At 38.3% G+C, this 144,179-nt stretch overlaps 3 protein-coding genes across 8 annotated transcripts; all 3 read left to right on the top strand.

Annotated features, from left to right (window-relative positions):
* Positions 1 to 32,427: 32,427 nt before the first annotated feature.
* On the top strand, positions 32,428 to 36,377 carry COMMD3 (COMM domain containing 3). 2 transcript variants are annotated; one of them, XM_004757601.3, is made up of 8 exons: positions 32,428 to 32,626; positions 33,954 to 34,065; positions 34,175 to 34,238; positions 34,328 to 34,362; positions 34,718 to 34,778; positions 34,871 to 34,927; positions 35,023 to 35,082; positions 36,009 to 36,377. In XM_004757601.3, exons 1-8 carry the CDS (start codon positions 32,488 to 32,490, stop codon positions 36,066 to 36,068), a joined length of 588 nt encoding a protein of 195 aa, XP_004757658.1. In that variant the 5' UTR covers positions 32,428 to 32,487; the 3' UTR covers positions 36,069 to 36,377. The 2 variants fall into 2 exon arrangements, with proteins under 2 accessions (XP_004757658.1, XP_044940920.1); XM_045084985.1 differs by lacking the exon at positions 36,009 to 36,377 and adding an exon at positions 35,205 to 36,002.
* A 914-nt stretch (positions 36,378 to 37,291) lies between these two features.
* Positions 37,292 to 47,718, top strand: BMI1 (BMI1 proto-oncogene, polycomb ring finger). Of its 4 annotated transcripts, none has more exons than XM_045084982.1 (10): positions 37,292 to 37,867; positions 42,648 to 42,778; positions 43,122 to 43,218; positions 43,824 to 43,879; positions 43,974 to 44,024; positions 44,193 to 44,301; positions 44,380 to 44,425; positions 44,827 to 44,925; positions 45,282 to 45,362; positions 45,452 to 47,718. In XM_045084982.1, the coding sequence occupies exons 2-10, from the start codon at positions 42,667 to 42,669 to the stop codon at positions 45,779 to 45,781; spliced, it is 981 nt and encodes a 326-aa protein (XP_044940917.1). In that variant the 5' UTR covers positions 37,292 to 37,867; positions 42,648 to 42,666; the 3' UTR covers positions 45,782 to 47,718. The 4 variants fall into 4 exon arrangements, with proteins under 4 accessions (XP_044940917.1, XP_004757656.1, XP_044940919.1 ...); XM_004757599.3 differs by lacking the exon at positions 37,292 to 37,867 and adding an exon at positions 38,207 to 38,374; XM_045084984.1 differs by lacking the exon at positions 37,292 to 37,867 and adding an exon at positions 41,785 to 41,913.
* Positions 47,719 to 61,810: 14,092 nt separating this feature from the next.
* SPAG6 (sperm associated antigen 6) lies at positions 61,811 to 125,024 on the top strand. 2 transcript variants are annotated; one of them, XM_004757602.3, is made up of 11 exons: positions 61,814 to 61,988; positions 62,085 to 62,180; positions 78,664 to 78,830; positions 82,270 to 82,453; positions 101,489 to 101,694; positions 102,581 to 102,754; positions 103,923 to 104,075; positions 106,766 to 106,957; positions 116,303 to 116,419; positions 121,046 to 121,191; positions 124,035 to 125,024. In XM_004757602.3, exons 1-11 carry the CDS (start codon positions 61,964 to 61,966, stop codon positions 124,102 to 124,104), a joined length of 1,530 nt encoding a protein of 509 aa, XP_004757659.1. In that variant the 5' UTR covers positions 61,814 to 61,963; the 3' UTR covers positions 124,105 to 125,024. The 2 variants fall into 2 exon arrangements, with proteins under 2 accessions (XP_004757661.1, XP_004757659.1); XM_004757604.3 differs by lacking the exon at positions 121,046 to 121,191 and having other exon boundaries at positions 61,811 to 61,988.
* The last annotated feature ends 19,155 nt before the right edge of the window (positions 125,025 to 144,179 follow it).

The raw sequence follows: 144,179 nt of genomic DNA, 5'->3' as shown, positions 1-144,179 counted from the left end.
GCTTGATCCCAGGACTCTGGGATCATGACCTGAGCTGAAGGCAGAGGTTTTAAATCCACTGAGTCACCCAGGCACTCCTCTTCTTTATTTTTCTTCATAGCACTTATTATCTTCTGATGCATATTTTACTCATTTTCTGTCTCCTCTCACTAGAAAGCCAGTTCTATCATGCCAGGGAATTTTGTTTCTTCATCTAAAGCCATGCCTATCCCATGGTAAGTGATCAATAGATATAAGTTGAATGAATAAATAAGTAAATAGTGAGTATTTATGACTAAGGCAAAAGCATAATTAACAAGTATGCTTTCATGAAGGATAGACCCCCTTAAAAGAAGCCATCATACTTTTCCTTCTTTGTGACCGTGACTATCTAACAGGGTCTGTCATATTGCAGGCATTCAATAAATACTTGTTGAATATTTGTTGGAGAGCACAGACTGAAGCTATATTGCCTGTGTTCAAATCCCAGTACCTTTATTTATCAGCTGTGTAACCTGGGAAAAGTACTTAACTTCTCTGTGCCTACTATCCTCATAAAATAGGAATAATACTCATAATAGTAATTATCTATGGGGTTGTTGGGACGATTAAATGAGTAAATATATGTACAGCATAGTTAGATGACAATGATGATGATAGTACTGCAAAACTCATAATGAAATAAGAATATTCTGAATAAGCTAAAACCACCTAAGTTTTTTAAGTGTGGAAAGCAATATGAATATGATCATATAGGCAAGTTATAGCATGTCAGTCTGCAACTGAAAATCCAAGGATAACTACTATGACTTCCATGATAAAATCCAAACTTCTAATCTAGTGTTCAAGGTCTTCTAAATTTAAGTTTAAATGTTAAACCCAACACTTAACTGAAAAGTTAACAAAACATTGTTTTTGTCAAATAACAAAGTAAAGAATTTTCTAGAAATGGGTGATGATGATTTTTCTAGGGATCAATAATGCCTCCTCTTTTTACCAAGTTTTGTGATTTTCAAAGAGCTTTTACATAGCTTGCTTGTTTATAATCATGATCACATTAAAAAGAAACAGGGCAGGAAAAAAAAGAGGGAAACACACCATAAGAGACTCTTAAGAATAGAGAACAAACCGAGGATTGATGGAGGGAGGAGGGCGGGGAATGGGCCAGACGGGGGATGGGGATTAAAGAGGGCACTTGTGATGAGCACTGGGTGTTGTATAAGCGATGAATCACTGAATTCTACTCCAGAAACCAATATGGCCCTGTATATTAACTACTAAAATTGAAATTTAAAAAATAATAAAAGAAAAACAAGGCAAACATCATTATTTTCATTTTACAAATAAGGAAAGTGAAATTCAAAGAGAAAAAGTGAATTGTTTGAGATCTCATAGCTGGCAATTGGTGTATCCAGGACTAGAAAACTGATTCTTCCGATACTGAATTCAGGGATTTTTTTTTTTTTTAACCACAATCTTCTATTGATAAACACTGAATTTAAAGAGTGGATTTTGTATTCCTTGTATATTCAGCATGTATGTGGTATAAAATAGGTGTTTAATACATGTTTACTAATCACTTAAGGTAAAAGTATATATATATTTATTTTTTTGCTCTCACTACAGACTTGCCATAGAAAAGATAATTCACAGGGGTGCCTGGGTGGCACAGTTGGTTAAGCATCCAAATCTTGGCTTCAGCTCAGGTCCGTATTTCAAGGTCACAGGATTGAGCCCCAGGTGGGGCTCTGTGCTCAGCATGCAGTCTATTTGAGGTTCTCACTCCCTCTCACTCTCCCTCTGCACTTCCCACTCATGCTCTTTCCACTCATGCTCTCTCTCTCTCTCTAAAATAAATAAGTAAAGGGGCGCATGGGTGGCTCAATGGGTTAAGCCTCTGCCTTCAGCTCAGGTCATGATCTCAGGGCACTGGGATCGAGTCCCACATCGGGCTCTCTGCTCAGCAGCGAGCCTGCTTCCGCCTCTCTCTCTGCCTGCCTCTCTGCCTGCTTGTGATCTCTGTCTGTCAAATAAATAAATAAATAAAAATAAAATAAATCTTAAAAAATAGATAATTCACATCTTCTAACAGCAAACAAACAAGCCCCCAAATCTTGCTAACTTTCATACAAACTGAGTATTTTTCTAAGGCCCAAAAACTATTGTAATGGGCCCATGATTTCTTTCAGTATTCATATTTACTATTCGTTTCTCAGGAGTTCTGCAAGATTAATGCTTGGGTTTCATGACTTATAAGTCACTTTCTTTTGAACTAAAGAAGAAATCATCAGATCTTATAAGATCCTGTGTTCCCTTCTGCATAATATGTGATTCGAGCTCCCTTTTTCCTGTATTTGAAGAGTCAGAGAGATTTAACTTCAAATTGTGTTACACAGGAGTTTAAAACCTTATGCTTTAACATTTCATTGCATACTCCAAACATTTTCTAGGAATAATTAAATATAAGAAATAGTATAATGTTTTAAATATTTATTTATTTATTTATTTATTTGACAAACAGTAATCACAATTAGGCAGAAAGGCAGGCAGAGAGAGAAGAAGGGAAGCAGGCTCCCTGCTGAGCAGAGAGCCCGAGGCAGGGCTTGATCCCCTGACCCTGGGATCATGACCTGAGCTGAAGGCCGAGGCTTTAACCCACTGAGCCACCCAGGCACCCCTGATATTTGTATTTAAGACTTGAAAGTAACCTTTTTTTTTTTTAAGATTTTATTTATTTATTTGACAGAGAGATATAGCGACAGAACACAAGCAGGGGGACTGGGAGAAGGAGAAAGAAGGATTTCTACCAAGCAGGCAGCCTGATGTGGGGCTTGATCCCAGGACCCTGGAATCATGACCCGAGCCGAAGGCAGACGCGTAACAGCTAAGCCAACCAGGTGCCCCTGAAAATAACCATGTTTCTAACTGAGCTGTAAACAACAGCTTTCTTGAACAACAAGAATTTAGCAGATACTATATAATAAACTTTTATCTTTTCTATTTTAACCACACTAATAGTGTTTCTCTAAAGCCTGGAAACACCTAGAAAAAAGCCTCTTTTTTTCTTGCCTGATATGAACAGGCATCACAAATAAAAACTTCCAGGGAAAAAGGAAAACAAAAGAAACCTTTTGGGTAATTTGAAGAAACAAGCATAGGGGCACCTGGGCGGCTCAGCCAGTCAGTCAGCAGCTGATTGGGTTTAGCTTAGGTCCTAATCTCAGGTTGTGATCTCAGGGTTGTGGAATTGAGCCCCACATCAGGCTGGGCACTCAACACAGAGTCAGCTTAAGATTCTCTTTCCCTCTCCCTTTGCACCCACTTCCCTGCTCATGCATGCTTGTATGCTCTCTCTGTCAAATAAACAAATACACCTGAAAAGAGGGGGGGGCGAATACATAGTGTTTTGTGGGTCAGTTGTCTCCTGTAGCTGATCTCACCAAACGAGTGGAGATATTTCCTCCTATTGGCTACCACTTAGGTGACACTTCCAATGATGATTTTCATGGCTTGCCAAGGTAGCTGCCCCAGTAAAATTAACCTGCAAGTTTTAAAGCCTTAAAAACTAGGAAGCTCACTTCCCTCAGCCTCTTCTCTTCCACTTCCACTGTTGTGTTCCCCATCTCATCTGTCAGAAACGGATGATGAAAAATGTAGTCTAACAAAGGGAGAGGCACTCAGCCGCCAAGTCTAGTGGACACTATGTCTAGACGTTGGGCAGACAATACATTTACAATGTGGTACAGGCTGCTCGTGTAAACTGTTATCCCCTGGCACCTACCCACTAGGGCGGGAGTCCAAGCTTGTGATGGGCCACACGCCATGCCAACAGATGGGCATGGGGATGACAGCCAAGGGACTATGTATGTGCATCAAGTATAGGTGTTGAGAACAGGAATTCCAACTGAGAAGATCAAAATGACTGTCTGTCTCAAGCTTATGGTTAAGAGCTTGTCAATTCATGCCTTGTTTAATATAAATGGACTGGAATTCAAGAGAATGGACAGATTTTGACAAAATCTCAGGTTTATTATCTTAAATAGAAAGGTAAAAATAACTTGGACATTTGCAGAAAATGGTTTGGTGGTATTTTGTGAGCAGAAAATGTTTCAACTTCTCCAGAAAATTTCGTGATTATTAAAACTTCTTTTAAAGAGATGTGTATTGGAGTATTTTACAGAATTAGCTCATTAGCTTCTCATCTGTTATTACAATCCTGTAGTGCATTTAGTTCTTATTTCAGTGTCATGTATAATTCTCAAGGAAATACATCATAACAAATCAATGAAATTGAATTTCCTAATTTAATCATTTGTTAAATCTCAAAAATGCCTGAGATTCACTCTACTTTGTTTTGAAGACCACTCAGAGGCTATTGGTGTTTAAAGTCTTTCTTTTAAAAAATATGATTTCAAAGCTTCAGATCAGAAAATTACGTGACTTGAATCAGAAGTGGGAGGAGGGGAGATTCAGAATCCCTTAAGATCACTCATATGAACAGAGAAGGAAACATGTGGCTTATATTACATAACTTCTCTGTGCTCCCCCCCCCCTACCTAATAAAACTAGGGAATTGGACTAGACTATCTCAAAGGTCCTTTCCTGCTACAATTCCCTATTCCTAATATAAACAAATGAAATGGCACTTTTCTTGCAAAATACAAATCCAGATTCTGAGTAGAAGTCTCATGGCTGTCACAACTCCAAAAGAAGGTAGAGCACAGGATTCCTGCTACACGATTCAAATTGCCCTGGATTCCTAAGTTTTTTTGGAGGTAAGAAGTCTGGATTCCTCTGCCCGCTCTCCAAGGCCTTAGAGACAATTCTCCCCGATCATTCAAAACTCCTCCATAGAAATATTTTTTTATTTTTTGTTGAGGAATATTAACATAAACAGGAAAGAATACATACGATAATAGAATAGTTCATGAACTCTCCTAAGCTGAACACACCAATGAAAACAGCAACAGAAGAAGAAACAAAATATCCTCAGCACGCCCAGAAGGCACCACTGTTTCCAGTCACTCTCTCATCAACAGCAACAGCTACTGGGGCAAATTTGAACTTTGTATAAATGGAATCATACAACATGTGCTCTTTTGTGTCAACTTCTTTTACTCGATATTATGTTCATGAGATTCACTCACATTGTTGCAGGTAGTTTTAGGCTGTTCTTTCTCATTGCTATATAGTAACTCATTTATCTATACTACTGTCGACAGGCATTTGGCTAGTTTCTAGATTTAGGCTATGACAAATAGTATTCCAGTGAATATTTGAGTACACCTCTTTTTAAATAAATATGTAGGAATGCATTCATTTGGGGCATATGTTGAGGAGAAGATTTGCTAGGTCATAGGGTATGTGTATGCTACTCTAGGAGACATTGCCAGTTTTCTCAAGTTTTCTCAATTTACACACCCACCCATCCGTGTATGAGAATTCCTGTTGCTCCACATCCCTGCCAAAATTTAGAATTTGTCTTTTTTGTTTTTTCAGTTTTGCTTTTCTGGTGGATATTCCAAAGTGTACTTTTTAAACATTTGTTTTATTGAGGTGAAATTCACATAACATGAAATTAACATTTTAAAAGTGAATAATTCAGTAACAGGTAGACGTTCACAATGTTGTGCGCCCACGTCTGTCTTGCTCTCGAATGGCCCCAAAAGGAAACTGTACCCACTAAGCATTCCCCCCCTATTCCCTGAGTCCTCCCCACCTACCCACGCAGCCACCAGTCTGCATTCTCTCTATGGATTCACTTATTCAGGATATTTCATATAAATGGAATCATATATTTTCAAGGTTCATTCACATTGTATCAGTACTTAAATCTTTTCATAGTTGAGTAATTCCCCGTCCGTACACATATACTACAATTGTTTATCGCTGCATCCATTGATGAACATTTGGGTTGTTTCTACCTTTTGGGTAGGGTGAATTGAATTGTACTGCTATATATATATGTGTGTACATATATCTGGTTGAATCCCTCTTTTGGGGATTATATGACATATATATCTCTGAGGGGTGGAATTCCTGGGTCACATGGTAATTCTATTTAACTTCTCAGGAAATTGCCAGAGTTTCCCAACAGCAGCCCAACCATTTTAGATTCCTGCCTGCAGTGTATAAGGGCTCCAGTTCCTCCACATCCTCAGCAGAAAAATAATGCTTAATATTTTCCAGATTTTATTTTATTTTTTTACAGATTTCATTGATTTATTTATCAAAGAGAGAGAACGCAAGAGCACAGAGAGGGGGAGTGGCAGGCAGAGGGAGAAGCAGGCTCCCAGCTGAGCAAGGAGCCTGATGCAGGACTCCATTTTAGAACTCTAGGATCAGGACCTGAGCCAAAGGTCAGGCAGATGCTTAACTGGCTGAGTCCCTATTTTCCAGATTTTAAAAAGAATTATGACTAGAGCCACAGCCATCCTATTGGGTATGAAGTGGTACCTTATTCTGGTTTTGATTTACGTTTCCCTAATGACTAGTGACGTTAAGCATCCTCTCATGTGGTCCTTGGCCATTTACATATCTTCTTTGGAGATAGATAAATCTGTTTAAGTCATTTGCCCATATTAATGTTAATTGGACGTTTGTCTTTTTCCTGTTGAGTTGTGAGTGTTCTTAATATATTCTGGATACTAAACCCTTATCAGATATATTATTTGTGAATAGTTTCTCACATTTTATAGATTATCTTTTCACCTTCTTTATAATGTCCTCAAACATTAACACAAAATTTTTAGTTTTCATCCAGTCCAATTCATTTATTTTTGTTGCTGTTGCTTGTGCTTTTCATGCCATATCTAAGAATCCATTGTTAAATCAAAGGCTATTAAGATATACTTTTGTGTTTTCTAAGACCTGTGTGATTTTAGCTCTTATATGTAGATTATGGATCCATTTTAAATTAATTTTATATATAATGCGAAGTAGAGAACAATTTCATTTTTTTGTATCTGGTTATGCCAGCACTATCTGTTGGGATGAGAATGTCCTTTCTCCCATTGAATGGTCTTTCTATCCTTGTTGAAAACCAACTGACCACAGATGTATGGATTTATTTCTGGAATCTCAATTCTATTACATTGGTCTATGTATCTGTTCTTCCACACTGTTTTGGTTACTGTAGGTTTGTAGTTGAGTTATGAAACTGGGATGTCTGAGTCCTTCAACTTTGTTCTTTTTCAGTGTTTTCTGGCTGTTAAGGGTCCCTTGTAATTCCATATGAATTTGAGAATTGATTTCTCGATTTCCTCAAAAATTGTCATTAGGATGTTGACAGATTTCACTGAATCGATAGATCACTGAGTAGTACTACCATCTTAACAGTATTAACACTTCCCTTCAATGAGCACAGGATGTCTTTCCACTTATTCAGATCTTCTTTAACATTTTAAAACAATATTTCCAGTGTATGATTCTTCCACCAATTTGATTAAATTTATTCCAGACACTTTATTTTTTAGGATGATCTTGAAAATGGAATTATTTTCTTAATCTCCTCATCAAATTGCTCATTGCTGGTATATAGAAATGCAACTGTGTGTGTGTGTGTGTGCACGCACGTGTGTGTGATGGAGAGAGAATATGTGTGTTATCTTGCACTTTGAATATTTCCTGAAATTTATTTGCTCTAGCAGGGTTTTTTTTTTTTTTTTTCTTTTTCTCTTTTTGGAAGAGTCTTGGAGATTTTTCACATGTAGGTGAATAGAGATAGTTTCACTTCTTCCTTTCCAATTTGGATGCCTATAATTTTTTTTTCTTCTCCTCTCACTCTGGCTAGAACTTTTAGCACATTATTGAATATAGTGGTTAAAATAGACATCCTTGTCTGTTAGCTCTTAGGGGGAATGTTTTCAGTCTTCCAGCACTGAATGTGCTAGGAGTGGTTCTTCACAGATGCCCTTGATCATGTTGAAGACATTCCCTTTTATTCCTAGTTTTCTGAGTATTTTTTATCATGAAGGTATTTTTAGATTTTGTCAAATGACCTTTCTGTATCAATTGAAATGATCATGTAGTTTTTACCTTCATGCTATTAATATGGCATGTGATATTGATTTTCTTATATTCAATCAGCCTTGTATTTCTGGGATATTTCCCACATTGTTATTGGATATAATTATTTTAACATATTGTTGGATTTGATTTACTAGTATTTTGTTGAGGATTTTTGAACTTATATTTATAAGGAATATTGGCCTCTAGTTTTCTTTTTTGTATGGTATCTCTGGCTTGAGTATCAGAACAATACTGACCTAATTGTATGAGCTTGTGTTTCCTCTTCCATTTTTCAGAAGAGTTTGAAAATAATTGTAATTAATTCTTCTTTAAATGTTTGGTTTTAATTTGCATTTCCCTATTGTTTAAAGAAGTTGAACATCTTTTCATAGGCTTATTGGCCATTTTACTTCATCTTTTGTGAAAGTTTGTTCAAATATTTTGTCCATTTTCCTATTGGTATTCTGTCCTTTTCTTGATTTGGAGAAGTTTTTACATATTTGGGTAAGTCTTTTGTCCATAGATGTATTGTTATATATTTTTTCCACTCTATAGTTTGCTTTTTCATTCTCTTAAGAATGAACTTTTTCTCCTTTTGAAGAACAGGCTTCTTAATTTTAATATAGTGCAATTTATCATTTTTTTCTTTTGTGGAAAGCCTTATTTGTATTGTGCTTAAACCATCTTTGCCTACTCTGATGTCATAAATATTTCTCCTGCACTTTCTTCTAAAAGCTCTATCATTTTTACCTTTCACAACTACTTGAGTCTATCTGAAACTTATTTTTGTGTAAGATGTGAGGTAAGGTTTAAGATCTTTTTTTTTTTCCATATAGACATCCTACTGACCCTGCCAGTCCTTTCTTTACTGGCTTGCAGTATCACTTTTATCTTAAATCAAGTAACTTGTATGTGTATGAATCTTTTCTCAGATTCTTAGTTGTCTTTCTCTTCTTTTGGAACATAACATAATGTTATGTTCCAAATAATGGTTTATCCATGCTCTAATACCACATTGGCCTAATTATTATAGCTTTATAATATACATCCTAGTATCTGTGAGTGAAAGTTCTCCAACCTTGTTTTCCAAGATTGTCTTGGGTATTCTTCACACTTTGCATTTCCATCTTAATTTCAGAACCAGCTTCTCAGTTTCTACAAAGGAAAAGAAAAGAATCTTCCAAGAATTTGGGGATAAGATTAGAAGAAACGCTGTAATTATTCAATGAATATTTGCTGTGTGCCAGATTTTGGCCATGCTCTCTAGGATGTGTGGTGGTGTGTAGGGATAGAGTAGTCCATGAGACACTGTACTTGCATTCAAGGAGCAGCCTCACTAGTTTCCAAATTCCACACTGAGACTCTCCATAGATTTGATGCAGTATTTGTGTTGCTTTTTAATTGTGACAGTTTTATAATGGGTGAGATTAGACACATGCTGAGGCATTTTATGATCATCTGTAAATGTCTTTCTGATGAAATGAGGTGATTTCCAAAGACTTATGGGGTTTCACTTAAGAAATAGGAGCTCAGAGTTATCTGAGTTCTTTACAGATGATTTTATTTAATTCTCACGACACCATCACCCAACAATTAGGTAAAGAGTATTATGCCCATTTTTACAGATAAGGAAACTGAGGCTTAAAGAATAATTTACCCAAGATTTTATCACAAGTATATTATGGATCTAGGGTTGGAACCCAAGTCTTCCTAATTCCAAAGCATCAAAATAGAAATATCAAGAATAAAAATTATATAAAATGACTTATCCCTATGATTTAATTTCTTGCAACATGTCTGCATGTGCAATGTCATAACAGAAGAGTCATGATATGAATGTGGTCTTAAACACAGAGATAGACATATTTGAATTGTTGGTGTTTCTGCAGTGCTCCATGGGTGGGTACAAAATATCTAGAGTCATTCTTCACTTCTTCATTTCAGGGAGATTATATGATAGTTGTCTTTCTCTGATTGACTTTTTTTGCTAAGCATGATACCCTCTAGTTCCATCCACGTCGTCGCAAATGGCAAGAATGAATTAAAGAAGATGGGATTGGGAAGGAGACAAAACATGAGTGACTCTTAATCTCACAAAACAAACTGAGGGTTGCTGGGGGGAGAGGGTTTGGGAGAGAGGGGTGGGGTTATGGACATTGGGGAGGGTCTGTGCTATGGTGAGTGCTGTGAAGTGTGTAAACCTGGTGATTCACAGACCTGTACCCCTGGGGATAAAAGTACATTATATGTTTATAAAAAATTTTTAAAAAAACAAGATTTGGCTTATGCTACAAAAAAAAAAGTATCTAGAGTCATAGGGAAGATGGAATTAGTTATCTGGCCATGTTGGGGCTGAATGGAGTAAAAAATCAAGCAGTGTTGAAGGATGGGACTTTGGTATTACATGGCGCAATTAACTATGGTCATCTGGCATGAAGTGCTAATTCATATAAAGCATTGAAAGACCCAAGCCCCAGTCCCAAGAAACAATATGAAAGGTATGAAGAATTTAAAGACTAGAGGGTAGAGTAGGTCCTTCTAAAGGTATTAAAGAACTTAAAGGAAAAAAAAATGGCCAAACTCAAAATCCTAAGCAATTGGCATATATCAAGGGGTAAAACTAGGGACTTCCTATGATTCTTCTTGAAGAATCTCTTATCTATTATATCAAAGCTGATAGACCCCAAAATAAAAGCTGAGATTATTGAAAATCAAACATCAACTTAGATCTTGTGAGTTATCTAATTTCAGTATCAGTGGAAGTACCAGCCTTATAGAGTTCTCATGTTCAAGTTAAGGGACTGAATGAAAAAGTGGAGGACCCTGAGGATTGGAATATGGATATAAGCAAGGATTAGAACAACTCAGAATATACCAACCCTCTAATCCCCATTGAGTATCCCTTGCCAACTAATGCTGTTAAGACTGTTCTTGCTTTGCCTGAAGATTCTATAAAGACCTGGCCTGATGAGAAATATTTCCTTCATATTTTACCTTCTAAACACCCCATTGTGTCTGTCTATTTATCTATCTATATAGTTATATATATGTTTGTGTGGTTATATATGTAACTATCATTATATATACATATGTAACTACATACACATATACATATAAACTGTATATAGTTATATATGTACATATAGTGATATTAACACATATTTCACTATAGTAATTTTAACATCTTGTTAATATGGTATACAAACCATTAATTATATAATTAACAATTATATTAATAACTAATTTATTAATATGGTATTAACATAATATCCCTATATATACAAACATATCACTATATATACATATATAACTGCTATATATACACAGAAAACTACTATATATACATATATAGATGCTATAGCTTTATATAGTTACATATATACACATATACATAAATAACTACACATATATACATAAATACATAGTATAGGAATACATGTATTAGCACACAGAACACATATAATTACATATATTATATTATATACATCCTAGTATGTCCTGAAAGTGATAGGCTACAATAACCAAATCCAATAAAAGAGATACCAACTATACATCAAAAGAGTTGTAAGATTATGCTAATTGATATTGCTAAACTTTGGAAATAGATCCTGAGGATGTTCGACCAAAGGCAATGGGATGGAATTTTTTTTTTTAAGATTTTATTTATTTATTTGACAGAGAGAGATCACAAGTAGCAGAGAGGCAGGCAGAGAGAGAGGAAGGGAAGCAGGCTTCCCGCTGAGCAGAGAGCCCGATGCAGGACTCCATCCCAGGATCCTGAGATCATGACCTGAGCCGAAGGCAGCGGCTTAACCCACTGAGCCACCCAGGCGCCCCAATGGGATGCAATTTTTGGTCAGACTGAATTTATTGGGTGCACTGCCTCAAGCAGCTGGAATGTTTCTAATGGTTTGCCCAATTGTTTGCCTGAAATCTGACTAAATGAAGTAGAGATATGTGAAATTCCTTGAAATAATGTCAAGAAAGCAATCCAAATTAGTAGGGAAATAAAAATGTTGGAGTGGATTGGTCATGCAGAGGCTGTTCTTCCAACTTCTAACTGTGTCCCTTGAGGGACTCCCGAGGAAAACCCTTGGTGAGAGTAGTGCCGATGTTGCAAAACAAATGAATTAACATTGTACTGGCTGTTCTGTGTAACTGGGGGATATATTGATTGAACTGTGCTTTTGCTTTAAGTCCCCAAAGAACTCATAAAGGCAATACCAAGGCCCCAGTGTAGTACCACCTGGGAAGGTGTACGTGGCAGCAGAATAGGAGCAATAAACAGAACGAGCCCTACAGGAACATTTGTTAGCAGCTATTTGAGTTTTGGATCCCTAGAACTAGAGTATACAGTCGGCCCATCAAATTAAAGGCCTCCTTGGGGATCTAAATAACCAAAAGTTTTATCTGGTCAACAGAGATTTGCTGTGAGCTTTGGTGATGGCGATTCAGGCCACTCGTCTGACTCCTGAGTCTGAGTCAGTTCCGTGACCCAGAGTGCCTGCACTGAAAGAGAGGCAGGGCTCCTTGGAGGAAGAACCGGTAACAATCGCACATGTCCTTACTGTGTATCTTCTTCCTGGACTACTTGCAAGTCATTGATCAACATAAGCATATACTGCAAAGATGTTTGGAAGATCATTGAAAACTTGCTCAGAACTAACTCTAATTCTTGAATGAAATTGTGGTTCATAGAACACGATGAGTTTCATAGAACATGATTGTATCTGTATGAACTCATCATACATAGAACATTGCTTCCTTCAGTCTTAGTTCAAATTAAGGCCATCCATCCCTTAGTTCAAATTTTTCACCACCCTATGAAAAATGCAAACACCCTTCCATATAGAAGTCCTTAACCCTCCTCCTTAACTTGCCTTCTAGTATACTTTATTGGTCAGTCAGTTAGTTTATCATCTGCTTCTTTTAAAACATAAGCTCCATTAGAGCAGGGATTTTTTAAAAAGATTTTATTTATTTATTTAACAGAGAGAGACACTGAGAGAGGGACCACAAGCAAGGGGAGTGGGAGAGGGAGAAGCAGTCTTCCCACAGAGCAGGGAGCCCAATGGCAGGGCGGGGGGTGGGGGAGTGTCAATCCCAGGACCCTGGGATCATGACCTGAGCCGAAGGAATGCTTAATGACTGAGCCACCGAGGTGCCTCTGGGATGTAACAAACGTTTTTAACCAACATCCAATTCTCCCACAGTTAGAATAGGTGGATTTGGGAACCAAGAGGAGGAAGTAAGAGTGGAATCTTTTACTATTACCCCTAATCCATCTTCAAAATGTTTGCTTACTATCCCAGTGACACTGGACTCTGGCACAGAGGTCTTAATACCCAAGGAAAGAATGTTTCCATTAGAGGTAAACCATAGATTCCCTTGAATTATAAGCTGAGAGTGTCACATGGCCAACTTAGGCTTCTCATGCCACTAGATAACAGTTCAAAAACAAAATATTACACTGTTTTATGGGGTGAATCCTTCTGACTACAAAGGCAAAATAAGTTTGCCTTGAGATAAAGCATAAAGGAAGAGAATGCACTGACTCTTGAAGATATAGCAGAACACCTCCTAATACTACTTGAACAGTGGTGAAAATGATAAAAACCCAAAGACCATTAAGAGGACCATTAAGAGCTCTGATCTTTCAGAACCATCGGTTTGAATTCCTTTGGGTTAAGAACTTAAACCAGCTGAAGGCAAAGGGAATATGGAACATAGAGGAGGAAAATCACAACATCCACCCTTGCCTGGTGATTCATGATATGGACTAAGATTAGTTTCTTCTTTCTTAAGTCAGGTATGTGTCTACACATTTTTAACTAAATTCCATTTTCTCTCGAGGTCTCCATTATTTTATATAGACTGTAAATTAATCTAGTGATCAACTTTACAACTTAGTCCATGGATACAGAACATTGAGATAGGATGATGATGAAACTAGAAAATGGATGCACATCTTCCTGGGATTCTGACTTGCAGCTAGAAGCAGTGACTAATGAGACTGGGTTGACTGTTCTGGCAAAGAAGGTGCACACATTTTCCACAGTCCTGGGACTTGCTCACCATGTTAATCAGAATCCTTTCTTTTCTTCTAATACTCTTCTCCTGTCTCTCCCTCATCCTTGCTTCCTTCTACTTTGGGAAGTTTTGAGTATGGGAAGAAGATAGTGTGCTGTTATTAGGCAGTCAAAGGGGTAAAATGTAGAGTTAAGTAGAAGCTTGTCATTCTTTTTGCAACCAGTACCTGAATTCTTTTTCTGTATTTGTAGAACCCCTCATTTCATGAAGCAGAGTCTGCTACCAAGTAAGCTGAAAATGTGAAATATCATAGTTCTTTTTTTCATGTCCTTTACAACTACGTGAGAGCTAGCGATCAGATTCATCTACCAATTCAAAGTCTTGGGAGTCAGCAACACAGAGACACAAGTGTCATGGTGACGGATGTCAACTGCAGCCACTTCCTGAAACAACAAGGGGAGTAGTTCTACAGAACATTCCTGGCCCATCTCCTGACAGGTCCTGTGTCCGGCTGGACTGCCTGCTATCAGCTATTCCATGAGCAGTGTTATCTTCCATGGAGCAGTGCTGTGGATGATTTGGGGTGCTGTTTCCTGGCTGGGTAGTCCCAAAGCAATGGTATGCTAGAGCCCATTGTTCCAGCTTGTAAAATGTGACTGCTAAGTTGCCAGGATTTTGTGAGCCAGTCATCAACCATTAAATGTAATACTAAATATTAAATTATGTAAACCTGTAACTAAATAAATTATTTACAAACCAAAAGTAAGTACTCAAAACTCATTACTAATTAATTATTTTTCTACCTTTTACTGTTATCTATGGACTTAAGGTCATTTACATCTATTGTATCTGTATGATACATCTCTTCCCAATTCCACATTCAATGACATCATATGAGGAGCTTGAAATCAGCCATGATGGGAATATTTACACCATGGAAATTGGCAAACACCACAAAGTGGGCTTGATTTATTGTTTTGTTGACTGTCTAGAGCTTAAGTTATGGAAAAATGTTAATGATAGAGATTAAATTTAAAAGTGTGTTATGTATATAACCATTACTTGTAAGTAGTACAGAAATTAAGAAATATTTCTTTTTTCCCAGAGGACTGGTTTCACTGCTCAGAAGCCTCACTCTCTGATCTTCCCTGAGATTTTGAGAGCAGCTTATTGTCCTTTCCAAAAGTCTTTTACTGATCAGGTAACATATGATTCTAAGGACTAAGAGAGACGGTAGACACACTGGCTATCTGCGAGGAGACGGTATCTTTTCAGTAGTGTGTGTAACAAAATTCTCTACCATGAGCCCACAATGTTCCAGGGAAGACAAGATTCTGCCTTTCATTCTGAAGCTCAGCCTCAACTTGTACCACAAATATTCCAACTCTTTGAACAACAGTCCAATTTCTATTTAAAATTGTTCATCTTGGGGAGCCTGGGTGGCTCAGTTGTTAGGCGTCTGCCTTCGGCTCAGGTCGTGATCCCAGGGTCCTGGGATTGAGCCCCACATGGGGCTCTCTACTCAGCAGGAAGACTGCTTCTCCCTCTCCCATTCCCCTTGCTTGTGTTCCCTCTCTCACTGTGTATCTCTCTGTCAAATAAATAAATAACATCTTTAAAATAAAATTGTTCATCTTTTTAGAGGTGCCTGGCTGGTTCAGTTGGAGGAGTGTGCGACTCTTGATCTCAAGGTTATGAGCTCAAGCCCCACACTGAGTGTAGATATTATCTAAAAATAAAATCTTTAAAAATAAAATAGAATAAAATAGTTAATTTTTCTATGCATCTCCCATTTAACCACAACATCCCTTTCATGTATTATAACATATACCTATGGTCCCCAAGTGTAGATTTATATGCCAATGTGGGATTGTTTTGCATATTTTTGAGGAACTAAGCCACACACATTGAAAGTAACAAACATTTATTGAGTACCTACTGTCTGCAAAATACCGTGGCAGAAGGTATTAGAGAATAAATAGGGCTTTTGGACTTAAAGAAATTTAGCATTCAGTACTAGAGAGTACATATAAACAATGACTGTAATTCAAAATAGAATGCATTAGGAAACATGAAAGAGATACAAATTGCTATGAAACCTATCAATTTCAGCAAAATAACAACTAAGCAATCACACCCTCTATAATAAGCCACACTTGATAATGAGTGTCATCCAAATAAAAGTCTTATTTGTTGTTGTTGTTGTTGTTTTTCAAAATGAGAAGACTAATAGGTGCCTAGGAACCAGATAGACAGACTTGAGAAGATACCTAGCAATTCGTTTCTTATATATTATCACTTAATAGTTCTATCAGGGAAGCAGAACCAGTTAAGGTGTAATGTAATGCATTATAGAGACTGGAACTTACACAATTGTGGGAGAAAACGTGATAGTAAAGATTATAAAGGGGGAATAGGTAGAGGATCAGAGAAAGTCACTATCCTGGGAGCCTGAACGGGTCTATAAAGGCTCTGTGGTGGGCTTGCAGTCACCACAGACAGCAGAGCTATGGCTAAGGACAGCTGGATGGGAAGTGATGGGAAGCAAGCACACCTACTTGTGGCAACACAGCATGTTGGCTTTATATCGTCTCTCGTGTCATCTCATCTGCCCCAGAACTAAGAGCAACTGAAGGAGGAGATTGGTAGGAGCTAAGGGAGCTCCTGACTCAAGCGAATAGGATGAGCCGGGAGATCAGCAACAGCAGGCTTTGAGGGTTGATGGCTGCCGCTTCACTTCCACATTCCAGATCTTGCACAGATTTCTCTTGTGGCCAACTTTAAATGTGAACCATACAAGTCAGGAAGTTTGGGGAATTCCAGCTTAGCTAAGTGGACACAGCATAAAGCCACCATACTATGTTACCTTAAGTAGTGACTAAAACCATCTTAGCCTCAGTTTCTTCATTGGAAAAGGGAATAATAGCACTTGCTTGGAGAGTTATTGTAGTTGTAGTTGTAGCCTACAATATTATTTATCCCATGAAACAAATTCCTTTATTTTTTTGAGAGAGAGAGAAAGTGTGTGTGCATGCATGTGCATGCACGGGGTAGGGGTAGGGGCAGGAGGAGAGAGAAGGAATCTTAAGCAGTTTCTGTGCCCAGTGCGGGCCTCCATCTCATGACCCTGAGTGGAAATCCAGAGTTGGACACTTAACCAACTGGGCCCCTCAGGTGTCCCAAAACAAATTCCTGTAAAGCCTTTAAGGCCAATTTTATGGTATTTCCCTCTTTTTTTTTTTTTTTTTACAAATTACCTTTTTTGATAAGATTATCAGTATGATTTGATATTTTTTAAAGAAATTACATTTAAATTTTTTTGAAATATAGTTTAACATCGTGTTTAATGTGTCCGTTCCCTTGGCTATAAATGATTTTTAGTATTACCGAAAGCAAAACTTATGTTTGGTTAACATTTATATTTACAGTCTAAAATTTGAAAATAAGCATATATTATTTGGCTAATATGAATTCTCTGTAATCAGCAATACCCTGGTCCTCAACCTACACTATTTAGAATCTTTAGATTCCTCTAAAGGTTCTGTGATCTTCTATTTTTATTTTTATTTTTTTACTTTTAATTTTTTTTAAACTAATCTCTATACCTAACATGGGGCTCAAACACATGACTTGATCTGATCAAGTGTAGGATGCTCTCCCAACAGAGCCAGCCGGGCACCTCATGATCCTCTATTTTTTTTTTTTAATTTTTTTTAAAAGATTTTATTTATTTATTTGACAGAGATCACAAGTAGGCAGAGAGGCAGGCAGAGAGAGAGGAGGAAGCAGGCTCCCTGCTGAGCAGAGAGCCCAGTGTGAGGCTCGATCCCAGGACTCTGGGATCAGGGCCTGAGCTGAAGGCAGAGGCTTTAACCCACTGAGCCACCCAGGTGCCCCACATGATCCTCTATTTTTATACTCTTTCTACTTTGAGGCCCATGGGGCCAATGTCCACAATGAAATCAATGTTCTCAGATCTTAGGATTGCCAGACTTAGCAATAAAAATATAAGATCCCCAATAAAACTTGAATTTAACAGAAACAATGGATAACTTTTTAATATAAGTATGTTCAATGCAATATTTGGGACAAACTTATAACCCCCAAATAATTCATCAGAAATTTTAGTATAACTGAGCATCCTGTTTTTTTATGATAACCATTCTGACTCTTCATTCCTTCAAAGGTACGTAGTCTGACTAATTAAGGAATCTCTTCTACAATCACACCGTCTCATACTATTTTTGCCAACATTTTCCATAGCAGTTCATTTCACACTTAATATATCTCAAGATGAAAAGTGACCTCTAAAATGGCTACCCTTTCCTTCAAGTCACCTCAGTCAGCATTATTGACATTCTTAGCATCTCTTCAGACAGAATTGTGGGTTCATTTTTTTAGTGCCCTTCTCCATCTTTACCTACTGCCAGACATCACTAAGTTCTGTCAATTCCTCCTTTAAAATGACATCCAAGTATTCACTTTCCTCTTCATTTTCACTGCTACCACCTCTGCCTTTACTCGCATCTACTAGAGTCTCTTTAACTGCAGTCTTCTTTGATCCTGTTTGAATTCTACTCATCTTCCTAAAACATTATTGTTTCACTGTTCCACACTGCTCAAGAACTTACAACTGCTTGTTATTGTCTATTATACTAAGTAATATAAGTAGTATAAAATCTTTTGTTCTTTGAAGGGCAATGTTAAGAAAATGGAAAGACAAGTGACAGGTTTTTTCAAGAAAAAAATAGGTAATCTGAATACTATTACATCCAGTTTAAAAATAAATTTAAGGCTTAAGACCTTAAAGAAAATTGCAGTCTCAGATGGCTTCCCCAGTGAATTCTACTAAAATATTTATGAAAAAAAAAATACTAACTCTACACAAACTCTTACAGAAAATATAAAAGGAGAGAAGTCAGCATTACCCCACTACCAAGAAGAGACAAAGACATTAGAGAAAAAGAAAACTATAGATCAATATGTCTAATGAATATACACACAAAAACCTCAACAAAATATTAGCAAATTTATATCCAGCAATATGTAAAGCAAATAATACATCAAGACCAAGGGGGCTTTATCTCACAAATGCAAGTTTTTTCAGAATTTAAAAATCAATCAATATAATCCAACTTATCAACAGACTAGAGAAGAAAAACTGTATGATCATATCAATAGATATAGAAAAAGTCTTTGAAAAAACTGAAAAACTATTCATACTTTTAAAAAAGATTTTATTTATTTATTTGATAGAGAGAGACTGTGAGAGAGGGAATGCAAGCAGGGAGAAGCAGGCTCTCCACTGAGCAGGGAGATAGATGCAGGTTTTGATCCCAAGAACCTGGGATCATGACCTGAACTGAAGGCAGAAGCGTAATGACTGAGCCACCAACTATTCATAATTTTTAAAAACCTCTTAGCATCCTAGGAATATAACAGATGTTCCTTGTGTTCCTCAACCTAAGAAAACATATCTATGGAAAAACCTATAATTAACCTCATAGTTAATGGTGAAAGATCAAATGCTTTCCCTGAAGATGAGAAACAAGATAAGGAGGTTCACTTTCACCACTTCTATTCAACATCATACTGGAGGTCCTAACAAGTGCAATAAGGCATGAAAATAAAGGCATACAGATTGGGAAGGAAAAAATAAAAATTAACTCTATTTACAGAAGATAGGATATCTACACAGAAAAATTCCAAATATAATCTATAAAAGATCTCCTAGAACTAATTAGTGAGTTTAGCAGGTAATAGGATATAAGGCCAATAGGCAAAATCAGTTGTATTTTTACATACAAGGAACAATTAGAAAGTAGATATTTTAAAAAGTATTGTTTAAAATAGCACCAAAAGCATAAACTATTTAGATAAAAATCTAATAAAACATGTATAAACTCTTCATGCTTAACTATAAAACAGTGATGAAAGAAATCCAAGAAGACATAAATAAAAGTAGGGAAGTGTCACATTGATGGACTGGAAAACTCAGTATTGTCATTTCTTTTGGAATTGGTCATAGATTCAATATGATTCCAGTCAAAATCCAGCAGGCTTTTGGTAGAAATCAATAAGCAGATTCTAAAATTTATGTGGAAAAAGCAAACAAAATGGAATTGCCAAAATGAGTTTAAAAAACAAGAACAAAGTTAGAAGACCCATACTACCTGATTTTAAGACTTATTTTTATAAAGCTGCAGTGACCAAGACTGTGTTAGTATTGGGTAAAGTTTAGACAAATAGATCAATGAGTCATAGAAGGTCCAGAAATAGGCCCACATATATATCAACTGAATTTTGACAAGATTAGAAAGAGAATTCAATGGAGATGGTTTGTCAACAAATAGGGCAAAATAATTGAATATATATGTGCAAAAAACCTACAACTTAAGTAACATGTCAGGCAACATATTAAAATTGGCAGAAAATGGATCACAAACTTAAATGTAAAATCTAAAATTGTAAAACTATTGAAGAAAACATAGATGAAAATTTTTGTGAATTTGGTTAAGGAATAAATTCTCAGACACAGCACCATAAGTACAATCCATAAAAAAAAAATGGACTTAAGATTTAAAACTTCAGCTCTCTAAAAAACACTCTGTGAACTCAAGATGTTCATGGAAATATTTGCAAAAACATGTCGAATAAAGGACCTATATCCAGAATATATGAAGAACTCTCAAACTCAATAAGAAGAAAACAAAACACCCCTGTAAAAGATGGGCAAGCGATTTGAATTTACACTTCATTAATAAAGATACATATATGGCAAATAGGCACATGAAAGAAGCTCAACATCATTAGTCATTAAGTAAATGCAAATTAAAACCACAATCACATACCACTACACACCTGTTAAAATGTCTAAAATAACTCATAACACTGGAGCACCTGGCTGGCTTAGTCAGTAGAGCATATGACTCTTGATCTGGAGGTTGTAAGTTTGAGCTCACATTGGGTATAGAGATTATTATAAAGCAATAAAATATTAAAAATATATTAAAAATAAAATAGTTCGGGGCGCCTGGGTGGCTCAGTGGGTTAAGCCGCTGGCTTCGGCTCAGGTCATGATCCCAGGGTCCTGGGATTGAGTCCCACATCATGATCTCTGCTCAGCAGGGAGCCTGCTTCCCTCTCACTCTCTCTGCCTGCCTCTCTGCCTACTTGTGATCTCTCTCTGTCAAATAAATAAATAAAATCTTTAAAAAATAAAATAAAATAAAATAGTTCATAACACCACATGTTAAAAAGGGTGAGAAGCAACTGAGACTTCCATGCAGTGCTGGTGGGAATGCAGTAAGATACGGCTATGACGGAAGACGGTTTGACAGCTTCTTATAAAGTTAAACATGCACGTAGCATATAACCTGGCAGTTCCACACTTTGATAGTTATTCAAGAGAAATAAAAGCATATGTCTACACAAAATCAGCATGGAAATCTTTATAGAGGCTTTATTCATAATCTCCAAAACCTGGATACTAAATGTCCATCACCTGGTGAATGGGTACATAAAATGTGATATATTCATATTACTAAATATTATCCTCAATGAGAAGGAATGAACTAATACATGCATCAACATAGGTGAATCTCAAAAACATTTTACTTGATAGAAGCTAAACAAAAAACCTACAAACGGAATGATTCTATTTGTATGGCATTCCAGAAAAGACAAAACTATAGTGAAACAAAGGAAATCAGTGGTTGCCTGGGATTGTGGGCAAGTATAATGACTACAAAGGGGAAGAGGGAAAATTGTTGGGATTATGGCAGTCTTTAGATCTTCAGTGTGGTGCGGTTACATGACAGCATAAATTTGCCAAAACTCATTATATTGTTCAGTACTTTGGAACTGTAGAGTTTAAACCTCCACATTTCAAATCGTATGTCCTCTTTTTTTCTTATTGTTTTAAAAATGCGTCATCTTCTCAATACCTTATGAAGTATGTGGCATTTGTAGAAGGTGTTCCAAGCAGAGTCAAAGGACTACAAGTTATGGATCACTTTAGAGTATGAGACAAGTCCTTGAAACAAGACAAGAAATGTTCCAGAGGAAAATGAAGGAAGCCACATTGCTCCCGGAGACTTTCTAAAGAGCTGCTAACCACGGATATGATTCAAGAAAAATTAAGTATGAACTAGTAGGAAGAGAGGGAATGGCCCCCTAGGTCTTCTTAAGAGGGAGGTGTTTACAGGTAGGCTACCATAATGAATACTGCCCTTGATTCTGATATTTCTGGGAGGTCAAAAGATGATGGTAAGATAACTATTGTCATTGAGGTCTTCGAGGGTATCTTATAACTGCTGCTATTAAAAAAGCTCTTTCAGATTCACTTCCGAGTCCCTGAAAGCAAAGAAGTGCTAGGCAGCCCAGAAGGTTTTTATTTAATTTTCTAAGTAGGGGCTTATGTGCTTGGGGTCCTTGAATGGTTACATCATGTGCACAACAGCTGTAAATTTGAATGAAAAAAAAAAAAAAAAAACCTATGCCAGTAAAAACAAGACAATTACAGAATTACATTATTTTGTTATAATTGAATGCATGAAGCATATGCTAAGGCCAGGCCCTGAATGCTTTTCAAGAGCCATATGAAAGAGATGCCATTATTACTTCCATCATGCATTTGAGAAAAATGAGACTTTGAGAAAATAAGTCCAAGGTCATAGACCGAGAAGCAGGTAGTATAAAGATTTGAGCTAAATTTTTTAAGACACCATGCTCCATACTACCTTTATTCATCCAACGAATATTCTTGACTATCTATCATGTGCCAGGTACTTTTCTAATAAAGAGCAAAAAAAAAAAAAAAAAAGTAAAGATGTAACAACCATAAAGGTTAAAATCTCATGTTCTTCAGTATACTTTAAGAAGATACTGTAGCAGGACACCTGGGTGGCTCAGTTGGTTGGACGACTACCTTTGGCTCAGGTCATGATCCTGGAGTCCTGGGATCAAGTCCCGCATCAGGCTCCCAGCTCCATGGGGAGTCTGCTTTGCTCTCTGACCTTCTCCTCATTCATGCTCTCTCACTGTCTCTCTCTCAAATAAATAAATAAAATCTTTAAAAAATATATACATATAAAAAGAAGGCACTGTAACTTATCCATAGAACTTTACTTGTGATCCTATCTCATTTTATGATAAAAAGAAAATGTTAGACAAAGTTATGAAAATCTGTTTAAAAAATGGAATACATCTCCAGTTACATACCCCCCAAAGATTTTTTTATATTCCTTTTCACAGAATCTTGTTATCCAAATCAAGTATGTTATTCAAAAAATTGATATTCCACTTGAAACTAGAGATAAACTCTAATTCTTAAATTTGCCATTTAAACTCTTGTATTTCCAAAATAATTATTCATATTATTATTCAGATATATTAAAGAAAAAGAGAGAATAACAACTATTTTCATTCAAAGAATGGTGCAAAATTATTCCAATACATGATGTAGCATTATCTATTCTTCTATTATTATATTTAGCTGGAATGATCTTAAAATTTTGCATAATATAAAACTATGCTGAAGATTCTGAAAACATTTCAGTGTAAAGGGTTTTTTGTTATTTTTTTAAAGATCTTAATTATTTATTTGACAGAGATCACAAGTAGGCAAAGAGGCAGACAGAGAGAGGGGGAAGCAGGCTCCCTGCTGAGCAGAGAGCCCGATGGGGGGCTCCATCCCAGGACCCGGAGATCATGACCTGAGCTGAAGGCAGAGGCTCAACCCACTGAGCCACCCAGGCACCCCGTAAAGGCTTTTTTAAAAAACTGTCTCAGGAATCGTGTTAAATATCTTCAAATCTAACAACATGTTTATACTATTCTTAAAATCTTAATAAAATAAAGGTAAGCTAAAAGAAAAAGCTTAAGACAAATACAGCTAGAGTGTCTTTATGCAATTTGTGCCAATGGAGGGATAGCAGAGGCTGAGCTAAAGATTTAAGTCTGTTACTTTATGACATATGCTCCCCCTACCACCCGCCATTACTGGACAGGATGTTTGCTTGCAAAATGACTACTTTCGTATAGTCGCTCTTGATTTTAATATAACAGACTATGATTATGACTCAACTTGAACATTAGTCGTCATGGAATGTCATAGTTTCTACAAACAGACAAATATTGATCATAGCAACTTTTAGCAACAATAAAAGCAAAGTCAAATTAAAATTAACTTAGAAGTATTACTTTTTAAATGCTTTTAGATTTCTAAAAACATTAATCATTGATTAAAATACCTCACAAACATCTGAAATTTGGATTTGCATTTATGTCCACTTTGTTGCAAAAATAATTTAAGGCAAACTTCAAAACTGCAATATATATGGAATATTATTTTCTTTCTATTATAATTGGCAAATGTAAAATCAATGTTTCCAGTATATGCTGTTGGCAGGATATTTCTGTAAAGAATACATATTATCTATGAAAATCTCTAAAACTGGGGTGCCAGGGTGGCTTAGTTTGTTAAGTGCCTGCCTTCCACTCTGGTCATGATTCTAGGGTCCTGGGATCAAGGCCCAGATTGAGTTAGGATCAGGCTTTCTGCTCAGTGGGGAGTTTCCTTCTCTCTCTCCCTCCCTCTGATCATGCATTCTCTCTCTCTCTCTCTTTCTCTCACACTCATTTTCTCTCTCAAATAAATAAAATCTTTTAAAAAGTTTTTAAAACAAAATATGTATCTCTAATTCATATCAGTCTTATAAAATATTTCCTTTTAATTCACAAAAACTTTAATTAAATTACTATTTTAACAAAAACAAAAGTTACTTAAACCTCTGTCAGTTACTCACCTATGTCCTGTAGTGGATCTCATTTACAATTTTCCATCACCTACAAATTTTAAGAAAAGCATATGAAAATTTAGAGTTTTCATAGGCCTCATTTGCCCATGTATTTCCATCTACATTGTTATTCTTTACCAAATTTCTCCTCATTTCTTGGTTTGTAATTTACAGAGCACTGCAAGTCACATTAACATTGCCAATTATCTGATTAATTTTGATTTAGAATACTCTTACTCCAAATGATCCAGGCCTGTTTCCTTCAGCACTAAATAAAAAGAAAATTGAGTAATTACCCAGATCCCAGTAACCCAGGTCCAGGTTCCTAATTACCTGGACTAAATTGACTATATTAATACAATTCTCCCTTTCACTCTGTTGTTAGTCATTATTTTCTTGGTATTTAATGACACTAAAATGATTTTATAAGTCTTACTCTCCAATCCCTTTTCATAAAATACTGACAAAATGCTTACATAAAGAAATATGAGGGGCGCCTGGGTGGCTCAGTTGTTAAGCTTCTGCCTTCAGCTCAGGTCATGATCCCAGGGTCCTGGGGTCAAGCTCCGAATCGGTTTCCCTGTTTGGTGGGAAGGCTACTTCTCCCTCTCCTACTCCCCCTGCTGTGTTCCCTCTCTTGCTGTCTCTCTCTGTCAAATAAATAAATAATATCTTTTAAAAAATAAAGAAAATAATACTTGAATGAGTTAGAACAACTGTATGTTTTAACCTTAATAAAACAATCAAATGCTTAAGGAGAGGGGCACCTGGATGGCTCAGAGGGTTAGGGCCTCTGCCTTCGGCTCAGGTCTGTGATCCCAGGGTCCTGGGATTGAGCCCCACATCGGGCTCTCTGCTCAGCAGGGAGACTGCTTCCTCCTCTCCCTCTGCCTGTCTCTCTGCCTACTTGTGATCTCTGTCGAATAAATAAATAAAAATCTTGAAAAAAAAAAAAAGCTTAAGGAGAGAAAACTATCTATAAGGGGAGAGATGGAAAAGTTTCATCTGTTTTACAGGTGTCGGTTTTCATAGTCTATAAAGTTACTTTCATTTCTTTTTTAATTTTTAAAGATTTTTAAAAATTTTATGTATTTGACAGAAAGAGACACAGGGAGAGAGGGAACACAAGCTAGGGGAGTGGGAGAGGGAGAAGGAGGCTTCCCGCTGAGCAGGGAGCAGTATGCTGGCTGGATCCCAGGATCTCCAGATCACCACCTGAGTAGAAGGCAGAGGCCTAACGACAGATGCCACCAGGTGCCCCTATAAAGTTACTTTCTGAGCATTTACAACGGTGTAAAAATCAGTTATGCATAAACTATTTTCTGAATTCTTCTATCTATGCAAATAATAAAAGTGAGAGTATTGAACACTTTAAAATATTTCTAGACTGGGGGTGCCTGGGTGCCTCAGTCAGTTGAGTGTCTGCCTTTGGCTCAGGTAATGATCCCGGGGTCCTGGGATCAATCCCCGCATGGGGCTCCCTGCTTGTCGGAAGCCTGTTTTTCCCTCTCCCTCTTCCTCTCTTACTACTTGTGTTCCCTCTCTTGCTGTGTCTCTCTCTGTCAAATAAATAAAATCTTAAAAAAAAAATTTCTAGACTGAATTTTGTGTAAAATGTTTTCAAGTCTATGTTTTACTTAGGCAAGGAAGATAAAATACATAGTCTCTTGGAAATAACATATTAAAAACAACTGTAATTAAAATGTTGAATTCTTAACCAGTATTGTTTAAAATATCATATGTATTTCAAAATACATATAGAATACTGTTGGAGCATGTGGGTGGCTCAGTCAGTTGAGCATCTAATTCTTCAGCTCAGGTCCTGATCTCAGCATTGTGAATTCAAGCCCCATGTTAAAAAAAAAAAAAAAAGCGAACAACAAAAAACCCACTTTTGCATAGGCCTTTCTTTGCCAGGTAAGCACTTTTAAAATATTAATTCTGACTTAAATTTTTAATTTAAATGCATTTAAAGAACATTGCATTTTTTTTTTTTTTAGTGTTTGTAATGTATTTAATTTAGATTGTGCATTCTTATAAACACAACTTTGGTTCTGAAATGATCTGTTTCATAAGTGATGGTCTAGTGATGGTCATTTTTCTTTTTAAAATTATGCCTTTTCACACAAAATAAATATGAATATTTGTACATTACTTAACTTTCAAAATTTAGTAGATAAAAAGCATGTTCTCAAAATACCAACTTTTAGGAAATATTGGCTTTAAACAGTAATATTCCTTAGAGTAGGCCCATTTGTTCCTTTTTTTTTTTTCTGCCTGAATTCATGGACCTGGCTCAAACATCAATTTCTGAGATATGAGAAAATACTGTTAGAAATTATCCCAAAACCAGAATCAAAAAGAAAGGGAATCTGTTCTCTGTTGTTGTAATCTAAAAGTAGGACATCTTGAAACTGATTAAGTTCTAGACATGACAGATGACCTTCCAGTCCCTTCTGAGCATTACTGTGAGGCTCAGTTGACTTCAGCGTAGCTAAGACAATCTCACTGTAATGGACTGTGTCAGAGAAAGTAAACAGTAAATAAGCTTTCCATGATATTTCTCCTTATAAAGAGAAAAATTATCTCCCCTCTCTTCTTTCCTTCCTTTCTTCCCTCCCTCCCTTTCTTCCTTCGTCTTTCTCTTTCCTTCCTTTTCCTTCTTTCTTTTTGGAAATATTCAATCTTTCTCTCTCTCTAAAAATATACTAACAATTTAAAGAACAGTCTATACACTCATGGAATAATTAGATACATTAATCAAAGTGAATTTATGTCTTTGTTTTTTTGTTGTGTTATGTTAGTCATCACAGAGTACATCTTATTTCAATGTGTCCATCTTTCACTTTTATTCTCTTATAGCTAAGCCATGGGTCATTTTGGCTGAAACCAATCAATGGAATAGGAAACTGAAGTGGTGATCTTTAGAATTTAAGTAGAGAAAAAAACAAGCCTGCTGTTGATCAGCAAACTATGCTTATATCTGAGTTGTCTATTTGACAGAATTTATTGGATGATTGGCTAGCTCTTAATTTTCAAAACACTTCACTGGTGAAATACATACAAATTGTGTGACTTAAGGAGCAAATTTGCTTTCCTTAATTTATACAAAAGATAAGCAAATTGTAATCTTTTAAATCATTTACTGAAGTTAAAGGTAAACTGCTAGTTTTTATTTGTCTATGCAGAGAATTCTAAGACACATAATTCAATCTGTTCTTTAAATGTAATATTGAGTATGATTGCTCTTTGTTTCTTTCTGATTTACTTATCTTTAAATTAAAATTTGTCTTCATCCCTTGCCAAACTGCATTTGCTTATTTTTGTTTTCTTTTAAAAAATCAATTTCTCATATCTTCCTAGCTGAACACCACAATTTTAGTCAGTTCAACTCAGATATTTCCATATGACATTAGTTGCTTTGTTTCAGAATAAGGGTTCAAACTTTCTGAAGGAACCCCAAAGAGAAGACATAGCTTATCTAGTAAGCATAAAATTTTTTCAAAATTATACTTTGGTTAGATACAAAGACTTGATATTAAAAATTATCATTTGATTCTTTTGTTCATTCCTTTAATGTTATAGAGTTATCTTATTCTGACTCAAGTGGGTAACAAAACCATGGCATAGCAATCTTGATGATAATTTCCAAATTTTACTTCAGAAATTCAAGAAAATTCTCCTTTTTTGACAATATCTTGACAGTAGAATTTCCCATTTGCTAAGTTTAACAAAATCATAGTTTCCTAACTTCAAAAAATGCTTTGAGATTTATCTTTTTAAGAAACTTAATTTCTTACTAGTGTAACAATTTACCCTGTTAAAACTTACTTTAAAAATATTTAAGTTTACTTATTCTTATATCACATTTTGAAGTTTTATATTTGATATTTCCCTGATACAACTATCTGAAAAATAAATACTTTAAAAATGGCACTGATGAAAATATTGCTTAAATAGAAATTATACTATTCAGTCTAAATGTTTTGAATAAAAATTTTTGGGGAAAAGTCCAATACATTCATGGAAAACCATAAGCAGGAACACTGTATGATTGATTTTCATTCCTGTGTTCCAGTTTCCACATATATAAAATAGGTTATATGATATAAGGGAGGAAAAAAGCTTATATTTTTCTGTATTAATTATTGTAGCAATGACAATTTATAAATTAGTAGGGATTGGATTAAATGCTTAATTTGAAAATAAAAGTTTTGTTGTCCCTTATGAATTCTCATTGTGGTTTCTTGATAACATATGTGACATAAGACTTAATCTGAAACCACTGAACTCTGTGATCATGAATGTACAAAAACTTGACCATTCAAATTCCAAGTCCTGTTCTATGCCTTACCAAGTTAAGATATTTAACTTAACTTGAGAAGTTAAGAGAAGGCATGCAGATTTACAAACTTCACTGAAATAATTTTGACCTATACAGAGATGTCATGTATAACTCAGTTAAATATTCCTGTAAACTCTCCATTTTTGGTCAAAATAGCTTTAAAATAAATTCTATTTTCATTAATATGTATTTCAAGGCTTTATGATCAGATCACTAACCCTCACAGAATGAGTATTAGGGGGCAGAGAGAAGATGGATTCATGTGTACAGGTAATTTTTAAGTGTTTTTAACTTTCTTTTCTCTAGGAAATGAGCAGATATTCCATGGCCAAGGGTAAAATAGAACCTCACTAGAACACACAGTATGTATTCCAGTTAACACTTCTAGATGTCTCATGAGCACTTAGGCATACTGGCTTCCCTCCCCTCTCCCCATGGATATTCAATAAATTCTTCATTCTAAAGGCATACTTCTTTTCAACTTTGTTTGCACAAAAGTAACAGTTTTCACACAATCTTAAAAAAAAAGAGGAAGAATTCTGAAAAATACTTGATTTAAAAAAACTAACAAATATATCAACTAGGCCTTTGGGAAAAGTTGACCACATAGATCTTGTAAATGCCCCAGCACATTTTAATTGTACTCACAATGCAGAGGCCAATATTAAATTGGTTTCTTAAAAAAAAAAAAAAGAAAGAAAGAAAAATTAGCAGCTCAAAGGATACACTGTATTTTAAAACACTCCAAAACATTGTTTTAAACACTTCCTAGTTATTTTAGTAATTTTTAGATTCTCCAAAAGAAAAACAAATTTATCAGCATTGTCTATCTTAACATTTGCATTTAGAAGGGAAAAAGTATTATATAATGAAGATAAATTTGAGTATTTATTTTCAGCTGCAGATAAGTGTTATTTAAAAAGGCTCTGTTATTTAAAGGGACCAAATATAGTGTGTTGGCTTTGAGCCTACAGAATTTTTTAGTCTAGTGAAAGCTCCAATGCTTTTTGCAGTAATCAAAGGAAATATTTTAAAGTTTTTTTTTTTTACACTTTCAGAATGTATGCAGAGGTAGCTTTCTAACAATATAAAATGCATTAATTTTATTGCTGTAGAGTCTACATTTGTGCAACCATGCTTTTTAATGATCATATTCAATGTATTTCAATGACTTACTTGTCAAGAATATACATATTCTATCTAGATTTAAACAAACAATCTTGTGCTTCTTTCAAAGAAGTTGAAATAAAGGTATCTATGGTAGAAAAATTCAATTTTTCTAATATCAAAAAAACATATAATTAAAATATTTGTGTGAGCTGTGAATGTATTCATCACTTGGGCCTAACATGTATTTAGGCAAAAAAGAACAAATAAATACCCTGTAAGAGAAAGTTATTATGTCTGTATAAGAGAGTAACATGACAGCTATTTTGAAAAACAATCCCTGTGAATTTCTTAATTTTTATGACATCAAAGTTACAACCACTTATAGTACGTACTTTCCTCTTTTAAGATAACATTTTTAAATCTATGCTCAAGCATTAATGCTTTCCTTTTTTTACACTATATTGAATAGGATTATAATTATCAACTTAAATATACTAGAATATTAAGTGTTATGCAAAGTCATAAAATATATGTGAAATAAATATAATGATCTTGAGTGTTGTTAAAATTAACATTTACATAACTCTACCCTGTAAAATATCCCCTATGTAAATCAGGTATCTGAAAATTTTTCAACTGACATTTTACTACTGATGAGAAACAAGGAGTTTGGAGAAAAGATGAACATGATTCATAGTTGTTTGTTTCATAAAGATTCTAGGGAGACTCTTAAATCCTTCACTGCTCCTATATGCTCATCGAAGTGAAGTTAGTTCACATGCATTTCAAAGCCTTCAAAGGAAAATTCAGTTCTCAATCTGTTACTGATGCTAAATTATTCCATTTGTGTCCTGTTGTGAAACCAGGTGCTCTCTATATACTGCTGCAAGCTTAAATGTTGCCTGTGTTCATCAGATATAATTTTCCCCCCACATAAGCACCTAAATTATTCCCACAGAAGTGTTTCACGATGAGTCTGTTTCAACCAATTGTACCTGAACACTAAAACACCTTTCTTGTTCCTTATCTCTCCCCCCTACCCGAAAAGAACTTGCTTTTTAACTTTCCTTTTTAAATTCTTTTGATCAAAAATGCATAATCTACTTTGCTTCTCGTTTTTTTCCCCCTAAAGAATCACTCTTGTTCTCCAACTTTGTAGCAATAAAAGGGGAAGTTAAAAACCTTATACAATATTGGACCCTTTAAAGTTATGGATATCCGAGATAGTAATCGCTTCTACTCAAGACCTTGCCGTTCCTAACTGTATTTAAGATAAATATCTGATATAAACATGTGAAGATTCTTTAACCAAAACCATAGAGATGTACTGAGTACAGTAGCACAACATTTGCTTCTGGATGATATTTATTTTGCAGCGGCATGTAAGGTTTTAATAATTCTGTCAAACATGTTTGTGGATAATTTATTAATCCCTCAGTTGTTTAGGTACAGTAAGAACACACGCGCACTACATGGATGCATACATGCGTACACACACACGTCCATGCAGGAAGGCATCAATTGCCATATCCCAGAAATGACAATGAAAAAAAAGAAAAATAAACAAGAATTATAAACTTAGTTGCCTACGGTCTCACTCACAAAAGGGTAATGCTGGGAGGTTAGGCTGTTGAGTAAAACAAAACAAAACAAAACAAAACAAAACAAAAATCCAAACCCAAAACAAAACAAAACACAACACAACACAACCAGTCGCCTCAAATGGGAACTTCCCGCAGACTTTCTCGCTGAGGAAACAAGGAAGACATAGTTTTCGGGATCCCTCGCGCCGGGATCCCGACACTTTCCTCCACCCCCCTCCGAGGGGGGTCTTTCAAGGAACGCTCCAGCGGAGCCCCGCAGACCCGGTGACAGACCTAGGTGAGCAGCGCGTGGAAGAGAAAGCACCGAGCGCGTCCACAAAGCGCCGGGGGCCGCCCTTCTTGCCGAGGCGCCGCAGCTCTCGCGGCTGGCGCAGGAGGAAGGGCTGGACGGAAGCCGCGGCGCGGGGGACTACGGGGGTGGCGGGCGACGGCCGGTGGGCGGACGAGCGCGCCTGCCGAGGCGCGAGCCGGGAGGCAGGCGGGGAGGCCGCGGGCTGGGAGGCCCGCAGCCAGCGCCGCCGCCCCGAGCCGCGTGCGCGCGCGGCCGCATCAGCTGAGCGCGCGGCGCGTGTCACGTGGTGCGCGTGTCGAAGGTCACGGCGCGCTCACAATGGAGCTTTCGGAGTATGTGCAGAAAGGCTTCCAGATGCTGGCGGATCCTGGCTCCTTCGACTCCAACGCCTTCACGCTTCTCCTCCGGGCGGCTTTCCAGAGCCTGCTGGACGCCCAGGCGGACGAGGCCGTGTTAGGTAAGCCGCTCGGCTCTGCGCTAGATCGGCCTGGGTGGAGGGGCGCTCGGAGAAGAGGAGCGAGACCGAGCGAGAGGGGGAAAACCCCGGGAAGAGGAAGTCTCCCGGCTTTGCCCTTCGCTCCGGACGGAGTGTGGGGATGTGAACCCGGAGCGGACCCTGACCATTGTTGTGTTCCCAGTTGGCACCTGCACATAGCTTGTTACACGTTTCTGGTCTGATTTCTCCTCCCAGTCTCTTTGTTCCTTTGTAAAGCCCGTGTTCAAGTCTTGTTTGTGGCCTAAACATCTAAGGTTTTCAGCCTGGTCTGAGGCAAAGGCTGGTTGACACTTGGACTTCATCAGGGTACCTCCCTGCAATTCAAACGTTCAGTGCTAGGCTGGCAAAGGTTTTAAAGAGTCTGTTTCCAAAGTAATTACTAGGTCACAGAGTCTTGACATTCTGCAGCTTAGAGAACACCTCAAGTTCCTGTGATCACTCCAACACGCTAGTTAAATATGTTTTGCACAGGTTCCACGCCTAGAATCTTAAACTATGATGCAGAATGTTCTGTTCCGCACCAGTTACCAGGAGATGAGTCTCTTTGAAGTGGTCCGGTCAGTGATTGCGGAGTGCCGTGTCAGTATGGATTGAAGGCATATTTTAAGACAGATCGCTTTTAGATCATTTTCTTAAATATAAATATCCCAACAATTCAAATTTTGTTTTTTTCTGTAGTTTCATGATCTAAACCTTTGTACAAAAAGTATGAAAGTGGAAGTTCTTTAAACGAAAATAGTAACCACCACCTGGGTTAATCTCAAAAAGAGGATAGCTGTCAAAATCTGAAAATATTTTGAAAATTGTATTTTATATTCTGAACTCGTGCCCCGCCCCTGATATATTACTGTTCTTGGAGCCAGTTATCCTAAAAGTAACCATTCTCTAGAGGGAAGGTTTATTCATTCTTACATTTACATCATGTAAAATATTTATCTTATTTTCCTCTGAATTTACTTCACCCAGCATTGTAATGATCACTGTGTAGTTATTTTTTTTTCTTTGGGGCTACTGTTAAAAAAAAAAAAACAACAACAGTAAGAAATTAAGGTAAAATAAAAGAAGATAATTGAGACTGGTAACAGCAGAATTATTGATGTGTGTTCTTTATTGTTTTCCATTGACCTTGTTGTTCATCTCATTCACTTATATTTGCCAATCCTTATAGTTGAATTATTTTTGTGTTCTTGTTAAAGGGGATTTTTGCCCAAATGAAAATACCTGTTTTAGAAACATGACTATAAAGAATTTATTATCACAGGCATCACTAGCAATTAATTTATTTTAGATCACCCAGACTTGAAACATATCGATCCTGTGGTTTTAAAACATTGTCACACAGCAGCTGCAACTTACATACTGGAGGCAGGAAAGCAAAGAGCTGACAAATCAACTCTAAGGTACAGGATTTATTTAAATATCCATTTGTTTTCAAATAGTACCTTTAAGATTTCAATTTCAGTTTTTAAAATGGACACTAAACTTTGGCTTTTTTCCCCCCTCCTTTAGCACTTATCTAGAAGACTGTAAATTTGATAGAGAGCGAATAGAACTGTTTTGCACGGAATATCAGGTTACTTACTTAAAGTTTTTTAAATTAACAATTACTATTTTTCTTCTCTTTGCAAAGATGTGTTTTCTTTTTTTCTTTCCCCCCTCCAGAATAATAAGAATTCCCTAGAAAGCCTACTGGGAAGGTAGGTACTGTATAAGGTGTCAAGCTGAGCCACTTTTCACTTGCAGGTATGAATGGAGAGTGCTGGTGTGAAACAAAACAGGACAAAAAGACAGGGATCTTGACCAAAAGAAAAGGGGCTAAAGGGCAAGTGAAACAATTGAAGTTAAGCTAATGTTTTTAAAGATAAAGTTTATTGAGATAATTTTTAAATGCTCTTTACTCTTCAGAACTTGAGAATAAAGTTTAACAATGTTGTAAATTCAGAGTAAATTGAAATTGTGTATGTGTGTGGTGGGGGAGGTAGACACCCTTCTTGGTAAAAACAGAAGTTTTTATGTAGATACTATGTACAAAATTATCATTGTATTTTTTAGTATAGGCAGATCTCTCCCCCATATAACTGATGTTTCTTGGCGTTTGGAATATCAGATAAAGGTAAAGTTTAATAAACTCTTCTCTAGGGGGAATTTAGGAAACTTAAAAAAAAATAGAGTTAAAGACTGAAATTATGTATTGTGTTGTTTTAGACCAATCAACTTCATAAGATGTACAGACCTGCATATTTGGTGACCTTAAATGTAGAGGTATTTACATATAAGCCTTATCTAAAATTTAAATGTGAAATGAAAGTTTAAATGTCCTTGATTTACATAAACAGCCTTTTTTTTTTCTTCCCTAGAACACTGATTCCCGATCTCACCCAGAGATTAGTTTTAGTTGCAACATGGAACAATTACAGGTACAGTATTAGGACCTGCGAATATGCCTGTTTATAGATGTTTAATTGAGAATTATGCTTATGGAAAGTTCAAAAGAAAAATTATCTAACCATCTGTCAGTAGATAATGAAGGTTGGTTAAGGATTTAATGGGAAAGGTCTTCAAAAGCAGTATTTAAAGTAGGCTTCACTTTTGAAATTAAGATGTTACTCATAAAGAATTGGTTTTATATTTGCTGTTCCCTCTGATTAAAATAAATTTCTGAATTGTAGTATTGAGTATAAATTTCTTCTTGTGGTTAGTTTGCTCCAATAAGACAAAGCAAAATTGAGAACATGTCTTTGAAAATGTCTTCTTTGTTTTCGGAAATTGAACTAAACTTTCAAACAGGATTTTCAATAATTTTTAAATCACTTTTAAAGGAGGAAATACATAAAATTCTAAAACTCTTTGTATTGCCAGTATAAGACTGGAAAAATTCAAAACTACATTGGCTAATGGACAATGATAACGAATTTATTTCTTACTGCTTAAAAAAATGAAGAGCATTACTTGAAATTTTGATGAATTTTGAATTTTTCAAAAGGCATCTCCTGTGGAATTGTTTTAATGTAATCATTAATCAAACTTTAAACTTTCAGAAAGTGTGAATACAGCATAGATTTTGTTAGGTATCTTGAGAAATTTAGTTTTGACATATCTTGCCTGTTACGAGGATTCGGTTAGAAATTATATTTCAAATCTGAGGGCAAGTATCCCACTTGAAGATGAGATATTTCAGAGGAAAATCTTCTTTTGATCGATAGTGGTTTGTCAAAGGTTAAAAATCCTCGTGAATGTTAAACTCGTTTAGAAAGTGCCCCGACTTTTTTCTTTCACCTTTCTCAATCTTGGATACTTCTGTCTTGTTTTGTCCTAAAAACATGGCATTATAAACATCTTTTAGGATTTAGTGGGGAAACTTAAAGATGCTTCGAAAAGTGTGGAAAGAGCAACTCAGTTGTAACTTGGGGAAGTTAACGATTCGCCCGGGTCTAGAAGAAGACCAGGAACGCCTTGTCGTCGGCCGAACCACCGTCTGTGCGAGCTGGATGTCCTACTCTTAAGTAGATTTTTTTTTTTTCCTTTTGGATTTATGTCGTTCATCAATTTTGACACGTTTTATACTTGTAAAAGAGTTGAGGAAAATTCTGCCTAAGTATTTCAGATACCTTTCGTATAAACTGTACATTGATCCCATTTTGGTCTTTTTCAAGTCTTACAAAAAGAAGTTGACAGTATTACACTCTGAATAAATAAGTTGTTCCCACAAAAAGAGTGGTGAGAGTTTGTTTGGATCTGAGTTTGTGTGTTATTACTTTGAAGACATACATACGATTAGCGTTAACTTTTAACGATCGCCTTTTCTCTGGATTAAACACAGTGGGAAAGGATCCGATCTCCGGGGTTTGTTGAAGACCCCAGCTTCGGGACTTGGGGAGCGGACTTGGTTGTCCCGCGGCGTGAGCCGGCCGGTCCCGTTACCTGCGCCGGGGGGCTCGCCCGCAGCCAGACCCTCGACTGCGGGACTCCCGAGGCCCGGCTCGGGAAGCCCCCCGCGCGGAGCCCCTTCCCGGAGCGAGCCACTGCCCGCGCGCGCCCCGCCTCGGCCGCTGGCGGGCGGGGAAGGGGGCCGGCGCGGCCGCGGGAAGACAGGGGCGGGCGCTGTTGTTTCCGCGAGCCCAACTCGGGCGCAGGTTCCGCGCCGCGGTGCCGGAGTCTGGGCCGCAGCCCGTTGGGCTGGCGGGGCCGAGCGGGGGCGGTGGCCGGGCGCTCTCCTCGGCGAGAGCCAGTGGACGTGTGCGCCGCGGGCGGAGGCGGGCGGCGGAAAGAAAGAAATAACGGGGGGTGGGGTGGGCTGAGCTGTGTGCGGGGCCGGAGCGATGCCCGCGCCGAGAGCAGGGTGGCGCGTGTGGCGCTGTGGAGAAATGTCTCCGCAGCCGCGCCAGCGCCGCCGCGCAGAGGGAGGAGGAGGGGGCCGGGTCGCGCTGCTCGAAGGGGAGGGGGCGGCCGCGGGCCCGACTACACCGACACTAATTCCCAGGCCGCCCTTAAGGAATGAGGGGAGCACGTGACCCGGTGGGGGGGCAGCGGGGGGAGGGGGCGGGCGGACTCTGAGCCATTTTGGAGCCGGTGTCAGTTTCCACTCTGCCTTCAGCGGTGCATTTTTTTTTCCACCCTCCCCTCCCCCCTCCTCATCCTTTCTCCCCTCCCCCCGCCTCTCCGCACGCACACACACGGCGCCCCCCACTCGTCCTCCTCCCCCCACAGCAACTATGAAATAATAATCGTAGTATTAAAGGCAGAGATCGGGGCGAGACAATGGGGATGTTGGCGAGGGAGCCCCGATCCGGATTAGAAACACCTCCCAGCCCCGCAGAATAATACTGATCGCGCCCCCTCCGCGCGCTCCCTCCCCCGAGTGCGGAGCGGGAGGAGGCGGCGGCGGCCGAGGAGGAGGAGGAGGAGGAGGAGGAGGCCCAGGAGGAGGAGGCGTTGGAGGCCGAGGAGGAGGAGGAGGAGGAGGCCGCGGAGGAGGAGGAGGCCGAGGCGGAGGAGGAGGAGGAGGCCGGGCTCGGGAGGCAGCATGAGCCGAGCGCGGCGGCCGCAGCTCCTCTCGGCTGCGCTCGTTGCCCATTGACAGCGGCGTCTGCAGCTCGCTTCAAGATGGCCGCTTGGCTCACATTCATTTTCTGCTGAACGACTTTTAACTTTCATTGTCTTTTCCGCCCGCTTCGATCGCCTCTCGCCGGCTGCTTTTTCCGGGTACGTAGGAGGCGAGGCGCCTCCGGGACGGGACCGGGGGGCGGCGGGGGCCGCGCGGGGCTCGGGCCGGCCGCGGGTGGATGGGGAGCGGCCCCCCCGCGCCTCTCCCGCGCCGGCCGGGAGGGCGCTGACAGCGTGGGCGCCGAGCCCCGCGCCGCCGCCCGCCGCCCTCCGCCGGTCCCGCGCGCCGCCCGGCCCCGCGCGTCGCCCGCGCCCGCGAGCGCGCGCCCGCCGCCGCCCGCCGACTCCCGCGGCGCCGGGACCGACCCGCAGCCCGCGCCGCGCCGCCGCCGCCGCCGCCGCCGCCGCCGCCGCCGCCAGCCGGGCTCGGCGCCGCTCCAGCCGCCGCCCGCTCCAGCCCCGGACGCGCCGCGCGCGGCCCCACGTTTTAGTTCCTTTCTCCCCCGAGCGCCCCTCTACACCCTCGCGACGCACATGGCCCCCGAGAAGAACACTTCTATTTCCAGTCTCTGCGGCTCTCCCCGCCACGGCGCCCTTTGTTGAGAGGTAGATTTTGATGAAACGGGGACGGGTTCCTGAAATCCGGAGCTGCTCGGGTCAAGTGGCTTCCCTCTTCTCCCAAAGAAAGGGCTTTTGAGGGGTTTAAACATCCAGAGAATGCCCTCATTTTATAGGGACGGGTTACGTGGGGGGCAGCGATCCTGCCAAGGTGGATGTTAAACTGGAAAGAGCTCAAACAAAAATGTTATTAACTTAAGTTGGAGGGACACTTGTGTGAAATTGGATGGCTTGTAAGATGGCGGTTCCCAGTTGTTTCCAAGGTCTCCTGCATTTGTGTTTAAAATGGTAAAGTTTTCAAGGTGTTATTTGTTGGGAGTCTTAGATAAGTTCTCTAAACATTACTTGGGACGAGCGCACTGGGAAGTGGGCATTTCAAATTTGGAGCTTTTTTTGGAGTGATGATGGTGACTGGACGTTAGTCTTGCAAGAGGTTTCCTTCTCCACCCCCCCCCTTCTTTTTTTCTGTTTTTTTTTCTCCTTGGTGACTGCAGTTTTTCTCTCAACCTCTACTATGGGATGCACTTAGAACCTTGACTTAAGTCCACTACGTTTTATAGGTTTTGCTAAAGGTCGTGTTGGTAAAAAGATGCTTTGGAAAAGGAGGACCAAAAAGTTGACTACATATGTTTACACAGTCTTTTGGGTTTGACAGCGATATAGCATGATCTTTTTCCCAGAAATTTACAGTTAATGATTGGAAGTAAACAAGTAGAGAGACTTTGATCATTCTCAATTGCAATAAAAGGATTTAGTGGGCTTAGTGGTCACGGTCCAACATTTGAAAGAGAAGCATGTATTTAACCCCTTCTCTTAAAGTAGGCAAAATTCTGGGCATGTTTATCCAAATCCAAGTGTAGGTTGGTGGTACCTAGAATGTTATGAGTAGTTCAAAGTATGTTTTATAGGAAGCGCAACCCTCAAGTTCTGAAAACTTAAGCTTTAATAAAGACTTGAAAGTTAAGGATGCGAACTGTTGACAGTATATATACTAACTTATGTGACTGTGTTAATATTTGAATTTTATTTTAAGTAGACTGATCAGAATCCCTTAGAGATTGATTTTATGAGCAAATTTACAAACTTTTTAATATTTGAGTTCATTCCTGTACATTTGCCCCAGAGTGCAAAGGTGTTTGAAATAACCTACCTGTGCAAATTATATGCTTAGTAACAGTATCTTTAAAGCCATATAAAAGTCACTACATAGGCATATGTATACACACATATGCTTTTGTAAAAAAAAAAGCATTTAATTGTACTTGATAAATTAATTAATACTCTACCACCAAGTTCTGAGCTGTGGTTTAAGTACCCAACTAAGCAAAATTCTCTTGGAGTCAAGTTAGTCCAAACTTTACCCATACTTCTACTGGGCTGTGAACCCCAACCGGGGTTATGGAGTTCATTTGCATTTCTTAGATTGCAATAGTCAAGCTGATTGTTAACATAAGAACTTGCTTCTGTTTTGCTTCATTTTGACACTACTGGTGTTAGGCCTCTCAACTAAACTGACGGTCCCAACCGAGTATGTTACAGTGGCAAATTTTAACTATTGAGTATTTTTACTGTGGTATGTTTGGTGCATTTTTACTTGCCTGCCTGGCAGTTTCTGTGTTGGAACGTGGAAGACTTTCATTTCTAAGGTGCAGTAGATTGTTTCTTAAATCTACCAAGCATGTCAGATGTCTTGGAAGTCATCCTTAGATTGCCAGGACTTTCAAGTGGTATAGAAAGATAAAGAACTGATTTTTATGTAAGTAACAAAGTGATATTTACTAGCTTTATAGATGGTAATAGTACTGTGGCCAGATTCCTCAGAACTGAGAGAGAAGAGTTGTGTGAATTAAGACAAGATGAATTTGAAAGGTTTTGGTCAGGTACCTGTGCCTTAAATGTTAAAAGCCAACCAGTAGATTATCCTCCACTGAGGTTTGACCTGTGTATTAGTATTTGTATTTGGTGTTTTCTGTACAGTGGAGAAATAAAGGCAACTATTTTTATTAAAGTCCCTTTTTAAACTTCATGTTCAGTAGCATTAGTGGGAGATGCTTTCACAAGGAGATGTAAGTATCACCTTGCTATCTTTCTAGGAAAGGACCTGTGGTTTCACAAGGAGAGTTTTCTTTAAGAATAAGGTTTGTCTTTAGTCAACCACAATGGATGTAAATATTGCTACTGTTTAGGGACAGTGCTCCATCCACAACTTCTCTGCAACCCACTTAGATTTATTTTAACAATATGTGGACAATAGTCTTGTAAAAAAAAGTAATCAAAAGATAACTGAGGAAACACAGGTGAAGTTTTCTGGTTGAAGTTGCCAGTCGCCACTATGGTCACTCTCATAAAAGAGACTTTGTTTTGTTTTTACCGTTTTTTTAGTACTCTAAAGCCATTAATTTCAGCTATTGAGGTATGTTGATTGGTATTTCCTTCTGCATTAAAATTCCCTAAGAATTAAGACCTCAGTTGCATCTCCTAAGTTTCTCAGGTTCTTAGATTTCTGTTGAAAGCGGTTTTAAGAATGTACTTCAGACAGGTCTAGAAGCTTTGTCCTATTTTAGGTTCTGAAATGAATGAAGTGGAGGGTGAGAAATATATTTTTCCAGAGTACTACACGAAATAATTGACTTCTCTGATTGTCCGCTGGTGTATTGTTGCTGACAGCCTCCCACCGTGACTTTCCTATAATATATGCTATCTATTGGGGATATTATTCCATCGTGTGGGGATTTGTATGGAGGCTAGGTTGAGAAAATGACATTTGTTTTTCTCTCCTATCATTGCTCTGGGTTGACAAGGTGTTGATTTAGCGTTGGGAATGGACTGGTCACATGGTTCTTTACTTATTGTCACTCCCGTACCGATTAAAGTAGTTTGTCTTGCCTCCAGCATAGTTCAAATAAAACACGGCTTTGCCCCCTCCTTGTCTTCTTGTAAAACAGATTTCACTTTTTAGCCTTAGCAAAACTTTGTATGGCTCATCTAATCTGAAGGAGAACTTCATATTAGAGAAGAAAAGTTTAAAGAGGTTCAGTTCAATAAACATCTCTGCAATCTGAGCTCTGACGGTTTCGGGCTAAGTGCACAGTTGGCAATTCTCAAAAGGTCCCTTCGTGAAATTTTTGACCTAGTGATTGCTAACAGGGGAGACCGAGTCAAGATCTGAAAGAAGCTCTTCGCACCGAGTCGACTTGGAAAGAGGCCCCCAAGAGTGTCCGGAATGGCCGGGAGTGCGGTTTGCATTTTCCTTTACCACTCGCACACTCAGGGGGCCCCCCAGGCTGCCCGCCCGGTTGCGGCGACTGGTATCCTGCTCCCCAGCGCCGCGGGCCTCGTGGGGCTGCCCCACCCCCGAGCCGCGCAGCCCGCACCCCACCCCACCCCCGCGCCGGCCCCGCCCCCACGCCGCGCCGGCCCCTCCCCCGCGCCCGCCGCCGCCTCCGCCCCGCCGACCCGCACGCCCGCCGAAGCTCCGGGCTCGGCCCGGCTTCGCGCGGAGTTGCAGCGGTGGCCGGATGCCAAGTGTAAGTGTAAGTTGCTATGGAAACCCCGACAGGGGCGAGTTCCGAATCCGGAGCGAGACGGAGCCCGGGGCGCCGCCGGATCCGCCCCTCGCATCCCGGCCCCCGGGCGTCCGCGCGCTCAGGCCCCAGCCCGAGGCCGGCTGGAGGTGCCTCTGCGGCCCCAGCACCCAGCTCCGGAAATGCCAGGGATGCAGATAGGGCAGAATTTGTTTTCCCTTTGTATCGCGTGAAAACGTGCCAGGTTCTGGTTTTTGGAACCGCCTAAAACAACAAGAACCCCTGGGAAGCCAAGTCAATCTCCCGGATTTTCGATTGAAGATCCATACGGAAGTTTTACAATAAATTGGGAGACCTGGGACAAGCCCTGGCGGTTGGTAAATATCTGCGGGAAATGTGTGGCGTCTGCAGCAGCCTTGGGGCTGCTAGGCTAGAGGACAAATGGAAGAAAGAGACCCGAATACTCTCAGCTCCCAGCCCCCACCCCAGACCTTTTCTTCTCCGTCCTGGAGTGAACTGAGGGACCACAAGTTACTTTACTTGAATCCTTTTTCGTCATTTCAATATAATTGATTGAGGTCTCATTAGTTAATTCCTTCTGTAGAAAACGCTGGGACAGTCCAGCTGTACGAGTTTTATGAACTTCTCAGCATTTCAGAGCCTTCGGTTACTAGAAATTGGGAGATAATCTCGTTTCTCTTTCTGTGGATTATGGCCAATATTTCTGTGTCTTGCAGGGCATTTTATCAAGCAGAAATGCATCGAACAACCAGAATCAAGATCACGGAGCTAAATCCCCACCTCATGTGTGTGCTCTGTGGAGGGTACTTCATTGATGCCACGACCATAATAGAATGTCTACATTCCTGTAAGTGCAAAGTTCTAGACCCTTTTTTGTGTGTCATGTATATTTATTTCGTTTTGATGTTTGAAAACTGTTAACAATTCCCACAGTCCTTGAGAATGTTGTTACAAAGTGATGGAGTCATTTTCTACTCTTGGGTTTGGTGAATTTCTGTTAATGAACATTTTAAACGTGTACTATGCAATGTGTAAATATTCTCAGGATGTTAATTGAGTTAGTTTAGGTCATTGGAAATATCTTTTGACATTTAGCATTTTGCTACCCCTAGTTCTCCATTTTTGATACTAATTTCAATGCTTAACATCTAATTTCTAAACTTACAAGATTTTTGTTTTTCTACTTCTAGTCTGTAAAACGTGTATTGTGCGTTACTTGGAGACCAGCAAATATTGTCCTATCTGTGATGTCCAAGTTCACAAAACCAGACCACTACTGAATATAAGGTAAGAAAAGTTTTAAAATTATTGTCTCTAATTGTTATTGGAATTGCATAATTTAGTGAAAGTTACCCTGTTTTATTTTGTCACACAAAATTTACCATTGAATCTCCACCTAATGTGTGTGTTTTGTTCATGAAGGTTGCTCTTCATTTCTTGCCATTTTAATGAGGACTAATTTTAAGCAAAGTTTGGTATTATCAAGGGGGATTTTAAGTGTTTTTTAAAAACATTTTTTTAAACCTGAATTAGTTCTCCATTTCTGCATTGCTTTATTGAGTTTATGACAGGCAGGGATGAGTGTGTTTAAAGTGCTTCCATTTTCTTCTCTTCTGTTCTCTTTCATATTAGCTAATTTAGTAATTTGAAAGACACGCTTCTCTTGATTCAGTGAAATGTGAAGAATTTCTTAATGAATGTAAAAGTATTTTTCCACTGATTTAAAAGGTTACTACTACGTGAAGAATTTTTATTCTCATAATTGTTATCTTACTGATGAAGACTCTCACAATCACATAAAATACTATACTATAAAGAAAAAGAATCTATAATAATTTATGAGCATTTAAAAATTTTGAAATTATAATTAATAATTTCTAATTCTTTTTCAGGTCAGATAAAACTCTCCAAGATATTGTATACAAATTAGTTCCAGGGCTTTTCAAAAGTGAGTAGCATGCTTACAAATGAATTTTTACAAAGTATTCATCAGATTTACCTGCTGTGACAAATGTTGAAGTCTTTTTTCCCCCCCTCTTTAGATGAAATGAAGAGAAGAAGGGATTTTTATGCAGCCCATCCTTCAGCAGATGGTAAACTCTTTAGAGAGGGAAAAGACATTTTATTTGGCGGGAGAATTTATTATATAATAAATAAAAATTGAATTTAACTTTTTAAAAGTACCATTTCCATTTTCCTACATATGTAATATTTTAACCAAATGTTTAATTTTAAAATGGAATTTCAAAATGTCTTTATAGCTGCCAATGGCTCTAATGAAGATAGAGGAGAAGTTGCAGATGAAGATAAGAGAATTATAACTGATGATGAGATAATAAGCTTATCCATTGAATTCTTTGACCAGAACAGGTAAATTGTGTTGGAAATGTGTTTTATGCTAATCTGTTCATAGATGCATTGTTCCACTAATAAAATTGTGTTTCTTAGATTGGATCGGAAAGTAAACAAAGACAAGGAGAAAGCTAAGGAGGAGGTATGTCCCATGTTGCAAAAACATACAGAGGAAACATTGTTTGGATTCTAGATTTTATGAAGGTGTATGTTGCCCTTTAGGATATTCTTAGGCTAGATCATGCTGTCAAACAGAAAAATGATTGTATTTGATGATAATAATTAGATAGAATTTGCTCTATATATGATTGTTATGCTTATAAAATACTTTAAGTAATTAATGTTTTGATGTATTTAAAGTTTTCTTATTATATGAGAAATCTCCTTACTTTATATTTAAGTAGTAAACTCCAAGTTGAGAATTTAATCAGTCTCAGCTTTGGTATTCATACTTTGTATCATATTGAGGCAACTTAACTGAGATTTTTTTTCTTACCCGAAAGTTAGAAATTTTTAAAAATAACTTTCTAAATGTCTTCTTAGGTGAATGATAAAAGATATTTACGTTGCCCAGCAGCAATGACTGTGATGCACCTTAGAAAGTTTCTCAGAAGTAAAATGGACATACCTAACACTTTCCAGGTATCTTCTTTATAGTTTTTGTGCATTTAATGTGGATTTTTTTTTTTTAATTCAATGACTTTTTCCTTTTTGGATTCTGAACCCCCAAACAGATTTTTTATTTTAGATTTAGAACTTAATTGGAATTATCTATTACAGTGTTTGGTATAAATTTTGTTTTATGCTATAAAAACAAATTCCGTAGTAATTTCAGGAAATATTTTTCCTCATTTGAATGTCGAGAGGGATTCTTTCCTTGTCCAGCTGTTTGAAGAGAATGTTTGTTAAAGCATTTTTGGATTGCATTTAGATGACAGAAAAAGTCTCTATCTGTGTTCTTCATGGTACTTAATAATTGAAATACTATTTTCCAATAGATTGATGTCATGTATGAAGAAGAACCTTTAAAGGATTACTATACACTAATGGATATTGCTTACATTTATACCTGGAGAAGGGTAGGTAGCATAACTAATACTCTGAGATTATTGTGGTAAAACTGTATTTAAAGAGGACTGATCTTTTTCCCCCCCTTTTCACATTGTAGAATGGTCCACTTCCTTTGAAATACAGAGTTCGACCTACTTGTAAAAGAATGAAGATGAGTCACCAGAGAGATGGACTGACAAATGCTGGAGAACTGGAAAGTGACTCTGGGAGTGACAAGGCCAACAGCCCCACAGGAGGTGCCCCCTCCACCTCTTCCTGTCTGCCTAGCCCCAGCACTCCCGTTCAGTCTCCTCATCCTCAGTTCCCTCACATCTCCAGCACTATGAATGGAACCAGCAGCAGCCCCAGCGGTAACCACCAATCTTCCTTTGCCAATAGACCTCGAAAATCGTCAGTAAATGGGTCGTCAGCAACTTCATCTGGTTGATACCCAAGACTTCTTAAGGAAAAAAAAAATTTTAAATCCCCGATTTATATAGATATCTTCATGCCATTACAGCTTTAGAGATGCTAATACATGTGACTGTCGTCCAATTTGCTTTCTTTTGTAGTGACTTTAAATTTGGCTATAAAAGATGGACTAGATGTGATACTCATATGGACGTTAATGGAAAAGATTGTTCCTCTGAAGAGAATTGGTTTCTGAGAAGGCAGGCAAGATGTTTTTCTGTGTGTTAGGCAAGATGTGAAATGGTTTTTGTAACCATTGTTCAGATTTGAAAAATTCTGCAGTGGATATAAACATTGGGCCATAGTTTGTTAATCTCAACTAACGCCTACATTACATTCTCCTTGATTGTTCTTGTTATTATGCTGTTTTGTGAACCTGTAGAAAACAAGTGCTTTTTATCTTGAAATTCAACAAACGGAAAGAATATGCATAGAATAATGCATTCTATGTAGCCATGTCACTGTGAATAACGACTTCTTGCATATTTAGCCATTTTGATTCCTGTTTGATTTTTACTTCTCTGTTGTTACACAAAACCGATCAAAGGAAAGTAAACTTCAGTTTTACAATCTGTATGCCTAAAAGCGGGTACTACCGTTTATTTTACTGACTTGTTTAAATGATTCGCTTTTGTAAGAATCAGATGGCATTATGCTTGTTGTACAATGCCATATTGGTATATGACATAACAGGAAACAGTATTGTATGATATATTTATAAATACTATAAAGAAAATATTGTGTTTCATGCATTCAGAAATGGTTGTTAAATTCTCCCAACTGGTTCGACCTTTGCAGATACCCTATGTTTAAGCCTTATCAGCATAGAACATTTTTAATGTGGATTTCTAATTCTAAATTCTATTCCATTGGAAGCAATTGGCAAATCATAATACTGATTTTCTCTAGTAATACATGTTTACTTTTAAAATTGTTGCAGTAAAGAAAAATTTTTAACTAAAGACTTTGGGAACAGTGTCTTCATTTCCTATTGCCTTTGATGGAATGAATGTGTTTTTAAAATGCATATTGATCACTGTAATTCTAAAACAGATTTTTAAGTAAACCAGCAAATTTCTGGAAGAAGGCATTTTATCTAAAATTATTTTAACATATGGTTTAGCAGTTACTTCAAATTTAAGGAGTTGCTTTAACAGTTATAAACAATGACATATGCCCTCTCTCTTAATATCTTGAAATAGAAGCAATTTATTTTTAGCTTCTCCAAGGTATTAATTTTTAAATAGAGTGAACATGTTCAATTTAAAATATGAATAACCACAGCCATTTTCAGTTTGTGTTTTGCTTTGGTCGAACTTGGTGTATGTTCATCACCCATCAGTTATTTGTGAGGGTGTTTATTCTATATGAATATCGTTTCATGTTTGTATGGGAAAATTGTAGCTAAACATTTCATTGTCCCCAGTCTGCAAAAGAAGCACAATTCTATTGCTTTGTCTTGCTTATAGTCATTAAATCATTACTTTTACATATATTGCTGTTATTTCTGCTTTCTTTAAAGATACAGTAAATGAAGTTTTATGAAACCACAAAATACATATATTTTTATTTTGACCTAAATTTGTACAGTACCATTGTAAGTGTTGTTTCTAATTATAGATGTAAAATTAAATTTCATTTGTAATTGGGAAAAACCAATAAAAAGGATATTCATTTAGAAAATAGCTAAGACTTTAATAAAAATTTGATACGAAAAGCACAATGTGCAGAAGTTTTGGAAACCCTACTGTGGATTACAACAGGTAAAACTAAAGAGAATCCATTGCTGTCTTAAATAGTGATGTTGCTAAGAAGTCCATGCTTTGTTGTATAATTGCTTGATAGCCCAATTGAAAGATGTATCTGTTTATTTACTCTACAATCTTTGAAGTAAAAGTTACCCATGTTTGCCAATTTTGGTGAATTTAACTCATTTTTGTAGGCTTCTAAAGTTTTTCATGATGTTATCTAAGAAAGAAAAGCTAGTGGAAGTTTCAAATGATAGTTTTACTTTGGATGATCATGTATATAAAGAATGAAAAAATATTTTTCAAAGCCTAAAAACTTCAAATGCTAGTGGACCTGTCACTTGACTTACACAAAACCAAGCTGTGAGATCAACATGGAACTAAAAGACTTAGTATCTCAACCTTTTAATGATGGACTTATTTTTGAAATTGCTTATTAAAAATCAGATGTTACATTTATGACTCACTTAACACTTTTACCATACTTGAAAACATAAATTTATTTTGTTCGAAAGGACTTTTTTCCCCTACTCCATTTGAAAATTTCTTAAGCGTTAAAGGATATTTCATCTAAAATGTCTTTGTCTTTTAATAAAACAGAAGAAAGATTATAATGTTTTGCATTCTCCCATAACCAACTTTCACAGTTTTGACAATTAAGATCTAAAACTTTTGCTAAACTACCACTTTAAAAAGTTTCAATCTTGTAATAACCCATATCAAAGCTGTTAATTTTTGTAACTCTTAGCAGTAAAAGCAGGGTACGTGAAAAGTAGGCTTTAAATTTGGCTTTTGCTTCTGAAAAGTATTCTAGGATTCTGTATCACAAAGTTAGTGCTACCAAAATATTCCACAGAAAATGCCTAAATTGATTTCACAGATTTTAGCTTAAATGCAAAAAAGGGGCTGGTTACTGTTGTGTAAATAGCGATCTATCTTGCTTTACACATGCATACCTCTTTACAAGTACTTTTTTGCTTTTAAAATTGCCGGCCGCTAATTGCACTGAGTGGGAAAAAAAGAAGCTGCCCTTCAGTTGACTTAACCTACCAACCATACTGCTTCGTTTCCATTTTCATCCATGCAGATGTTAGGATTTCTGGAGGTACAATGCAACTTGCAGAGTAAGCTTGAAGGGCTTTCCTACATCTTTCCCTCTTATTCTTTCCCCGATATTTGTGTTTCAGCAGACACATGGTATAGGCCTATCAAGATCAAGTTTTATTGTGAAATCTCAATAGGAACCCATGTGAAATGCTACTTTACACCGGCCAAGAAGAAATGAAGATGTTCGGTTTTTAAAAAAAATAGCTTATGGTCATCTTTTGAGGGGATGGGATCTTAATTTTACAAAAAATCCACTTGGGACCTAGTCTTAGAATCTTGGGGTGATGGAACTGGGTTTTGGTTATTTTTTTTTCCATTTCTTTTATATTTTAAATATTTAGTAAATACATCTTTTTTATTTTCCCTCATTGCCTATGGAATGATAGTTGGGAATTCTGATTTAGTCTAGTGCTTGTATGAAATGGAGGCTACATCATATTCTGAAATACGTGGTTGTTTCCCTCGCGCGGTCTTCCTTGCATTTTATCCAAAGCTAAGGTCTTGAGGAAATTACATTTAAGAAGATCCTATGTAACAATAGTATATATTTTAAAGACCTCTGATATGCAAAGAGCACAGAAGGCAGCTCCTGCATAAGGCTTTTGGGTTAGATAGCATCATTTCACTTGAGAATGTTTCTTCAAGTATAAAATGAATAGCACAACAGGTGGTTATTTCTAAGATCGCTCTAAAAAAATCCTGACTCATCCCAAATAAAACCTTGTATTAAATTGGGACCACAGAATTCAGATAGGTCTTTACAAGAAAGAGAAAGTATTACATATTAGAATCTCCTAGTAAGTCAGATTTGGGAAATAACCCTGCGAATACCTTGAGCCTGTGGATCTGCTTGCAAATCTCAAGATTGTCCAGTTTTGATTATGAAAGTCTCCGAAAATGTTTACACAGTAGAGTGTTTCCTGTTTCCGCAGTTAATTTAACGTTTTTTTCTTCTTTTGGTTCTTGAAACGGATTTCCTTTATTTGCACCAGTTTCTTTTTCTTAGTGTGCAATTTCTAGAGTTCTCACATGAAGACTTCACTGTCAACCTTGTCTTCATCAAGTCGACGACATCAAGTCATTTATCACTGCAAAAGCTGTTCTAGGATCCTTGTGAGTTTTCTGAAGAAGTTCAACCGCATGTGGAAAACTCATCCCGAAATTTCATTTAACCCTCCAAATAAACAGTAAGGACTCAGTAAAACTTCCAATGAGTTAAATTACCCCCATTCTTCTGGACTCTTAAAATATACCTTCCAGAGACTTATCAGAAAGAACTCCCCAAAATAGCAGGTGTCATTCCCCCAGAGTCACCTACATTTCAGTAAAAATATTACTTCTTGCTCTTGATTGCTGGGCCATCCTAAAATCCAACTTCACAGAGAACATGCTTTCAAGTTCGGTGCCGATTTGGTGCTCACAGTTCTGCCCCCTAAGTCAGCTAGAGCTCAAACTGAGAGAAGAGACTCTGGAAGGCTGCGGACTAGGATGTTTGGGAAGCGCGTGGAATATTGAGAATATTGAGAACGAATGGGAACGTTACCGAGATGGATAAAGACGTTACTGGAGATTGAGAAATCTGTCCAGAAACTACAGTGTTTGGTGTAAATGCCCCCCAAAGTGGAAGACGCCCAAACAAAGCCGAAGACAGGAGAGCACTGCGAGGCTTGGAAGAAAAAGCGGGGAGCGAGGATGACTGGGGTGAGATGGGCAGCGGCTTAAAAGAAAAAAAAAAAAAAAAGAGGAAAGAAAGGAAAGTCTTCTTATATTCTGGTGCCCCGCGGAAAGGGCACGGGACGACCGCCTGGAGAAAATGAGCTCCCTTTCCTGGCCGCGCTGTCTTCTCGGTCAGGAAGCCTGTACCAAAAGGGCACGTTAAGGAGGAAACCGCCATTCTCCCTGTCCTTATTTTTCAACTAGCCGCTCTCGGAGGAGTGTAAAGAGCTACAGCCCAGACCTCGGTTGCCACGGCGCCGCGGGGGCTCAGCCAGGCCCTACGAGCGAGCCGAGGCCGCGGGGCGCCGGGAGGCCATTTTGCGCGTGCGCCTCTCGCCTCGCGCCGCTCTGGGTTCGGCGGATTTGGATCCCGCCAAATTTGAAAGCAAGATTCTCAGGCCCCACCGGCTTGGGAAGCGGCGAAAAGAAGTCGTTTCTCCAAAGTCGGAACCTGTGGCAAGGGGCGGCGACAGTGGGGTGCGCGAGGCCTCACAAGGTGGCCACCTTCCTGCCGAAGGCTTGCCCACTGGGCGAGACATCGGCAGGTCGGCCGGGCAGCGGGGCTCGGCGACCGCCCCCGGGCCTCGAGCTCAGCGCGGATAGGACCGGACCCGCGTCCGGGGAGGGGGAGGCCAGAGCGTCGCCCGCGAAGTCCGCAGACGCGCGTCCTTGCTTTGCCCCCCCCCAACTCCCGCTTCAAACCCTATGCCCTTTCTCCTTCAGCAACAAGGTGCCCTTGCAGTTTGAGTTTTTACTGGACAGACTGCCAACTAAATAACAAAACGTAAAGCTGCCATCTTGAAGGTTCCTGAGGGCCGCGCTTCGAAGGCGGCGACGGGGAAGGACAATGGTTCCAGTCCCCTGGGTCTTAGCCGGGTGACAGTGTCCAGGATGGGGTGGCTTCGCGGCAGGAACCTCAAGATCTGGGCAAAGGACCGCACCTTGAAGACCCAAAGGCGACGCCTAAACAGGTCTCAGGACCAGGCAGACCTGGGAGGTTTGGCGCCCTCGCGCCCTCGGCGGGGACAGCGGCTGGCGGTCCGCGGCTGGGACGTCGTCTCTGAAAGACGCCGGGACGCAGCGGGTTTCCGACAGAGCCTGCGCCGGCCGGACCCCCAGGCTATAAAGGCTTCTCTGACCCGGGCCTCCCACTGGCTACCCAAAAGCCGGGAGAGAAAGGAACAACCTGCGAAGGGTAGTCGGGGTAACGGCAGAGAAGTGAAAGCGGCCTAAAATGGGCGACGCCGAGCGAGTCCTCTTTATCAGCGCAGCAGACTGCAGGAGCCGCCATTTGGTGGCGGATTTTGGTATTTCAGTAGCACGTTGTGCTGAACGTCACAACTGGCTTGTAAACGTGGCAGGGTCATTTTTAAACCGCGCTTTTTAAAAATTCAAAATTTCCCCTAACCTTCCCCCTCGGGGGGCACTGGACGCCCCTCCCCCTCTCCCGGTGGGCCGCTCCGCTCGCCCCTCGACCCGGGGCGGGGAGTGTTTTCTCGGGGCGACGGCGGCCTCCGCCCGCGCCCAAAGGCCGGAGCGAAGCGTGACAGGAGCCCAGCGCACACCTAAAGGGGTGTTTTCCTCCCGGTTTGTTCCGAGACGGGGGCGATTGCGAGCCCGCGGCTTTCCTCTCCCCAGTGCGGAGACTCTCCTTTTCCCGCGGTCGTGACGGCGTTGTCTTCTCGCGGGCGGGCATCGCGGCCCTGGTCTCCCGCCTCACACCTCTCGGGCGTGAGGAGCCCGGGCCCAGACGGAAGGAAGCCACCCGACGAGGGGCGGCTCCTCTGGGAATGCCGGGTTAGGATCCCTCGCTCGAGCTTCCAGCTCTCCCCGGAGCCTTTCGGGGGCCGGGAAAGCTAGACAAATCCGTACAGTGCCAGGAGGCCTGGGGTCCCTCAGGGCTGCCGGGTCTTCGAGGGTTTCCATTAAAAGCCCCCCAAGCGTGAGGCGCCTCCCGAGAGGAGAACAAAGGGCCAAGGGGTGAAGGCGAGGCGAGTCCGCGCGCGCAGCAGCCCTTTGCTCCGCCGGGCTCGGGGTCGGGGGCGCTAGCAGGGCTGACTCCGGCCTGGAAAGCAGCCGGTGGCCGCTCGGCAGAGTCCGCGCCGCCCCCAACACTCCCCGGCGGACTGAAGAAACCCCAGTCTTCGAGCCTGGGCTGCCATGTTGCATTCACAGAGGGCGCCAGTAATTTGACGCTTCCGAGGCAGCGACACCCCCAACCGATGAGCCCTTCTGCCCTCCGCGCCTCACAGCTGCGGTCAAAGCCCGAAGGGACCGCAGGGCGCGGGCGGGAGCGAGGAGAGCCTTCTGGGCTGCCGAGCCGGCGTGGCGGCGGCGCCGCAGCGGCTTCCCCTTAGCCACCTTCCTTCCAGGGGCTGCAGGGCTGCGCGCTAGGCAGAGGCTCGGTTGCCAGTAGCAACCACACGACGGCGATCCGCAGCCAGGGCCGCCGCCGCAGCCGCTGGTACCGCTGCATCCTCGTACACCTCGGGGTCGAGCTTTTGAAACTCTGGGGGTTGCCCTCGTTGACATCCCTCGCCCCCGCTCGGGGTCCTCATCCTCCGGGACCCTCAGCTCGGAGCAAAAGCCCGCTCCCCTGGCTTGGCCCTGCCCCCACGGCAGACAATAGGGGCGGCTCCTTGAGCACGCTGCAGCGCGCGCCTCGCTGCACAGGCACCTGAGCCCCCGAGATAGGGGCGCTTTGCTTAGTCCCTGCCCCAGGTGCCCTGGTCTCCAACTTGAGCTGAAATGCTTTGTCAATGACCAGTCTAGTAGAAAGCTTTTCTTGACGTCAGAAATAAGGATGGTGGTAAAGAAAGAAGTCAAGGCAAGACGCCCTCTCCTTTTCTAGTAACATGGACACAAAGAAGAGCTTACGGTTCTATCTGCTCTTGGTAACAGTGGATTTACTCTGGGTTAGAACCACAGGAAAACGCTACAGTCTTCGGTCTATTTTGTCTACCACGAGTATTTAGCGTTTGTTCCAACATCACGTCCAATTACTTGTTATGCAAAAGTGGATGGAGCATTTCCCTCTCCATTTCATTTGATGAACCACATCAGCTCTTGGCAGTGTAGACAGAGTGGTGTGATGTATTTAAAAAAAAAAAAAAAAGATTGACCTTAATCCTCAAGAATCTTTCTGCCTTTCCTAATATCTGTGGTTCTAGGACACTGATTTAATTTTTTTAAGCAGAAACTTTAGTATTTTAAACAGGTTTTTATTGAAGAAAAATCTTCAAAGTATCCAGGTATCCAGCACAGTATTTTATTTAGCTAGTAGGGTAACTTGGGAAACACGTGCATTGCCAAAATTTCTTCACTCTTGATAACTGTCCCTTCTTTGAATAGTCATTAAGTTAGCTGAGTGTTCTTCAAGGATTAAAATTTCATGTAAATCACAGATATGCTGAAATTTCTAAGTTTAAAGCGCCTAGAGGACAAGCACCTGTCTTATAAATCTTTGTGTGCTCCAGAGTCCTTTTAACACAACTCAACAAATATTTAAATTTCCAGAGGATTCCAGAAGTTCGACAACCCTTATTTAAAAAAAAAAAATTACTAATAACTACTATAAAGCTTGGATACCTGTAATGAACTCGGTGAAAAGCTTAACATTTTTCCAAGCTAGTGCCATTAATCATATATTCTCATTCATGCATATTTTTACCTAATTTATTTCAAATGTGGTAGGTTGTACTAAAATTATCTGACAAATGTTTCCAGAATTCTAAGGAAAATAATAAATTGTATATAAGAACTAGTAACTTTGGTATTTTCTCACTTAAGTGTCTGAGAATTGGTTAAATAGCCATATGCAAGATGAGATTTTAAAGTGGCTTTCATAGTTTCACATGGCACAAGCATGACATTAACTTTCTTCATAATTCAACAGGAATACTTAAGGGGCTAGTATGGGATGTTGCAAATCTATCAAGGCAATCAGTGCATCTTGAAATATCCTTTTTAATTTAAATCAGCTTTAAAACATACTGAAAGTAGTTAATATGTCTTAATTATATCTGATGGTAAACTTAAACCAACACACATCTTCAAATGACTCTTAGGTATGATGTTTTAAAAAGGGGTTCACTTTCGAGCTCCACAAAATGTCAAGTTCTTAAATAAGAGATGGTAAACTTAAATCAACACACATCTTCAAATGACTCTTAGGTATGATGTTTTAAAAGGGGTTCACTTTCAAGCTCCACAAAATGTCAAGTTCTTAAATAAGACAGTTTACTTCAAAGAAGAAAGTTAGCACTACTTGGTTCCTGGAGGCAACATAATGACCTGTAGCTAGCCCAAACACCCCACCACCACCTTAAAAATAGGAAAGCAAGGCTTTAGTGAAAAGTTCCCTTCTACGGTCTTTCAGGAAAGAAAAGCTCCAACAACTTGCTCTGGACCAAGTTAAAGAGATTATCTCCCTTTTTCATTACAACTGTGTCTTTCAGTGAATTGAAGGATAAGATCAAAGTGCATTCATATTCATGTGAATTATCGCTATTGACTTGAATAATGATGGATTTCATTGTTTTATTTAAACTGAAACCAGGAATGCTGCTTTTGAGTCTACACCACTAAGGCTGTAGAATTTCTTCTGTGAGGACTCAAAAACCAAGCAATTAGGTCTGACAACCACGTCATTTCCATAATGTACTTCCGTACAGAGGGCTATTTATTGGAATCGGTTACATTTCTATAGAATCTTACCACGCAATTTTTGACTCCTTCCCAACCTTCTGGGTGTGGGGGAGAAACCCTAAGTTTAATAAACATACTACCAAAATACTTAAGTGTAAATCGTACTGGGAAGATAAAGTGATGTTGAGAAAGCATTGAGTTCATGAGTCAGAAAATTAACGTTATCAGTAATTAACTCAGGACCGTGTTTTTGCATTGAACATGATTCATTACAGTTTGTTTTCTAATGTAACTGAAGAACTTGGTCAGAGTAAGCTTGGGAAAATGTGTTTACCAGCTGCTTTCTAAATATGCCTCGTGACATTTTTTCCTCTGGAGAAAAAGGTTATGAGATGCAAAGGACCCCACTCACTTTTACCAAATGCTCATTCTACTCATTCACCTATTAAAATTCTTATCACTCTGGAGAACACCCCTAAGGAAATTAATTACAATAAAGTAAGTTTACAACAGAATAATATAAGCATTCTTTAAAATAGACTTAAAAATGTATTTCATGGACTTTAATATACCCAATTCATATAGGTTCTCTAAACTGAAGGAGAGACTCTAGTGCAATGCAGTCTACTATATTACCATGGTCTGCAGTGGGTTCTGGGGATATCCTTTCCCACAAAAATAACTGATTCCAGTTTCTTGGTATCACTCTAAGTTCTTGCCTTACATTTAAAGCATCATGCATAAGCATCACTTTGTAAAATCAATGTTTTTTAATCTAACTGTGCTGTTAATAGTCTCTATCTTCACTGTCCCCATTTGGTGTCCATAGTATTGCAAGACACTCTTTAAGCCAAAAGTTTGCTAGTAAGTTTGTTTCTATTTGGGATTTGGCCATAAACATTCTGGCATTATTTGTATACTTCTAAGTTTATTTGTAAACTTTCAAGAACTTTACTCTTGATTTATAAAATGATAAGCAATCACATATTCTTTCACCATAGGCTCTATTCACTTCTAGAATAAAAAGCATTTCTTTATAATTCATTTTCTATCTTGCTAATGGGTATTTTCTTCATATAGGTGGTCATTAATCTTCCATGTTATCCATATGAAACCTTTATTCTTCACTTAAAAATAAATATGGGGTAACGTCTGAGTAAAAGGCAAATTAAAATAACCCAGCCTTAGCAATATTCAGGTTTTTCTCTGGAAGTTCAAGAAATAAGATGACAGGAGTTGTATTTTATAGCTTACTCCGGCTAACGAGAATGCAAATTTTAGTGCAATTATCTCTTCTTAAAGAATGAGATGCTGTGCCACCGCGTCTTACAACCTAGTCTATGTTTTAGCGGAGCTCACTCTCAGCTCTGATAATCTCTGTAGGGGAAACCGACAGGCAGAGTGGATAAACAGCCTATGCCATTTTTGTAAAAGCAGAAACCTTGAACTTTTTCTCTCATTACTTTTGCAGTATTTTTGAGGGGTCAGAGCATACAGTTAGTTATTCTTCAGAGTAATCAATGAGCAAGAAGTTTTGGCTCCGGACTTGATATAACAAAATGACGTCAAAAATTTAAAAAAAAATGAGGCTCGCACATGCGCAGTGAGGTATGGCTTTTTTCCCCCCCAAATAAGCTTTTGGCTCTTCCACCGGCCTCTGGGATTTGGCCTGCACCACGGGCTCTACGGAGCTGGCTGAAGTAAGGTGGTGCAGGGTTCCCACACCCCACCCGTGGCAAAAAGAGTCCGAACGTCCTTGCTCCCCGCAACGGGGGCGGGGGGACCTCCCTTTAGAACTCCCGGTAGGAGAAAGTCAGGGAGAAGCAGGGCCGACCGGAGCGGCCACGGCGAGTTTTTCCGGCTGCGCCAGCGCTGCGGGGCCTCGGCTCCGGGGTTCAGGTCTCCGCCCGCTCCCGGCAGGCCCCCGAGAGTTGGCCACACCATTCCTGGGCCCATGGGTCAGCCGCACCGCACGGAGGTTCGGCCGGGACCTCTCCGTGAGAGCCTGTGTGGCGGTGCGGTTCTTGCTGGAAGCCTGGCCCTGGGAAGCAAAACGAAAGGATAGAGGCCTTCTTTTTCCTGCAACCTGCCCCCCCGCAGACGCGGGTTCTACTGGACCCGCGGCCCCTTCCCTCAAGATACCCCGGCCCGCGGAGCTGTGAGGATGCACACAGAGTGGGACTCCTCCCACCCCGCCCCCACGTCGCTCGCACCCCTGGGCTTCGCAGCCGCGGAGCGCGCAGCGGGCCCCGGGAGGCCCCGCGGTAGGGAAGCCGCCGCGCCGAGCCTGCGCCGCGCTTCCGCACTCGCGCCCTCGGGCGGGACGCCCCCGCCTCTTCCTCCTGCCTGCACCCCGGAGCCTGATTCCCCGCGTCCCCTTTTCCGCCTATCTCAGCGATTGACGGCGGGGCCCTCGAGGGCTTCTGAGCCAAAATACGGCCCGACCCCAGACCCAATCGGTTCCCGGCTCCCCCTCCCTCGTTAGAAACCGAGCAGAGGGGCTCTTTGGAGTTAGAGAAATTGGGACTAAAAGAAAAGCCGAGAAGGTCCCGGAGTACTGCATTCTTCTTTCCCCCAAGGACCCTCACACCCCATCAACGCTGAATACAGTTGCCTGCCGGGACCAGCGCCGTCGAGCCGGGAACCCGGCGTCCACCCGCCTGTGTCCAGTTATGCGGTGCCAGCCAAAAACCTTCAGCTCCTGGCTGGCGGAGCAGCGGCGCAGCTGTGGCTGGACCCGCACTTGAGGGGTGCAGGGGCCGAGTCCTCCCAGGTCCTGGACCGCATGCAGGCGGGGTGGGGTCCTGGGGTCGTTTCCTACGTGACACTTTACATTTTTGTCTACTGTAGCCCGTTCTAATAAAAAGGTGGTTTAGAACTGTATCTACCTTTTCTGAGACAAGTGCAACAACACCAAGATTTTAGAGATGGGGGAGGGGCGCATGTTGAGAGGGAGTGGCTGATAGACATCTATGCCAGGGGGCTTAGAGTTTTCTATCTGGTGATGCGGGGTTTGGGTACAATTTTTAAGGAAAACTCACTTCCTTAAAAAAGTATTCACATCACGCACACACACAGGTACACACACCAATAATTTGTTCTTTTTTAATGCATGTCCCAGTGCCTATTTCAGAATTCTACATTAATAGCATCCATTTTTAGTATCAATCACTTTGTGCTATAGGGTACCTTTGGAAGCGAAATTATTTGTGCATGCAATCCCCCTAAGCATGGTTTACTTTGAGAGTGGAAAAGATGAGTTCAATCTTTGCATCCATTGAATTACTGGAAAAAAAACATGTACAGGTGTATCCTTAGAACTTTGGGCCAGTTCCATCACCGTCATCTTAACATCTTATCGACCTTAACACTAAACCTTAAGCACTTTAAAGTTTAAAATGCAAAGAAATTATTTAAAAGAACTTGAAAAAACGAAGAATAGGACATAAGACAAATACAATCCAAGCATAGAAATGTTAATCTTCCCTTCCTGGATAGGACTGTTGGAGTATCTTCTGCAGCTGACAGACCTGATAGCACAAACGAATGGTCTGCTGAGAACTAAATGCAAAATCCTGATGTTTCTCCCCAAAAGAGTGCCAAAGCAACATTTAAGAGTCATATGTTTGCTCCCATCATTATAGATAATGTTTTGAGTCCACTAATTTGGTTATGGGGTATGTAGTGTTTTTACTTTTAATTCTAGTATGAAATATGGAGTTGTTACAATAATTTTAGATTTGTTTTTTTGCAAAGTGATTATTGTATTCTATAACTTAAATAATAATTACATTTAATTGCCAAATGAATGCCTATTTAAATGCTAATACTATATTTTAATTATTTGGGGGAGGAGGAAAGGAGATTTCATATCTAGATAAAACCCAGCTAATTTTTCTCAAAAACAAGAATCCTTTTATTATTCAAGTGATGTAGATATTCTCATTTCCTTCATGTTGGTTACCCTATATCCCTTGTCTTTGCTTCCAATGCACTTACATGGTTTAGAGCAATTATAGCTCTTAAAACACGGGCAGGTGGTGGTATACACTTGTTGAATGAATTAGTACTTTGTTTACAAGTCTTTCTCCCACTGGATTTCATGTGCTAGAAGACAGGCACATTCTGTTATTAGCCAAGTGTCTGGCATACTTTGATACTTAATATGTGTTTGGCTTGATAGCGGAATATATATAGACTTGATTCACCTCAACAATTTTTAAAATGTGTATGTTACTATCTAATCAGCACATGCAAAGCCTTAACTTTTAAGTTATTCAGCTAGAAGCTGAAGAAAAAAAATACATGTATGGTAAAATTAGCAAAATTTCTTTTAGGCATATGTAAAATATATTCCCATGATAATGAGATTTTTCTGAATTCCCAAACCAGATTTTAGAGAAGTAGAACAGGATATTTAAACTGGCTTTATGAATGTTGCCTTTTTAAAGTCTAATTTTCATAAGTAAAAAAATTAAATGCAAAAGTGATTTTAAAGTTACACGTGGCTAGCTTTCTACAAAAGGAGCCAAAGTCATCCAAACAAATCTTTTATAGAAACACTTTTGCAATTTGTTCAGATAATGTGTTTCATCCTCAATCAAATGTATATTTTAATAGGTCAAGTACATTGTATATCTGTATTTAAAGTTAGCTGGTACTTTAAGAATAGTAATCTTAAATAGCACTTTAAAAAGAACGCTGAAATATCCCTTTAAACAGTTATCTTTCTCACTACTTGTTACAGTTGTATATGTGATCATGGGGCATTCAATTAACTTTGTAAAACAGAATGGTATTTTACTTTGAAGTTAGTAAATTGAAAAGTGGGTCAGAAAATATAGATTGGCTTTCTTGTCAGTAAAAGTAATCTGCCATTTTTTGTATTTGAATTGCTGATAAAGATAATTCATTATATGTATTATAATCATTCTGCTGCATTTTTCTATTTAATTTTAAAGACTTTTCCCCCAAAAATCTAGAATAAAGAGCAAAATCTAGCTTCTTTAATGTGTCCAATTTCAGATATAAAGTAGGAATCCTATATTATGCTTTATCAGGAATACAATTTAACCCACAGACATTGTTAGTGATAGATATTCAGAATCTATTGTTAAAAATAGTTTATATACCATTTGAACTTAGGTTTTTAAACTTTGCAGCATTCCATAAGTAGACCTGTATAAGTAATATGTTTATAGGTTTAGACATCCTTTCCACTATCAATCTCCTATCTCAACACTTTTAAAGTAGAAAATCATAGTAAAGCAATTACTAAAAATGACAGCTTGGGTAACTTAGGAGTGTGAGTTGTTCAAGGACTGAAACCAAATATGGAACCTCTTAGTTTTAAGGGGATTTTTAAAAAATTATTCAACAAGGAACTGAAAACAAAATTACAATGAAGGTTTTATTTGCCACTTTAATTATTTGCTCAATCTGTTTACCCCCACATCTCTAAATGGGAACATACAATAACTTTAATTTTAAAAGACCTGTTTCCTTAGAGAAATGTGGAGATCATTGTGTGAAACTTTGGAGTTAGGGAAAGGAATTGTGAGTATTACTGGCTTCTGTACTGCGGAGCAGAAGACATGCACCTGTTCTGAGGGGTAGCAGGGACTTGACTGAACACACTTACTCCCCTATTTTATTGCTGGTCCATTCCCCAACTATCTGGGGCTCCACCAAATATCAGGATTTCATCAGAGAGCTCAAGTCAGAGTGAGAGCTTAAAGATTATTATATAGGACTCACTCCAAATATGAGAACCCGCTAAGTTTGCAGAATCCTTTCTACTGAAGAAGAGATATCAAGAGGTTTCTTTCCTGTCTTGGCACTACTCAGCAGCAGCTGTGGCTATCTATTCCCTTGACACCTGGTGGAATTGGACGTTCTCATGGAGAAACACTTTAAGTTGACACCTGTCATTGAAACATTTGTACAGTTTTCAGGCAAGCTAGAAACTGGTGATAGACTAAGTACTTAATTTCTGCTAAAAGATTCTGGGTAAAAATTTAAACTTACAAGGAAGTCTGGTTAAGATAATGTGAATCAAAACTTCCCAGGTAAAGATTCTCCTTCCCTTTCTTTTGGAAATGTCATTTAGCAACAACATGAAGCTTAAGTTTAAATGACAAGGACAAATGTTTAATAATCACAGAAGTGAGGAAACAAGCAAAGTTGGTGGTTAGGTAGAACAAAGTCACAGAAGACAGGACATTTACCATATTGTTCCCCGTCTACTTTTCTCATTGAATCTCTAGGAGTGCTTATTAAATCCTTTTAAAGCAATATGCCTAAGTTAGGAGTATAGTTGTCTTCACCCTCCAAGAATCCTGAAACCAGAATTGTCCGGTCCATGACAGCTGGATTAAAGGGGAAAACCCATTCGGCGTTGAGGACATTGACAGCGCATACTATCAGATCACACCATGTGCTCTGGGAGATGTCTTTTGACCGTCTAAGCCAGGACGACTCCACTGACGTCGCGCTTTAACGGGTCTCTCCGGGGGTGAGGAGGAGCTCCCCCTCGCCGGGACCGAGTCCACGGCGCCGCCCGGAGACCTCGCGGGGGCGGGCTCGGTTTGCAAAGGGCCCTAGGCTCCCGGCGGACGCCCCGGACGCCCGGCAGGACCGACGGCGCCGGCGACCGTGGCGCGCCCCGGGAGCCCCTGCGAGCGGAGATCCCCCGGGGCTGGCCGCCTTCGCCCGACGCCGGGTGCCGCGGCCGTGACGTCACGCCCGGGACCGGCCGTTGCCGCGAGACGGCCGCGTTCCGGTTCCGGTCGGTTGCCCGGGAGACGCGGGTACACAGAGAGAAACGGCTGCCGTCGGAGGCCGAGTCGTCGCCGCGGTCGCCCCCTCGGCGTTCTCGCAGGCCGGGAGCGGACGGGCCGCGTCGGCGCCCAGCTGGTCGCGGGCGGAGAGCTGCCGGCGCCATGAGTCAGAGGCAGGTGTTGCAAGGTGAGGCCCGGGGCGGGCGGCGCCCCGACGGGCGGGCGGCGGGAGCCGCGGGGGCACCGGGTCGCCTGCTCCTCCGTGTGTCTGTCTGGTCCGCAGTGTTCGAGCAGTACCAGAAAGCCCGGACGCAGTTCGTGCAGATGGTGGCGGAGCTGGCAACCAGACCCCAAAACATCGAGACGCTGCAGAACGCGGGTGAGTCCGCACCGATTCCGCGTCGCTCAGGGCCCCTCGAGCCGCTTGGCCCGTCGCTCCGCACCCCCGGCCCTGCCCCGCCTCGTCCTGCACCTCGGGCTCCTGGCCACCCGGGGTGCGCAGCCGTCTCGCCCCTTACCTCCTTCCCCACAGCCCGGCCTTCCCCCGGCTCGCTGTCGCCCCGCTCCCCAGCCGACTGAGCTTCTGGAGAGGGGCAGGGTGGCGTCGGCAGGACCGCGTCCCTAAGTTCTTCCCATCCGCCGCGGAGACCGCGGAAGCAATCATCCTTTTTAGCGGGTCTTTTTGGGTGTGAGGCCAAGAGGGTGAAGCTTCCAGATTGGGGTGAGAGGGGCCCGACATCCCTATTAACATCTTTACCGCAACCAGGCAAGTGTCAAGTTGAAAGTTAAGGCCAGAAGAATTGCCTGGAAGTCATTTTACGTGAATGGGAATCTACCTTAATCAGACCCATTTTATCCCGGTGCCCTTGCTTGTCACCCTGCCTTTGATCACCTTCGACTTCCTCACACCAAAGGAATTCCAGAGCGGTTGACACATTATTTCTCGCCTTGCATTAGTGAAAGGGCAAAGATTTGCTTGAATAATTTCTAAGACATTCAAAGTAGGTGAAGTGCTAGCCTTTAGAAGTTCTTATGGTGCTGTCATTCCCCCTCCTCAGTCCGAAATCAAGCATACTCTAGAAAGAGGAAGAGAGAGTGTGTGATTTGCTTCTTATCAATTAACATAAACAGATGGAGAAGATAATGGGGGATTAAGGACGATTCCACCGCCATCTGAACTCAAAGTAAGGCAGCATTTCATCACTACTGTGTCATAAGAAGTGTTCAACTTGGAGTTTATAATCTTTAAAACTCATTTAAATTAACACGGAATTAAAAGAAATTTAAGGACACATTGACAGGGCAAGAATGTTTAGAAATAATGTTTGCTCTGGTTTCTTTGAGGAGAATTACTACTACACCTAAATGAAAATTTTTTGTGTTGCTGAGAGGGATTTTGGTGTTTATTCTTTGTATGTTTCTCTTGGAGGGGAGTATATTTATAAAAAGTGTATTTGATAATCGTGTTTTAAAACTTATTTTGAGATAATTATAGATTTACATGTGTTGTTAGACATAATACAGAGATTCCTCTGTACCTCAAAACTGTGGCATGATATCACAACCAGGATATTGACACTGATAAAAATCCATCCATTTTATTCAGGTTTCCCCAGTTCTGCTTGTACTTACTTGTGTGTGTGTATGTTTAGTTCTATACATTTTTATCCTGTGTGTATCTACCATCACTATACTTAAGATACACAACACTTTCATTACTGCAAGGATCACTTTTATTGTCCTTTTATAACCACACCTACCTTCCTCTTGTCCCTAACCCTGGACAGCCACTAATTTATTCTCCTTTTGGAAATTATAAGTTGATCATCTTTTGTTCTGCAGTTGTTTCATGTGGATTAATTACCTTTCTTCTGCATGTATGTATGTGCTTACGTGCATGGATATATACTCCCCAAACTACCCAGAACAATGCTGGACACAAGGTTTCATATGTATAAGTTTATTAAAGAAAATATAAATTTATTAGAGCATATTACATTTTTAAAATTCACTTAACTTTTAGTTCTTCCCCCCACTCAGTCCTACTCATCAACGGCTTTTGTGAATGAACACTTATTATTTACAAATATTTAATTTCTGAACTATAGGTAAACAACTAAACTAAAACTTTTTAAAAGATTTTATTTATTTATTTAACAGAGAGAAAAGGAGAGCCAGAGAGTGTGCACAAGCAGGGGGAACAGCAGGCAGAGCAGGCAGAGGGAGAAGCAGGCTGTCCACTGAGCCCTATGCCTGACTCCATCCCAGGACCCTAGGATCATGACCTGAGCTGAAGGCAACCACTTAACTGACTGAGCCACCCAGTCATCCCTAAAACATTTTTTTAAAGGGGAAAATGAGGGGCGCCTTGGTGGCTCAGTTTCTCAGTGCTTTTGGCTCAGGTCATGATCCCAGGGTCCTGGGATCAAGCCCTGCATCGAGCTCCCTGTTCAGTGGGGAGTCTGCCTCTCCCTCTCCTTCTGCCCCCTCCCCTACTTGTTCTCTTTCTCTCTCAAATAAATAAAATCTTTAAAAAATAAAAGGGAAATGACTGACATTTAAAAAAAATTTGATACTGTAGTATGGGGGTATAAGTAATACTTAAGATACAGGATATCACGTTTTAGTATAATGGTAACAGGTTATCTCTTCCTGTAAGTGTACAATGTAGAATGTAGTGTGGAATTTAATCAATCCAAACCATTAGGCTAAATGATCACCAAAGTATGTGGACCTACATGTGACATCTTAAATAGCCACCTATTTCCACTTATGGTCTGGTTTATGAAGGAATTGAATACAATAGTAATATAACAATGTTTTGAAGTTGTCTGTACTTGACCAATGTTGACAGAATGCTAAGATTTTTCTTTTCTTGAGGAACTTATTTCAACATATTTCATGTTATCTAGATTTGATTTAAGCATGCCTTTAATAATTTTAAATAGATATAGCTAATGAATATTCCAGTGTATTCTTTTGATTAGAATAATCCTTCAGCTTTGTTATGAAAACTTAATAGCCTATAAACTATTGAAATGGTTTGTTCCTAAAAAAAAGACAAAACCAACATGGATTTAAAAATACTTTTGAATGAGCCATAATATGTATGCATCACATATGTTATGATCAAGTTTTTTTTTTTTTTCAGTCAGATGACTTCATTTTGATAACATAAAATACTAATGCATTTTATTTCTGACTTTGACATACTCTCTACATCCCTGGGAAGGTTTTGTTTTGTTTTCTTATTTATCTCCCTAATAAACTGCTTAAATAAATAAGTATCATGGATCTGAGATCAGGGGGAAAACATTTTCCATATAGGCATCATGATAAATCAGTAATTCAGTTGTTAAGAATTTTTTAAGTCATTCACTGTGAGAGGAACCTCAAAGGTGAAAATTACCAATGGAGTTTTATTTCATTTTAAACCTCTGATCTTGTCCATTATATTTTTGATGTGCTAATAAGAATATTTGCTTTATTACATATGCCCAAAGTAATTACTAAAGCAAACAAAGCATTGCATGATATCATCATCAGAGTATTTGGACAAAAGAAGTTTGATTTCTAGCCAGAATTGTTACTAGAAAGAACAGTGTAAAATGTGTCTATAACCTAGAGTTATTTTTTTCTTTCTGAGGTTTTACTCCTTCTAAATCAAATATGTACAGGAATTAAAAAGTTTAGTGTTTGTTATAAAATCTCTTTATGCACCCTCCAACCCTGTACTCTTGAACCATTACATCTTGCAGCTATTTAAAAATAAATTTTGATATGTTCCCTCTTTTAATAATCAGTAATACATATAACGCATTGTAAATAGTAGAGATAATACATTATTACTTCTAGCATTGTAGAATTTCAGCAAATAGAGGTGATTGTTTAGTTATAAAATGTAAGTAATATGTTTTGTGGCATATTGGACAATCAGGCTCTCCTAGGTTGTTTAGAAAATCTTTTATAATAAGCTAATATAAAAAGTCCAAGAAATTTGTTTTTAAACTGTTTAGCTATATAAAATGAACTTTCTGAAGCAGCTGTTTGTGTAAAAAAAATTAGGGTAAAATTTAAATTAACACTTTGTAATATTTAACATAAATCCTATAGCAGAACAAAAAACATGGCTAAGCACTAGAATAGTAGGGATAGAGAAAACTGCATAACCCTTTAAATATGCATCTCTATGAAGCCAATTTGCAAATTTAGGCTATTTAATGAGTTTACAATTCAAGAAAACAATATACACTGACAAAATTATCTTAAGTTACATGTGTCTGGGGCAGGGTGAATGTGTTCAGATTAATGATTTAGCACCTCAGTTTGCTGAGAAGGAAAAGTCTGTGGTAAGCATTTATAATATATTTAAAACATAGCCTGGTAGATACAAGTACCATGATTCTCTCACAAAACCCCACTGTTCCAAGGGATATTGAAACTGAAAAGATAATTAGTAGAGCAACTTCAAAAAAACTTAACCAAATATGCTATTTAAATTTCATGAATATAAAAGGAATCTTGGACTTGTGAATGCACGATAATTAAAGTACTGATCTTTTTTTAAAAGATAGGGATAGTGGGTTTTATATTTTGTTTGTTTTACATATGCTTCAGTGGAAAACATTTGAGGGAACTATAAAAATTCTGAACTTGTATGCACCTAATAATATGTCCTAAAAACAAGATCATTCAGAATTTTATTCTGTGTTCCCAATTGTTGTTCCTGCATGGACATTTATAATATAGCCAGGGCTAGGATGTTCTTGTTTTCTTAGGGAAAAACATGATGATTAAAAAGGGAAAATCTAAGCTATGGATGAGCCTATAAGAGTGGGACTTAGAAATGGCAAGTTTGTGTGGGTTATATTTTAATGTGACAATTTAAAGTTTTTGAAAAGTTATTTAAATTTACTTCCTAACTCCTCTTCACGTTTCAGTGTTTTTTTCATGGCTTTTGCTCCTCTGACTAGAACCTTTTTTTTGTACTTCTTTGTCTAATTAATTTCTACTCATTCTTTATGGCTCTGTTTAGATGTTGATTCCTCAGGGAAATCTTCCTTGAGCCCTCTCAGTAAGTTAAGTCTCTTGATTTATGCTTTCCTTGCTCCTAATATTTCTCTTTCATGACACGCATTACAGTTGTCATGATTTAGTTTCTGTTTACTCCACAAACTGTAAATCCCATTCCTAGCATAATTCTTAGTATAGAGCAGATATTCAACATATTTAAATAGAATGAAAGAAGGAGTAATTATTATTTTTTAAGATTTAATTTTTTTAAAGTAATCTCTATCCCCAACATGGGGCTCGAACTAATAGCCCCAAGATCAAGAGTCACATGCTTTACCAACTGAGCCAACAGGTGCCCCAGAAATAATTACTTTTCTAAGTGTTTTCACATCTCTTAAAAAATTAGATTCTTATAACAGCTCAGATAGATAGAATAGGTATCTTCTTTCTTTCTTTTTTTTAAAGATTTTATTTATTTATTTGACAGACAGAGATCACAAGTAGGCAGAGAAACAGTTAGAGAGAGAGGAGGAAGCAGGCTCCCTGCTGAGCAAAGAACCTGATGCAGGGCTCCATCCAAGGACCCTGGGATCATGACCTGAGCAGAGGCTTTAATCCACTGAGCCACCCAGGTGCCCGAATAAGTATCTTCTTAAGCCCAAGAAAGGCTAGATAGTTGCCCTCATCACAGAGTTAGTCCTGGCCAGACTGGGACTAGATGTTTAATTGCTGTCTGACATTGCACTCTTTCTCTGTCACCTTGTAGGTATTAGTTAGCTATTTCTAGATGGTTCTAGGAGTTCCTAATGAATCATAATGTTAACCTATTAAAACAAGTCATCTCTTTAGGCTTTTGGGTACCAAAGGCTATCTCATAATTGTGTGTAATTGGCTTTTGAGGTGCCCTTGAAGACTATTATGGGAGCTTGAGTGGAGGCCAGATGCAGAGAACTAACTTTAATTGATAAGTATCTGGAGGTTTGAGGGAGTGGGAGTTGTATTTAGGGCGTACACTGGACTCAGAACTCTAGAGGACCTTCAGCTTCCTTTGACTTCTGAGAAAGCCTTATCAAGCCAAGAGCTCTTTAAAAGGATCCAGGGAAAAGTGTATAATCCACTGGAAGTCTCAAACTCAGATAATACTTCAGAGAGTTGTTGGACTGAGTCCCTGCTGAGATCAGGGAGAGTGCAGGGGAGGCTTCCTCAGAGCACAAGGTAGTTAGCTGCCCTGTGACTGATTTTTTTTTTTTTTTTTTTTTTTTTTTAGAGCATGGGGGAGGCACTGGATATTTGTTGGTTGATTTTATGTATGTCCCTTTGTTTTTTACTTAATCATGCTTTGTGTGAATGACTTTTACTCCATGTTCATTGAGGTCTGAACTTTGGGATTTCTTTTGAGTAGATGTACTGGCCCTAGCAGGAAGTCCAGCACCACCCTTGAGAAAAAATTTGGTCTTGCCTTGTAGTGGGTGGGATGGCCCCTCTGAATATATCAGACTTCCCTAATTTTCAAAGTGACATACTGGTTTTGCCATATACTCCATCCTTTTTGTCATGAGGGTGGCTCAATTTTAAAGTTATGTTTTATTCAAGGGGCGCCTGGGTGGCTCAGTGGGTTAAAGCCTCTGCCTTCAGCTCAGGTCATGATCCCAGGGTCCTGGGATCAAGTCCCGCATTGGGCTCTCTCCTGGGGTGGGGAGCCTGCTTCCCCCTCTCTCTCTCTGCCTGCCTCTCTGCCTACCTGTGATCTCTCTCTGTTGAATAAATAAATAAAATGTTTTAAAAATAAGTTATTTTTTATTCAAGTTTTGTTATAAGTCTAGGTAAAAAGAAGTGATATTTGTGGTGTATGTATATGTGCATCTGTCTTCAAAGAAAATTATTTTTATCCGCTTTTCTGTATATTCTATTCCTGTGTCATTAGAATCACTAGTAAGATATATATAGACTAGCTTACATTAGTTTTCTATAGAATTGTCTTTGAAGAATTAATCTAATAATATGCCCTTTTTTGAGGGCTTATTAAAAAATACATAAATTTCCCTATAGCTTCTTTAAATCTATCATCGTTGCCCATTTTGATGTTAACAAAATGTTTTTTATATAAAGATATTCTCTTTTAGTCGACCAATTTTTATTAATTATTATGTGTCAGGCTAGGCCTACTTATGAAATTTCATGAAAAAATTTGTCCCTACTTTATTTCACAAAGTGGTTCCCTTTTTACTTTTGCTTCCAAGAAACTCAGTGATATGTTTAGAGTTCAGAATTGCAGCAGCTATTCTTAACCCGTATTTTTGATAAAATTATTAGTTCCCATCCCTCTACTATATGGCTCTTTTTTTTTTTTTGAGATTTTATTTATTTATTTGACAGAGAGAAAGAGAGGGAGCACAAGCAAGGGGAGTGGGAGAGGGAGAAGCAGATGAGCAGGGAGCCTGATGAGGGGCTCAACCCCAGGACCTTGGGATCATGACCTGAACTGAAGGCAGACCCTGGACAGACTGAGCCGCCCAGGAGCTCCTACTAGATGGTTATATCTTTGTGTATATATCTTTTAGAGAAAATTATCTCTAAAATTTTTAGAGTAAGTAGAGTATGAATAAAATATTTTATGTGAAGAAAGAATTTGATTACCTTCCAAAAGTGACCATTTTAAATACTAACCATGAAAACTCTTGGAGCAGATAATCCTTTTATAATTGCTATATTTATTCTCTACTTACCCCATTCATGAACATTCCAATTTTCTGCAGGCAGGTGGGCATTATAGGTATAAATCATCAAAGAGAAGTCACATTGACAAAAGAAGACAGGACTAATTTAATATTTGTAGTTCTCTAGAAGACTTCCAATTAAGATACAATTGTATCTATTTGGGGTACTACCAGGTAAAGGGTCAGTTTAAATGACCCATATACCAAAAAAAGAAACATGAACCTATATTAACCATTGTTATTTTGTTATTTTTTATTTTTAAAAAGTTTCTAAAAAATCACCTTATTGAGATATAATTCACCTACCATACAATTCACACATTTAAGTGCAAAATTCAGTGGTTTTTGGTACACTGTTAATTTTTTTAGTACCCTTTTTTTTTTTTTCAAATTTAAGAATCTCTACACCCACCATGGAGCTTGAACTCATGCACCTGAGATCAAGAGCGAGAGGCTGTTTTCACTGAGCCAGCCAGGCACCGTAATGCATTGTTAATTTCTTAAAATTGTGATAAAATTTAACAACATTTGCCGTTTTAGCCGTTTTTTTTTTTTTTTAAGATTTTATTTATTTGACAGACAGAGATCACGAGTAGGCAGAGAGGCAGGCAGAGAGAGAGAGAGGAAGGGAAGCAGGCTCCCCCCTGAGCAGAGATCCTGACACAGGGTGGCTCCTCAAGACCCCGGAGCCATGACCTGAGCCGAAGGCAGAGGCTTAACCCACTGAGCCACCCAGGCACCCCCATTTTAGTTGTTTTTAAGTGTGTAATTCAGTGGTATTAATTACATTCCTAATGTTATGCAGCCAGCACCACTAACTCCAGAACTTTTAAAAAGTCACCCCAAACAGAAGCTCATTTTGTTTTTATTTTAACTAAAATTTGCCTAAAAAGAGAAAATTGCACATCAAATTTCACAATTTGTTCATTTATCATTCAACATTTATTGAGGGTCCAAGGGCCAGATGGATACTTAGATGCTGATCGTGCAAAAATAGAAGGCATAGACTTCTTAAGCTTCCTTAAGTAGCTTATTTGCTGAAGGAGCGATATGTAAATACTGTTTGATAAGTGTCTATTGCATAGACATATGGAGCACACATGAAGGGTGCCTAACTCAAGCTTTGGAGGGGTACTTTCATTGGAGACTTCCTGAAGGATATATTATCTGGCTGAATTTTGTAGGAGTTAGCTAGATGAAGAAAACTGTATTCAGGTGGAGGGAACATTATGTGCAAAGGCACAGAGGCAAGAGGAAAGGTGGTGCTTGATAGACAAGTCGAATGTTTAGATAAGGCAGGAGCCTCTTGGGATAATAGGGCTACAGAGGGGCCAGGCAATGGCTGGAGAGGAAAACAGGTTTACTTCTGAAGGACCTCATCCAAAGTTGGATTGATCCTGGAATTGATAGAAAGCCATTGGAAAGCTCTTATCAGAGAAATGAAGGGATCCATTTTGTGTTTCTGAGAGATGACTTTCACAGCAGTGTGGAGAATTGATTGGAGGGAATTAAAACAGGATCGGGAAGACCCTGTGCCCATATTTGTTATAGTAGTCATGCCATTTAACAGATGTGTAGGATTTGTGACTTAGTAGAATGGGTAGGGCAGGTGAGGTGAGGGGAGTTCAGGGGCCTCACAGTCTTCTGGTTGCCATTCATTAATGGAGAAGAGATACAAAAAGCGGAGGAAAATAGTGACTTCATTCCCTAATAGTGTTGAAGTTGAAGTGTCTGGGATATCTATGTGCCAGTGACTAAAGTGAGCGATTTGTCTATGTAGGGCTCTGGAGCTCACGAGAGTGATCTTGGCTTGGAAAGAAATGTTTGGACATGTGGAATTTACATGTTCCTTTGAAAACTATTTTAAAGGTACATCTTATATTTCTTCATGTTATTATAAACATGTAAGTTCCAATCATTTTATCTAAAGTATCATGTGGGGGCACCTGAGTGGCTCAGTGGGTTAAGCCTCTGCCTTCGGCTCAGGTCATGATCTCAGGGTCCTGGGATCGAGCCCCATATCGGGCTCTGTGCTTGGCAGCAAGCCTGCTTCCTCCTCTCTCTCTCTGCCTGCTTCTCTGCCTACTTGTGATCTCTGTCAAATAAATAAATAAAAATCTAAAATAAAATAAAGTATCATGTGAATTGAGCATGCCATAATGTTTGTGATCTGCGTACTTAGTTGAAATCTCACATATAGACAGTGGTGGCTATGACCTAGCCAAGAGTCAGATAATTGCACTGGAAGAATGAATGAAATTTTGGTTTAATGCAGTAATCATGGAAGAGAACTACAGTAATGTTAATGGTAAGTGAATTCAACAGATTATACCCTTTATTATGCATTTGAAACCTGGCACATGCTATTTTTCATTGGCAAATGGACTGTGATTGATATTGGGGAAGAGAAACAGGAGGGCATAGATGCTAGAGTTATAAAATATTATCTATTTCCTAGGATTGTAATGAAGATTGATTGGTTAATATTTTAAATTTCTTAGGGAAGTCCCTGGTACATGATAAATGCCATGTAAGTGTATGTTAGATCAGTTAAGAAATACCTACTGTGGGAGGTGCTTTGGTGTCTTGGTCAGTTAAGGGTCTGCTTTCGGCTCAGGTCATGATCCCAGAATCCTGGGATCAAGCCCCTCATCAGGCTCCCTCCCACTTTGCATTTCAGGCGGGTGTGAATTTATCATGGCTTCTTCAACAGTCTGCAATAATCATGCATCTTTTGTCCAAGCCAGAAACTTGGAAGTATCACTTACTCCTCCCTCTTCTTTACAGTAATCAGTTTGTCTTGTAAATATCTAGACCTTTCACTTTTTTCTTTCCCTTTGCTGTTAGTATTCTCCAGCCTATTCTCACATCTGGCCTACATTTGTACAATAGCTTCCTAAGTGGTCTTCCTACTTCCTAGGTTTTCACCCTTTCTTCCTAGGGTAATCAGTGATCCTTCTTTACAAAGTACAAAAACACTGACGTTAATGTTCAGATTAATTTCAAAATCCTTAAGATAGTTAACTGGGCTCTTCAGTACTTTTGTCTCTGTTAATCTCCTAGCATTCTTTCCTGACTCTGCTCCCCTCTTGTACTATGGTCATACTGCATTCTCAGTTTTGTCAATGTATCAAACTCTCTTGATTCTGAGCTTCATTAATACAGTTCCTTCTGGTTGAAAAACTCTCCAGTCCTTCTCTTCTACATTCCCTCCAGTCATTTGAGCAGACGATCTGTGATCTGCCTGAGAACCTTCAGATCTCCACTTAGATGTCCCTTTCACCTTGGGTGCCTTCCTTGTGTCTGTCAAGGCCTAGGTTGGATGCTCCACTGTATATTTGCAAAGCACCCGCTACTTCCCTTTAGTTGCATGTATCATGTGTTACATTTATTCATTTCTCTTGACCACTTTATAAGTTCCTTGAGGTCAAGGATAATTGGGTTTTCAATACCTTGTATTTTTTTTTTTAAGATTTTATTTATTTATTTGACAGACAGAGATCACAAGCAGGCAGAGAGGCAGATAGAGAGAGAGGGGGAAGCAGGTTCCCTCCTGAGCAGAGAGCCTGATGCGGGGCTTGATCCAAGCACCCTGGGATCACAACCTGAGCTGAAGGCAGAGGCTCCAACCCACTGAGCCACCCAGGCGCCTCTGTACCTTGTATATTCTTAACAGATATTTCTTGAACAATGAATAATTATTCATTCAATAGTAATTCTAAAATACATGGTAGAAAGGGGGAAAGGGGAAGTTATAGAGTATTTATTAGGGGACAATGAAAAGTTCTGGAATTGATAGTCATGAATGTTTGATCAATTGTACTTAATGCATACCTAATTGTACACTTAAAAATGGTTAAGATGATCAATTTTGTTATGTATATTTTGCCACAATAAAACAAAAATTTTAAAGATTAAAAAGCAAGGTGAAGAGGTATCCACAGTAAGCAGAAATCTTTACGAAGACTTATGTGGATCCAAAGGCCCAGTTTGCAGGTACCTGTTTTTAAAGAAACAAAGTTGGGATGTTAACTATCTTTATAAAGCACAGCAGATTGAGGTAATATGTATATAAACTACAGACATGTAATATGAGAATGGGAGTTTTTTGCTCTTGGAAATGTTTGATATTTCCTTCCTGATTTATGTCTATAATTGGTGTGCACAATCAAAGTAATCAGGCCTATGTTGTGTTAAAAGAAATTAAAGAGTTGTGATTATTTTGAGGCTTTTTTATAATCTCTTCCACTAGATTATTAGTTTCTTGAGGGAAGGAACTGCCTTTGCTCAGGTGTGTAATGCTATTGCTTGCCGGTTGATAAACAATGATCTATTTTTCAAATGAATGTCTGGGACAGGGTCAGCAAGTTTGTTTTGTTGTTGTTTTTGTAACTGGATTGAAATGTAGATATTACAAGCAATGTGTCCAATATTGGCACTGAACCAAGAAAGTAGAAAAAAAACTCAGAGCTATAAAGTTGAGGGAGAGAGATTTATTGAAGTTTCAGAAACACTTTCACACCATTTGATCAGTTTTTACAGAAGAAACAATTGTTATATAGATATGAGAGTATGATATGTAAATTATTATTTTTAATATTTGTACCTGGTGGCTTCTTCAATAGAGACATCACTGAGGTCACTAGCTGTCACTAGAGACCTTGCTTATCAGATATTGTAGTAGCCACTATTCAAAGTGGCTCTAAATTTTCATGCATTCATTCACCAAGGATCAATCACCATGGATTCCTAATGGACCAGCAGGTAAGGAAAAAATATTTTTTATGTTATATATGCTTCTTCTCTGCCTTCTCCCTTCCATGCTCCCTCAGTATTACCTTCCTTCCTTCCTTCATTCCTCTTGTATCATTATCTCTTATTTTTAGGATAGACTTGTAATTAGAATAACAAGGTCTCCAATGCTTAATCTGTGTAAGAGATAAAAACATGTCCTTGGGGACTGATACGTATGAAGCACTAAGAGGCAATTCAAGGGCAAGACATTTGGGCAATATTTTCTCTAATAAAGATGACCTATTCAAACAAAGATATATATTTTTTAAAGATTTACTTATTTTATTTTATTTATTATTTATTTCTTTTATTGTGAGAGAGAGAGAGAGAGCACAAGCAGGGGGAGTGACAGAGGGAGAGGGAGAAGCAGGCTCCCCGCTGAGCAAGGAGCCTGAAATGGAACTTGATCCAGGACCCTGAGACCATGACTTGAGCTGAAGGCAGATGCTTAACAGACTGAGCCACCCAGGTGTCCCTATTTGTTTATTTTAGAGAGAGAGAGAGAGAGAGCTTGAGCAGGGGAAGGGTCAGAGAGAGAGGGGGGAAGAAGCAGACTCCCTGTTGAGCACAGAGCCTGACAGGGGACTGGATCTCACAATCCTGAGATCACACATGAGCCAAAATCAAGAGTTAGAGGCTTAACTGACTGAGCCACCCAGGTTCTCCCAAACAAAGATATTTTATTATTATTATTTTTAAAGATTTTATTTATTTATTTGAGAGAGAGAGATCACAATAAGCAGAGAGTCACGTGGAGAGAAAGAGAAGAGGAAGCAGGCTCCCCACTGAGCAGAGAACCTGATGGGGGGCTCCATCCCAGGACCCTGAGATCATGACCTGATTCGAAGGCAGAGGCTTTAACCCACTGAGCTACCCAGGCGCCCCCCAAACAAAGATATTTTAAACTGGAACTTTAGCTTTTACTTTTTTTGAATTTTTGAACAGTCTTACTATGCTACTGTCTAAACTAAGGAATGTAGGAAAAGAATGATAGAACAGAGGCATCTGCATAGAAGCCTAATCTTGATATTAAATACAGGGATAAAAGGAAAGGAATTGTGTGTCATTTTACTGATCTTATTTTTCCGGGGCGAGATGTAGTGAAAAAATGGAGAAGAAAATATGTAAAGCAAAATATTCCTTTGAATGTATGGACAGGTGAAATACCTGTAAGGTGGTAAAATATTTTACTGCTAAAACTGCAAGTTGAAATTTTTCAAACTTGGGAGACTTATGGTATATTAGCTAAATACTATAACTAATAACAAACACTTATAATTAAAGTAAACATTATAGGCCCAGATAGATGAATTCATTCTTCAACTTCTTAGCATAGAATTTCAAAGTTTTTGAGATTTAATTCAAAATGTCCAGGATGTATTACCCAGTATAGACTGATTTTCCAATTATATTTCAAAAGACAATAAGCCACTGCCATCATACACACACACACACACACACACACACACACACACACATATATCAAATGAGGGGGAATAAAGGAAATACAGGGAAAAATAACATGAACCATAATTGTAATTGTTTTAAACTATTTGAAGCATACTTATTATACTTTATATTTTTTGACCTTGTTAATGTATTTATTATGAAATTCAAGTATATGTTAACAAATTTAGCTCTTATTTTTTAGATTGACTTATTTTCACTTAAAATCATTCATGTTTTTTTATAAAAATTGTTATATTCAGCAACAACCAAAATCAACCCAATTTATAAATGAGCAGAGGAGTGTGGTGCATAAACAATGAATTCTGGAACACTGAAAAGAAATTAAAAAATAAATAAAAATTTAAATAAAATGAGCAGAGGACTTGAATAGACATTTCAACAAAGAACATGTACAAATGGCCAATATAAGTACATAAAAAGACATTCATTGACATAAGTGCTAGGTAAATGAAAATCAAATCCAAGATGAGATACCATTTCATACCATTAGGGTGGCCATATTTCAAAAACAAAAGACAAAAAATAATGAGTGTTGGTAAGGATGTGGAGAAATTTGAACCTTGGTACTTTGTTGGTAAGAATGTAAAATGGTGTAGCTTCTGTGGAAAACAGTCCAGTTTCTAGATAGTGGTGCCGATTATACTAAGTTGTACATTAAAAAATGTTTAAAATGGTATTTTTTTGTTATGTGTACCACAATTAAAAAAACTAAAAAAAGAAATCAAGTAATAAAGCAACTACAAAGAAGAAATCAACAAATTATTTTAAATCCAGCCTTCTAGAAAGAGCCCATGTTAACATTTGCTAGTTATTCTAATACCTATTCTGTATTTTAAACTTTTTGTTGTGAGGTAATTCAGAAATTATCACTATAAAAAGCGTAGATAGTAATATTAGCAACACTTATGAGTATAGACTTGTTGATTTGCTGAACATGAGCTATGACCTAGCCATGAGTAGAAGTGCCGTGTGCCTGCAAAGTTAACCAGCCTGAGTAGGATTCAGACTTGCAACTGTGGTCTTATGTAAGATGATCTCATCAAGCTACCCTAGCCATAAACACGATCACTAAATGAAATTGGAAACTGTGAAAAGCCATGGGTCACATCATTACATGTATCTATGATAAGCATCATTATTCTCTGCTTATGTTATTGGTAGTACTATTTATCTTAATTTGGTCTAATCCTAAGTGTTATTATAAATGTTTTCCTTTTATTCTATTTCAAATGTTTCTGCATATAACATTATAAAAGCATATTGATAATATTTGCTTTTCTAGATCACTGTGGTATGTTTTTAAAGAAAAGATGTAATAACATCTAGTTGAATAGCCGCCTGCAAATTAAGTAAAGTTTAGAAAGTCAAGGGATGTTTTGTTCCAGTTCTAACTCTGTCATTACCTTTCTTGTAACGTTAGACTAAAACAGCATCATTAAAGCCCAAATAGCAGTTGACTATTTTGGATATTTGATAGTAAGACAAAGGTACTGTAAGAGTTGGAATAGCTAGATGACTAAAATGTATTTTTTTTATCTCTCTTTCCCCACCTCCTCAACTTTCAGTATGTATTATTTATAATTATTAATGAAGAATATCTGAATTTCTAACCGTGCTCCATTTTTTAATTAGTTTTGTGATGATTTCTTAACCTTTCTCGGCCTCCATTTCCTCATCTGTAAAATATACATAATAATAGGGCCAACTTCATAGTTTTTTTATGACAGTTCAGTGAATTAATATGGAAAATAAGTCCTTAAAACAAGACACATGTATAATAAGTCTCGATAAATATAAGCTAACTTTTACTATTGTTGCTATGAGGATGATAGACCTACTATGTATTCCACCCTAGAGTGAATATTATACGAGCTAGTAATATAAAATACTAATCTCAAAGAATTTTTTTTTATAAAGATTTTTATTTATTTATTTATTTGAGAGAGATCACAAGCAGGCAGAGAGGCAGGCAGAGAGAGAGGAGGAAGCAGGCTCCCTGCTGAGCAGAGAGCCCGATGTGGGGCTCGATCCCAGGACTCCGAGTTCATGACCTGAGCCGAAGGCAGCGGCTTAACCCACTGAGCCACCCAGGCGCCCCTCAAAGAATTTTTTTTTAAGATTTTATTTATTTATTTGACAGAGAGAGACATGGTGAGAGAGGGAACACAAGCAGGGGGAGAGGGAGAGGCAGGCTTCCCACTCAGCAGGGAGATCGATGTAGGGCTCAGTCTCAGGCCTCCGGGATTATGACCTGAGCGAAGGCAGATGAGTCACCCAGGTGCCCCAAAGATTTTGTTTCTTTGGAATAATATCAGCAATCTAAATTTGCTTCCCTTCATGAATGTGAGAACTTAGACTGTTGAAATCACAGAAAAGATCCAACAGTTGGAATCAGAGGGGGGAAAAATGAACAAAATAAACAGAAGACTCTGTAGAGATGAAAGGACCCAAACTGAGCCCTGAAAGATAGGGTTTGCAAAGGTTGGGGGAAACTATACCCAATTTCCTTCTACCCCTTTCCATATGCTAGGTATGCATTAAACTGTGTGTTCTACAGTCTTTCTCTGCATTCCTCATGACTGCCCTATCAGGTCACATAGTGACTATTTGCCAAATCAGGGATTTAAACTAACCTAACTCCAAAGCGTTTCTTGTCATGCTATGTTCTTGCTTTGATAATCACAGGTTGTATTATTTTTTGTCTTGGCCAGTTAGATGATTCTGAATATACCTCTAGTTTTTAGTGGATGTTTTTTTGGTCTTTACTGATTTTTCCCTACAATTTTCTTATCTGCATATATGCTGAATTGTATATTTGCTTTTCCATTTAAATTTTGCTGATTTCTGTTCTTTCATAACTACACTCAGGTGTAATGTCTTTGCTGCGGCCTCTTCTTCTGGATGTGGTCCCAACAATTCAACAGACTGCTGCATTGGCTCTTGGGAGACTGGCTAATTATAACGATGACCTAGCAGAAGCAGTGGTGAAGGGTGACATTCTTCCACAGCTTGTTTATTCATTGGCAGAACAGAATGTAAGATTTTTGAAAAAATTAATTATATTTTTTTTAGATTTTTAAAAATCTGCTAGTTTGGGTACAGTTACAAGCTTATAAGCTTTAGAATTTCAGGATGTTAATACAAGCTTTAAGTCTTTGAGCTGCACATAATAATACCTTTAGGGTACTTTATCTTGGGAGTGATGGGCAGCTTTTTTCCATTACTATTAATGTAAGAAAACAGATTATACAATTTTTAGTGGGATTATGTATAAAGCAGTATTTCTGTTTATGAGAGTCTTAAACCTGTAGGACCAGTCTTAGAGAGCTGTATGGAGTCCTAGGCAAATAAAAAGTTGTTTTCAGCAATCCATATATGCAGGGGAAATCTGGTTAGTGGAAACTGTAAGAGACAGTTTGGAAGCAAGGAGGGAGGGAGGGAAGCATACAAAAGGAAGGAGAATACATGTAATAGAAGGTTTGATAAAGCATTTTATACCAAGTATGTAAGCATGGCAGTCCTTTTAAGGGTCATCTAAGAGTGCCCTAATTTTTCCCCTTCCTGTCCAGTTCTACTCTATATTTCTGTACAGCACCACCTAGCAATAGTTAAGGACATTCCTATAGATAGGGTCTGTTTATTCTATTCTGTTAGTTTATGATAACCTAAGGATATATATTTCTTGACATATTTTTAAGATTAAATTCCTACTTGTGTAACCAAATGACAAATTATCCAACTTAAAAATGGGCAGAAGACTTGAAGAGACATTTATACACATACAAAGAAGATACACAATGGCCAATGAAGATGAAAAGATGTTCAATGGCATAAGTCATTAGGAAATGCAAATCAGAACCACAGGAAGATATTACTTTACCTATTAGAATGGCCATGATAAAAAAAAAAAAAAAGAAAGAAAAGAAAAAAATAATGAGTGTTAGTGAAGATTTGGAGAAATTGGAGCCCTCGTACACTGCTGATAGGAGTGTAAAATGGCGCAGCTGCTGTAGAAAACAGTCTGGCAGTCAAGTGAAATATAACTACCACATGACCCAGCAATGCGACTCCTACTTAGATTTCCCCCCCAAATTGAAAACAGGTGTTTAAACAAAACTTGTACACAAATGTTTATAGCAGCATTATTCACTATAACAAAAGAATGACTGGATAAACAAAATGTTGGACATCCATATCTTGGAATATTATCAGTAGTAAAAAGGAATGAAGTGCTGACACGTGCTACAACATGGATTAAACCTTGAAAATGTTACACTAAGAGAAAGAAGCCAGATACGAAGGCTGCATGTTGTATGAGTCCACTTATAGGAAATATATAGAACATGCAGATCCATAGAGACAGAAGCGGATTAGTGATTGCCAGGGGCTGGGGGGAGAGGAGAAAGAAGGGTGACTCTTTAACGTGTGTGAGGTTTCTTGTTGGGCTAATAATATTCTGGAATTGGATGGTGATGTTTGCACAACACCATGAATGTGCTAAATGCCATTGAGTTGTATACTTTAAAATGGTTAAAGTAGTAAATGTTACATATATTTTACCAGAATTAAAAAAAAATCCCAATTGTTAAAAATTTTGTCCTATTTTTATACATTGGAGAGTCCTTTACTGTCTGTCTTATCTCTCTGAGGAGCCTCAGAAATTTTATTTTTCTTGCAGGTGTTCCTTTTGTTATCAAATACTGTTAGACTTTGTTCTTCCTGGACTCTTAGCTCCTTCTTTTCAGGGAAGGGTCTGTGTTTTGGTATCCGACCAAGAAGGTGCTCAGTAGATCTAAATGTGAATCAGTGTCCATTAGTTGTAAAGAGACAAAAAAGTACTAGGGCAGAAGTGAGGAGAAAGTGAGAATGTGAGTCAGTATTCCCAGGCTTCTGTTTCCTTCATCTATTAGTCCTTTAACTCATTCCTCACAGGATTTAATCTCTTCTTTATGAGGTACAAAGTCCCTGGCGTGGCTTTTTTTTTTTTTTTTAAGATAATTCTTTTGGTGAGGAATGGGAGAGAAGAGAGGAATTTGGAGAAATGGAAAGTAGGAAAAAGGGGAAATGAGATCAGACAGTGTGAATTATAGGCACTGTAGTTAATGACTATCGATGCCCAGTAAATTGTGAATTTGAAAATTCTGCCATATAAACAGTCACCTTAGCTTAAGGTGATGACAGGAAATGTATCACCAGTATTTTTCCATGATTGTAAGAAAATAATGCAAAGCTACTTTAAAACTCTCAGTTTTATAGTAAGTTAGTAGATATTTGGTTACTGACATAAAAGTAACCTTTATAACAAATATTTTAATATCTGTATATGTTAACATTTATGAAACTAAAGAAATAAATCAAAACATCATTGACATACAATATTTCTTATATCATTAACATATACCAATTTTTGAGATATAATACGTTAAAATATACTTGATGTATTTTTTCTTGCTCCTATAATCTTTGTTGTATCTTAATCTTTTAGCCAGAGTAAATAATGTACTTTCAAAACAGATGCCATAGTCACCCAGTCATTCTTAGTAGTCACTGTAAAGAAACAGAAGCTTGGAATCTATAATAGGGAGTTATCTGGGTTCTACTAATAAAGGACAGAGACTGTTACTGTGTCATTAGACTAATCTTGAAACAATAGTGAGTGTTATAGTCAAATACTTCCTAATACATTTAATTTTTTTAGTTATATGAAGAAAAACATGTTAATCTTGTGTTTCAGTTTTATTATTTCTCAATATGATGAAATTTTGTATGAAAATTTTATAAGTGTGAAACATTACTTAACATTCACCTAACAGTAAGTCATTTGTATTTATTGTTTTAAAAAAGCATTTCCTAGAGGGGATAAATAACACGTCTCTTTGTTTGGTTAGTTTATTTACCAGGAAAGGTTTTTAAAAGGTATCACGGGTGTTTCGCCTTTATGTTTATTCAACAATTGGTAGTGCATTTTGAAACATGGTTGTTATTTCAGGATAACTTGGGACACCAAAAGATTAGTTGAGGTCATGAAAGGCCTACATGCTTAGAGACTGAGGGCAAGTAAAGGAAATGAATTTGTCAGTGGAAAGTTCTGTTGCACATGCTAACAATCTAAGAGTTCCCATGGGTCAAACAAATACTTCTCAGTGTGATACAGATACAGAAAATTTCATTATTTTATGAATTGGTAGGAAATACAATGTTTTAATTCATTTCATGTAATTTCCAAATGAATGTTTCATAATAAAACATTTGAAATGTCATTTAAGACTTATATTATTTCAGTTTAGTTACTGAACAAAAGCAGTGGGGAAACATCAAAAAATGATTTTGCAGGGTGTTTTTCATCCTTTGGATTTAAAAGCTGTTGAGCTTTATTTATATTAATGTCATTTTTATGTTGGTCTTGGTCTATTTTAACTTTTTGTTTTATAAGTGCCTAACTCACTTTGAGTTTTATCTATTTTATCATTGTAGCGTTTTTACAAGAAAGCAGCTGCCTTTGTGTTACGAGCAGTTGGTAAACATTCTCCTCAACTAGCTCAGGCGATAGTTGATTGTGGAGCACTGGATACGCTGGTGATATGCTTGGAAGATTTTGACCCTGGAGTCAAGGAGGCTGCAGCTTGGGCACTTGGATATATTGCAAGACATAATGCAGGTAATGGAGCATATCTGAAAACAGGATTATTAAAATTTAGATTTATTAGGTAAATCTGGTTTTGCTTAGTGAACTATGGATACAGTTTTAATGATGTTTCCATACATTATGGGAGATAAGTTTTGAATGATGGCCAAGTTATTTGGATCACAAATTTACAAAAACCTACACATTTCAGTCTTGGAAGAAGATATATGCAAATGACATATCTGATTAAGGGTTAATATCCAAAATCTATAAAGAACTTATCAAACTTTACACCCCAAAAACCAAATTATCCAGTTAATAAGTGGGCAGAAGACACGAATAGACATTTTTCCGAAGAAGACATCCAGATGGCTAACAGACACGTGAAAGGATGCTCACCATCACTCATCATCAGGAAAATACCAATCAAAACCACGATGAGATACCACCCCACACCTGTCAGAACGCTAAAATTAACAACACAGGAAACAACAGATGTTGATGAAGATGTGGAGAAAGGGGAACCCTCTTTCTCCAACAGTGTTGGTAGGAATGCACACTAGTTCAGTCACTCTGGAAAACAGTATGGAGTTTCCTAAAGAAGTTAAAAATAGAACTACCCTATGATCTAGCAATTGCACTACTAAGTATTTACCCATGGGATACAAAAATACTGATTTGAAGGGGCACACGTACCCTGGTGTTTATAGCAGCATGATTAACAATAGTCAAATTATGGAAAGAACCCAAATATCCATCAACTGGTGAATGGATAAAGAAGATTTGGTATATTGCTGGAGGGAGATGGGTGAACAAAGGGGGGTAATTGGGTAGTGGGCATTAAGGAGGGCACTTAATGTAATGAGCGCTAGGGGTTATATACAAGTGATGAACCACTAAATTCTACCCCTGAAACTAATAATATACTATATGTTAACTAACTTGAATTTAAATAAAATCTATAAATAAGTAAAATATAATGCAAATCTACTAATATATATACATATATATCTTATGTGTACATATATAATGGAATGTTACTTGGCCATCAAAAGAAATGAAGAATGAAATTTTGCCATTTGCTCTTAAAAAAAAAGGGGGGTGGCACTTGGGTGGCTCAGTGGGTTAAGCCTCTGCCTTCAGCTCAGGTCATGATCCCAGGTCCCTGGGATCGAGCCCCGCATCGCATCAGGCTCCTGCTCAGCAGGGAGCCTGCTTCCTCCTCTCTCTCTGCCTGCCTCTCTGCCCACTTGTAATCTCTGTCTGTCAAATAAATAAATAAAATCTTAAAAAAAAAAGAAATTTTGCCATTTGCAGTGATGTGGATGGAGCTAGAGAGTATTATGCTAAGCAAAATAAGTCAGTCAGAGAAAGACAAATACCATATGATTTCACTCATATGTGGAATTTAAGAAACAAAACATAAACATAGGGGAAGGGAAGAAAAAGAGAGAAGGAAGCAAACCATAAGCATCTCTAAACTATAGAGAACAACTGAGGGTTGCTGGAGGGGAGGTGGGTGGGTGATGGGCTAAATGGACAGTAGGTATTAAGGAAGGCACTTGTGATTAGCACTGGGTGTTACATGTAAGTGATGAATCACTAAATTCTACTCCTGAAACCAATATTACACTTTATGTTAACTAAAAATTCAAATAAAAATTTGAAAAGAAAAAAAAAACCTACCCATTTTAGTCCTTATCCTAGTTATTAGAAGAGAAATTTGAAGATAGAAAGAGACAAGTAGTGGGGAGTAAGGAGAGTGAGATATTGATGAATTCTCAAAGACGTTGGTAAATCGGTTTTCATGATACGGGTGTTCTAAACCAGGCAGGAGACTTAGCACATGAATGAATAACGAATAATGAATAATAATGAAGAGATATGGACATGATAACCTTATAGAATATATTTGTATTGAGCCCATATTGGGTAAAAGGGAGGAGAAAAAGGAGTACTTCCTCTTATAAACTGACAGCTCAATGAAGTCATCAAGAAGGACATGGACCTCTTGAGTGAAGTTCATGCTGACACACCTGATTGGTAAAGAATATAGAGGGAACAAAATTGCCCCCACCACTTTACAGAAGTTGCTAAATAATATGAACAAATAATACAACAAGAAAATACAATTTTAAAACAAACCTATGTAAAAATGATCAACTTCGCTAGTAATCAACTGCATATAAAACATCAGTGAAGATGTCTTTCCCCACTTATTATTTTTTAATAAAAATATCTTTATTTTTATTAAAAGTGAAAAAAGAGTAAAGCTGAAATATAGCCAAATGATTAAGAGCACTGTGGCATTAGACAGGATCTGAGTTTGAGTCCAAGTTATACCACTTAGTTTCTGTATAACCTTGGACCTGGCTTTTAAACTTCCTGAACATTAACTTCCTCATCTGCAAAAGATGGTACCTAAAAGTGGATGTTTCAGAAATCTGTTGTGAGTTCAATGAGACAATATATGCAGAGCACTTAGACCAGTACTTGGTATATGGTAAATATTCAATAAATATAAAATTTAGTATTAATACTGAAGGTTAGAGAAGACGTGATGTTTATGGCTATTGGTGGAGGCATTACAATTGTTCAAAGTTGTGGAAGGCAGTTTGGCATAACTAATCTAAGTCATGAAAGAGTTCGTGGTTACTCTAAAAAGCCTAGTTTGGGAATTCATTCTAGGGGAAGAATCCCACAGAATGAGAAACTTATATTCATGCAAATGTTATTATAGTATTATTTGTAATATCAAAAACCCTCAAATATTTGGCAGGACTTTAGCGGTTAAATTATGGTGGTTTTTACTTAATGGAATTTCACTTGGCAAATTAAAAAGATAATTATGAATCCTACATGGTAATACAGAAACATGATTGTAATGTAAAAAAAGAGATAAAATTATATATTGCAATATAATAATGTAAAATTCGTGTGAACATCAATTACAAAGAAATACATGTTTGTGTTACCAGGGTGATAGAATTAAGGATATATTTTCTTTGCTTTCCAGATTTTTCAATGTATGTGTGTATATGTAAGACAATAGCTACCACTTATGGAGTACTTACTGTGTGCCTGGCTCTGTGCAGTATGCTTCTGATATATTATCTCATTTTGGTTATAACTACCAGTAGCATATGAAAGAAAATGGTACAAAAATAAGTGGAGAAAGAAAACTATTGTCATGCTTAGAATGATTCTGAATTAGTATATTAAAATGATTTTCTTAATATCTGGATTTTGGTTTTCCAAATAGGATCACCTTAGGACTATTGTTTAATATACGTTTATAGAGGAAACTAAGGCAGTTTTTCCTTTTTGAGATTCATTTATTTGTTTGAGAGAGAGAGAATGGGGGAGGAAGGGGCAGAGAGAGAGAGAGAATCTCAAGCAGACTCCCCACTGAGCGTGGAGCCAACAGGGGGCTTGCTTCCACGACCCCAAGATTATGACCTGAGCCCAAATCAGGAGTTGGATGCTTAACCAACTGATCCACCCAGACGTCTCTAAGGCAGTGTTTTAAATCAGGAGCTGGTATCACAGGAAGCTGGTTATCATATTTAGTTTTGGGTTTTTGTTGTTGTTATTGTTCCTTTTGTTCAGAGGACTTTATTGCAAACAGATTATAACATGAGTATTTCAAAAGGTGCTGCAAAGGAACTTTGAGGGACTGCTGTACAGATATACTCAGGCAGGTGCCTATAGATAACCTTTCTATATCTCCCTTTTGTTGAGTCTGAGGCTAAATGATTATAGTTCATAAATAGGATCCGTGTTAAGGATTTCATTCCAATTTCTTGCTATAATCTGGCTCTCACATGGGATTCCCACTGTAATTTCAATATTTCACAGTAGTTAGGGATCTGGGACCCAGAAGCTCCCAGAAGAGATTACTGCATAGATTTCTCTGAAGGAAAGGGAATTGATGCCCAGTAGGCAATAAAAGAAATCATTGTTCACATCCTGAATCAGTGAGAATAAAGGGTTTACCTCTAAATAACCTGATTTCTTTTTCAATGATTTCCTAAAGATACAATATGTTAGATTAATGGGAGGACATTCATTCAGTATTAAAAGAATGTTTTATTAGGCAGTTCAAGAAATATAACCCTTAAATGGAAATGCAAAAGAAATAAAGTATACCTTTAAGGGCAATAGAAGGAAAAGGTTTTGTGTCTAGGAAACAAAAATAAAGTAAGTGTGCAGTTAGTAGAAGAGAAAAATCAATAGGCACCATCTGTCTTGTTTTTATTTGAACAACTCAATTTCTGAAAGTTACTTCTATGTGTAGATTTTAAAGCATTTTATATAATCAAAGGGAACTAGGGATTAACAACCCAAAATGGTGTGGGGTTTCTTTTCTTTTTAAACTCCATATAAATTGTGTCATTAAATTTCTATGGTTAAATCACCAGTCACTGAATATTCTTGATGTAGGTACCTCTTACTTTGAAGGTAAATAAGCTATTTCTTCATATTTTCTCTGGCTTTTTAAATAAAAGCTGAAGTGACTTCTCCTACTGGTTCTTCTTCCTTCTTGCTGGGTTCTCCCACTCCACAGCATTATTCTGTTAACATATTTACCTCATCAATGTCACCCTCTCTCATTGTTTCTGAGGATTATTCTTGCTTTTGGAGATACAAGGGATGAGGCACAGAGCCTGTGTGGACCGGAATTGTGAGGGGCGAGGAAGAAGGAATCATGGGTCTCTGCAGGTGCAGCGTTTCCATGTGGAGGAGCCCAAAGAGGCACTTCACCCTCTCCAGGCCCTGCTCCCCACTGGCAGCCTTTCTCTTGGTTCCACACTGTGTGGAGTACAGCAGCCTCTCCAATGACCTTGTAGCGGGGGTGTGGCCACAGTGAGAGTAGGACTTGGGACTAAGGTGAGAGCAATAGCCTGGCTGGAGGGATTAGGAAGGAGGAGCTGTACAAGGCTTTTGTAGGAATAATTTTCCACATTAGGGCTCAAAAATAAGTTTTAAGTGTAATTCTTGTGGGAGCTTTGGCTGGATATGTCATCTCTTAGAAACTTTTGCTGTCTCAGAGTAAACTTTGTTCTCAAGCCTGGCAAAGAGGAATGCAGTACATTTGGTTAGGTGTTCTAAAACATTTTAATCATTAATATAATTGTCATATTATATAGATGAGGGAGCTGAAGTAGAGAGGGGAAATATATATTCTGGCCAGGCAACGATTTATAGTGTAACTGCTTGGCAATTACTCAAAATCTTTCAGAGATTCTTCTTTTTATAGTGTGAGAAAGTAAAGTGTATGAGAGCCCATCATTCTTCATTTTAAGCTCCTTGTTGTATCTGAAAGTCTTGCCAGATACCTCTGTTTTTAATCCCTGATGGCTGGTTTCCACATGTGTGACTATCCTTTCTCCTATAGACTTGATTGATGTCCACAGGACTAAATCAAATGAGAGATTTCCATCCCAGCTCAATGGCAGTCAGGAGATGAGAGTGCCAAGATGAGCAGTGCTGACAGGAATTGGCTGGTTTGGACACTACAGAAACATTTAGTAGATTATATTCTGTTTGCTAAACAGATAATATAAAGAAAGAATCCAGATTGAGCTGGCCAGCCTGGTTCTTTTATGTCTTGTATAGAATGATGACATGATAAAAAGAAAAGAACATTTTAAAATTCAGAATTTTTGCGAATATTCTTCTCATGTCACCCATCTATAAATACCAATAGGCTAAATCATGTGGAACAGGCTTAAGAAGCAGCAATTAACTTTTGAAAAATCCACATATTCATGACAAATATCTGAGATAACAAGGGACCTTGTGTTGTGGGAATGAAGGGGTGAAGGGGACTACAGCCTGGTAATGAAAAATTATTTTAAAAGCCCTGCAGACAACTGTTTTTACTGATGCCTGTAGATAATAATGTTGATTTTTTTTTTTTACTGACTTTTTGTTTTTACAACTTCTTTCATCTTGGAGGGGTTGAGGAACACATAAGCATAGAAACAAATGAGGTATATGGGATTATATGTATTACATGTTATACCTCTTTTGATCCTAACATTGATTTTCACAAATAAATCTTATATAAAGGTGAAGTGAAAATAAATGGTTCATCTATGTTCTTTCAGCATGGAGACCAAGTGTGTGAAACAAAGTAACAGTGTAATTATAACTACTCATTTAACTAATCATTATTATACTACTCATTTAACTACATAACTACTCAGTGTAATTATAACTACTCATAGTTACCTCATTTGTTAGTCATTTTTAGGGTGTTTGTGCACTAGTAGAAGAAAAAATACGTTGTCAGTTCTTCTGTATTTTTATTTATTGTGATTTTTAAAGTTATAAATTCTTGGTTGATAAAATCTGAGGTTATTTTTGTGCATGTTCTTTTAGAATTCAGAATATAGAACAATACCATATAATCTTGTAATCTCAAATTCTCAAATCACTGAGACTATAAGTTTTATATATGAGGCCAGTGAACAATTTCTTTATTGCCATCATCATCATCATTATAATCATCAAAAAGTATCTGAGGCACTTATGTGTGTGTTACCGTGTCTTCAAAGTAAAATAATTTGACGAATATCTTATCTCTAGGATTTTACAGTCTAAGATAGAAAAATTGATAGAGAGGAGCATAAAAGTTATCTGCACAGCTGGGCACATCAGACAGAAATACTATGCTGTCTTAAGAGTACATATATAGTATACTGGGTGATTCTAAGTTGAACCAAGTGAAAAATGAATTACGAGTGAAGCTTTTTGTACCATCGCGGGAAGGGAAATCTTTATATTATTCTTAAGAACCTAGTTACTTCCAGGTAACCGCTGGACAGACTTTGGGCATAGAAATAAAAAGAAGTGACATTGATAGTGCAGTTATAGGAAAAAGGAAAGCCCTCTACCCACTAAAATACTTTGTCTACCTGATGCCACCTAATATTCTTCTAGCCTGAGGCTTCGTTTTTTGTCTGGTGCAAGTATCTGCACAAGAAATATCGTGAAATGGTGTGCTGAGTAGATCCAGAGAAGGGTGTTTTTATCCCACTAGTTCAGAAATAAATCAAGTTTAAACAGTGGATCATAACACATTTTGGGGGTTTGAATTTGGTTTATTTTTTCCAATCACTAGTGTATAAAACCTTCTAAAACACCTTTTAGATATTGGAGGGGGGAACTCTTTATTTACATTTGAATTTCTAGAAGTGCATTAGTCATAGCGTATTTGACTGAAATTCAAAAGTACTGGAATTAAGCATTTCACAAACATCCATGGACAAGAGAACTTCCTTCTTAAAAGCTTGGGACTTTGTTGGCATAAGAATCTTTGAGGGTGCCTTGGTGGTGCAGTCCATTGAGACTTCCCCTCTTGGTTTCTTGGTTTCTGCTCAGGTTGTGAGGGGTGATGAGGTCGAGCCCCATGTCACACTCTATGCTCAGCAGGGAGTCCGCTTGAGACTCCCTCTCTCTGCCCCTCCCTGCCACCTAAAAAAAAAAAAAAAAGGATTGTACTTTGAAGTAAGCCATGTTCATCATCTTATTATCTTATCATAAATCTTAAAATCCATTGTCAACAGGGAAAATAGTTATTGCTTAATTACCATGTTATCTGGCTGATTTTGCAGTTAACTTTTGGCCTACTTTGCTCTCATCTGTGACTGTAGATGAATGAACCAACTTGCTCTAAAAATGTAGTGTAAGTTAATTGCATCAAAGCATTTTGCTCAAGAAAGGACCTCTGACCTCGAAAAGGTATTAACTGAAGTTATTTAACTACCTGTGCAATAATTCTATTACTAGCCATTTATTTGTATCTCCTTTGATTTTAACATGTAGTCACATGTTACTGTCACATACTTGAATGGGGACGAGGGGATCTGAGGAACTAAGTTGTTATCTACTTCTAATATAAATTTAAAAATTGATAAACTAGTGCAATTACTGGAGATTTTTTAGGTATGATCAAAGCAACCTAAGTGTAAATCTACTTTCTTAGCTATAGACTTTTTGAAATCTAAATACGGATTGAGTATTTCCAGTGAAGATTTAGCAGCCAAACTGAGATGTACCATAAGTGCAAAACACACACTAGATTTCCAAGAATTGATATGAAAAAAAGAATGTGAAATATCTCATTAAATTTTTTGAATATTGATTGCATATTGAAATGATATTTTGAATATATTGTGTTAAATAATGTATTTATTAAAATTTATTTCTCCTATTTTTGCTTTTTAATTGTAGCTATTAGAATTAGCATGCCAGTGCTTTGTGTTTATTTATTTTTTATTTATTTTTTAAAGATTTTATTTATTTATTTGACAGAGAGAGAGAGATCACAAGTAGGCAGAGAGAGAGAGGCAGAGTGAGAGGAAGGGAAGCAGGCTCCCTGCCCAGCAGAGACCTGGATGCGGGGTTCGATCCCAGGACCCTGTGATCATGACCTGAGCTGAAGGCAGAGGCTTTAACCCACTGAGCCACCCAGGTGCCCACTTTGTGTTTATTTGTTAAAAGGCGATATAGTGGTAATGCTATGGTCTTAAAAAGTCATTCATAATATTCATGTTTATTAATCATTATAACTGAACTGTAGTATGCAGTAAGTTAGGAATTTGGAACTAAAAATACTATTTGGGGAGAAGTAAATGGTGATTCAACTTTGAGCAATCTCTTACTATATGTAAGGACTAACATGCACTTTATATGTAAAGTGACCAGACTGCCAGACTCACACATGATGAGACATGATGGTAGAGACATCTACTTATAAAATACAATTCTGCAGTCCATATTAGGTTGGTGTACATTAGTTTACCTACATGCAGTCACCTATATTCAATTGGCTTTGATTTAACAAAAAGAGCAGTTTCACATGGTTTAACCTAAAAATAGCAAGAACTTCAAAAAATGTCAACACTCTCCCTCTTAGAATTGTAGCTCTGAGCCGCTATCATAAGTAGATACAAACATGAATGTGTGTTTGTGTAACCAGTGGAGTTCTAGCTTACCCAGTGGTAGTCAGCCTCCAAGATGCCCCACAGAGTTCCTTGTGTCCTCATATTCACACCCTTGCATGGGCCCCTCCAACATCATACCAGGATTGGTCTATGTGGCCTGTAGAATATGGCAACAGTGATGGCAGGTTACTTCTGAGGATAGGTGACCAGATAAAAAAGACTGAGGTATCTGTCCCAGGGTTGTTCTCCCTTTGCTGTCTCTCATTACTTGTTCTGGGGAAAGCCAGCTGCTATGACACGAGGATAGTTAGACAACCTAGGGAAAGGCCCATGTGGTAAGGAGCTGAGGTTCCAACAACCAGTAAGAAACTGGAGCTCCCCAAGTTTGAAGCTGCTGAGTTGGGTCATTTGTTACACAGCAATAGATAACTAATACATAATCTTAATGCACAAAGAGGTTCACTACACTGTACTTCATAATGGCCCAAACCATAATCAAACAAAACAATTAAATGTTCTAAAGCAGGGGAATGGCTTAGTAAATTATGGCATATATTTACTCAGTGGGATATTATGCAATTATTAAAATGTTGAGCTGAATTCATCCTCAGGAATAAATGTGGGCAGTGGAAGCCTGCAGGAAGCTTCTAGGAACCACTCAGAGGGAGTCACACCAAGAATCTTGGACCAGGGGTCACTTTTATAAAAGAACCTGACAAACTTTCTAATCATCTGGTGTTTCATTTATCTCCCTTTTCTGTTTCCTCTTGTGGTGTTCCTGCAGAGAGTTCAGCAGAGCCCCAGCCACCCTTGACTGTCCAGTCCTCTCCTGCTGCCCTTGCCTGAGCAGCTCGAAGGCAGGGACTTAAAACTGGGCTGGAGCAAAGAAAGTGTGCCAGGGATGTCGCAATCATACAAGGCACCCTTTCCGCTTCAGTTTACTCTTTTTGAAGCAGCGTGCCAAACTGTAGGCAGAGTGAAGCTGCAGCTGTGGCTGCAGTATTATATGCTCATCTAGCAACTGGAAAACAAAATGAAAACATTTCTAGGTACAAAAAGCAAATTTTGTAAAAGATCTGATTCCCAGTAGTTAATCATCAGTCTCTTCGTGGGTGGAGTGCCACGGACCCTCTTCGTAGTTTTTGCCTCCTTCTATTCAGCTTAGTCTTAGCTGTGAAGTCATTATAAGTTGAAAACAAAAAAAAAAAGTGCCAAAATTTGGGTGTTTTAAAAATTGCTCTAGATCTTATGTTACCTATTAACTTCCAAGGCCATCCCCAAGTCTCTCATTTCCCACATTTCTCTTTCTCTTGTCTCCACTACTTCTCCTTAACCATATTTTGAAGCTGCTTTTTATACTTGAGCCCTGTAAGTGCGCCGTCCGTCCCAGCTGATTGTAATTTCTTACTAGGGCACCATTAACTCCAGATCAATGGCTTCCTTGACTCCCTTGACTTTTTAAAGGAGCCAGAATTATTTAACCTTCAAAGCATACATATGGATGTTAACCCTTCATCTCTCAAACTCTGAACCCACATGTACAAGTTAGACCGATAGCTCTGAGGACTGGAGGGATGTAGTGTGGAAGTAACGAGAGCAGGAAAAATGACATCTGTGGAGTGGGGGAAATAAATAAAAATAATATAGTAGACTTTTTCATTATACTATGCAAATTCTCTTCCCACCCTGCAACTGGAGAGGTCTGTCTCTCAGCTCAGAATTATAGAAGACTTGTTGGGGCGCCTGGGTGGCTCAGTGGGTTAAGCCTCTGCCTTCGGCTCAGGTCATGATCTCAGGGTCCTGGGATCGAGCCCCGCATCAGGCTCTCTGCTTGGCGGGGAGCCTGCTTCTCTCTCTCTGCCTGCCTCTCTGCCTACTTGTGATCTCTCTCTCTCTGTGTCAAATAAATAAAATCTTTAAAAAAAATTATAGAGGACTTGTTACCTACAGAGGGATGTTGCCTCAGGTGTGTTGGTGAAGAATAAAGCCAGCCTCTGTGATGGCCTCCCAACCTCCAATGATGCCCACCTCCTCCTAGTCACATCCTCGTGTAGCCTCCTCCTACATTTTCTCAGTGAGATATAGCAGAAGGGATGGTATGTGACTTCTGAGGTTAGATTATGAAAGCCTGCAGGCTTTGTCTTGGGTTCTGTCTTTTGGATGCCTGTCCCTCACTTTGGGGGAGGCCTCATCATAAGGAACCTATGGGGGAGGGCTCCAGAAATGGGGAGGATCTGATGAAGGCTTCTTCCAACATTCCTGTCAGTGTGCTTAGAAGCAGATCCTCTAGACCCAATGGAGACCTGGATAACTGCCCTAATGGACATTCCATTTCAACTGCAGCCTAGTGCAAGGCCCCAGCCTAAACCACCCAGCTGAGCTGCTCCCAGATTCCTGACCTACAGAAACCCAACATAGTAAATGTTTCCTGTTTGAAGCAGCTAAGTTGGTGTGATTTGTTATACAGCAATAGATAACTAAGCAGTAGGTTTACTGTGTTAGACTAAAAACAGGACGGATTCCTTCCACTTTGAAAGTGACATTCCCAAACTCATACTGGAGTACAGTCAGTATAGTAACTAGGTTTAGCAATTGCAACACCATATTTGATGTTTACTATAATTTTACCAAATCATGAAAAGTCTGATTGAATGGAGTAACTTTTATAACATAAGATTAACATCTTTAGTGTGTAGCCAAGTTTTAAAGGTATCTTTTACCTGCTTTACTCAAAAAGGTTTTGAAGTGATGATATATTTTACAACCAGATGCAAAAACCTCCTATCTTTAAATGGCTAAAACAGAGAAGTGATGATTCATGATGTTCTTTTAGTTTTTAGTATAACTTGTCATAGGGCTTGGAGACTGATTAAAAATGGTGTGTGAAAAAATAATTTAAAAAGCAATAAAGTTAAAAGAAATTAGAGTTCCTGAGGTGCTCGATTTACCTATTGATTTCTGTGTTAAATTCATAGTATTTTTTTCCTTTTTTATTTTTGAAGAGCCTCTTCATTTTGAGTCCTTTTTATGAATTCTCTGGATAGATCACTTAACTTTGCAAACTTTGTAAGTTTGCTCCTACATCTCCATTATGAGCAGAAGAATTAGCTAAGTATCATAATATATATTTAGATTCTTTTTTTGCAGGCCAGTACTTTTAGGTTTTCATCAGTTTCTTGAAATTTGCGGCTGAAATTTTTATATTTTATTTTCCTTTAATTTATTTATTTTTAGATTTTATTTATTTATTTGACAGATAGATCACAACTAGGCAGAGAGGCAGACAGAGAGAGAGGTGGAAGCAGGATCCCTGCTGAGCAGAGAGCCAGATGCGGGGCTCGATCCCAGGACCCTGAGATCATGACCTGAGCTGAAGGCAGAGGCTTAACCCACTGAGCCAACCAGGTGCCCCTATATTTTATTTTAATTTATTTTATTTACAGTGGTTCTTTTATGACTCCAAAACATGACTTCAAGAATCAAAGGTAGATTCCACATCCAGAGCCTCCCACAGGTCATTTTACAAGGTATAAATTTTAAGCCCAGGGTTGTGAAGTGCTGGTTGGAAGCTGTAGCTGGCCCACGGATGGATGTGGGATGTGTTTTATTTGGCCTGCACTGTATTGTCTCATGGTGTTCCAAAAAAAAAAAAAAAAAAGTTGCCGACATTTAAAAAACCAGGTGGTTTCACATTAAAAATCAGATTTCTGGCTTCTCAAAACATGATAAAATCTGACAGCAGCCGGCCTATGTTCCTACATGGCAACACCAGGCTCAAGCTAAGTCGTTGCTGCTGCTTTTAGTTGGTGCATGTACTTCTCCAGTTTTCTACTGCCCCTCTCCTCATTGTTTTTCTTACACTCTCTGACTTCACTTATTTGAATTACTTGCCTGGGCCCCGTGGAGATTTGAGTTTACCATTCCAGCTTGAAACAAACAACCCGCCACAGCAATTAAGAGGAGGGGTGCAAGCCGCTGTGAGCACTATAAAAGCAAAATCCCTGTTCCCTGACTTCCCTGTTTTACCTGTTACAGCCATGCCTATTATACACTGATGGACATTTCTGTCCTCTTCCAGTCAACATAAAGTCATTTCTAGTATTCCATTCAACCAATTCTAGATAGTACTAATTTTATGAGTGTGTTGTTTTTAGAAGTCCTCCCTTTATGCCATGTCTTTTTGTTTTAAAATTAAAGTGTCTCGAGCATTTTTAATTTTTCTGTATTAAAGGTTTTGATCCATTGAAGTTGTAATCCTTCACACCTCTTCGTGAGAGAGTACTACAAGTTCAGCCTTTATTTTGTTAGGAAAAAAAACAAAAACACAAACCCAGGTCCCAAGAACAGCACAGAATAAAATTCTTAAGAAAAGGCAACTGTGTGAGAAGCAATGAGTTCTCACCCAAATTTTCATATTAAGAATATTCAAAGAGCTTTATGCACATAATGCTCGTAGAAAGGATCATGGAAAACCTGAGAGAGGCAGAGAGAAGTGACAGGTGACCACTCTTGTCACAGTCCCATGGAGGACGCGGTTTTCCTTCCTTCACTCAACAGTGAGTATTCATGAGGCCCAACAGGACCAGCTATTCCCTTACTGAAAACAGCTGACCAGCAAGTCTGAGAACTGTATAGTTAGTTGTCTACATGTCTGCCGTAAATGACCTTCATTATTATTTATGAAAAAGAAAGTGCTATTGGATAGTTGTAGTCCCTCTGACAATTTGCAGTCTAAAAAATGATTACAAATGAATAATGCTTCACATTTTTAAAATATAATATTTTAACTTAAATGTAATAAGGGCATACATTAAGGCAAGAGGGCAAGTGTGAAAAAGTAAATGGATAATATTTCTATTATATATTAATAATTTTCAAAAGATTTTAAATTTTCAGAATGCTTAAAGGAGACATACATTCCCATCATTTTTTTTGGAAGATTTTATTTATTTATTTGACAGAGATCACAAGTAGGCAGAGAGGCAGGTAGGGAGAGAGGGGGAAGCAGGCTCCCTGCTTAGGCAGGGAGCCTGATGTGGGGCTCGATCCCATGACCCTGGGATCATGATCTGAGCTGAAGGCAGAGGCCTTAACCCACTGAGCCACCCAGGTGCCCCCTCATCATTTTTTAAAATAAGAAAATTCCCTCCATCATAAAAAATAAGCTAAAATGTTTATATTTATTTTTCCTTTATAATATAATACTAGTATAGTTAGCACAGCAGTAGCTGTATGTATGGACAAAAGACATGCTCACATTTCTTTTTAAAAAATTTGTAATCGCGTCAAAGAAAACTTGCCAAATTGAGAAGAAAAGTACATCAGCAATAGTACCATCAATCCACTATAAATTCTTAGCATGTTGTTATAATATATAACCTTCTTTCTCTGCATTTTTCTTTGTATAACTACTAATCTTGTTATCTAACAGTAATGATTATGTCAAATGTTATTGCATAAGAGATTTGTTTTCTAAAAACTAATTTTTGAAGATTTATTTAAAATTTAAAATGAAGCTATTTTCAGGCACTAAGATAAATTTCTTGACTCACTGCTTTTCTTTGGTCAAAACCTGTAATGAGCATCTCAATCTGTATCAGTCTTGGATTTCATAAGTATCAAAATTAATTGAACAACCAAAACTCATTTTCAAATTACAGTTAGAAATGAACTCCATGAGATTTCTGTTACGGGAAATCATTTTTAAATGTACCCGAATTTGCATGTGCTTTGGTTACCGTTACATTTTCCCAAATAGAGAAGTGTAGGACACGGAAAAGGGAGAAGCAGGTAATACGGGAAACACTGCCCTGCGTATGCTTTTCCCTTGCACTCCACAGCCTTGACTCCTCGCTTTTCCTTGGTGTACCTTCACCCCAAGCCAGCTCTGCTACAACAAAATAATTTTACTCTATTCTGCTTCCCCAAGATCTGGCCAGGTTTCTAGGACATAGTAAGCACTTTTGAACACCCAGTGACCAAAGGAAGAGAGGAAAATATGTAAATAGACCGAACATGAGAGAGGACAGGATTATACCAGGATATTTTTGACTGTAAGTTACAGAATATCAGATACTAATAGCTTAAAAATAAGGACATTTTAAATTTTACATGACACATAAGCTCAGAGTCAGGGCAGTTCCAAGGTTGGTTATGCAGCTGAACAGTGTCATGGAGGACCCAGATGTTTTTCATTTTTGTACTCAGCCATCCTCAGAATATTGGTGATTTCTTCCATTATCATTGCAAGATGGATGTAGGAGTTCCAGATGTCATTCATACACTTGACCATGTCAGCAAAGAGTCAGAGTTTCTTCCTGTATCTATGGACGACAAAGAAAAAACCCTATCAACAGATGCTTCTAGTTGACTTCTACTCATGCCTTGGCTGACAAAGGCTACTGGGTAGATACCAACAGTGACTGGCACAGAAATGCCAGAGGAAGCAACCATAGGGAAGGGGAGAAAGATATGCCATAGGAAAAAGAGGAGCAACAGAGGCAGGAGGAAATAGTCTGTAGTAAGTGTAATGTAGTATGGTGTGCATTCTGTACACCTCCTGTATCCTTACCTGTACATACACTGCTTTATACCTTGGATGTGTATCAAGGTAATAGAATGCCATCATTTATAAAGAACACTGTGTTTCTTTTTTTTTTTTAAGATTTAATTTATTTATTTGACACACAGACAGAGATCACAAGTAGGCAGAGAGGCAGGCAGAGAGGCAGGCAGAGAGAGAGGGGGAAGCAGGCTCCCTGCTGAGCAGAGAGCCCGATGGGGGGCTCGATCCCAGGACCCTGAGATCAAGACCTGAGCTGAAGGCAGAGGCTTAAGCCACTGAGCCACCCAAGCACCCCAAGCAGTGTGTTTCTGATCCTAGTTTTTAATAGGACCATATAAATCTGGAGATGTGATGTATATGAAATCTTAAGTACAGAATTGGTAAGTCCAACCCATGTTCTTGGAAGCTTCATTACCTTCACAGTAAGTCTTTCTCCAGCCATCCCTAGCCTTCCCCTCATTTACCATCACTTCTCTGGAGAGAATAGAAAACAGCTGAGGCTGGGATACGGTAACAAGTCAGAAGAACAGAGTTTGCTTTCTTATTGACATTATAGAGTTCAGGAAAAGGAGGATACAGCATTCTAACAGTTATTCAAGGAAAGGATAAAATGCATGGGAATTACAAAGATAATAGATTTTTTTAAAAAAAGAACCTAAGTTTTTATTAACAGTAATTTTATTTTTTAAAAATATTTTGACAGAGAGAGCACAAGCAAGGGGAGCGACAGAGGGAGAAGTAGGTTCCCTGTTGAGCAGGGAGCCTGATATGGGGCTCAATCCCAGGACTCTGGGATCATGACCTGAGCCACCCAGGCCCTCCTATTAATAGTACTTACGGGTGCCTGGGTGGCTCAGTGGGTTAAAGCCTTTGCCTTCGGCTCAGGTCATGATCTCAGGGTCCTGGGATGGAGCCCCACATCCAGCCCTGTATGTGATATCTGCTCAGCAGGGAGCCTGCTTCCTCCTCTCTCTGCCAGCTTCTCTGCCTATTTGTGATCTCTGTCAAACAAATAAATAAAATCTCTAAAAAAAAAAAGTTCTTTTAAACAGTTGTAGTTTACTGTACTGTACTCTTACCTCTTAGAAAATATAAATGAAAATGAGTAAACATATATAGATGAACTAATCTTTATACTCTCTCAAAATAAATGCAGCTCATCAGAGATCTCACTCAGTTTCAATAGGATTATATCCCGGTAAATCCATTGTAAACTGACAATATCTCAAGTTGAAAATGCATTTGCTACACCTACCTACTGACAGTGTAGCTTAGCCTAGCCTACCTGAAACGTGCTCAAAACACTTCCATTAGCCTGCAGTTGGGCAAAGTCATCTAACATAGAGCCCAGTTTATAGTAAAGTGCTGAATATGTCAAGTAATTTATTGAATACTGCACCGAAAGTGAAAAACAGAATGGCTGTGTGGGTGCAGCATAATTGTAAGTGTATTGGTTGTTTAGCCTCGTGATCATGTGGTTGGCGGAGCTAAGGCTCGGGGCCGCTGCCCAGCATCATCAGAGAATATTGTGTGGTGTATGTATCACTAGCCTGGGAAAAGATCCAAGTTTCTGCTGAATGTATATTGCTTTTGCACCATCATAAAGTTGAAAAATATTAAGCCAAACCATCCTATGTCTGGACTGTCTGTGTTTATGTTCTAGGTCCCCTTAAATATGTACACATAAAGTTGATATTATCATACAACACATGTATAATTTGGACTGAGCTGAATTAAGTTACTATTATATTATCTTACTAATTAACATAAAATATGAAAATTGTATCTATAAATTACATAAAATACCGCACTTTATGCTTTCTTTCCATTTCCCTTGGGTGGGGGTGGTAGGAGAGATACAGTAATCACCTGTTTCACCTGCTGTCTTATTGATCTTAAGGCAATTGCAGCAGAATCCAAGAGAAGCTTCTGAGGAATCTGTTATATTGAGAGGTTGAGATTCCAGTCTGTTGCTGTTGTCTTTTTTTTTTCCAAACCATCGTCCTTTTATCTGCCTCTTGTTCTTCAGATACATATTAACTTCCCAATGTATTTCATATTTCACATTAGATTTTTTAAATTGAAATACAGTTGCTAATCATTGTAGCGTTAATTTGTAGAAGTGTGTCACCTGCACTAGAGTTGAATGAGTCTGGCGCCTAATAACCTTTCATTGATACATGTTTAATAAAAGGATGAGTGAACCATTCACATGATACTAGAACTTCTAAGATAATTATAATAATTAAAGGAAAACAAATATCAGACTCTATAACCTGTATTTTCTGACATTATTCCCTCTTAGAAAATGTGATATCACTAATCTTTTGAAAAATTGAACACTGTATTTTTTTATTTTTATTTTTTTAAAGATTTTATTTATTTATTTGACAGACAGAGATCACAAGTAGGCAGAGAAGCAGGCAGAGGGATAGGAGGAAGCAGGCTCCCTGCTGAGCAGAGAGCCTGATGCGGGGCTTGATCCCAGGACCCTGAGATCATGACCTGAGCCAAAGGCAGAGGCTTTAACCCACTGAGCCACCCAGGTGCCCCTATTTTTTTTTTTTAATTGAAGACTTTAAGTGATATGCTAAATAGATAGCTTGGCTATGAAGACATAAATTGCCAAGGCACTACAAATCTGGGAAAATGAGAACATAATTTGAAAGGAAGAGATTCTAGAAATGGGTATATGTGATTTAGTAAGAGGCCATGAATACAACGAGGGGAGAATCTGTAACTAGGTATGGTGTTTTATGCTTCTCAAAAGACATTTTTTTGCGTATATATTTTATGGGTCTGCCCGCTTGTTTCCAATTCTCTGTAATTTAAAATGTGTTATTTTTATAGCTGTTTGTCTTGGACATGTGAACAAATAAACATGTATATTCAAAAGATTTTATTTCTGACATGGAATGGTTAAGATAAATTTATTCCTTTATCTTTACATTAACATTTGCATACAAAATATGTTGTTCAGTTGTAGATCTCATTTTATATGTACAGTGAAAATTCACCTTTTAATCCTGAGTAAGTTAAAAAAATCTTTTAAAAGTACTATAAGATGAAAAGAATTTAAAAATTGACATTATTGGCACAAGATTCATGTTAATGTTTACTCATGTAAATAGCACAAAATACTGCCTAATTAGTGTGGTTGGTAAATTTTTGGTACTTTAATTTTCTCTGTTATTGTAAACCATGCATAAAATGCTTGCCTATTGAGAAGTGCAGAATTGTCAGAGCTTAAACAGCTGACATCTGCTTACTCTCTTAAAAAAAAAAAAAAAAAGAATAACAAGCCATTTCAGCCTAATCTACCTCAAATGTGTTCATGTAAATGGAGGTCCGTCTATTGACCTGTATTCTTTTCAGCTCAGGATTGGTCCACATGGTTTATGAAACCAGGAAGGCTGATTTGAAATGCAGATGTCGAGACAGTGAAGTACACCCTCCCCTTTTTTCTTTGCTGTATCTGTCAGGGTGAAAAATGGCTTGCACAAGGGTCAGTCACCCATACTCACTTAATTACTTTTCTTGGACCCACAGAACTGTCACAAGCTGTGGTGGATGCGGGAGCTGTTCCTCTTTTAGTACTCTGTATCCAGGAGCCAGAAATTGCTTTGAAAAGGATTGCTGCTTCAGCCCTCAGTGATATTTCAAAGCATTCTCCGGAGTTAGCGCAGACGGTAGTGGACGCAGGAGCTATTGCTCACTTAGCCCAGATGATCCTGAACCCTGATTCTAAATTAAAGGTACTTAAAAATAAAGTTAAAAAACAAACAAATCAGGCTTCTGATTACCTCAGAAAATAGAAATGTGTGTAGATTAATATTATGCATTTAAAAATAATTAGAAAATTTATCATTGAAAGCAGATATGGGTATGTTATGTATTTGATCTTTTAATATGTAAGCCTTATGCTGTAAAATTCAGACAGTGAACCTATCTGGTTAAAATATGTGCAATGCTGAAAACTAGAAGTAACACTGGTATTAACATTAATCATGAAAATAAGGAATTATGTAATGACTGAATCTCAGGGTTGGAAGACCTAAAGGTCTTCTAGTCTGCCACTGTTATATTTTAAGATTCCATGAAAATTGCCGTATTTATCTTAGCCTTTTTTTAATAGCTCCCTAAAATTTTTTGATTCTCAGCTAATAGTTAATTGTACTTTCCCATTCTAGTAGTTACATTGTATAAGATTCTAAAATTGTTAACATTAACTAAATAATGGTAAGTTCTTTGAAATGTTATCAGCATGATGCCAAAAATAAGATGCTACTTCTGCTTGATCCTTTTTGTACTATATGTATCATTAAGTAAGTATTCATTAAGAAATACTATCATCCAAAGGTCATATTCTTTGATGATCTGCATAGATAAGAGATTTAAAGAGTTCACAAAAGAATGAAGGCATTTAATTTGGGAATTAGGGAATTTAAGTTCTAGTATCATTTTTAAGTGTCTCGGTATAAGACTAGGAATTGACAGTCTCAAGACTCCTAAAGTTCTGTCAGAAAAGTAATTGTTTTTTTCCTTCTTATAAAGGGATTTGAGTGTGTATAAAGCTGTTTGAATCAGAACTCTGCAGCAAGCTCTATATCATGTATTTTTATTTTGGTTTTTGCTTAACAGCGTCAGGTCCTTTCAGCTCTTAGTCAGATTGCAAAGCATTCTGTGGATCTGGCAGAAATGGTTGTGGAAGCGGAGATTTTCCCAGTTGTACTTACCTGCCTGAAGGACAAAGATGAATACGTGAAGAAAAATGCTTCTACTTTAATTAGAGAGATTGCAAAACATACACCTGAGGTAAGTAAAAAAAAAAAAAAATTAAGTTTTTAGAAATACAGTAATATTTAGCTAGTTTTAGTTTTTAAGCAAAACATCAACTTGTTTGCAGGGCTCAAGTGCTGTGCCACAGAATCTGGTTAGCTCAGGGCTTCTCATCCTCAGCACTGTGGACGTTTTAGACTAGGTAACTGTTTGTCGTGGGGGGGCTGTCCTCTACAGGACAGGGTGGATGGTCAGCAGCATCCCTGGCCTCTGCCCACTGGACTCCAGTAGCACCCCTGACCCCATCCTGATAAACATGTCTCCATATATGGGCCAGATGTTTCCCAGGGGACAAAAGGGCCCCTAGTTGTGAACCACTGGGTTATATCAATAGAATTTCAGCCTAAAATCTCAGTTTCTAATAATTTCCTGCTTTCGATTCCTAGACAGTGGGTGGCATGGACTTCTGTCATCCTTGTCGTTCTGGGTCAGCTGGGAGTAGTGAGAGACAGCATGCCTCCAGGTCTGAAGAGACCACCAGGCTCACAGCCTAGTATAACCCCTCTGCTAAGTGCTTGAGCTCTCAGATGCTCAAGGAGAAGAAATGAAGCAAATCTGGGTGGATTCTGAAGTCGCATCTTTTTCTGTGTATATTTTGACTAATCAATTTCATTTCACAAAATTCCTTCTTGATGTCACCTAGCGTCTTCATTTGGTTGAGATTTTTCAAGATTGAAGTGCAATCAGCTAGTAGTCATTGCTAGCAAAGGGGAGATAATTAGGCTAGAATGGTTCAAGTCTGACACTGTCTTTTAGCACTCAGTGATTAATGTGCTTCATACTCACACACTGTGATTGGGGGCTTCAGTGTTAACTGGTTATGAACTCGCCCTAGACTTGATGTCTAAGTGAGGAATTTTGACATCTATTGCAATAAGGATAAAAGTCGTGCTATTGATGCATGAAAAACTGAACCCCAGAGTGGCTCCTCGCAATGAGTATGTCTGCACATTTGAAGTAGCAGGATTATTCTACTTATCTATTCCTTAATGAATACAACAGTCTCACTAAATGATATTTCAGATTTCACCAGATGGTTTTTTAGGTCCTAAATTAAAAAAAAAAAATGGGCAAGGTTCAAGTGAGATTTAAAGGTAATCTCGTGCTTCATCGTCACAATGCTCTGATTCTCCTCCCCTCCTAGCTTTCGCAGTTGATCGTTAATGCCGGGGGAGTGGCTGCCGTGATTGATTGTATTGGGTCCTGCAAAGGGAACATAAGACTGCCTGGCATCATGATGCTTGGTTATGTAGCAGCTCATTCTGAGAACCTGGCAATGGCGGTGATCATTTCCAAGGTCTGTGCTTGTTTCATTTCCTCTGATTATTGCAGTGAGATGTACTAAGACAGAACCACACACGAATGCCCTTCCACAGAGTGTAAGATTGAACTGACCAGAGTGAAAGAATTATCTCAAGAAATTTTCAGCTTTTTTTTTTCAAGGTTGTTAATAAGTTTCCCAAAGCAATGCTTGAAGTAAGGTTTACTTTGCAGAAGTTTAACGTTTTAGCCAGTGTTTAATATTGACAAACTATCAACACTTCTGAGGTTTAGTATTATCTGTACTTAAATATTACGTATCTATCTCAAAGGATTGACTACATATTTATAGACATATAAAGCACACTTTGATTCAAAACAACTGTTATAGAGGCACCTGGGTGGTGCAATTGGTTGAGTGTCTGACTCTTGGTTTCAGCTCAGGTCATGATCTTGGGGTCCTGGGATTGAGCCCCACATCAGGCTCTATGCTCAGTGGGTAGTCAGTCTGCTGGGTGACGCTCTCCCTCGCCCTCTGCCCCTCCTCTGCCCCTGCTTGTGCATGCGTTCTCTCTAAAATAAATAAATAGATCTTTAAAAAAAATACAACTGTTATAAATGACATGCCTGGTACTCATTTTCATTGTTCTCTGAGGTCTATACATTATCCCCTTTCCTGTCATTTGGGTAAGAGATGACAAGCCTAGCACATCCTTTCTTTATCTACCTTCTCTCCCTCAGCTTTCATGAACTGATTTCTCTTCTTAGGTGGAGGAAATTCAGAGCACACATCAGATAGTAATGTTTTTGTTTCCTTGCTCTAGGGATTTGGCCTTATCTCAACTCGGTATTAACCCATCATGGAGTGTAGCCTTGGCACATAGTAGGTGCTCAAAAAATATTTGTTGAATGAATAAATATTGATCTCCCAAAGAATGCTTCAAAGGCTGTATGCTTACAGTGTCTCTGGCAACCCTCTAGGGTGTGGGTTTCTTATCAGCATAGAAAACCTGCTGTGTGTTAAACAGAAGTGCGAGTTTTTTTTTGTTTTTTTCTTTTTTTATCCCTTGCTAATCCTCAGAATAAAAAGGAACCTCAGATCTTTATTTTCTACCAATTCCTTGATAATTCTTTGCTTCACTCCCTTTTTATCCTGCGCTTTTCCTTTTGTTCTTCTATTACCAAAGACTATGATAGTGACTAGAGCAGTAGTGCTTTCTGAAGGGTCGCCATGGGGATATTATTGGGATTTTTGATTTGCAGTTCTTTTGTGCATAGAAAGCTTACACATAGGAAGAAGGATCAAAGAAGCAATTACTTTTGCTTCCTGTATTTCTTCCCTCAGCTAACCAGGAGGTGCTCCCCTCCTTTGGTCTAGGGTTGCCACTGGCCTCTCCCACCTAGTTTGCCTTTCAGTTAGTGAAGATTGGGGTGGTGGCAGCAGCAGTTTGAGGCACACCTCCAGGGCTGCATGATTCTTTCCTTGTCCTGTGCAGCCCCGTAAGGACCAGTAACCACAGCTTCCATTTACACAACACTTTATAATTCTCAAAGCACATTCATGTTCCTTATCTCATTTGATAGTCATAACAATGGAGACCCATAGGTCAGAATTTGGAGGGTGGGGATAAAAGTGCCTTGTCTTCCTCTTGCCTTCATTCTTGATATATCCCGGAAGTATGGGGTTTCTGGAAAGTTGCCTTATTCTGGAAACAGATCTGACCTTTTTTGTTTTGTCAGACACACATTTTCAGTTATAAGAAAGAAGCTGATGAAGAGATATGGCCAGTTTCTTTAGGCAGTTAGTCTTACTGAAAACTGAATTTTAAGGTGGACAAAGAGAAAATATACATAATCATTTGGTTTTTGCTATGGTAGCCTGACCTTTTGATACTGGCTTTTGTGATACTAAATTTAAGGTGATAATTATTATAGTCTCAAATTCATTACAAAATTATGCCTATATAGAATCTGGAATAATAATTTGATTTGGTTATTTGAGTCTTCCTTGGGAATATAAAATGTCGTGTATTTGAGACCCTTTAGTTAATTCTGTTTTTATTATTGAGATAAAATTGAAGCCTGTGCAGCATATAAGTACATGATATCTGGGTAACAAAAGTAATCATTGCTATTTTGATATTTTAATCATGTTAAAATGGGCAAAACTATCATTTAAAAGTTGGCCAAAATAAGTGAAAATTATTTACTATTTCAGGAAAGGTTTTAGTGAATCTATTTCATCTAAAAGTTACTTAAATAGGGTTCTTGCTCATTCATTTGATTTTGGATAGTAGTTATTTTGTTCTCAGATCTATTATACTTGGTAAAGGGCATTTTTTTAAAAAGGATTCTAAATTAACTTTAAACAAAGGACAATAAAAGATTTAAAATCCTAAACAATTTTATTTTGTCACAGTGGAATCTAGTTTTGCCTGTAATATACTAGTCTGGGGCATCTGTTATTTGGTTAAATGCCTCTCTATTTGGGGAGTAAATGCTAGCAGAGATAGTTTAGTTGGATTGTTACAGACAATTAAGGTAAATTAGTTCTAGTCATTTTATTGACTTGAAAAATGACAGCCCCTGTGATGTGCTCATTTATTGAACCGTTTAGGAAAAAAGGGATCAAGGCCAAAATGATTTCTTCTAATGTTTGAGAGACATGGAAGACTCTTTAATCCTGCTCTAGATTCATAACACTTGCTCTTTTGATCAACGCTGCAGGGTGTGCCCCAGTTGTCAGTCTGCTTGTCAGAAGAACCAGAAGATCATATTAAGGCTGCTGCGGCTTGGGCCTTAGGACAGATTGGGAGACACACTCCAGAGCACGCCCGGGCTGTTGCAGTCACAAACACCTTGCCGGTTCTGCTTTCATTGTATATGTCAACAGAAAGTTCCGAGGATCTTCAAGTAAAAGTAAGTGGTTAATTTTTAACAGTTGTACTAAGATTTGTTAGATTTTACTCATTCTTAAAAATACGTAATCTTAAATGTTTTCATTATCATTATGGGTAATATTGATTTTTTTAGTCAAGAAATATAAATATAGGGGCTCCTGGGTAGCTCAGTGGGTTAAAACCTCTGCTTTCAGATCAGGTATTGATCCCGGGGTCCTGGGATCGAGTCCCGCATCGGGCTCTCTGCTTCCTGTTTGGCAGGGAGCCTGCTTCCTCCTCTCTCTCTTTGCCTGCATCTCTCCTACTTGTGATCTCTGTCAAATAAATAAATAAATAAATACATACATACAGATATATCAGAAGAACTGAGGTAGCTTTTCTTTGAAAATGGGTTATCCTTATATCTAACAGTGACATATTTTAAAGAAAGTTCTCTGTAGGTGCATAGTGGTTTGTAAAATGAATGTCTGGTTTTTCATTCTATATTCATATTGACTTTCCTTATGGAATAGGAATTGAATAGCAGGAGTTTGGAGGTGAATTAGAACTTTAGTCCAGTTAACATTTAAAAACTGCGTCCAGAGGAATTTAAGGTGCTTTTGAAAGGCATAATGGTCAGAGGGAATTCCTGAAGCTATGATCTACCTCTCCTTAGTCTGTTTGATCATTTAATTGTATGTTTTATGTTTGTTCCTTAAAAGAAAAATGTCCATAAATTCACTAAGTTAAAAATTTTAAAATCATGTGTTTTTTTTAAGAAGGAAGGTTTCTTAAAAAAATATTAATGGCTACGAGAATGATTCACAAAACATAAATTTAATTAGGATAGGTTTTTAAATAATTTTAGAATTTCAAAGAAAGAAAAAAATGTTTCCCAGCATAACTCCCTTAAGAAAACATGTACCTTTCTTTGAAAGTAGTTTTTAGAATTGACTTGGACTGAGGAAAGAGGACAGAAAAGATAATAATAATTCAAAATGAAATTAACAAGAGTAAGTTAAATGACATTTAAATTTAGTTAAAACAATAAATTAGCAAATAAGAAAGCACATTTGCTGAAGCAGTGTTTTTATTTTATTTTATTTTTTGGTTTTCTTTTTTTTTTTTTTTTAAAGATTTTATTTGTTTATTTGACAGACAGAGATCACAAGTAGGCAGAGAGGCAGGCAGAGAGAGAGGAGAAAGCAGGCTTCCTGCCAAGCAGAGAGACCGATGCAGGACTCAATCCCAGGACCCTGAGGTCATGACCTGAGCCAAAGGCAGAGGCTTAATCCACTGAGCCACCCAGGTGCCCTGCTGAAGCAATTTTAGATGGTATAGTAAGGCAGGAAGTTTATTTGAACTATATAGCTGAGGAACTCTGAAAGTTTTATAGTGAGTCATCTATTGGATTTATAAATTTTATAGAAATGAATTTATGTTTATTTGGTTATGTTTACAGGTTATTTTTCTATAGCTTCATTGAGGGAATTTCTAACATTAGCATTTTTTCAATTTTTGTAAGACTTTCTAGATCAATGACTTAATAGATTTGAGGCTTCCCTTACATTTCTCCACAGTGTTCAGTGTATTCCTTTGCAAAGTTTGGTAGAGAATAAGTTGACAATATGTTAAGGCTTTTCCCTGTTTAACAATTCTGTGATTCTTTGGCTTTCTGGTGAGAAACCACAATTACATTTCCAGTTTTGAGTTGTCCAAGTAAAACTGATTTACATACATATAATTTTAACTTATTTATGTAGTTCACTTTCGCTTCATATTTCTTTAACCCATTTATCATGCTTGCCTTTTCAACCTCCCACTTCCTTCTTCATTCCCCCCCCCTTCGTTCCTCCTCCCTCCTTTCTCTGGTGGTCCAATGACTGTGGTCTCCTCTGCAGGGTCTCTGCAGGTATAAGCTGTGCACAAAATAGAATAGTAATCATATTCAACTTCTAGATTATCAGGAGGTAAATTATTAATAGTCTCTATCACTTTCAGATTCCTGTGTGTAACAACTTCTATTTTCCTTGAAGTTTTAGAAAATAAAGGAATATATCAGCTATAGCATGAATAATTAATAGTGGAATCAATAGTAATGACAGTTTTTTTTTAAATTTTATTTATTTATTTGACAGAGAGAGATCACAAGTAGGCAGAGAGAGAGAGGAGGAAGCAAGGAAGCAGGCTCCCTGTGGAGCAGAGAGCCAGATGCGGGGCTCGATCCCAGGACCATGGGATCATGACCTGAGCCAAAGGCAGAGGCTTTAACCCACTGAGACACCCAGGCACCCCTAATAATTACAGTTCGAGAAACTCTTGCAAATGGTGTCTTAGGTAGCACTAAATGCTTTTTATATACTACTAAGTTTATGTAACTTGGTTTTTAATGAATTATTCTGTTTTATCATATAAATATCATAGAGTAAAATAAGTTTGAAAACTTCACCTTTTGAAGTAAGATCATTTTTATTGTGTTTAAGTTTAACAAAAGTAGTTTTACTAAAACATTCAGGTTTACTAATAAAAGTTAAGGTTCCGTCTGCCTATATTTGATAAAATATTTACTTCCAGGAAATATAGTGGGTAGTAAATTAAAAAGTGGGATCTTTATTAATCATTATCCTGTCAGCAATCCTTCCAAGGCTTTAAGTCCATCCAAATATTTTCTTATTGTAGGGACTTGATTATTATTTTTGCTTCCCCAAGGTTTCTTGGATTCTAACGTTTGTTGTTTTAAAGGCTTTAGAGTGAAAGTCCAAGTCTGTTTGATTTGACATTATCTCAGTAGGGAAAAATGTATCCAAGAGCTTTAGGAACTGTCTAATGGTATTTCTCATTTGTCATTCTGTGGCAGCTTTCAAATCAAAGGCCATGTTGAAGTTCATTTTGTCCCAAAGGCATGTCAGCTTCTGTAAGCATTCTCTAATTGGTTCTGATCCAGGAGAACCAATGAGCAGTCCCTTGGAATTGCTTGCATGTTTTCACATAGCTTTATATCTGCCTGCACCTTATTGAAAATGGGGGAAAAAATCCATCTTTTATCTAATAAGCTCACCTACATATATTTGAATATTTTCACACAATTGCATTTTCATTTATTTTGATTTAGAGGCATCATATTGAAATGGTCTATCTTAGTTTGGCATTTGAGTAAGTTCATTCTATTACCTTAGTTATGAAAGTATTTCTAAGATTATTTGATTTAATAATTGTGTTCTTGTCATCATGGTTGCTTCCCTTCATTTTTTAACAGCTTTATTGAAATGTAGTTCATATGCCATACTGTTCACCCCCTTAAAGTGTATAATGCAATGGTTTTAGTATATTCACAGATGCAACCCTTGCCACAATCTAATTTTAGAACCTTTTCATCGCCCCCCCCCCCCCCCCCCGCCAGCAGTCACTCCATACCTTCCCTGCTTAGCCCCAGGCGGCCATTAATTTACTTTCTGTCTTTGGGGATTTGCCTCTTCTGGACATTTCATTTAAACGGAATCATACATTATAAGTGCTCTTTTGTGGCTGGCTTCTTTTCACTTAGTGTAAGTTTCAAGGTTCACCCATATTGTAGCGTATTTCAGTATTTTGTTCCTTTTTATTGCCAAATAATATTCCATTGTATCACTATACTACATTTTGTTTACCCATAGACTAGTTGATGGACATTTGGACTGTTTCTACTCTTGATTATGATAAATAATGCTGCTGTGAACATATTTGTACAGGTTTTTGTGTGGATGTATGTGGATGTACAAACCTAGGAGTAGGATGGCTAGGTCAAACAATAACTCTTTTTAATATTTTGAGCAACCACCAAACTGTTTTCCAATGTGACTGTACCATTTATATTCCCTCTAGCAATGTATGAGGGTTCCAATTTTTCCATATTCTTGTCGAGACTTGTTATTGCCTTTTTATAAAAAATTGTAGCCAGGCTAGTGGGTGTGAATTGGCATTTCACTGTGATTTTGATTTGCATTTCCTTGATGGTTAATCATGTTGAAAAATCTTTTCATGTGCTTATTGGCCATTTGTATATCTCCTTTGGAGAAATGTCTAATCAGACCCTTTGTCCATTTTTAATTTGGGCTATTCTGTTTTTATTATTGAGTTGTAAGTGTTCTTTATATATTTTGAATACAAATCTTCATCAGATGTATAACTTATGACCATTTTCTTCCATTCAATGGGTTATCACTTGATTGATCATATTATATGTAGCAAAAATCTTTAAAATTGTAAAAGTTGCAATTTATTTATTTTTTCTTTTGTTGCTTGTACTTTTGGAGCTTTATCTAAAAAGACTTTGCCTAACCCAAAGTCGTGAAGATTTATTCTGATGTTCACCCTTCCTTTTATTTTTAATTTTAAAATTTTGGGGGGGGGGTCTTTGAAAGGAAGAGAAGGATCATCTTTTTTTTTTTTTTAAAGTTTTTATTTATTTATTTGACAGAGAGAGAGAATACAAGCAGGGGGAAGTGGCAGAGGGAGAGGCAGGCTTCCTGCTGAGCAGGGAACCCTATGGGGAACTCAATCCCAGGATGCTGGGATCATGACCTGAGTCAAAGGCAGATGCTTAACGTCTGAGCCACCCACGTGCCCTGAGAGAGATAATCTTAAGCAGGCTCCATGCCCAGCAAAGAGCCCCATCCAGACCTTGATCTTACCACCCTGAGATCATGACTTGAGCCAAAATCAATAGATCCTTAACCAACTGAGCCACCCTGGTGCTGCACCTCCCTTTCCTTTTAATAAGTGTAACTCTTTGGGCCAGAATGCTTTCAGAACAAAATTAACTTTTCAATAAGAAACATTCATTGTGGGCAGTTTTCATTAAAGATCATCCATTAAGGCAAGCAACAATGGATAAGTTTTGTTATTTCTTTCATTTTCTGTAAAAAACAATTGAAATCATACCAAGTATTTGCATCGTATTAACACTTTTAGTTTGTTAATTTCTATTCTTATGTGTGTCAAGAGATTAAAAAAATAGTGTTGCTAGTTACTTAACGTGATTTTTACAATCTCTTTTATCGAAGTGGAAAGAGTCACTTTTCAGAAATGACAGAAAATGAATGAATGTAGAGCTTACATGCTATGATACTTTATAGGAAAACCAGGCTAAACCCACGTTGCCCTGAATAGACAGCTCGTAACTCCTTCTCTGACATCATCATTTATTTATACATATCTAAGGTTAAAGACTAACTACTAAATGCTATGACAATTAGAAAAATTCATAATTTGTTATTATTTCAAAGTAATATATTACTTGATTTACTGAAATAGGAGAATAAAAGGGTGTACTTACCCCATATAAATTCTCTATGAAATTGTAAGAACTGTTTTATTTTGCTCAGTGCCTTAAATAACCAAACATAAGGCACATTTTCTAAAGGCTAATAAATTTTAAACCCAACATATGACATGATCTTATGTATAGAAAATCCTAAGGAATACAGACACACATGTACAAAATTACCAGAATTACTGAGAGTTCAGGATTACCAGATATATGATCAATATAAAAAATCTGTCATATTTTCATATGCTGGTAATGAACAATTCAAACATGTGTGGTGCCAGGCTGGTTTAGTCAGTAGAACATGCAACTTTTAGTCTCAGGGTTGTGAATTCCAACTCTATGTTGGGTGTAGAGATTATAAATAAGTAAACTGTAAAAAAACAAATATGAAATTAAGACAATAGTTTCATTCACAATAGCATCAACAAATACTTAAGAATAAATTTAATAAGAAATATAGGCTTATACACTGAGAACTATAAAACATTGCTAAAAAATGTTAAAGAAGGTCTGAATAATGGAAGGACACTGCATGTTCATGGACTGGAAGATTCAATATTGTTAAGATGGCAATACTTCCCAAATTGATCTATGTATTCAATACAATCTCTGTCATAATCCCAACTGGCTTCCCTCCCCGCAAACTGGAGAGGCTGATCCCAAAATTCATATGGAAATGGCAAGGACCCAGACAAGTAAAAACAATCTTGTAAAGGAACTTATACTGCCCAATTTTAAAACTTACTACAAAGCTATAGCTATCAAGATAGTGTGGAACTTGCTTACATAAAGACATATATATATATATATATATATACATATATATATATATATTATATATCAATCAATGTAACGGAATTTTTAAAGTCTGAAATAGACCCTTTTCTGATTTTTCACAAAAGTTCCAAGGCAATTTAATGCGAAAAGGATAGTGTTTTCAGCAAATCGAATTGGGACAATTAGAACATTCTCAAACAAAAATACTAATTTGGAACATTATACCATATACCAGAAGTAGCTAAAAATGGATCATAGATCTAAATATAAGGGTTAAGTGAACAAAACTCTTAGGAGAAAATGAACAAGTCCTTGAAACCTTGGATTAGGCATTTATTTCTTAGAAATGAACCTAAAGCTCAAGTGGTAAATGAAAACATTCATAAGTTGGGTTTCATCAAAATTAAAAGCTGATATGCTTTAGAAGACTTGATTAAGAAAACCAAAAGACATGCCACAGACTTGAATTATTTGCAAATAATATATTCAAGAAAGGTTTATATTCAAAAATATATGAAGAGCTCCTATAACTCAATAATATGAAGACAAATAACCCAATTAAACAATGGGCAAACCATTTGAATAAACATTTCATCAACAAATGATCCATCAGTATAAGAAAAAATATTCAACATCATTAGTCACTAGAGAGATGTGAATCAAAACCTGCATCATGCCCACAAGAATGGTTATAGTTAATAAGACAGATAATAACAAATGTTGATAATTATATGGAGAATTTTGAACCTTCTTACATTACTGGTCGAAATGTAAAATGTTGCAGTCCCATTGAAAAACAGTTTGGCAATTTCTCAAAATAGTAAACATAAATTTACCATCATCACCCAACAACTTCACTCCTAAGTATCTTCCCAAGAGAAATGAAAACATCTAAAAATATCTACACAAAGACTTGTATATGAATCTCCATAGCAGAATTATTCAAAATCACCCTAAGTGGAAACAACCCAAATGTTTATCAACTGGAAATGGATAAACAAAATGTGATAATATCTGTATAATGGAATACTATTTGACAATGAAAGGAATGAGGCACTGATACATGCTATAACATGGATGAACCCCCAAAACATTATACTTAGTGAAAGAAGTCAGACTCAAAAGTTCCCTTACTGTATGATTCCATCTATATGAATTGTCCATATATAGAGACAGAAAGTAGGTTGGCAGTTGCCCAGGGCTGGTGGGGGTGTGACTACAGATCGAATGATGTTCCTTGTTGGAATGATGAAGATGTGCTAAAATTAGGTTGTGGTGATAGTTGCACAACTTTGTAAGTTTACTAAAAAGCCATTGAATTGTGTACTTAAAATGAATGAATTTATGGTATGTAGATTATATCTCAATAAGGTTGTTAAAAAAATCTTAAGCCCATGGGGCACCTGGGTGGCTCAGTGGATTAGCCTCTGCCTTGGGCTCAGGTCTTGAACCCAGGGTCCTGGGATCCAGGCCCCCATCAGGCTCTCTGCTCAGCAGGGAGCCTACTTCCCCCTCTCTCTCTGCCTGCCTCTCTGCTTACTTGTGATCTCTGTCTGTCAAATAAATAAATAAAATCTTTAAAAAAAAATCTGAAGCCCAGAAATTGACCAGTAAATAAAATCTTAACTAATATACTAATATTTCTTTCATGTTGGGAAATATAGCTGATTATTAATCATGAAATACATTCCTATCTAGAAGTCAATGTAGTCATAAATCACGTATATTTCTTTTTTTTAAAAAAGATTTTATTTATTTGACAAACAGTGATCACAAGTAGACAGAGAGACAGGCAGAGAGAGAGGGGGAAGCAGGCTCCCTGCTGAGGAGAGAGCCCGACATGAGGCTCAATCCCAGGACCCTGAGATCATGACCTGAGCCGAAGGCAGAGGCTTAACCCTCTGAGTCACCCAGATGCCCCATAAATCAAGTATATTTCTTGACAAAGGATAGTAAAACTCAGTAATTTGTAGGATCATTAGACTCTTTTCTGGAGTTCTTAATTAATAACTTGACAGTACATCACCGTGGCATGGTGATGTGATCTGTGTGATACAATTAGTAGACCTTATCACCAATAACAGTTAAGTTAAATTTGCAGACCTGCTAAGGTCGCCGTGACCCGAAGATGACTCACAAAGATATAACTAGGTATGCTGGGGATTGGTAGTTTAATTTCAATGTAGGTTTACTACTTGTGGAAGAAAGTTGAGCTGCATTTCTTACATTCCTTATTTTATTTCATTTAGTTTGTGAAACAATATTTGAGGACAAATGTGCCAAGAGATAAGCCTGAGTCTCTGGGAAACCGTGAAATTAAAGAGCCTTTCCTCATAGCACAAATGTGATCAAAGTTTTTCCTGAATCCATTTGCCAATTGTAAAATTCATGATGTGAAAATCAAAATGCTCTTGGAAACAAAACACCAAAATGCTCTTTGACATTTCAAAAGCACTGCTAAACATTCATCATACAAGCAAAACCACACACAAAACACACACACACAAAACCACATACAAGCAGGTATGGAATTCCATTGGAAAACAGCTGTAGACAAACCCAGCTGTGAGCCTTCCAAAGTGAAGAGGACAGGCTTGAAGACCAGGACGCTGAGGCACAGTGAGCTATGGCCCGAGAGCTGGTTGCAGTCACATTAGGATCCTTCTTCTGTCACAGCCGGAGGCACTGTGAAATACAGAGTGCTGGGGAGAGTGGGGAGGTGCCTGTGGTGTTGCTTGCAGGTGACACACTTCCTGTTGCTTTACCTGTGAATGGGGCAGTTTCTCCCATGAGCTATAGGAGCATATCTGCACATGTTCACCAAATAATGAATATAGTAGGATCTTCCTGATTATATACCTGTAAGCCATGAAACCTTTTGGAGAATACACAATGTTTGATAATGACTTTCTACAACAAACTAGTTTCTATTTGTTGATTGGAAGGAGTAGGACATGCTGGTTATCTCACAGTTTATATAATTTATACTAATAAAATATAATATATATTAATTTTCAGTCTATAGCTTTATGCTTTTTAATTTTACTTTACTCATGGGTAATTTTAAGATATCAGTAATACACTGTATATTCTAAAATTTCACATGAAGACAACTGGCAGGGTATTCTATGATAAAACCAATGCCAGATAGAAGTTTTTCTACAACTGTTTTAAGCAATGAAACAACTGCAGGTTAGACCTGGAAATTCATTTCATTTTCACATTCTAGGAATATGAGGCATGGATTTTGGTCAAGCTTGATTGCTTCTTTGGTCTATATTTTGCTTTGTATTTCAACAGAGTAAAAAAGCCATAAAGAATATCCTACAAAAATGCACCTATTTACCAGCCCTTGAGCCATTTCTGTATGATGCCCCTCCCAATATCCTGAAGCACGTGGTTGGACAGTTCAGTAAGGTAAGAAATGCTCTCTTTTCTAGAAGTGGGGAAAGAAAATTTAAATGACTTGTTAACTTTTTTCTGTTGGGTCAGTGTCTTCTGAAAGATGGGCACAGGCATTTACTTCTTAACTCTCACTGACTGTAGTGACAGGAAGGGTAACAGAGGTTAATAAAATTAACATGAGTTAATAAAATTCACATTTAAATGATTCACACTTCCTTCTTCCTCACATTTTCATTACAGCCTCCATACTGTCTTTTCCAGTGTTCTTGGGTAGTAGATAGTATATGAATCTATAAACACCTCATAATGCAGATAATTTATATTCATAAGTAATTTAGTAATTATCCTGGTGTCTGTTAATCTCACTTACCTGGGCACAGTGCAAAGATCTTATAAAGGAAAATAAAAAAGTTCACTGAATCATTTATGACAGAGTCCATGCACTTTACTGGAGATGCTTTCAGTCATTTGGAGTTTACTGACTTACTTTATGAACAGTTTTTTAACAATATAGCCATCAAATTTCTTAGATCATTGCAGAGTAAAAGTAGTAAGGTAGAAAGGTCAAGCTGCTGGATATGGGCTTAGCCAGCAGGATCGACTGTTGATAGTAAAGGCTGAGAAAGAATGACTGTATCCCCACAGCCATTGATGGCCAGGGTGGCAACCCTAAGCTATAAAGAACTGGTTACATTGTGATCAGGAGATTTGATTTAAGAAAATGGGGTCTTTGGAAGTAGTATCCCATAATGGTTATGGTTATGAGCTCAGACTCTGGAATTAGGGTGCCTGGATTTCCCATTTATCAACTGTAATATCTTTTTTTTTTTTTTTAGAGATTTTATTTATTTGACAGACAGAGATCACAAATAGGCAGAGAGAGAGAGGAGGAAGCAGGCTCCCTGTTGAGCAGAGAGCCCGATGAGAGGCTCGATCCCAGGACCCTGGGATCATGACCCCAGCCAAAGACAGAGGCTTTAACCTCTGAGCCACCCAGGTGCCTTTTTTTTTTTTTTTAATATTTTCTTTATTTGTCAGAGAGTGAGCGAGCTCAAGGAGGGGGAGAGGCAGGCAGAGGGAGAAGCAGGCTCCCCACTGAGCAAGGAGCCCAATGCAGGACTCAATCCAAAGACCCTGGAATAATCATGACCTAAGCCGAAGGCATATGATCAACATACTGAGCCACCCAGGCATCCCTACGACCTGTAGTATCTTTAGCAAAGTCTTGATGTCTGCAAACCTTAGTATTACTACCAATAAAATGGAGGTAATAAGAATTCCTATTTTATAAGGTCACTGTAAAGATTAAATGGGATATTATTTGTAAAGGGTTTAGCTTAATCCCAGGCATGTATTAAGCATTCAAATCCCCTCTCTCCACTGAAAAACCTAAAATGTTGTTTTTAAGAAATAAAACATAAACGTGGTTAAGGTTAATTTCTTAAAAATTAATAAAAATGGGGGCGCCTGGGTGGCTCAGTGGGTTAAGCTGCTGCCTTCGGCTCAGGTCATGATTTCAGGGTCCTGGGATCGAGTCCCGCATCGGGCTCTCTGCTCAGCAGGGAGCCTGCTTCCTCCTCTCTCTGCCTGCCTCTCTGCCTACTTGTAATCTCTCTCTGTCAAATAAATTCTTTAAAAAAAATTAATAAAAATGAGTAGTGGGCAAATTCATGTGAATAGTTAGGTATAATGCTATATAAAGGAGGTGTTACTATTTTTTTTTTAAGATTTTATTTATTTATTTTACAGACAGAGATCACAAGTAGGCAGAGAGGCAGGCAGAGAGAGAGAGAGGAGTTAGAAGGCTCCCCGCAGAGCAGAGAGCCCCATGCGGGGCTCGATCATGACCTGAGCCGAAGGCAGAGGCTTTAACCCACTGAGCCACCCAGACGCCCCGGAGGTGTTACTATTTGTATACTATATTTCTATAAACAATGAGCAAAAATTACATATTGTTACAACTTTTAAACTAGGCCCTGCAGTTATTAGGTCCATTTTCAGGTACTCATCTGAAAGATATTACTATCTGCTAATAGCCTTCAGTTATCTGTCTTCCATGATCTTCAGCAGCTTGGCTGGCTCCCAAGCACCATAGTCACCGGATAGCAGAAGGTTTTACATGGCTGAGGCTGCCTTGGGATATAGTTCTGGGTATCAACACTTGGGTTCTGTCCTCCCCTTCTAGGAAAATAATCAAACCTTTTTTCCCTCTTTGGGTACTAGATAAGAAATCGAGCAGCCAGTTTGGTCAACTAAAAGGGAGAGGGAGGGAATTGTTGAGGGGTTCATCTACAAGTCATCAGCTCTTGAAAATAAGTAGCTGACCTTATTTCTGAAAGCTTTATTTTATGGTCTGATCTTTTATACTACTGAGTGAGGTATTCTAGTTTATTGAACTCACTGTGAAAATACTAACCTGAACTGAGTTCAAAATAAATCACTAGAGTAAACCAGAGGGATTTGTGGATGTTAGACAGCCGAGATAAAATATAGTACCACAGATGATAGACTCTAACAAATGTGCCTTTGTTTTGCTTCAGGCAGAATTTTGTGTTTTTTAATTTAAGGATACCAGAGCACTAGAAGGAGATGAGAAAGCAAGGCAGTAGGTAAAAAGACATTAGTTTAGTGTGGCTGGGGTCAGAGATAAGGGGTAATGAAAACTCTCCAGGCCAAACAAAGTATTTAGAAAATATGTATCTGTAGGCTTATTTCACTTTTTAGAAATATATTCTAGTATCTTTTTATTTTTAAGAATGAGAATGCAAGTGTGTGTGTGAGCTCAGGGGGGTGGGGAAGTGCAGAGGGAGAGAGAGAATCTTAACCAGGTTCCATGCTGAGAACACAGAGTCCCATGCAAGGCTCTGTCTCACAACCCTGAGATCATGACCTGAGCTGAAATCAAGAGTCAGACACTTAACTGAGCCACCTAGGCGCCCCACTAGTGTCATCTTTTATTGTCCAGTTGATGTGTATTATCATTCTATTAGCAAGATCCTTTTGCAATTTTAAGTATTTGCTAAATGCCTACATGTACCCAACACTCTGTTAAACACTGGGGGATAGACCAAAAAAAATTAAAAAAAGATCTTCTTCGAAGAACTTTTATAATCTAGCTGGAAGACCAGACAAAGCAATTAGAAAGCACTTCAATGTGCTAGATTTCATGATAAACTTTTTTTTTTTAATTTAAAAAGGAATAAATCAATGCAATCTGAAGTATTCAGAGAGGCCTTCAACGGAGGAACTGCAAGGAAATAAAGCTGGTCTTTGAAGAAAGAGAAAGAATGGACGGGGAAAGAAAGGGTGTTTCTGTCAGAGAGCATAGTAGCAATGACCAAAGAAGGGAGCAGGGATTCCCATAATGCAAAACCACCCCCTCTCCAGGACCTTTCTCATCTGATCAGTGATTGCTGTCTTGCATAATTTATTTCTTCATCTCCACTGGCTGTTTCCCCTCAACACAAGAACATCCACTGTCAAATTTAGTGACTTTTTATTTAAAGTTCTCATTGGTTGCTTCTTAAAATCTTCTCTTGGAGAGTGCCTGGGTGGCTTAGATGATTAAGCATCTGCCTTCAGCTCAGGTCATGATCCCAGGGTCCTGGGATCAAGTCCCACATTGGGCTCCCTGCTCAGCGGGAAGCCTGCTTCCCCTCTCTCTCTGCTCCTCCCCCTGCTTGTGCTTTCTTGCTCTGTCAAATAAATAAATAAAATATTTTTTAAAAATTTTCTCTTGGATATTTGGATTCCTTACTTTTCTGATTTTTCTTGCCTTTTTAACATCTCCTCAATTTCCTTTCCCTGCTTAGTATGTTCTTTCATTTGTTAAACATTTATTGAGCATCTGTTAGGCACCAGGCACTAGAGGAATGAATGAATGTATAATTTCTGTCTCCAATGACATTTATGTGTGACAGACATAGAAGCTGACAGTTAAAATATTATGCAGCAGGTGCACTGACAGTGGTTCAACAGAACGCTGTAAGAGAAGAAAAGTTATCTACCTCATCCAGGGATACGAGGGTAGGTAGGAATGTCCCAGAGAAAGTTTCTTAAAGGAGAGGATGCCTGAGCTGAATCTTAAAAGATGAGTAAGAGCCAAACAAATGTGGGGAGAAGCATGGAGGGGAAGGGCATTCTGGGAAGAGGAAATAGCATAGGCAAAGGCAAGAAATGGCCCAACATGCACCTGCTGAGCTTACTGAAATGAAATTTAGGATAGCGATTGGTAGGGAAGGAAGCTGGAGAGGTACTTAGGACCTGAGTCACAAAAGGCTCTCTGTCTGTGCCTGCTGAAGAATGTTGCTTTTAATTTTGTGGGTAGAGGAGAGACCCTGAATGGGTGTAAGCAAATGAGGGACACTGCTTTGCTTTTACATATATGAGTGGATCCCCATTACCTTTGCTCATGTTCAAGGCCTTTATTCCATTTCCACAACATAAAAAGCTAATACATTTCTAAAGAGACTACATTTTACTTCTAATCATCAGCAAATTTAGGCTCATTTTGTTATAGATAGAGTGCACATAAATTCTTTACACTTTACACTTCCTCAGGTAGATTATTTGTTTTCACCAACTATAATCCCACTTAGAAAAGAAAAGCTGACATTTTTGTGTGCTTGACTTTTCAAGGTACTACCACATGACAGCAAAGCTCGACGACTTTTTGTAACAAGTGGTGGACTTAAAAAGGTTCAAGAGATAAAAGCAGAGCCTGGATCTCTCCTTCAAGAATACATCAACAGTATTAACAACTGTTACCCAGAGGAAATAGTAAGGTGGGAAAAATGGACTTTGAGTAGTTCAAAATTATAATGTAGTTTTTCTGTCTTTAAATCTAGATTTTATATCCACTGTGTCAAAGTGTGGCCTTGAAATACTCCATAAGACCAATGTATACATTTACTTCTCCTGTGATCTCTTTTCCCCCACAAATTTAATAATGTTCAGATGGACACACACCTCTCCAAATCAAGCTGGAATATTGTTTGAGACATATCTATACTAATCCAATACACACTTTACCAAAGTGTGCCTGCATACAGAGTGCAAGTTAAATTAGCAATTTTTAATGTGACCATAATTTAGAAAGGGCCTGTAGATTCTGATTTTCATAGTTACGTGCATATTATTTTTCAGCCTTATGCTCACATTTATATAAACAGGAGTATTGCAAATAGGAAAGAGATGCTGAGTGGCAAAAAGAAAGTTACTATATTTGAAGAAAAAATAATGTTTGTGTTATGCAGGTGCCTCATAATAAAGTAATAGGAAGTTCTTTTCAAAATGTAGTTTTTTTTAATAAGGTTGATTTGCAGAGCATTAAACCTAAGCCTCAGTCCTTATAAGTTTAAAGAAAAACTATACCACTAAACCCAAAATAAATAAAAGCAAATTTACCAAGAAAAGATAGAATGATTTAAACAACTGAATCTTGAAAAATGCCAGTAAAACATTCAGAATTAAAGGCCATATTTATCCATATTTGTCTAATAGGTTATTTTATCACTTCCAGTTCCTTTCAATTCAGATGCTAAATTTTATTAGAAATACTTACCTGTATTTGGACTATATAAAGTTTACAGTTGAAAAGGTAGATTTTTAAGTTGTTCCAAAGATACCTGAAAGTTTCACCTAAGGGCACCTGTGTGGCTCAGTGGGTTAAGTGCCTGACTCTTGATTTTTTGGCTCAGGTCACAATCTCAGGGTTGTCAGACTGAGTCCCACGTGGGCTGGGTGTGGGCCTGCTTAAAATTCTCTTTCTCTCTCTTCCTCTGCCCCTCCCCCCACTCACACAAGCACACTTGCATGTGCGCTCTCTCTTTTAAAAAGTTTCACTGAGGGCACCTGGGTGGCTCAGTGGGTTAAGCCGCTGCCTTCGGCTCAGGTCATGATCTCAGGGTCCTGAGATCGAGTCCCGCATCGGGCTCTCTGCTCAGCAGGGAGCCTGCTTCCTCCTCTCTCTCTGCCTGCCTCTCTGCCTACTTGTGATCTCTCTCTGTCAAATAAATAAATAAAATCTTTAAAAAAAAATAAAAATAAAAAGTTTCACCGAAAATAACTGAATTGAATATCATTTTATTTATTTATTTATTTATTTGACAGACAGAGATTACAAGTAGGCAGAGAGGCAGTCAGAGAGAGGAGGAAGCAGGCTCCCTGCTGAGCAGAGAGCCCGATGTGGGGCTCGATCCCAGGACCCTGGGATCATGACCTGAGCTGAAGGCAGAGGCTTTAACCCACTGAGCCACCCAGGTGCCCTGAATATCTACAATTAAATACAAAATTCAGTTCTTTAGTCACACTAGCCATATTTCTAATGCTTGATAATCACATGTAGCTAGTGGCTACCACATGAAACAGCACAATTTTTTAAGTTTTTATTTTTCTAAATCTACTTCTTACCATTTATATAAAAATATCTATCTCATATCTGCCACATTTATCAGGCCTAGTCGGGTGAGGCCTGTTTTAAAATTTGTGACTAAGAGAAACAGTTGTGACGTCCTCAATGGAAGAGTACTTCAAAGAGACCCACTCTTGAAGGACAGTTTTTTCAAGGGTAGGATGCCCTTAGAGGAGAAACTTTTTTAGGGTAGGTTTTATGTATGTATGCATGTGTCTTTTTAACTATGCCTGCCTATAAATACACTATTGAGAAAATACTGTTCTGTTTTGTTCACCTCCACTTGACAAATTGTAGGAAAAATTAGTGTAATATAAATTGTGAGTTTTTAAGTCAAAATCTGAGAATAAGTAAAGATTATTAACAAGGACAAAGCAAATCATTAGATTTTATCTGGAAAGAACACCTTAGGAAGTTTAATTGTTTTGAGTGTTTTGGAAAATTTTAAATTATACTTAGATTTTTTTGTTTATTCTAGAATGCCTGCCAAATTTTATTTGACATACTTTTATGTGCATATAAATTCTTCCCATAAGTATGAAGCATTCCACAGTGCATTAATCAATATATTTAATACTTTTATACTATCTATTTTATAAAATGTTCAATTTATAAATAATACATTTTAGTACTGCACATGCCCCAAATCAATGCAAATGACTAATTTCCTAAGTTTGTATGATGGGATATTTGTAACCATTTATTAAATAGTTCTTTAATGTGAATTATACTCCCAGAAATTTTTGGTTTTATTGATGACCTGATCTGATTGAGATATATAGTGAGAATAACCTGTAAGGCATTCAGAATGCAGTCATTGATTAGTAATGTCTAATTTATTTAAAAAGCCTATAAGCTATGATCACTAAAACAACATCAGTCATATGACATAATAAAAAGTCTCTGTAATAAAATACTGTCACTGGATCCAAGTATCTTGCTTTGAAAAGACCTCTTCTGTGCCACTGCATTAATAGCCCTTCAGTGTTTTGCTCTTTATCTAGCACAGTCTCGTTTGTTGGCATTCTTTTCCTCGAGAGTCTCTAACCCTATGCAGAGAGCATTACTGGAGCATAATATTCTGAGTGTATTTGAGGTTTCACTGATAGAATTAATTTAGATAAATTTATCTAAATAATACTGTGTATTGAATCTTTTGTGCCTACCATGTGGAATCTTTTCACAAGTATCTAACAGAAAAATTTTCTCTTTCAGGTATTATTCCCCTGGATATTCAGATACACTTCTGCAGAGAGTGGACAGCTATCAACCACTTACTAACTAAGCGAAGTTCCATCTTTATTCTCTGATTCACAATGGAGTATTTATGAATGGCAGTTGTTAAAGCTCTTTCTAAATATTTGAACTCAGTACATTCTAGATTTATTCAGTGTGAAATACCTTTGGATAATATTTTCTAAATTTATGTAATACTTTAAGAAATTAGTGGCCTGAATAGATGAAAAACTACTGGTCATTTGCTTAGGATTTGCTCGCAGGGTAAATCTTTAGAAGACACTAAAGGGTGTTAAGGCATTTGTTATTGTTCTATTAAACCCCTCTCTACAGCCCCCAAACACTCACACCTCCAACTACATATAGATGAAACTTTCAGTTATTTTGACCAGTTCCTCCTAGACATAGACAAGGAAAACTGGCCTTGCAAATTCCTCAGCAGGACATAGAAGGGAAATAGCCAAAAGAGGAAACTAATGACAGAAGTCCAGGGCACCTGAAGAGATTCTGATGCTCTTTACATCAATGCATTATCCAAACACCAGAATCTACGGATAACCTGCCGGGTTCTCCTAGTAATTTAGGAAGCTCTCCTTGTCATGCCAAATTTTCTAAGCTCTTTTCTCACCTCCCTGAAACTGTTCCTTATCTTTCATGGGGCTGAAGAGAGAGGAAATCAATATTAAGCATTATTCCACTACAGACATGCTTCCCATTTCATTGAAAGGTTTCCGAGTCTAGCCCTGCTCATGAATAAACAAGGAGCAGGCAAATGAAATGGGTCCTTAGTATTCCTTGTCTTTGCTTCACTTCCCCAAGTTTCAAAAGCCACATTTTCAGGGATTTAAGAAATAATTTAAAAAGAATACAGCCAGACTTAGACTTTGCATGCATTTTCACTTAGAGAGCTGAAAGGGGGTGAGAGGGAGTTTCAGTAAAATTTTAAATAAAAACAACATTCGAATCTTCTTTGCATTTTTTTCTTGTGGTGTACTTCTGACCTTGGGGATTACATGGTTAGTTGATGTGTCTGTGTGTATGTGTGTGTGTCTTTTGATTTACAAGGACATTCCTTACAGTGATCTTCCCTGGAGGCCTAGAGAGGAGGTGACTGATAACCAGAGAGCCCCTAGGCCACAGTGCTCCCAACCCTGCCAGCTTTCAGGTTTCCTTCTTGGATTCTTTCCCCCCTACCCCCAAAAAGAACCTACCCATCTATTTTTGGTATTTTCTGGATTCATCTCTGTCATTGTTTCCTAACAGTGCCTAACTTCGTTGCATCTTTTTAAATTAAACTTCATCATACCCAAGATCGTCCCATTTCTTTTTGCCTTATATCAGCCTAGGATTACTTGCAATATGACTTTTTAATACCTTCTGGACCCTACTTTATTTCTTTGCAGTAATTTCTTGGATGTATTGCATAAGAAAATAACTTTTATTCTCAGTTGTGTAGCTTTCCATTCTCTTCACGCCAGCCCAACTTCTCTTCCAAATCTTTTAACAATATGAGAAAATAAAGATAGTTTTCATGTTTCTTCCTTAGTGCAGTTTTTCTTCTATGGCCATATTGGTGATGACAAAAACTAGTCTATCTGGAATGAAACCTGGCCAGCTCTTTTGGGAATGGTGACTTTCCTAATTACGATTTCTTATCATTGTATGTTGATGTAGTTGAAGTTTTTCACTTCATACATCATTTCATACCTATCAAATAGTATTAAATTGACAAATAAAATGTTTAATAGTGTTTAGATGAGTGCTATAATTTTATCATGAAATTTGGAAAATATATGCTATGAAATGTTTCTTAATTTAAAATACTTAAAGCAAAATAAAGCTTGCTTTATTTTTAGAAAAGTCTACTGTGAGACTTTTTTAAAAAAAAACTAAAGAAAAAATTTTCTACTGTGCTAGAACAAAACAGTGTCTCTCATTGATGGTGTTCTCTTTTGGTATCACTCCTGGTTTGAGTTTTTGATGATTCTTATTCTCCAGGCAGACCAACCCTGTCTCACTTCTCTCTCTCCCCCTGCAGTTGATATAAAATTCAACTATCATTAGGATATCTCATTTAGCTTATAATAACAGCACTTTATTTTTAGGACTTCAGATCAGGAATAGGATGTTTGAATCTTATTATTGGTTGAAACTTATTATTCATACAGTTCACTTGTTATGAAAACAGGTGCATATCAGTGGTGTTTAAAATCTAGGTTCTAGTCTATTACATAGTAAGAGGTGATAATACTTGTTCAGCTTACTCATAAGATGCTTATGAATTAACCTCCAATGATACAGGTAACAGTTTTGTAAACTGCACCATTCTGTGCAAATTGGTCCATGATCTAAGGGAAATCCTGACAGTCAATAACAGATCACACATTTCAGCCGGCAATTGGGCACACCAGGCCACATCCTTTTAGGTAAGTGGAGTTGATACCAGATGATTATGATAAAGAAAAGCTACATTGTCTGCCCTCATGGAGTTTTCTAATATAAACACATTTGTCCAGACCCAAGGAGTAAAATAGGCATGAGACGCTGAACACAAAACAGGCATATTTCTTATAAAAGCAAATGACATTTTCATATTTACAGGAGGTTGTCCTGTTTTTCTTTTCAAGTTTTGTTGTTGTTGTTGTTGTTGGGGTGGGGTTTTTTTGCATTTTTTTATTGTGTTTTGTTAGTTACTGTACAATACATCATTAGTTTTTGATGTAGTGTTCCAAGACTCACTGTTCAAGTTTTTAATTCTAGTTGCTTTTGACCTGTTTTTCTAATCTTTTCCTCTCAAACTACCCCCTTAAAGGATAAAAGATTTGCTCATTTCTAATCTTTATTTGAGGTCCTGCTCATAAACCCTGACCTTAAACTCCTGGGTGAGGCCATCCCCATTCCAAGCTATCAAGAGCTGACCTTGAAAGAATGATTTGTCTGTTTTCAAATTGCCAACTCTTTGATTAAGTTAGTTGCTAGTGAATGTTGAGGCTGGTGTATACTGTAGCTTATTTTGCCACAAATTCACTGTCTAGAGAATATTGACTTGTGGCTATTCTGTTTTAGGGATTAAAAGGATTAAATGACAGTCATAACTATAACTATTCTATTTACTAGTCCATTAAGGGACTTTGAACTTCTAAAATATGATTTGTTTATGCAATTATCTTTCTAGAATTATGAATACTTAGGTTTTTTTTTTTAAAGATTTATTTGAAAGAGAGAGAGAAAGAGCAAGAGTGAGAAGGGAAAGGCAGAGGGAGATGGAGAAGCAATTTTTAAAGCAGTCTCCACACCGAGCACAGAGCCCCACACAGGGCTCAATTTCACCATGCCCCAGATAACGACCTGAGCCAAAATGAGGTGATGCTTAATCAACTACACCACTTGGTGAGGTGCCCCACTTATTTTTTGTTTTTAAGAGGACTTCCTAGGGCATAAAATTAGGTAGTATTCAGTGATACTGCTTTAAAGAATGGTAAGTTTCATTGTATTTGAGTAAGTAGTCTTTTTAAAAACTTAGGCAATATAGGAAAGAAAAAAGAAGCAAAAACATCACTCCAAATCTCATAACCCAGAAAATAATTGTCATTAACAAGCTGACATTATCCTAGATACCTCCCTGAGCCTTTATTGCTAAAAAAAACTTTTTTAGGAAAGTGTATTCATGGGGCGCCTGGGTGGTTCCGTGGGTTAAAGCCTCTGCCTTCAGCTCAGGTCATGATCCCGGGGTTCTGGGATCAAGCCCTGCATGGGGCTCTCTGCTCAACGGGGAGCCTGCTTCCCTCTCTCTCTCTGCCTACTTGTGATCTCTCTCTCTGTCAAATAAATAAATAAAATCTTAAAAAAAAAAAAGGAAAGTGTATTCATGTTATCCATGCTATTTTAAAATAAAAAGCAAAAGATATAATACCTTGTTTCACAGAAAATGAAGGTTTTTCACTTTTTTTATTCATTGGGTCTAATAGGGGAAAGGTCTCCTCGGTGGTAAATTAAGGGTCAATGTAAAATATTTATAAATGAGCTCCCTTTATTAATGATTGACTAGTATTTGTGATAGAGATTTTTATCTTTTATATTTTTAGCAGACATTTTATTTCATAATTTCATAAGTGATTCTATGAAACAGACCATGAAGTTTAAAGTCTTTTCTTTTCATACTTGAAGCTATAACTTTGGAGAGGGAGACAGATAATCTTAAACAGAGTGCAACGTGAGGCTTGATCTCATGACCCTAAGATCATAACCTCAGCTGAAATCAAGACTTGGACATTTAACTGACTGAGCCATTCAGGCACCCCTAAATGCTACAGAGATTTTAAATTGAGTGCTATTTATGGCTTATCAGTTTTACAACACGGGATCAAGAATATTACACTGAAAATATATCATTTTGCAAGGTGGGTTGGTGTACATATTCATATATTAAAACTTATAATTTTTCCCATGTATACAGAATTGGTGGTAATGCACTCCTGCTAAAATTTATATTAAAGTATAAAATGTACACATTATCGATGGTATTTACTCAAAGTATTTTTGGACATAAAGAAGTCCAGTCCTTTGAGAACTACCGTAAACTATATTGACTTCTCTGCTTTTCGAATTTCTGTAGCACGTATAATTTAAATCACACAAATGTAATTAAAATCCCAAAGAGAATGTCATCATTCTCCCATTATTTTCTCTTCATGAACTCAAGTATGACCTTTTTCTTGGCTGAAATGTGCCCTGTGCTCTTCTGTCCCATAGGCACCCCGCACCGTGCTGAGCCTGCGGTAGTACTGGTGGGCGGCTGGGCTGAGCCTCAGGGCTGTGCAGCTCTCTGTTGGCCATGTCTCTTCATGTCCCTATACCTTACTTTTCTGACATTTATTTATTTAATTTATTTGACAGAGAGAGAGCATAAGCAGGGGAAGCAACAGACAGAGGGAGAGGAGCAGGAGAAGCAGGCTCTCTGCTGAGCAGGAAGCCCAACATGGGAAGACCCCAGGATTGTGACCTGAGCCAAAGGCAGATGCTTAACCGACTGAGCCACTTAGGTGCCTTTGACAGACCATCATTTAGTGCAGAAGAGCACAAGCTCTAGAGTTAGAGACTCATTTTAGAATTTCAAAACTGCTCTACCCTGACTCAGCGGCCTTCAGCAAGTTACCAGTAGTACCCATAGGATCCTGAGGATTAAACAGGGTGAATGAGCACAGGACTTGGCATGTAGTAAGAAGTGACAGCACTAACTATATGGTATCTTTGTGTAATTAGAAAAAGATGCACTGTCCTCAAGACACTTTACTTTCATCTAGCAGAAATTGTTGTAATATTCTGATTTTTGGACTAAGACACTTTACTGCCATCTGCTGGAAAATTCTCTTAGTAAATATGCAAATCCATGATTTCTATGATGTGAACCACATCCCTTAAATGTGCAGGTGCCCTTGTGCAGTACACAACCTGCACAACTGTGCACATAAGTGCTCAGTAGGTCACACTTGCTACTCTTCTTTTCACTTTTGTAAATGGGGTTTGGAAGAGAATTCCAGATAAACAATGCTATTGTATGAAGCAATTTATTTAAAAGAAATCAAGAAGTCAAAGTCAATCTCTATGGATATTTCCTCTCTATTTTGTTACAAAACCTGGAAACATTTGAGCTTACTACTTCTCTTGCTTCCTACTTCCCACACAGAAAAGTATGTTCTACAGTAAAATCTGCAATTTAAGTTAGCAGAGCTACTAATTAAGCCATTATTCTGGTACTTATAAAAACCAAAAGACCAAATAGGGGTTGTATATATGCAAAGTCAAAATATGTTCTGGAATAATCTATATTGCATTTTAACCTTGATTTTAAAAATTGGTTCCAGAATATGACATCATTACTGTAAGATGGTGGATCTCTCGAAAGCAGCTCTGCTGGGGCTCTGTTCACTTTTCTTCATCCCAGAACCTGGGCTGGGATACATGATATATGACTTTCTCTTCTAGCCAAATAGCCTTCATTAAAGGGATCATTGTGGGGCATCTTTGTACACAAAAGGCAAAAACTTGGCTCATTTTCATACCTAGCAGTACAGTCATGAAGATTGACTTCAGTAAGGAAAGGTTTATTGATAATGGGAACACACTCCCAAGATACAGGGTTTATCTCCTTGGCGAGGATCTAAGTGCTGGGATGGCTCTTGGAAGCTTGGAGGAAGCGATTTTCCATAATAAGTGACTTCCCATAATAAGTGAAGTGGAAATGGTGCAACTGCCATTGACAACAGGAAGAAGATATCAGATGACTAGGAGGATAGATGTGCTGCTGCGTAATCCCTAGATAGGGCTGCAACCCTCATCCCTCAGCAGACTCTGTTCTAAGAGAACACATCATTTACCAAGATGGTAAGAAATGCACTCTTAAGGGTGTAACAACCATCGAGAATCTCAGTGGTAATGCTCTTCCTATGCCAGGGTTGACTGGTGGTGACAACGTTATAAAACTGAGCTCCTTAATGGGGATTATGGGGTCCTGAAGGAATAGAGGCCAGGGGAATACTTCGCTATCAGAAGCAAGGTATGTGCGATTATTGCAATGAGCTGCAAAACTGGAGTGGCAACCAGGGATCCAATCCTCATACAGCCATGAAGACATTTAAAGGAACTCAGTGTTTCTAGAGGTAATAAGGGTATCACGTTATAAAATAAAAATAAATGAAAAATGGATGGTCAGTAGGCTAAAGACAGCTTAGTCACCATCACTTGCCCAGTTTCCAGACCTGAGTCAGTTCTCAGATCTGGAACCAACTGACTGAAGGACAGGCTGGTCACAATGAGGAGGGAGACTGGAAGGACTCACTAAGTGTATTCAGTGGCTTTTTCCTACACACGTCACAATACTGCCCACAACCTTTTACTGGGTGACAGGACATTGCAGCAGGGCTAGGCCCCAGGGCAAGAAGCCCTGCCAGACCACTCAGCAGGCCTTGTGATATTAGAGGGATCTGTGGTGGGAAAAGATTCTGTGCAGAGTTACTGCTAATCCCAATAGGGGAACCACAGCATAGGCTTCTGGGAATTGGGAGCAAGGTCATGCCATCTATATAAAGAACTTTACACCATTTGAAAAGAAGTTCTTATAGACTGATGGCCCTGATTGAGACAGAGCAACTGACCATGGAATATCAAGTAACTTTGCAACCAGAGGTAATCATAGGCTAGGTTCTATCAGACCCAGCAGGTCATAATTTGGGTGGGTCCAGCAGCAATCCGTCATAAAATAGGAGTATAAGATCCAGGACCAGGCATGGGCAGGAGGGCCAGAGGGCAAAGTCAGTTGTTCCGGGTGGTGGCCCAGATCTCCGAGTCTTCTACCACTACTCTACTGGCATTCACAACTATGGGTTCACAAATAGCTCACAACTGTGAGCTACATGGGGATGTTTCTTATGGCTAACTGACCCAAGGGGAGAAAGGCCAACATTTGCTTACAGATGGGTTGGCTCAGCACAAAAGTGAAAGCCAAAGAGAGAGGCTATAGCCTACTTGGGGGACCCGGCAAGAGAGTAGTGAGGGCAAGTTTCTGGCAATGCACCTCGTGGTCTGCTTTGTGTGGAAACAAGAATAGTTCAAGGTAAGAATATACACGGGCTCATGGACAGTGGTAAATGGGTGGCAATGGCAATTTTGTCTTGGCAGGAGAAATACTGGAATATCATGGATAAGGTGTGGACACAAAGTGTGAAGAATACTGTGTCCCAAGTTCATGCATATCAAAGTGCCATTATCAGAAAGGCACTAAACAGTGTTCATGACCCAGCCAGGGACATCACCCAGTCTCCCACCAGCTACTGTAGTGCTGGCTCAATGGGTACTTGAGTAGCCACGGTGGCCATGAATGGGGCTTCAACTCACCAAGCCTGATCCAGCCACTGGTGCTACCAAATATCCATCCCATCATTCAGAGAAATGGATGCTGACCTCCCAGTTCCAGCACCATCCCTCACAGCAATCAACCAACCAACTGGAGGTAAACCGACTCCAGTGGAACCTCTTTTACTCTGGAAGAAGCAGGTATTCATCTTATCTAAGAAAGAGTTTCCCTTTCCTATCCACAGGATCCAGCCAACATCACCATCTGAGAAGTAAGAATGTTTGATCTATTGATGCAAGATCCCACACAACACTGTTTGGACCCAGGAGTACACTGGTAGAATGACCTCTTAAAGACACAGTTGAGGCTCCAGCCAGGAGATTATCTATCTTGACATTGAGATGCCACCTAAATCAGTAACCATTAAATGGTACTGCATCCCCAAGTGGTAGAATATATGGGTCCAGGAACTATGGGGGAAAGTAGGTGGTATATTTGGAAAGTTTGTACTTCCTGTCCCCAAAACTTTAGACTCTGAGGGTCAAGAGGTGTTCTTCTTAGAGGAGTAATGTTTCATCAGTGGACAGAGTCCCACTGTGCTTTATACTATAGCTGCAACTCAAGTCACTTCAGTCTCCCTACACCAAGAGACCAGCAGGAAGGAAAAGAGTGACTACACTAGGAGAGATCATTGATCCTGATCCTCAGGAGAAGGTAGAGATCCATTACAGAATGCAGAGAGGGAACCATGTTTGGCATACAAATGATCCAGGGGAATCTCCTGATGCTATCACACCTAGTTTTAACAGTAAACAGACAAAAACAGAAGACATGATCTAAGATGGGAATGATGACCAGGTCTTAAAACTCTTGGAGATGAGGGTCTCCAAGACTCTACCAGGCAATATGCCTAGACTGACATGGGAGCTAGCTGAGGCAAATCTAGAATGGGTCATGGGGAAGGAAATAAAGTATCAGCTACTGAAAGCTTAAGACCCACTGCAGCTGTAACAACTGTAGTTTTCCCACCAACCTGCTTGTAAGTTTCACCAGTAAGGCCAACCAGAATCCTAGAGTTCCGGGTCATTAGATGGATTAACTTACTATGAGAAACAGTTGGTGGCACACGAAAAGATGCTCAACATCACTCATCATCAGGGAAATGCAAATCAAAACCACAATGAGCTATCACCTTACACCTGTCAGAATGACTAGAAACAAAAGGACAAGAAATAGCAAGTGTTGGTGAGGATGTGGAGAAAAAAATAACTTTTGTGCATGGTTGGTAGGGAGTATAAACTGGTGCAATCACTGTGCAAGACGGTATGGAGGTTCTTCAAAAAATTAAAAGTAGAAATACCATAGGATCCAGTAATTCCACTACTGGGTAGTTACCTTCCAAAAATGAAAATATTAATTTGAAAAGATATATGTACCCCTATGTTTACTGCAACATTGTTTACAAAAGCCAAGATATGGAAACCACCCAAGTGTTCATCAATATGTAAATCAATAAAGAAAATGTGGAGTGTGTGTGTGTATATATATATTATATATATATATTATATATTATATATATAGTATATTTATACATATATTTATATATTATATATGTAATATATATTGTAAGCAAAATATAATATAAATATATTTATAGTTTATAATTATTTATATAATATGTAAATATATTATATATTTTATATATTATATATATAATATATATTATAACATATATGTATATTATATACACACACACACACATAAACACGCTGGAATATTACTCAGGTATAAAAAAGAATAAAATCTTGCCAATTGTGACAACATGGATAGACCTAGAGAGTATTACGCTAAGAGAAATAAGATAAAGACAAATACCACATGATTTCACTTATACAGAGAATCTAAAGAACAAAACCAATGAACAAAGAAACACACAAAAAACAGAAATAGACCCATAAATGCAGAGAACAAACTGATAGTTGCCAAAAAGTAGAAGGGTGAAGGTCTGGGCAAAATGGGTGAAGGTGAGTGGAAGGTCCAGGCTTCCAGTTATGGAATGAACAAGTCACAGGGAGGAAAGGTAGAGCACAGGGAGTATAGTCAGTGGTACTTAATAGCATGGATGGGGACAGATGGTAGTACACCTGTGGTGAGCACAGCCTAAGGTAGAGCAGTGCTGAATCATGGGGTTGTACACCTGAAACTAATATAACACAAAGTGTCAACTACACTTGAGTAAAACAAGAAAAGAAGCAGCAGTTGGATCTAAGCAGCACAAGGGATGGATGGTAATGGATGCTCCTCTTCAAGGCCAAGGGCCAACGCACCCATTCCCCAGCTGCAGCTCTTCCCTAGGCAGATCTTTTCTATCCTTACCACAAATATGAATTGAATTAAATACTCAACCCACAACCAGAATGAGCCTTAATAATTTGCTAGCTCTTAAAATTAACACCTTAAGTCAACCTCCCCAAATTTAAGAACACTTAGGCAGCTAGTTTAAATTGGAATCAAACCAAACCAGAACATCAAATTTTCTCAGATCTAAACCCAAACCACAGTTTCAGACACTTTGCACATTTAACACTGGCTAGCCTCTTGGGCCTTAGTAGCTCTTGGTAATGAGAAGCTCCTAACTTACTCAGATGGGGAAGAAAACATTAGTTGTATTTCCAAAAGTAATTCCACACCCACTCAACATTATACCCACTCCCCCGCCTACTCCCAGTCACATCCTACAAGTAAGTGACCCTTGGCTGTGGCTAATTGTAAAGTCATCTCGGTTCTCCTTGAGGTAGCCTAACAAAGGCTCTGAATATAAGGGGTGAAATCGTAACCTCGTTTATGATGTGGTTGCCTCACAGCTCAGGCAAAAATCTTTGGGTTTCTCATCCAGGGGAAGGGGTGGGGATAGAGTAGGGGGGTAGTTAAACAGTATTCACGTGGAAATTTATTCTTAGAAGTCTTCAGACTGCTGCTTGCAGGAGAGATACAGGCATGAGGTCAGGAACCATTCATCTCTGTATCCGACCTATCACTCAGCACGGCTGGCTGGTGCTCAGTAGATCAGTACATAGCGGGGCAGAGCTCCTTCGAGCCTTGCTGGGACTTTGGCCAGGACACTCAGGAAGCAGCCCGGCCAAGCGGGAACAGGCTCTCTCCAAGCTGCGCTCTGTCGCGCTGTTTACGCTGGGCAATGGCATCTGGCTCTGTTGGCCATGGCCACTCAGCCCAGGCTAGTGTGGCCTGGAGTAGCTCGTCTCAGGACTTCAAGATGAGAGCAGAAAGGACTGAACCCATACTCAGAATAATTCTCAGAGTTTATTAAACCGTGTGAGCTCGAATACATACTCCATGCGTGTGAGTCAAACTCTACGGGGAATTTTGGGTTTGACACAGAGAAACACTGAGTGGGAGCTGGTGGCTGAGTGGCTGATGCTGGGCTTCGGAGGAACCCGTGGCCTCCCAGAGGAAGGCTTGGTGGGTCCCGTCTTCTCTGGACTCCCCGAGGTCCTGAGCATCCTTCCAGTAAACTTACACTTGGACTTAGGTTCTTTCTGGTTAGTTTCTGAACAGAAGAACAGAAGAAAAGCGCTGTAGGGGAAACCAGTGTCCAGCTTAAATGCTGGTGTCACCGAAGGACGCGGCAGGGTGCGGGCAGGAGAGCTGAGTGGAGAGCTGGGGTGAAGGCTCCAGAAAGAATCCCCTTTCTTCAGCTACAGGCTGCACGTGGACTGCGGACGGACGGACCAGCTCAGCAAGGCCTGCAAAGGGCAGTGCCCAGGAAGGGTGGATTTTAAATATTCGTCCTAAAAGCTGCGTGTCTTCTCTTCCTCTCCTGTCTGCCTAGGCGTCTCTCGGACAGTTCTCGGTCCAGCTCCTTGTTTTCAGTCTCCCTCCCTCAGCTTCGTTTCTTTCCAAGGTGTTGACTAACGGCCAATAAACGGGCCACAGAATTCTTTTGATTTCCAGGATTATTTCTCCGAATGACGGGCCGTTTTCATTGAGCCCGAGGAAGGACCTGCAACAGTGACAGAATCCCTGCCCCTTCCCTTCTCTCCGTCTTCCCAAGCATCTCATTGTGAAAATGTGGAAGTTGAATCCTGCCTCTGGCTCAAGCCATTACCTTAGATGATTTTTACTGGCCCTGGCAGGAAGCGCGGGCTGAATTAGGAAAGGGAAGAGAGCTGTGAATTTAAGAGAAAACTACACCAAATCTGTGTGGGAGGAGGGAAGGAAGAGAGGAGGAATTTGGACCATTTATTTGCAGCATATCTTACTGACAGTTAAATACAGTGGTTTGTTCTGTTTTCTGCCACTCGAGGGTTATTTAATTAAATTCATGACCCAGGATGCTAACCAGCCCCACATCTAAAATAATTGCTTCTCTGTTGGTGAGATGTAAAGCCGGGATTGATTTTCCCCTGGCCGATAGCTCTCCTTTCTGAGTCATGAATGTCATCTCCACTCTCCTCCCCACGTAATTTGATCTCTGTATTTGATCCCTATTTAGTAGTACACTTCGCTAAACAGATGTCTGAGTAATTAAAATCCCACATGGGCACACTCGTCCGTAAGTTACATCTATTTAATAGCCAGCTCGGAAACTTTTCACCCTCGGCTTTTCTGCCATCCTGGTGTCCTATGTCACTGGCCTTTAGCGGGCTTCAAATATTAGAGTTCCAGCCGGCTATGTTTGTTTTCCTCCATTCACAGAGCCTCTCTTCCGTTTCTGACTGAATTTTCTCACAAATCCCTGATCTCTTTCTCCTTCAACTCACCTGGATTTTCTGCACAGTTTTCCACCAGCGTTCAAATTCTCACGAGATGAATCATCCTACATTTCATTCATGCCAGCACCCGCAATTAAAAAAAAAAAAAAAATCAGAACAATGTTGTTAAAACCATGGATTAAGAGAGCCTTTTATTTTTTTCCCTTGAGGCATAGCCAAATATTTTAGTTGAACAATCCCCGCATTTTTTTTTTTTTAATTATTTGAGATGAAATACTGGAAACCTGTTTGGTTGCTACAGGTCACTGACTGAAATATTTTGGCCAAAAATTATAGATGAATGTGTGTTTGGAGCAGGAAAGGGAAGTTAGGAAGGACTTATTACATGGGATTTACTCACTTTTGAGAGATGATTTAGATGGAAATTTATTTATGAAAATATAAAGAGATAATGTTCTTAAGAGAAATTTTTTTTTAAAGATTTTATTTATTTATTTGACAGAGAGAAATCACAAGTAGATGGAGAGGCAGGCAGAGAGAGAGAGAGAGGGAAGCAGGCTCCCTGCTGAGCGGAGAGCCCGATGCGGGACTCGATCCCAGGACCCTGAGATCATGACCTGAGCCGAAGGCAGCGGCTTAACCCACTGAGCCACCCAGGCGCCCCTCTTAAGACAAATTTTATGATACCAATATAACATCATATAAAACTTGAGGTTAATACTGTACTTTAGAATTGGTAAAAGAATTTCCCCTGTAGCCGACGGTACCTATTGACTTTAAGAATATTTTGAAATGAGTTTAGGATATATTGATCTTTTTTGATATCTATCAATTCAAACTTGAACAAAATCAGATGAGAATCATATAGCAAAAGAATTCTTTATTTTCCTACTTTCAAATGCAGTTCCAGTGTATTTAACATGAATTATTTTATAAAAGTTTCTCAGAACATGCATGCTTCTTGTGAAGTTCCTTTGTATTTGCAACATGGCAAAATAAAAAATAATGAACAAGTTCAGAAGTTAACTAATACCATTTTGGTTATAGGTAAAGAAATTCTAAAAGTATTTATCTAAACTTTATTATCATGATCGTATTTAAAAACCAGGTGAAAATCCTATTGTGCAATGGTAGCTTTGTTTGAATGGTTTACACAACTTCTAGCCTTGTTATCTGAACTAGCAAAGGCCAGGTACATAAACAGAGACATAAATTAACAACAGGATTCTTAGACCAGCAGTGACATGGAGTAGGAGCTAGTATTTCAGGAAGGTAGACAAGTTCAACATGATGGATGTGATTTCTTTCGCTATTTATCATCTAGCATCGTTATAAGCCTGATGGGTCCTGAGCTGGCTGTGCTCAGGATAACCTCCCCTTGCCTGTTCCCAGCCCCCTTCCCATTGATGCAGCTCGTACTTTGTTTACTTAAAGTTTAGGGCACTTCTTTCTCTGATCCAAGCCTTCTAAGGCTAGTTTTCCCTGCAGTCATTTCTTATCACATGCTCATCCTTGTTCTGCTGTCAGCTTCCCTAAGATCATTAAAAAAAAAAAAAAAGATTACCAATTCCAATAACCCATTTATTTCTGACTTCCCACTGCCTTAGTGTAAACTATGGAGAGTTTTTCCTGACTTCACAAAGTAGTGAGGGTCAAATGAACTTCTGTGGATGAAAGGACTTTAAGGACTTTATCCGTGGTTACATGTGGCTGCAGAGCTTGGGCTCAAATACGATTTTCCAGCTGGGAGAACATTAGCAAGCTACTTAACTTTTTTGGACTTCAGTTTCCTAACGTGGGAAATGGACATTATAAAAGTACCTAAATCCTGGGGTTGTTTGGTGGTGGTTACATGAGACAATTCATGCATATCACGAGGTCAGAACATACCTGGAACAGTCCTTGTTTTAAGCCCCCTGTAAGTATTAGCACAAATGCAGACATCTCTTCCTGGGCCTTCATGGACCTGTCCCCAATTAGGAAACGTGGAATGCTAGGCTATATCTCTTGGGGATGGTCTGTGACAGCTAAGGTTGCAGCAGGATGTAAGAATCCAGGCTGAGGGGCACCTGGGTGGTTCAGCGGGTTAAGCCTCTGCCTTCAGCTCAGGTCATGGTCTCTGGGTCCTGGGATCGAGGCCCCACATCGGGCTCTCTGCTCAGCAGGGAGCCTGCTTCCCCCCTCTCTCTGCCTGCTTCTCTGCCTACTTGTGATCTCTCTCTCTATCAAATAAATAAATAAACAAATATCTTAAAAAAAAAAAAAAAAGAATCCTGGCCGAGCATACATATAAACTGGCAGATATTTTTAACAGCTGCCTCTTTCTTTAATATTGTTCACTTGCCTTGGCTTCTCCAATGACTGTTTCAAATGATTTGTTTACCTCGATATTTCAGTTTGCTGCCTGTTTGTACTTGCAGGCACAAAGATAAACCGTCCCTAATCTGGAAAATGGGGAGAGTAAGAGTAACTGCCCCTGGGATCGTAATGAGATAAATCAAGTGGACCTCTTTCAGAGGAGTCAGGAAGCACAGTATTCTAGGGGCGCTTTTGAAAAAGAAAGTGGGCAAAAAGCACTTGTAATCCAATTATCATTACATGAAACGGCATGGAAACAAACAAAACAAAACATATAAGCAACAAAAACCTAGCTTTCTAAAAATGGGATAAATGATTCTTCCAAATGAACTTTCTTCTCCAAAGTGGTTCCATCTGAAACCGTAATACATAAACACATAATTCACAGTATAAGAATGTTGCCATCACCTAAAAGCTGATAGGATTTCTTTTTTGAAAAGGGTTTTAAGGGTCTTGGTACAAAAACGAACTCTGCCATTTTATGATAATTATGACAAATATCTTTCTACTTCTCAACTTATTACATGTAAGTTTTGATATAATAGATGTTCTCAATGCTTAAGCAAATATAACTATATGATGTCTTCCATTGTTTTTTAAAAAATTTTTTTAAATTTATTTATTTGACGGACAGAGATCACAAGTAGGCAGAGAGGCAGGCAGAGAAAGAGGAAGGGAAGCAGGCTCCCCGCTGAGCAGAGAGCCGGATTCGAGGCTCCATCCCAGCCGAGATCATGACCAGAACCGAAGGCAGAGGCTTCAACCCACTGAGCCACCCAGGCGTCCCATATTCCATTGTTTTGTGGTTAGTTTCTTCCCATCCAAAATCACTTATTCGCTTTTTTTTTTTTTTTAAGTACATTAACAGCTTCATTTTTGCATTTGTCTCCTTACTCTATCTGGGATATATTTCAGTACATAGCATGAAATGAGCATCTAATTGATTTTTTTTTCTCCCAGATGACTGGCCAGTTTTGCTAGTACCAGTTATTGAATAATCTATGTTCTCCTCATTGCTTGATGTGTCATTTATTGGTATGTTGAATTTTCTTTCATGGCTCTCTTTTCTGAAATATTAATCTATTTGTCAATCTTTTCTCAGTAGTTCAAAATCATTGTAATTATCGCAGTTTTATAGCATGTATTAACATCTGGTGCAATGAATCTCCTGTTACTACTCTTCCTTTTCTAAGTAGTCTGGCTACTCCTATTTTTTTCCTCCAAATGGAAATTATTTTTTTTCATCTTAAAAAAAAAATCCTATTGGGATTTTGATTAAAGTAGCAAATAAAGGAAAGATACGTTTCTCTAGGACCATAATAGATTTCTCAATCTATTCAAATCTTCTTGCTTTTGTGTTGTGTTTGTTTGTTTTTGTAGAGACCCTTTCTAGTTCTTGCCAATGTGATTTATATGTAAATAGATCTTTAAAAAATACATATATACCAATAGGTTATTGCTGGATCACTGAAAAATTTACTGATTTTTAATACTTGTTGTTATGACAGCTTTTCAATCGAGTTTCTTGAGTTTTCAAGGCAAAACTATCATCTACAAATAAAGGTAAGTTTCTCCTGCTTTTCAATATTTTACTTATTATTTGTTTCTTGCCTTATTACAGAATTATTTCAGCATAATTTTAAAGGACAGTGTCGATAGCAGGGCATCTTTTTACCTGATTTTAATGAAAATGCCTCTCATCATATCATTAAGCACTGAAATTTTAAAACACACATAAAAGTAGACTGAATAGTAAAATAAACTCTCATGTTCCTGTCACCTAGCCTCAATAATTATCAGTGTTTTTGCATATACTCTTATGTATATCATATAATCTTATAAATTAATCTAGCCTTCCTAGATGCTAATTTGCAAATATCTATCCAAAAATGGGTCCACCAATTCCATTGCTAGGCATTAATCCTACACCAGCACCAACATGCAGAGGTATTCAAGAAGGCTCACTGTAACTGTATATAATTGTGAAAAACTAGACAAAATGCTCCCAGTAAGTAAGTGAAAAATTATGGTATATTCACTAACTCAGCATTATGTAAAATTTTGGTAGACCTATGGGCTAATGTGGAAAGATGTCCAGGGTATTTTATACGTTGAAAATAGCAAGCATGTAACAATATGTAGAATGTGATTCTGTTTTTTTTCAAAGGGGATGGTCATATGCTTTTATGTGCAAGGAAATTTCTGGAAGGATATGTAAGAAACTGTTAATAGAAGTCACCTCTGGAAAAGAGAATAAGGAGTGGTGGTAATGAGAGGTTGAGGAATTAATTTTCTTTCTCTTCTTCCGTACAATTTGAAAGTCTTACCCTTAGAATTATTATTTTTATAAAACTTTATTAAAGGATATGATGTTAGCTATCGGTTTAGTATTTTCCAGGAAGTTTTTAAAATTTATTGTTATTATCAGGAGTGTTGGTTTTTTATCACCTATTAAGATGACAGGGGTTTCACCTATTAAGATGACAGGGGTTTTCATATGTGGCCCCAATGTATGATTTCTTACTTTAATTATGGTATTATTAAAATACCTGACATTTCAAGGACAAAATCTACCCGATCATGTTAAAAATTACTAAGCTTCATTGAATATAATTTGTTAATATTTTCTTTTTTTTAAAGATTTTATTTATTTTTAAAGATTTGAGAGAGACAGAGAGAGCATGTTGGGAGGGGCAGACAAAAAGGAAAGAGAATCCTCAAGCAAATACTCTGCTGAGTGTGGAACCCAATACAGGGTTCAATTCCGCGACCTTGAGATCATGACCCGAGCTAAAAGCAAGAGTTGGACACTTAACCAACTGAGCCACCCAGGCACTGTCAAGATTTTGTTACTATTATTATTATCTTTTTAAAGATTTTTAAAGATTTTATTTATTTATTTGACAGACAAAGATCACAAGTAGGCTGAGAGGCAGAGGCTTTAACCCATTGAGCCACCCAGGTGCCCCAAGATTTTATTATTTTTTTAAAATAATCTCTACACCCAGTGTGGGGCTCAAGCTCACAACCCCCAGATCAAGAGTCACATGCTCTATCAATGGAGCCAGTCAAATGTCCCTGGTTTTGTCATATTTTCAAGGGGAATTTTGGCATTAAAATTTCTTATGAATTTGTATTTTGAGTGTACTTTTTGTAATATTTTTGACAGGCTTTACATAATTATATTTACTTCATAAATGGGTTAAATTGTTGTATTTATGTAGTTAGAAAGGGGATTATACTTGTCCTTAAAAATTTGCAAAGATTTGCCCATGGGGCTGAGCCTTTTTTGATTTCTTCTCTGGTTTTGATCTACTTATTTTTTTTCTATTTCTTGATTCAGTGTGGGTGATTTATGTTTTTCTAGAAAAAAAACAGCATATAGCTAACTACACATAGTATTCTCATATAATTAAAAAAAAAAAAACCTTTCCATAGCTATTATGTCTCCTTTCTAATTTATACCTTCTTTTTAAAAAATAGGTTTGACAGATATTTCCCTGCTTTCTTCCTATTTTTTATAAAAAAATTACTTTTGGAATTGGTCAATAATTGTGTTTTTTGTTTGTTTTCTAATTCACTGATTTCTGCTTCAATGTTTCCTTAATTCTCCTTTTCTCAAAGTTAATTTAAGCATTACTTGTTTTTGTTGTTTCTTGTTGAATTTTCTCCTGCTAAACAATGTTACTAAGGTTGGTCTGGTTTCAAATGACTTTTGGGTATTTCTAAAAGTTAAATATAATCTCAGAAGAGGAAGATTTTTCTATCTCTGATGGAATGATGTCATTTAAAGAACTGTGACTCAGTCTCTTGTAGCAAATTTCTAAAGACTTTTTTAAATGTTTGAGTAATGGAAATACAATTGCAGCAAGCTTATGACCTATTCTGAAGGGCCCAATGCCTAGTTGTATATATAAAACCAAATCCTGTGCATTTGCTAGAACATCATCTGCCTTTATATATTTGAAAAGAATTAAGTGCTAAGACTTAGAGTAGCTCGCATTTGCTTAATGGGATGTTGTCTGATATGGCATACTGTAACTGAAGATATGTTTAAATGATTTTCTGTTTTGTGAAAATGTGTTTACATCCCTTCTGTGTATAGCCTGGCTCCATATTTGCTTGTAATTGAAACTAATCCCAAATAGAAATGCAGATTTTTCAAATACAAAGATTAAAAATTGTTCACATGATGACAAAATTTTCTTTACAAAAATCAATTTACTATGATGATGTAGATGATGGCAGAACATATTTTCTAAAATAATTTTTTAACACTCTGATAGGCCACATTATAAGCAATAAAAAGAAGTAATAAAAAAAATACTGTGCCAAGAGAAAGGCAGATTTGCAAGTGTGACCTTTGCCAACACATGTAGCAAAAGACCATCAGATCCACGTGTTTGTAGACTATGTAACAATATTTAAGTGATCAGGAAAGGAAGAATTTTGTGGTCAAGAAAGTGGAAATGTCTTTTTTTAACATATGACCCTGGCCAGTCCCATCTCAAGTAACTATTGATCAAGTTACAGATGGTTGGCAAGCCAGGTGGGAGGGAAGAGAAAGATCTGACAAAGTTGCAAAACACAGGCCACAAAGCAAGTGGCTATTATCATTAAAAATACAAACTTACTGAAGTTTTCAATATTTAAAATAATGCAAAGACAAATTGTTTTGTAAAGCATTCCAGAAAAAGTTGCTTCAAGAGGTTTTACATAAAATTTTAGAGAAGACAGAACATGGCTTTAGGAATAAACCAAAAACTAACTAGACACCTCCCCAATCTAGTAACTTCATGATTATGATGGAAAACATTTTTAAATATATATATTTGAAATACACATATCTTTCTTTTGCACCTACATGCATTTCAAGTTTTTTAAGTTTTTAGTTTCCAAATGTTTAAAACATGTGTCTGTGCTCTAGGAATTTACTTTGAGACATTAGGAACCAATAAATGGAAAAGCAAACTTTTATCTCTACCAACTTTAAACAGAGGCATGTATATATAAATTTATGTATTCAGTATTGGTCTTAACTGGTTGCCTTTTAAAGTAGCAGTGTAGGGTTAACAAGACAGTAAGCCAGAGCCGAAAATAACCCTAATTTTGTTTGTTGTTATGGCTGTGAAATTTTCAGTAAAGCACAGACCTAAAGCCCAAATGCTGCTAAAGGATTAC

The sequence above is a fragment of the Mustela putorius genome, unplaced genomic scaffold (assembly GCF_011764305.1).
Source record: "Mustela putorius furo isolate JIRA1106 unplaced genomic scaffold, ASM1176430v1.1 tig00000827_pilon_pilon_pilon, whole genome shotgun sequence".
NCBI classification, from domain to species: domain Eukaryota; kingdom Metazoa; phylum Chordata; class Mammalia; order Carnivora; family Mustelidae; genus Mustela; species Mustela putorius.
Note: the sequence above shows the minus strand (reverse complement) of the source record. Positions and strands in the feature narration are given on the sequence as shown.

Bases quoted from the DNA above. Each gene is read 5' to 3' on its own strand.
- COMMD3 (XM_004757601.3), top strand. From the start codon at position 32,488: ATGGAGCTTTCGGAGTATGTGCAGAAAGGCTTCCAGATGCTGGCGGAT. The intron at 34,066-34,174 runs GTACAGGATTTA...CCCCTCCTTTAG, and splicing joins GCTGACAAATCAACTCTAAG to CACTTATCTAGAAGACTGTA. The intron at 34,928-35,022 runs GTATTTACATAT...TTTCTTCCCTAG, and splicing joins TGGTGACCTTAAATGTAGAG to AACACTGATTCCCGATCTCA.
- BMI1 (XM_045084982.1), top strand. From the start codon at position 42,667: ATGCATCGAACAACCAGAATCAAGATCACGGAGCTAAATCCCCACCTC. The intron at 43,219-43,823 runs GTAAGAAAAGTT...ATTCTTTTTCAG, and splicing joins AGACCACTACTGAATATAAG to GTCAGATAAAACTCTCCAAG. The intron at 45,363-45,451 runs GTAGGTAGCATA...TTCACATTGTAG, and splicing joins ACATTTATACCTGGAGAAGG to AATGGTCCACTTCCTTTGAA.
- SPAG6 (XM_004757602.3), top strand. From the start codon at position 61,964: ATGAGTCAGAGGCAGGTGTTGCAAG. The intron at 101,695-102,580 runs GTACTTAAAAAT...TTTGCTTAACAG, and splicing joins ACCCTGATTCTAAATTAAAG to CGTCAGGTCCTTTCAGCTCT. The intron at 104,076-106,765 runs GTCTGTGCTTGT...TCAACGCTGCAG, and splicing joins TGGCGGTGATCATTTCCAAG to GGTGTGCCCCAGTTGTCAGT.